At 54.4% G+C, this 142,083-nt stretch overlaps 2 protein-coding genes across 2 annotated transcripts; one reads left to right on the top strand and one right to left on the bottom strand.

Moving 5' to 3' along the window:
* The first annotated feature begins 8,831 nt into the window (after nucleotides 1–8,831).
* LOC118980020 (ras-related GTP-binding protein A-like) lies at nucleotides 8,832–9,947 on the top strand. Its single transcript, XM_037036324.1, has 2 exons — nucleotides 8,832–9,495; nucleotides 9,658–9,947. The coding sequence occupies exons 1-2, from the start codon at nucleotides 8,841–8,843 to the stop codon at nucleotides 9,945–9,947; spliced, it is 945 nt and encodes a 314-aa protein (XP_036892219.1). The 5' UTR covers nucleotides 8,832–8,840.
* A 12,098-nt stretch (nucleotides 9,948–22,045) lies between these two features.
* LOC118980021 (bifunctional heparan sulfate N-deacetylase/N-sulfotransferase 4) lies at nucleotides 22,046–71,386 on the bottom strand. Its single transcript, XM_037036325.1, has 10 exons — nucleotides 71,309–71,386; nucleotides 64,604–64,758; nucleotides 50,868–51,053; nucleotides 48,751–48,879; nucleotides 31,657–31,839; nucleotides 29,571–29,667; nucleotides 26,728–26,851; nucleotides 24,793–24,967; nucleotides 23,015–23,185; nucleotides 22,046–22,159 (listed from the first exon to the last, which is right to left on the bottom strand). Exons 2-10 carry the CDS (start codon nucleotides 64,685–64,687, stop codon nucleotides 22,046–22,048), a joined length of 1,263 nt encoding a protein of 420 aa, XP_036892220.1. The 5' UTR covers nucleotides 64,688–64,758; nucleotides 71,309–71,386.
* Nucleotides 71,387–142,083: the final 70,697 nt, after the last annotated feature.

Raw genomic sequence — 142,083 nt, forward strand, 5'->3', positions numbered from 1 at the left:
CTGTGGCACGGGTGGGTGGTGAGCTTGGGGGCCCCAGTCATGGCGGGGGCCTCCCTCCCTCTCCCCTTCCCCTCTTTCCTCCTTCCCTTCCTTTCTTTGGGGTCTTCAAGGTCAAAGAGAACCTGGCGTGTGCTTGTCCGTTCTGGAATCTGAGGAAATGGAACTCGACTGTGCCAAATACCCCCTTTCCTAGTGGCCGGGGTGTTCCGGTCGTCAGTGAACGAGCAGACGCAGCCTCGCACGACGTGGGAACAGATCAGAGCAGGTAAACCGAGGCTGAGAAGACGCAGGGGTTCCCTGTGCAGTGGCTAATGCGCTCGGACACCACGCTGCTAGTCCCAGCCGGACCAGCAGCCCTTTTAACCTCAATCTGTACGTTTGAACTATTTCCACATATTACTGTTCTCCTGCTTCAGTTGAAAACATGTTTGTTTAAGGAATGAATGTTAGCTTTAAGCAAAAAGGGCTTAAAACGTCTTCAGTGTAATCAGTTCTCTTTAAAAATGTGTATTCTTTTAATTAAAAGAGGCCATTTCTGTTCAGGAGGCAGAACGTCTGATTTCAGTTGTTCTCCGTTCTTCACACTTTACTCTTCAGTGGAGTCTTAGACAAACCGTAGCTCCTCACGGTCGGTTCTTAAAACAAATCTTTCACCTGGAACTTCACCATTTTTTTTCTCTGCCCGGCAACGAGGGGTTCAGGGTAAGTCCCCAGGAGCAGGGGTTCACTCGGTGACATTGTCAGTTGCCAGAGGTCTGTGTGGTTTAGAGACCTGAGTGCAGTGGGCTCAGCGTTAGTCTGTTTCATGAGAAAGTGACACCTGATATCATGTGAAAAATGTCCTTTCTCAGTTGGAACACAAAGCGTGAAAATGCTTCTTTGAACCTTTCGATCTCTTTCCGGGGTGAAAACAAAACCCTGTCTCTGCTCGTTCTGTCTCGCGGCCCGGCCTTTCCACAGTCCTCACCGTGGATGAACCGAGTCGGAAACCTCTGGCTGCCGTGTTCATCTGTGATGCCGACAGACCATTTGTGTTTTGTATGAAAGTCGAACTCAGCTTTGCTCAGGACACACCGAGCTTATGCTTGTTTCCAAGTAAAATGATCTATTTTTGTATCAGCAGGACTCACCCAGAGCTGGCGGCCCAGGCACATGCTGGAGAGCCCTTCGTGGCTGCCGCAGCTCCCGACCGGAGACTTGTGCAAATTGCAGGCCAGGTCCTCACGTGGGGAGCGGGGACTGACGTGAGCGCCTGTCGGCATCTCCCACGGGCACAGACGTGCACGGCTTCTGCGGCCTTCCTGCTGTGTGTGACCTCTGAGGGCCAAGCAGAGAGTTCGGGGCAGAGCCGTCCTCTCCACCAGCCACGTCTGTCCCCGAGAGGGAGGAGCTGGTTTTGGAATCGAGCTGATGGTGATAAATAGTCATCACTGGAAGCTATTTTTACAAAGAGTTGTAATCAGTTTGCTCTAAAGAATAAGCGATGTTTGAAAGAGGGTGACAGGCTGAAAATTAAAAATAAAGTGTAAAATGGAAATTTTAATTTTTATTATTTCAAAAAACATTTTATTTTTTAAGATTTTTATTTATTACTTTTTTAGAGAGGGGAAGGGAGAGAGAAAGAGAAACATCAGTGTGTGGTTGCCTCTTGTGCGCCCCCTATTGGGCACCTGGCCCGAAACCCAGGCATGTGCCCTGACTGGGAATCGAACCAGTGAGCCTTTGATTTGGTTCTCAGGCCAGGGCTCAACCACTGAGCCACACCAGCCAGGGCAGAAATTTTTAAAGGAACTTGAAAAACTACCGCTCTGTCCCTCTGGCCTGTTGGTGGTGGCACCACACAGGGGTCTGAGAGGACACAGACCTCTGCTGTCTCCCCGGAGTGTCCAAGGTGGGACTCACGTTCGAAGACACTTAAATCCCTTACCACACACAACGACTCTCTCCCTTTCATTCTTTTAAACCCTCTGCTTATCTAAGGAATTGATTATCTTAATCCTACAAAGACAGAAAACTTAAAGTAACCTACTCTGTCTTGTCACAAGAAGTTTGGAATTTCAGCTGTGACAAATACCTTACCCTGCCTGTCCTGCGGCGGCACAGACGCCGCACTTGTTTTTGTCTGTGTCGCACGAATGTTCTCCCCTAAGCAAGAGAGAACCATTACTCACTCCTCTTCTGAGTCACAGGAACCTTCACAAGCGGATTCTCCGACGGGGCCCTGTCAGGAGCTCTGGTGACGAGGTCTGGCCAGAGGACTCAACGTTCTCAGCCGACCCCCGACCCTTTGCCACCGAGAGTGGGGCGCCGCCTCCCCGAGAGATGAGGCCGGAGTTCCATCCGTCCCACCCACCCCCTGCGCTCTGCCCCCCCGTGGCCCGCCCGTCTGCTGGGCGTGTGCTGCTCTCAGGAAGCCCTGTCACTGTGTTTTCCCTGAACCGGGGTCCTGGGGGCCCGCGCTGTCCCAGCCAGGTCCCTTCTGACCCCAGCTTGACCCCAGGCTCGCCCGCATGTCCTTCCAGCGCCCCGCGTGTCTGACGTGGAAGGCGGACGAGAATCAGAAATGTGGACGCCCCAGGAGCAGTGATGGAGCTCGGCGTCAAACACGTCTGCTTCCAGACCAGGTTGGGTGGGGTGTAACCATGTCCTTCTCACCGCCACGCCCTTGTCCCCAGACTTGCCCCCCAAGTCGGTACCCACGTTCCTCAGAGCCCCCGCTGTCCGCTGCTGTGCCTTGAGCACCCGGCACCTCTGGGGAGGCCCCATCTGCGGTCACGGACGCGGGTTCGAGTCCCAACCTTGATCCTCGGGCCGGGGACCAGTGGTCAAACCAGCCCATGCTCCGTTTCCAGGAGTGCTGGAGTCATTCCGGCCACACCAACACCAGGGGGCAGATGGACTCCAGCAGGACGAGGAATGCCCCAGTCATGTCCTGGCCCCTCTAAAGGCCCCACATTCCCGCCCCGATTTTGTCCCGTTGTTAAGTCGTGGATGGTAGAGACCCCTTCAGACACAGGGATGCCCACTGTGCCATGGATTCTCTGAGTCCGAATCCACATTCGTGTTAAAGAGGAGGAGCCCTGACTTCCGCAGTCCACAGTCCACGTGGCACTTAAAACAGTCATGTGAGGAACTTCGGTCTCCCATACCTACAGAAAATCACAACCATCAGCTTCAAAGTACTGTTTCCTACACCGAATTAGATGTTTTAACGAAACAAAACATTACGAATGCACCTCGGGGCCCAGGTGACAAGCCTGTGTGCACTTCTCACATGTATGCCTGTGTTTCACTGCAGGGGGTGCGGGAGGCCTCCTCCCATGTTCCCGCTCAGGCTCTGCCCTGGGGCCCCCGGAGCCTCAAACGGCATTTACTGCAGGTTTTTCCGATTATTTGCACGCAGAACCAGGGGTGGGGGAGGGAGGACCCACGCTTTTTGGAACACACCCTTTTCAGATCTTCACCAGTCTTTCCCCATTCCTTTGCTGCCCCCATTACACATGTGGGAAAATGCAGGCCCTGGGTGGTGAGCGATGGATCCCATGCCCAGGTCGTGTCATGGTGATGAGCCAGTGTCTGACACTGCCTCCCCCACCTACGTGGTCCTGTGCAGGGAAGGCCAGAGTTCAGGGCCTGGTCTCAGGAGCAGGCTCATAACGGTAAACTGTGAGGTGGTCAGTGTGTTGCCAATGCCACTGAGTGAGGGGCGGCTTTACAGTGGGACAAGAGCATCACCCAACCGGCGCCCACTACTGCATGTGAACAGATGACGACAGGGTTTTCCTTTTCAGATGCGCGCTGGCATCAGGAGACGTCTCCAATGTGATGGCGACATTTTGAGCCTTTCGATAAATTTAGGTTTTTTTCCCCTCACCCAAGAACACGCGTGTTGATTTTAGAGAGAGGGCAAGGGAGGAGGAGAGACAGAGAGAAACGTTGATTGGTTGCCTCTTGCATGCACCCTGACTGGGGACCAAACCCACAACCCAGGCATATGCCCTGACTGGGAATCGAACCCACAACCTTTCAGTTTGGGACGATGCTTCAACCAACTGAGCACCGTGGGCCAGGGCAATAAACGTAAAATAGATTCGTAAGATCGCCTCCATAAAAATAAGATACGTTCCTTACAAGTAAGCGTTAAGAAATTACGAGTGGACTGAGTGAAACATGGTAGACTTCTGGTAATGTCTGGTAGGCATTTACTTTGCAAAGATAACCACGGGTCAGCATTGTTTTAGCCTCTTCCAAGCTTCCGAGGGCTGGGGCTGGAGGTTGGCTTATCGCCCTGTGTTTATGTTGGCGGGGGAAGGCGGTGTGTGGCTCCTTTGTGCTGTTTTTCCCTCCCACGAGGCCGAGTGCCAGCGAGCTGCGAGGCCCGGAGCTTTGGTTGCAGGGCGCGCGAGGCCGAGGCGCAGGTGATGGGAAATCGTCCCAAGCGAGGCGAAGGACAGCCTTCCCCGCCTTCCTTGTGCAGGAAGCTGGGATCCACAGCTGTGGGGCCGATGAAACACCCATCCACTCTCCAGCAGAGAGACGGTGGGAAGCTGGGGCGCCGCCGAGGCACGTGGTCCGCGGGAGCCCAGCCGGGCGCGGGCCTGGGGCTCTGCGGCCCGACCTGCAGTACAGGGAGGGCCCGGAAGGTGGCGCTCTGCAGAGGGACCGGCCCCTGGCGGGCGCAGCGGGGAGGCGGGGCCGTGCGAGGGCCGACCTCCCCGCCCGCTTCCCTTTTCCTGGACCTGGGCGGACCTTGGACCTCGCACGGGGCCGCCCGGTTCACCCGCGGGCGACCCGGGGCGCTGCTGTTACTCTTGCCCCGTTCCCGAGGGAAAGAAGGGGGGTCAGAATGTGGAAGTTACTTCGAAACACGCAAGTGAGGCTAACATGTGAGCCTGTAAAAAGGACGTAGTTTGTGGTAGAAGGGCAGGGTTGAACATTTCGATCTTAGACCCTTGGAAAATACCATAGACATATAGTTAGGATATTTATTTAAATCTAGTCTTTTAACGCAAGAAAGACTTTTATGAATATTTAGGACAATTGTAGAAGGTTCAGTGACGTTTTGAATTTTCAACACACGAAATTCAGCACTGTACCCCGGTTCCACGTTTTCCACCAAATCAGCTCAATAGGGAACACACGGGCCTCACAGGCGTGTCCGACCCGGAGCTCAGGCCTCACACACTTGCCACGTCACGTGCACGAGCTGCTTCGCAGGTGGACCCGCTTCTCCGCGGCGCCCGACCCTCGGGGCAGACGGCCCTTTGCCGCCGCTGCAGGCCCGGCCGGTCGCCGTAGAGGGCGTTGCTCTGGGAGCCGGTGCAGGCCCGGCGTTCCGCGTCCGTGTGTCCGTCCGTCCGACCAGAGGCAGACGCAGTGTGTCCGAGGAGCATGCACAGCCCCGCCGGGGTCCACGTCATTGCTCTGCCCCAGGCATCAGTGTCTGTCTGTCCATCCTGGTTGAGATCCACAGCCTCTGCGCCCGGCCTGGAGAGGCCCGACCGGTGTGTGCTTCGGGCCCAGTGTCCAAGGCTGCCGTAGGGCCGGCACCGGCGAAAGCGGGCACAGACGCTTTGCTACAGGGTTTTCTACAGCCACATTGTGAGACTGCATTTTTGAGAAAACTTAGAGTACACATTTTAACAGCATAATAGTCCTTAAAGACACAGCATCAAGGCTCAGTGTTTCCATCTTGTAACCAACTTCTAGGTGCCTCTTTCTATATTGTTATTGTTGTTTTGTTCTTTAAGGACTTTTGCTATTGCTTAACCATGGATTTGTATTGTTGGATTTTGGGTTCTGTCACTGTTACATTATTAAACGGATGCTATATTTGCTTACTTTTGATGGCCTGATATATTAGCCGTTGTGATTTCAGAGTGTAAAACATGTGGTGTTGGCGTGGGTGGGCGTTTGGTAGCGCGCGTCCCGAATTCAGCCGTGTGAACCCGGCCGCTTGCCGGCACAGCTGCGCCCCGGGCGTTGGCGTCTGGTTCTGCACGTTCCAAGTGAGCGTGGTCGGTTCCCCGTGGCTCCAGCCCCTGCCCACGCAGCAAGGCCTTTAAAAGGTGCTTTCATGTCAGTACTACGCTCAAGCTTTTCCAAGTTCTTCATGATACAGTAAAAAATGATATAGGGGTAAAACCTTGCTTTTTACATATAATTTCATACAAAATAATTAAATACACATGGAAAACTGAATAATTTAATGACATTTTAAATTGTACTTCGTGTATAGTGCAATTCCATTTAAAACCCTAAAAGGATGAACATGTTTATCTACTCTGGTTACTGCACCATAAAATAACTGAACAGGCACCTCGTTTCTGTGAGTGCAACTCCACCTGAAATGGAGCTTGTGGGTAGGTGTCCTGTCGGTCGGAGAACCCTAGGAACTCACTTCGGGGGAGATAGGCAGGCCTTTGGACCATCCAGTCCTGGGGGGTTGCTGACCTTCAACCAGTTGTCTGACCAGACTGGGCTGGCTCGTGGGGAGACCCCTCAGCGGAGGGCTGTCAAGAGGCCAGCCTCCGGCCTCCATCTCTTTATTTTGCTTTCCCTCTCTATCCTTATTAGAGCCTCTGCTGCAGGGAGATGTTGCCACGTTCTCTGGGATGAGTGATCCCATCTTCCCAGGTGGCCGGCATGTGAATAAGCCACTCTCCTTTTCCACCAGCACCTGTCCCCGAGTTTGGCTTTCCTGGTGGCAGCGGCCAGCTTGGGTTCAGTCACACGCTCACTTCCAGAGCTCTATCCTCATTGCTTTGATCAGAAATACTCTACCAACTGCCAAACTAACCTTCTTGTTTCTTTGAAAAAATTCTTAAACATATTAAAATGGAAAACTGAATTTTTAGCAACTTTTCATTTGTATTTTTCACTTATTTCACTTGCATTGAAATCCCTTCAAATTATCAGTTGCTAAATTATGATTTAATGAATTATGTATGGGAAATAAATGTCATCTCCCTCAAGTAAATGAATGTCATTTGCTTAATCAGGTAAGTGCTATGTTTAATCTTCTTGTGGCTTGCAGTTATTTTACCAATTCTTTTCCCTTCCTTATCTAAATTGATACAAAGACACCTGCAGGAGAACTAGCCTCTGGGACAATTAGGTTAGTGTACCTGAAGGCAAGTCCAGGCCACCCTTTCAACGCTTCCTGGTCCCCTTGGCAACAGCAGCAAAAGCAACCCCTTCTAGAATGTGCCAGCTGAAGATGGGCAGCATGGCCTCCACACATGGCCTCTTCTCTTATTGGCCTTGGCCTCTCAAATGCCACTTACAGCCCTGACGCCCCCCCCCCTCCCCGGGCTGCCTCTCCTGGGGTTTCTGGGGCCAGGGACTTGCCGGCCAGGTGGCCTAAGGCTCTGCTCTGCGGTGGCCCCAGGGAGTGGCTTGTTTCTGTGCGGCCTTGTTTTCCTCAGCAAGTCGCTTACAGTCTTTGGGACACCAGCCCTCAGTGCGATCTGTCCCCCACCCGCCATGCCCCCGCCTCCCCTCCCCTCCGTTTTCCCAGGCACACACATGGAATATGTCATGGCTTTGCTTTTTGGGCTTTCCCATGGATCCCTGGCTTGCTGAGACTGGGGGATGGCTCTCACCATCGCCGCCTTTAAAATCAGCATGAAGGTGGCCAGGAGACAAGGCACTGAGCACCCTCGCTGGGATGGTGGCTGGGGCTGCAATCCACTTGGGAAACCTGGTGCTGTGACTCTGAGCTTTGAAACGGACCAGTGACCCTCCACCCGGCAGGGTCGGTTCGTTGGACTCTGGCTGTGAAACGTTCCTTGCAGAAGCTGAACGACAGAGGCAACCAGAAAGGAGAGGTGAGGTGGTGAGTGTCACATGCGAGGAATAAAGTGCTACAAACAAAATAAAATTTACTCTCTGCTTTTGGGAGGGAGACAGCTCGAAAAAGACGCCCGTGCCGCCTTCGGGAGAGGAGTCTCAGTTCTGCAAACTCTGCCAGGGGCTGGGCGCTTCCTGGCCCAGTGCTTCCCTGTCTGTGTCACTGTAGCGTGCGCGCGCGCGCACATACGTGTGCACTTATCTGTGGGTGTGTCTTCTATACATGGAATACTACACACGAAACACATAACAAAGGGGTAACACATGTGTTCTCCTGATGACTGGACTCGGAAACGACAATCGCTCTTCTCGGGAAGTCCGGGCAGACACGAGTCGCGCGGACGTTCCCGAGTCTGCAGATGAGACCGGCTTGTTCAGCCTCATCGCCGAGTAGAAGAACACAGTGAGTATGGGGCAAAACTTTCTCCGTGGACAGCCACTGAGCCCAGCGTGAGCTGCCGTTCCCGTCACACGGCACGTCCCCGCTTTCCTTTTTCTGTTGGTGTCCTCTGCAGCGTGCGGCAGGGACAGGGCTCTCTGGATTAATGTACGCCTTTCCTTTGAACTGTCCACGCAGCCTGTCCTTGCTCCAACACCGAGACGCCGGACGGACACTGCCTACGCCTCCGGCAACTCACGTGATTGCCTGACTTGTTGCACAAGATTTTTCTGAGCCCGGAGGTTCTCGCGAGACCACCGCCGGAAGTGGGTGGCAGCGGGCGCAGCGAGTCATCTGACCGGACGGCGCGCCGCGCTGCGGGTCTGCTGCCCCTGTTTGCTGCCGGTGCTCTCCTGCCAGACGGAGCTCCGCGCCCGCGTGGCCTTGCTCGTGGCCTTGCTCGTGGTCTTGTGTGCGGCTTCCCCAGCGGCGCAGGCCCACCTCGCCCAGCCCGCCGAGGCCCCGCCACACCGGCCACCCGTCCGTCCCTGCTGCGGGCAGGCCGCGCCCTGAGGTCCCTGCGCCCTAGCCTGCGGGGACTCTGCCGCTGATGACCAGCACGGCCATGAAGAAGAAGGTGCTGCTGATGGGGACGGGCGGGTCCGGAAAGAGCAGCATGCGGTCGGTCATCTTCGGGAACTGTACGGCCCTCGACACGCGGCGCCTGGGCGCCACCGTGGGCGTGGAGCGCTTGCACGTCCGGTTCCCGGGCGGCCTGGTGCTCAACCTGTGGGACTGCAGCGGGCAGGACGCCTTCCTGGAGAGCTGTTTCGAAGGCCGGCGCGGCGACATCTTCCGGGACGTGGCGGCGCTGGTCTACGTGTTCGACGTGGAAAGCCGCGACCTGGAGAAGGACACGCACTACTACCAGTCATGCCTGGAGGCCATCCTGCGCAGCTCTCCCGCGGCCAGCGTCTTCTGCCTGGTGCACAAGATGGACCTGGTGCCGGAGGACCAGCGCGACCCGGTTTTCGCGGACCGGGAGGGCGACCTGCGGCGCTTGTCTCGCCCACTGGAGTGCGCGTGCTTCCGGACGTCCATCTGGGACGAAACCCTCTACAGAGCCTGGTCCAGGGTGGTCTGCCAGCTGCTGCCCAACGTCGGGCGGCTGGAGGCGGACCTGAGCGCGTTTGCCCAAATTATGGAGGCGGAGGAGGTGATGCTGTTTGAGAGCACTACGTTCCTGGTCGTCGCCCACTACCAGCGCGGAGAGCAGCGCGGGGAGCAGCGCGGGGAGCAGCAAGGAGAGCAGCGCGAAGAGCAGCAAGGAGAGCAGCTCGGGGAGCAGCGTGGGGAGCAGCTCGGGGAGCAGCGCGGAGAGCAGCTCGGGGAGCAGCGCGGGGAGCAGCGAGGAGAGCAGCGCGAAGAGCAGCGCGAAGAGCAGCGCGATGCCCGCAGGGCGGAGAGGATCAGCAACATCATGAGGCAGTTCAGGCTGAGCTGCGGGAAGCTGGGCGCTGCTTTCCAGAGCATGGAAGTCAGGAATTCCCACTTCGCCGCTTTCATCAACACATTCACATCCAACACGTGCGTGATGGTCGTGATGTCGGACCCGTCGATCCCATCGGCGGCGATTCTGATCAACATCCGCAATGCGGGGAGGCACTTCGAGAAGCTGGAGAGGCCGGAGGGGCCGGAGCACAGCCTTCTTGCTTGATGACATCATGCGGTACTTTTGGAACTTGCCGAACGGCCTTTTCCACGCCCCACCCCCATGCTTTTAGTGTTCACTACTGTCGTGCTTCAAAGTGGGCTTTGGTGTGTGTGTGCACACTGCTTCTCCCCTCCCCCTGGTTCCCTGTCTTTGAAACTGTGGACGCTGTTTACTCAGCTCTCCCGGAAGTTTCGAGCCCGCCTTTCTGAAAAGTTGTGTGTGTGTGTGTGTGTGCGCGCGCGCATTCTCATTACCTGATTGTGATAGGTGCCCTTCAACGCCCTTGCCTATCTTCCTGTGTCCCTTACAAGATTGCAAAGAGGGAGCGTCACTGTTTTCTCAGCACGGCATTAAGATGCATTTATAAATTCTTCTTGGCTTCAGTCACGAGTAAACGTTTGCTGTTAAAAAATATTTGTCTAATGTTTAGTAATAGAAAACATCTGATAATAGGACATTTAAAAGGAAATTTAGTTTTTTGCCTTCATCTGTGACAGTCTTGAGACAAATAATCTTCCGGGTCCTGCTCTTGACCCTGCCCCCTCTTCGTCTCCCTGGCCTCCTCCTAGCTCCTGTGGGGACATCCTCAGTCGCTGCATGAGCTCTTCCGGGGTCACTTGTTTTCAGTGATTTTTTTTATCAAAGACCTTACGCAGTGTCCCCGAGAACCGCAGGTGCAGAGAGAAGCCGGGACAACTGAGGCCGTTATGTGGAACCTGCACGGTCATTTGGGAGGCAGACCAAGAACCTGGGCTGCACCTGTGGCGGGGCGTGGGGCTGCGTGGGGCTGCGTGGGGCTGCGTGGGGCTGGTCCCAGAGGAGGCAGAGGGAACAGGTGGCTCCTTGGGGCACAGGGAGGTGCTGCTGGGGACCATGAGCCAGGAGTAGGGGTCGAGAGAGCCAGCACCAGAGGGGGCCTGGGGGACACAGGGAGCTGCTGGCAGGGCTGGTGTGTGCAGACGGGCTGGAGGGGACCAGCGTGCAGGTGAGGGCGACCAGATGTGTGGGTGATGCAGGTCTGTGAGAGAAAGACCGGGGTCGTGGTTTCAGACTGAACATGTGAACAGGGAACCTGTTTTTCCCAGAAAGGCCAACAGCCCACATGGCTCTAATGTCATTCTGGTTCACCCAGCGTGACCCCAGAGACAGTCCCAGCCCTGTGTGTGGTCTGTTGGGCACAAAATTAAGCAAAAACAATCAACTTACTCATCTGCTTTGGCTGCGGTGCACCCTGCCGATCTGGAGCTGCTGACCCCAGTGGGCATGGATTCTGTACCAACCATGGTGGGGGGCACCTTCACAGAGCACGCAAGGTTTCACATTGTCCTTGAAGTTTGGGGACCTTTGGTGGATTTGAAGGTGTGTTTTCGGCTTGGAAAGGCCATCGCCTCAGGAGTGTGGAGTACGGCTCAGATGTGAGCGCTCCCACCCAGAGCTGGTGGCAGAACCCCGCAGGCAGACCATGAGGCCACAGGTGACAAGGGACCTGAGACTAGGACTCCTGGTAGGATTGGGAGGCTCTCAAATGGCCCCCCACCAGCTCCTGCCCACTTTGCTCCTGTTGGGGAGGATGCCTGGCCAATGATTGTCCCTGTGCAGTGGGGACAGTCCCTGCTTCTCCCTGTGTAGTGGCCCCAGCTCCCATTACATGCTCAGTGGGGATCAGGACACACCCTGTCCTGGTGCTGTCTCCCAGCCCTGCTGGTCACCCTCCCAGGGCAGTCCCTGTGGCCCGGCCGGTGGGCAGTGTCCTCAGCCCAGGAGGGTGCTGGGTGTCTGGCTGCCCCCATAACTGTGGGCAGGACCCGCTCTCTCTACAGGAGTGTGGGCAGGGGTGAGGAGCTGGACCCAAGGCAGGGGGTGGGGGTGGGGTGGGGGAGGTGTGAGAGACGCACCCAGTTGAGCTCAGGGCGTGAGAGCCCGCTGGCCCTCTGTGTTGGAAGAGTGTTGCGGATATATTGTGCTGAGTGAAAAAGTAAATTTCACCTGTTTATTGCTTTCTAACGTGACTAGAAAACTTAAATTACACTTGAGACTCCCGTGGGCTCTTGGACACCATGGGCTCATGGAGATGGGTTGGAGCCACTATGTGGCCGGTGCTGGGACAGGTTCCCGGAAGGACCGAGTGCTGGACCTGGGGCAGCTTCCAGACAGACAGGGGCTCGAGGGAAAGCAGGGCCCCCACCTGCCTGAGGCCAGTCCCACTGAGGACATGTTGGTGTTGGCGTCCGCAGGTGTCCCGATGGGGCTGAGCAGGACAGCGGGTGATGTGTGGGGGGTGGGCGGTGGGACGCGGGGCTGCAGGCTCCAGCTGGAAGGTCTGCAGCACCCTGAGCGATGCCCGCAGCGTCTAGGGCGGGGGGGGGGGGTGGACCAAATGGAGAAAGGCGGACTCTCAGGGGAGCAGGCGCTGGCCAACGAGGTAGGACACGTTTTGGTAAGTTCTGCGGAGCGCCAGTGCCAGCCTTTGGTGCTGTGTGCCGTTTCTAGGCATAGGAGAAACAGGCAAAATTGTATACGTGGGAATTATTTATATAAATGTGTTATTTCAGGCCCAAAACACTGCAATGATAAATTCAAGGAAAATATCTGATAAATAGGTAAATAAATACTATATATTGGCATGTAATTAAATATTTCATTTGTAGAAAGACCTTGCTACAAGTAGGTGAAGCTAGACTTTTGGCGATTTCAGAGACGTGTCCTTGGAGCCGTTACAAATGCAGAGTCTGTAAGAACTGATTCGCTATCAGACATGGGCTCATTACGTTTTGTGAGTTCCTTTGGTGGAGGCAGTTGTAGCTCTAGCCTGGCAGTCCCCATGGGGTCGGCTGGGTTGTGGGGGAGGTGGGGGGAGAGCCACGGGGAGAAGGGACACAGGTGGCGGCCTGTGATGGCCGGGAGGAGAGGCAGAGGGAGGGAGGGGCAGACACCTGGGTGGGGCGGACCGTGGCCCTGCCTTCTGGGGGTCGGGCAGCAGCTGGGAGTGCGAAAGGCACTTTCGGATAGTGAGGGGGAAGGCGGGTTCCCATTTTGACCAAATACAACTAGCTGCATGTTTAAGATACATAGGTTTTATTATTAAAGGGAGTAGAAAACATACTCTCGTGTAATGAAAGAGAGGGCCTTGAATGCTACACACCATTTCTGCAGCAGACCGCCCCCCCACGACTGTGTCAGGCACTGGGTTGAGTCATTTAGACACAGTTGCGTTTCATGCTGCCAGTCACCGGAAGAGAGAGGACACTGGCCTCTGGACGTCCCACTACTGTGGTGGCCACATGGCCGGGGAGAGGCAGCGCTGGGTGGGGCCCAACCACCCCGAGGCGGCCCCTGGTGACCCCCACTGTGCACTTGGGATTTGGGGAGCGTGCACGTGGTGAGCAAAGGTGGAGGAAAGGAAAAAATTCACCTGCCGGACAAAATGTTGGACCTTGGAAGCAGCATCACTCTAGGTGCCGATGACTGCCACCTAACGGGCACGGTGACGGCCACTCCTTCTGCCCCTCAGGCAGTGCCTGCTCGCCGGTGTGAATGCGTTCGGTGCCGCGGGCCTGTGCCGGGCCGCGCCCTGTGTGGGCGGCCAGCACGCTCCAGGCCCCTGCACGAGCCGAGGGTGAGCACGGTACCTGACCATCGCAGGCACGCTCTTCAGACACGAGTCCAGGAAGAACGGGGAGCAGCGAAAAGCCAGTGTTCACGGGGAGCAGGGCACTGGGCCGTGGGAAACAGCGAGGTAGAGAATGGAAACGACGTGAGTTCGAGTTCGCGGGGTGGCCGCGTGGAGGCCCGCACCCTGTGATGGGGTGAGGCGCTCTGGCTGCTGCTTTCGGAGGCAGCCGCCGTGGTGCCCACTCAGGGCTGCTGGGACACCGCTTCACTGTGCACAGGACTGGGTCCTGAGGGACGTTGGTGATGTCATCTCCAGAGCTGGCGTTTGACAAACACACAGTATATTATGATGGACGCTTCCAAAATTAGCTGGCTCTGCCTTTCTGAAGGCGGAGTTGTTGGTGGCTGCGCCTGTGAGCCAGACAAGGGGGGGCGAGGAGGGAGGGGAAGACATCAGCTGGCCTACAGGGTCAGGACGTGTGTCGTTACAGACCTCGAGAGGCGGTTTATTTAAGATGTTAAAGAATTACATCTATTAAATCTTAAGCCTATAATTCTGAAGTAGCCAGTGGGTAAAAATTGAGGAGACTCAGGGTGGTCTTAAACCTGAAAATTTCCCTGATTTATGATAGTTTTCTCACAGCCCAGAGTCCCTCAGGTAGCTTGCTATGAGATGAAGTCCAAGAACACAGAATTTACTTTGCTGTCTCCACGACCAACCTGAGTAAGAAGAACGTGCACACTGACTGAAGCAAAACTGCGGGAGGGAGATGAGCTGAATCTGGGGGGGTCCTCGCTCCGGCTTCTGTAGGTCGGTGAGTGACACTGCGTAGGTCAATCAGGCAAAAATCCGAAAGTGTGTACAATGAAAGTGTGTACAACGCAGTTACACTTTTAAAAGTGTAACTTTTAAAACAAAGTGTAATTCCTCACTTTAAAAATCTGGTGAGGAATTACACTTTGAGTTAGGTAAATGCTGCTTAATATGAAAAATATCTCCCTCCTTCTATAAATATATCTGATATCCCATTTGGAAAAAAAAATTCTAGTTCTGGAAAGGAGGCCATGAGAATACAACTCGGGGAAAATGAGAGACCGAACAACGCACCATCCAAACTCCACACGGTTCCCGGGACCTCAGGGCTTCCTGGGGTAGGTGTTCAGCCCAGGGACAAGGCAGGAGCCAGGCTGTCCCTGCAGAGGAAGGGTCAGCCAGGGGCGTGGGTGGTCTGCCTGTCGTGCCCAAGGAAAACCTTACAAGTTTTTTTTTTTTTTTTTTTAAAGATTGAGAGCCTCTAGACGCAGTGGGAAAGAGCAGGGAAGGAAAATCTTGATGTCGGAATTAAAACAGAAATCTTTGATTCTCTTTTAGATCAGTTTGATTTACTTGCTTAAAAAGACAAAAATAAACAAAAATAAGATCTTCAGTTTCCTTTAAAGACATTGAATTATGTCAAGCATAATTTCTCAGATCCCTGGAAGAAGCAGAAGCCCCTCTGGAGGAAGGATGGGCCGCCCGGCGTCAGGGCCAGGCCGGTCCGGCTCACCTCTGGGCGGACATTCTGCCCCACGCATCCCTGAAAACGTCGACGGCTTTCCGCATCCTCACCGACAACACAGGACAGAAGCCCGACTGCGTGGCCGCAGCCCCCGACGGGAGGGCCCTGGTGACCCTAGATCAGGAGGGGCCGACCTCTCTAGAAAGTCACTATTCAGTGACGGCTGAGAGCAGGGTTAGCTGAGAATTAGTGATGTTGAAAGAGGTAAGTTTTGGATTACATATTTGCGTGTGTGTGTGTATATATATATATATATGTGTGTGTGTATGTATTTTAAATAGGCATTAAAACATCATCTTCAGTGAGTGCCCCTGTGTGGCACACACAGGAGCCCTGTGGCCCTGAGGGACCTGTGAACACGGTGGCCTGTCTCATTCCTCGCCTGTCAGCAATGTCTCTCTCTCCCGGGGACAGCGACAAAATGCACAGATGCCCCCATGGCAGGGCAGTGACGCCAGGTTGGTGGTAGGGTAGCAGCTCAGACTGCACCCGTCGCTCTGCCCGAACCTGGGGGTGATGCTGTTGGAACCACAGCGCACTGAGGACACGGTGGGTCAGCCAGCTGTGCCCCCCCGGGCCCCTGGCCGGGGAGGACTGACTGACCTGGGAGGCGGCAGTGTGTTCCTGCTTCACCCGCATGGGATGGAATGGTCTCTCCTCACAGCACAGGAAACAGGGACACGGGAGCCCTTGATTCAGATGGCGGGCCACTACGGACCTCCAGTAGGATCCCAGTCCTTGTCTTTTGCTCGGGACTCTAACATGCCACTTGCACAAAATCAGGGCTCTCGGTCCCAGATGGAGTGTCTGTCACCTCACCACTAACAGAGCCACGGGGCTGTGCTGTGGGCCCCACCCCGGAAACGAGAAAATGCCATGAGACCTCGCCGTGAGCTCACGCAGGCTCGGTGCTAGCGATTCCAGTGCGTGCACACACGGGTTTCGTTGTGCAGACGGGCGGAAGCGGATTTATTCACACGGTGCTCCCGACCAGCTCGAGTGCTGAGGGACACGGGTGGTGGCGGGTCCCGGCGCTACGTCACCTTCTGCAGCTCCTGTCGCAGCCAGGCTGGTAGCGGCTGCCCGAGCCTGTGCAGCAGTCTGGAGAGCCCCACGTTGTGGTCCCGGTAGTAGCTGGACAGGAAGGCTCTGGACTGAGAAGCAAAGGGAGAGGAGGCTGAAGGGGGGCTGGCTGCCGAGATGGTGCCCCCTGCCCTGCTCGGAGATTCGCCCCGCCTGTCTCTCCGTCTGTCTCCTCGCTCCTCTCCCTGCTGCGAGCACCTGGCAGACGCGCGGCTGAGAGACGACACCAGGTGCAGGCGCGCTGGACGCGCTCACCCCCCCGAGAATACGGACTGGAGGTCCCCGTGGAGGAACCCGACAGGCGTGTCTCATGCTAAAGAACAAGGTACAGGGCAGATTTGGGACCCAATCTACTGACATCAGCTACAAAACACGTATATTTCTGTTAAACTTGGCCCCTTTCTGTAAAACTGGGCCACAGCATAAAAATAAAAAGTGAATGTAAGTAATCATAACTGAAATTCCTGACTAAAGGAATCCCTTGTAACATTACAAAAACATTTCCTGTCCTTATTCAGGACCAAAATAGATCTTCAAAAGCTTCCACTTCAAAGGCATTGCAGGGTCTGGTCACAAAGGTCAGGACAGTGGTGTCCTGGGGCCTCACGTTTCTGGTCCAACCGGCTTGGCGGGTCCTTACTGGGTGGATGGTTAAGAAAAAGGCCTCTCAGATCCACCCATGGTCACAGTTTGCATTTTCCTTTACTTCTGGAAAACAGCAAACGTGCACGTGGGTTTTCCCTGCCCCCCCAGGCAGCCCTGGGGCCCCTCGGGCGTCTGGAGACCAACCTGCGCCCAGTGAGAAGGGGGGCGATGGCCGCACCTCGCTTCCCAGTTGACTGCGGAAATGGGCTTAGCGCCACTACCTTCCTCGGGCACCACTCCCCGGGCACTGCCTTACGTTCCTGCCCTTGACCCAGACGGTAACCACTTCACATTCTGGGTAAGATGCTCGCAGAAGTGGGGGAACACTCCACTGAAGTCCTGCAGATTCAAGTCCTTTAAGTTCGAAGTTCTGGCTAAGGACCTCTCTAGTTAAGGTCCCTCTATTTCCCTGGCAACATGGGGCTCATCCTGTCCGCCCCCCAGCCCCCACCTTAGGGGAGCCGCTCACACCCCGTCTCACTGTGGGCTCCCTGCTGCCTGCGCCCTCCTGAGGGACCTTCCCTGCCTTTCTGTGGTCTGTGTCCTCTCATGTGTCCGGTTACACCCCACTGACCACAGCTCACTTCCCTCCCTGCACTGGCTCCGGGTCCACAGCTGTTGTGTCCTGTGTCCTCTCGTGACTTTGTGACATACTAAGAGACGTGTGTGTGGCCTTTGTCCCGTTGCTGACACGGAGCTCCTGAAACTCCTGGCATGTGCCAGGCGAGGGGGGACAAGGTGGCCTTGTGTTTGGCTGGGAGGAGGCTTCTGGGCCCCCACCTAAGGATGGGGCTGGAGGGCCCCCCTGTGACCAGAAGGGAGAACCCCCAGCCCCACCCTGAGCCCTGGAGGGTGGGGGCCAGTGAGTTCTCCAGTCCTGCCTGACCAGGAAGTCACCCTGGAAACCCGAAATGGTGGGTGTTCTGGGAACTTCTGGGTGGGGGGGTGTGCAGGGGAGGTGTGGGGAGAGGGGCACCTTCAGCCTGTGGCAGCCCCGTGCCCCCTTCCCACGCCTCGCCCTGTGCCTTCCTCCCAGGGGCTGCGAGCGTCCAAGATGCAGTCTTTCCCTATAAACTGTGGCTGGTGCCACGAGTTCCTCTGGGTTCTGGGAGCAGCTCTGGCAGACAAGTCGGACCCGAGGAGGGGGCGTGGGAGCCTCTGGCTACAGCCGGGGAGTCAGAAGCCCAGGTGACAGGCTGGGAGTGCGAATGCCACCTGCTGTGGGGGTGGGGCGGGGCCCCTCACCGGATGGAGCCCATGACCTGTGGGGTCAGCAGGGAGTTGAACTGCAGGCCCCCATCACGTGCTACTGCCCCCTGCTGGCCTCAGTGCCGTGTCCCTGCAGGCTCTGGGTGAGTACACGCCATACACTTTATCATCTCAGTCCCAAAGCGCCTGTTTACGGCACGTGGGGAGAGGGGTCGCTGCCTGGTGTTCATGCCGCGGATGCATCCCAATGGCAACGTCTGCACACGCCAATGGAGTGCTGTCCTGTCAGTCTGTCTGTCTGTCTTCTACGTGCACAAAACCACTGACAGCGGCGTGAGAGCAGGAAAAGGTAGCAAGCTGCTGCCGCTCGCTGTGACCCACTCTCTGCCCCAGACCGGGAACGCGCTACCTCGGGGTCCATCGGCGGGTACTTCCGGCCTTTGCTCTTCCCGAGGCATTTGGTCTTCCCGCCTTCCAGCAGCTGACACCAAAAGCCCTTCTGGGGATCGAACCTACGGGAGACCGAGGTGGGCGTGACCCTGGAGAATGAATGATGGCGCTGTGTGTGCGGAACGTGGTGTGTGCCCAACGCAGTGACAAAGGGCCACCCGCAGGCAGAGGGAAGCTGCCCGATCGCACCCACGGCTTTGGTGTGATGTGACTCCCTTCTGTGAGTGTGACCGCACTGGTGTGAGAGTCTGACATTAAACAATCTGCGTGTTTTTATACAGTTCAGAACATTTCTGCTGTCCTGAAATGTAAAGACAGGCACCTTCAGTCCAATCTTGTGTTAAAGTTACTAAGTTCCACGTTTTGTGTACTCGCCCATAAAAGATCAAGGACTCATCATCATCACCGAGACCCGCCATAAAGGCCCTTAAGTATATTAACAGACTCCGGAAGTCGCCCAGTGGCAGCGGGTGGAGGCCGAGGGGGGTTGTGCGCACCCACAGGGGGGTCTGCTCTTGCGTCGTTCCTGTTTGCTGGTCCTTGTTTCATTTGCCACAGGGACAGCTGTAGACCTCCTGGGGCCCCGCCCTGCGTACTAACACGACTGAATATAATGCAGATGCAATTCTGAGAATCTGAACATGAACTAAACTTTCTACTTTGGCAAAACACCGTATTTTCTTACACTTCAGCTCAGCATAATCTGAAAGTGTAAACAACGTGTGGTATTTGGAGGCAGCGGGGCACGGCCGCTCGAACGACAAGCGCAGGGGCGAGGGCTCCTCGTGTCCATGTTGGAGGCACCGCCATGATCCCAGCAGATCATCCTGGTGCCTGTGCTGTTAAAACCTAACATCGGTCTGCTCCCAGGGCCGCACAAAGTTACAAAAATAAAAATAAAAGAAGAGGTGTGCTCTGATCAATTTGTTGTAGCTGAGAATGTAAGCAAGTTGGAACGAGAATGCCGTTCAGGACGCACAAGACCGGACACAGGAAGAACGAACCGGAGGAGAAGGGGCTGCTCTGGGGTGGGCGGTGCACGTGTCCCATCGAGTGAGGGGCATGTGTCCTGCGGCCCCGCGATGTTTCCGAGGCACCCAGCTGACTGGGAGGCACAGTCGAGGGGCTGCAGGGCGCTTTGCTGCCTGGGCCCTCGGCTCTGATCCCCGCGGGCTTTAGCCACCTCTGCACGCGTGTGAACTCAGTCACGGGGAAACCTTCCTCAAGGTCCCTGCCCGACCTGCTCTCAGAGCGTGGCCCTCGTGTCCGGGTTGTCCTCATTTGTGTCGTCCATTACTGTCGAAGCGTCACAGGGCAAAAGGGGAAAGGGGGAGAGGGCGGTGTCCACCTGCTTTTCCACGTGCTCCTCGCCTGGCACGGGCCTCCCCGGTTTCTGTTCATTCCCCGAGAGGAAGCACAGTCCTGCCTGCTATGCAGCTGGGTGGGGAAGCCGGCCCACGGAGTCCCGGCCCGCAGCTCCGCCTCAGGAGTGAGATGTGTCCCCGTCCTCCCCTTGGATGGAATCAACAGTGTGGCACCAGCCACGCCGAGTGACCAGCCCTCGAGGTCAGGGAAGGCCCAGCTCTCTTGCGCAGGCCGCTACCACACGGCCACCCCACGGCCGCTACCACACGGCCACCCCACGGCCACTACCACACGGCCACCCCATGGCCACCACACGGCCACCCCATGGCCACTACCACACGGCCACCCCATGGCCACCCCACGGCCACCCCACGGCCACCCCACGGCCACTACCACACGGCCACCCCACGGCCACTACCACACGGCCACCCCACAGCCACTACCACACGGCCACCCCATGGCCACTACCACACGGCCACCCCATGGCCACCCCACGGCCACTACCACACGGCCACCCCACGGCCACTACCCCACGGCCACCACACGGCCACTACCCCACGGCCACCCCATGGCCACCCCACGGCCACCCCACGGCCACCCCATGGCCACTACCACACGGCCACCCCATGGCCACCACACGGCCACCCCACGGCCACCACACGGCGGGAAAACCTCATGGGAGGCGTCCTCCCACTGAGCTCGGCCTCTGATCCGTCCGAGTCCCAGAGTCAGAGATGCGGGCGAGGACATGGGGAAGGGCTGGCTCAAGGTGGCGAAGACCCTGGACTCCCCTCCCCTCAGACACAGCAAACTGCAGCTGCTCCTGGAGCAGGTCCCTGGGCAAGGGGCCTGGACCCGGGGGCCACGGGCCTCCACCCCAATGGAGGACGGAGAGCCACACCAGACAGGTGGACAGGTGGAGACAGGGTCTCCGAGGGGGCACAACGTGCTGCCCTCCGGACTGGATCCACTGAGGCGTGGCCAGCAGATGGGGCTGAGAGGACAGCGAGTCGGTCAGCTGTCCCTCGGCGAGGGATCCACAGAGGAAGAGGATTCAAACACAGCGAGGGCACCTTAAGGGGCCTTTGGGACATCAGCGGGAATATCATTTGCAGCATGAGGGTCCCCGAGCCAGACAGCCTTGCTGGCGACTTCTACCAAGCATCCAAAGAGGCCACCCTTCTCAAACGCTTCCCCCAAACGAAGTGAAGGGAGGGCTGCCCAACACATTTTGTAAGGCCGACATTATCGTGAGAGCAAAACCGGACAAGGACCCAAATAAACAAAGGGCGGGACCACATCCTAGAGGAACACAGATGCAAAAGTCCTCCTCAAACCCGACCAGACACGACAGCGTCATGCACCACGATCGACTGGGAGTCATTCTGGGTCCACACGCAGAAAGCACGCGACGCAACCAAACACCTGTTCCCACTGACAAAGGAACTCAGCGGCACGGCGGTCTCGACACCCAGAACTCTGCGGCGTCCCCACACACCAACAACCGGCTGCTCGAAAGGGACCGAGACGGCCATCCCACGTGCAGCTGCGTCAGGAAGAAACACTCAGGAACAAATGTGACGAAGGAGGTGAAAAAGAAGCCTTCAGAAGGTTCCAGTCCCAGCCATTCAAGTCACACCCAGATGTCGGCTTCTCCCCAGCGGTGGCCCCAGGTGTGACAAGCAGGGACAGGCTGTCTCAGTTTCCGGCCCACAGAGTGGCCGTGGTTGCAGGCTGGTGGCTTTGGGGGTGGCCCGTCACGCAACCGCAGTGGCTGGGCACTGTGCGCGAGTGAATGCAGGGCAAGGGTGCAGGTGTCCCCTCCCACTCTGCCTGAAGTCCCGCCCACGTTCCGGGGCGGATGACATCAGCGGCACTTTATCACTAACCCGGCCGTCACCTGGGGGAAGAGACCAGAGCTTCCCACCTTTGTAACCTCATTCCCGGGGCACCCGGAGCAGGCAGGTAACCAAAGGCGCACGGGGAAGCTCACGAAAAGGGCTCTGAGATGCGTGGCATCACGGGGACCACGAGCTCGGGGACGAGGACGTCACTCTGAGTGTTTCTGAGTCCAGGGATGACGTGGGAATCCACAGCCGGACGAGAGGAGGCTGCGTACACGCCCCCAGGCATCGTTTACCTCGGCCAACAGTGGGAGCCCAGCCCAGCGCGCCAGACTCACGTGAGCGCTGTGGAGTAGTTGTAATGAGGGGAGACTCCCAGAAACTTCTGGACTTCATCCATCACGGTAGCTGGGTCTGACCTCAGCTGCTGTCCATCAATGATGAGCAGCTGTAAAGTCAAACACTGTCGCTTTACGAACAAAACCGAACACGACACTGCCCAGACCGAGCGGCCTCCCCAGACGCACGGGGAGCACCCGCGTGTGGCCGGGAGGAACGGGCCCAGCACAGACCACATGCTGCTGTCCCCCACTCTCGTGTCTCCGAGGAAGTGACAGTTAACACGGCCGTGGCCTGTCTGCGACCCTCCCGGAACCTGACCGTAAACCGCAAATAAGCACAGGTGTTCTCTCGACTTGGTGGTCCAGCAGAAACCCGATTTCCGACCTGTGTGATCAGATGACCATTCGGCCTATGAAATCCTGAGAGCTTAGGGCTGAGAAACGGTGGGGCTCACAGGGAAGTCTCCCCACTCTTCTGCAGCCTTCGACCGAGAACTGGGGTTCCGGTCCTGGCCTGGTCTGGAGGGGGAGGGGGAGCGGGGCGGACACTCTCCTTAAGTCCTGGTTGACTCTTCTGCCCCACACTCCCTCGGTGACATAGTGCACACACAACGGCGTCCCTGTGTCACTCACGGGCGATGGCATGCAGGGTGCCCACAGGGTCCTGCCGGCCACTGCCCAGCTGGCTGCTCCGCTCGTAGCCGAGAGGGGGGGCCTGGGAGTCATGGGTCTCCGTGTGAGGGACCCCCGCAGGGGCCAGCTGCTGCCACTGGGAGACCCCGAGAAGGGCTCACGCACTCGCCCACATTTGGACACCGGGGCTGACATCGAACACGTAAGACCACATGCCTTCTGCAGGCATGGCTGTCTTGGGTCACAGCTCACTACCCCTCGCCATGCCGACCCCCTTCCTGTTGGCGCGGCGCAGCTGCGTGCAGAAGCAGGCAGTTTTGGGACGTTACCTGCGAAGCTGCGAAGTGGGCCAGCCAGCGCTCTATGTGGACGGCGTACCAGCCGGGTGCCAGGCAGCGGTGCTGCAGGACCTTGAGGGCGGGCGGGGCCTGGGGTCCAGTGGTGACCACGTCGTAGAAGTCGAACCTCAGGGCAGCCGGGTCCTCGTGGGAGCGCTGGTGCTGTGGGAGAAAGCCAGTGAGACCCCGTCCCCTGCGCTGGCACAGGTCAGCTTGCACGTGTCTCCTTCACCAAAGTGACCCACGTGAGGAACCGGCTTTAGAATAAAAACCATGGTGAGAAGTGCTGACTGATAGCAAAACCCGCGCGTCGCCACACTGCCGGTGCAAAGCACAGCCTCACACAGACACCGGGGTGCGGACAGGCTATGGCGGGCAGCAAATCTCAAGGGCACAGGCCAGGACGAGAGGGGGCGCCGGGGTGTCCCTGTGGGTCCGACCAGAAGCGAGAGGGTGTCTGGGACCAGGCGGGTCGCTCTGAAGGGAGGAGGTTCAGACTGGCTGGAGGGCCCCTGCACCGCTGAGCTCACGGTTCCATGACAGCTGCCTCTGTGGGTTCTGACACTTTTCTAATGTCCCCGTGTGGCAGGACATCAGGGACGGGGCATCAGACGCCTGTCCCCGATGCTTGTCCTGTTGGCATCCACACTGCTCTGGGTCCTTTCCTGTGCTCTCCTGAGGGTTCCCTTCGAATTCCACAGCCTCGCCCCACTGCCGTGGTCTGGCACCAGGCTCAGAGCCCTTCTGAGCAGGCCAGGCGAGGCCCCCACGGGCAGGGCTGCTCTCAGAGGCGCTGGGGAGCAGCAGACTGCCTGTCACTATTGGTTCGGGGTCACACACGTTTACTGGGGAAATGTGGAAAAGTCAAGGAAAAGAAAGAAGAAACATTTCCACGGCCAGTTATCCTGCTATGTTCTTTAAACATCCCCTGTGGCCTTCTTTACCCCAGCGTTGCTTTCTACATGCCATGAACATACACAAACATGCCTGTGGGGCTGGGATTTCAGACTGTGTCCATGGTCGCCTCTCAAAGCCCAGGTCACTGGCCTCCATGGGGCCTCGTTGCCGCAGACGAGCTGGTGTCCCTCTGCCACCCTCGGCGTGCCCCAAGCTGGCCTTCACATTGCTTTCCCGCAGCGGCCTGCCCCACTCCCCTCTGCTTCACCAGGTTCCCCACGCTCCTGGGAAGGACAGGCCACCGGGGTCCCTCCACGTCTCGTAGCCGCCTGGCTCTGATGCACACATCTGCCCCGGGCTCAGACCTACCCCAGCAGGGCCTGCTTTCGGCACCGGTTCCACCCACGCAGCAAGCCCGTGGCTCCACATCACCGTGGAAGTGGGTCACGGCGACGGCCCACCCCCTGCCCTCCACTCCTGTGCCGTGACTTTTTCATGGGGACACAGAAAGCCCTTGCTCAGCGTCACTGACAGGTTCTTGGCCAGCGGTGACAGAACACAGGACCAGGGCGGCTTCACCAGAGGCCAGCAGGTGGACTCCCACACGCCAGCCCCTGCGCTGCTCGTCTGAGCTGCGAGGAAACGCCACCGAGCAACACAGGGACATTTAGGGGTTTGCCGTACTCAGTTGCCATCTGGTCACCATCCGGCAAATTTGACTTGCCCTTGACCTGTTTCCACTGGGTTCTGATTTCGGCCTCTGAGTGTCTCTTGAGTCTCCCTGCCCCCCCGCTCCGGTTCCCACCCACCGTCCGTGCACCACCGCCACCCCACTCAAACCGCACCCGCCCGGAGCCCTCGCCACCCTGTACCTGGTACCAGGAGTACGCCCGGTCCGAGGGGTCAATGAGGATGGTGATGATCTTGGCCTTGGGGACCAGGGAGGCAGCTCGCTTGGGCGCTTCTTCCGAGTGGAAATAGTTCGCGCTCTTTTCAAACAGAAAGTCACCCGTGACGTTGGATGGCGTCGGAAAAAAGTCCATGTACCTGAGGGCAGAGAAGGACCAGCTGAAGGTAAGGCCTTCCCTGCCACACGTGCGAGGGATGTGAAATGATCTGCACGTCCTTCCATCCACTTCTGTCCAGTTCTCATTATTGTACTGGTGTGAAAACAGTGGAAATGCTGTCTGCTCTACGCACTGTGCATTGCTCCCATGGACCTTGCAGGGGAGGGGCCAGGCGGAGCCCACGGGCCACTGGGACAGAGAGAAAACCCTTGAGATTCAGCTGATGTTCTGTGCTGGCAAAGCCAGACCCAGAGAAGTTGAGCTTACCCTTGGCAAGCAGCAAATGACCCCATGATGCCTAGTGAATATCTCGAAACAGTAAGTTTATGTTTGCAAACTCGAAAGTGAACTTCTTCCGTGGAGCTGGGAGCGTGCAGGAGGTGGGGACGAGGCCAGAGGGGCCACGTGCTGCCATCTCCACCCCCTGCGTGTGTCGTGGGCGCGCCCCGTGAGCGCAGGAGTGTCTGTCTGTCTGTCTGGTCAGTCCCGGGGTTCCTGCCTGTGATCGGCAGCCCTTGGCCGGCTCCCTCCCCACATGCGGTGGGGGCAGCCCCGTGTGGGATCCTCGTGTCCCGAGGTTGATGCCGGGTGAGGTTTAAGGCCGAGGGAGACTCTCAAGTGAGACCCTCCTTGCCGCTCACCACCTCTCTGACCCTCCGACCCTCCAGAAACGACAAGGAGCGAGCAGGGCTGCCTAGAAGGCACTGTTTTCCCTTCGACATTTGTTAGGGTGTCTCCCCAGTGGGGAGGGGTGAAAGGTTCAGCCTCAGGCCTGCGAACGGCCTGCTTTCCTCCTGAACTCACACCTGCGACCACAGGCCTGCCTTTAGTGCCTTGCCTGTGATTCCGAAGTCCATCTAGTCTTTTTACGGTTCATTCCAATAGTGAGATCCCAGGTGCAGAGGGGACGCGTCTCCACTGAGCGGACGTGAGTGGGCTCCCAGTGCACCCGCCCTCCCTGGTCCTCGGGGTGTCTGACAGGGCAGGTTCCTGGGAGGTGGTCTCGGTTGTCCCATGCAGCAGAAGACGCTGCCCTCAGGGTGCCCTGTGTGCCTGGGGCCTGGACGCCGGGGCCCTGATCTCTTAGAATATTAGGGTAAATCGAGGAAATGACCCAGAGAGAAGGCCAGTTCCGTTTAGGTTGTCAGGTTTATTCTACTCCATTTCAGGAGAAACACTGTGATTTAATTATCTTCTCACAAGTGATCAAATGCAAAACGGTGCTCCCTTTCTGAGCCTGTGTGACCCGCACGGATACGGTTTGGGAAACGCTCCGTCGATGGCACGACAAACACCGGCTTCGTTTACAACCCGTGGGGCCAAGGAGGGCGCGTGTCCCGGACTGCGACATGAAACAGCGTACCGATTACTTTTTCCTTGGGCGTCATTGTGAAGACAAATCCTGTATTTAGTTTTAAAAAATTCTAGGCACAGTGAAATAACAATATGATTAAGGAGAAATTTAAATATCCTTATGAATAATTCTCATGAAAAATATCCCATAATCTTCGATATCCTAGCACATTAATCGACCTGAAAAACACCGTCATCACTGCACTGTCCAGATCAAATCGGAGGCTGCACTGATGAGATGATCATCACTAGGAGTTAACGTCTCGCGTGCTGGGGCAGACGCAGGCCTGACACACGCGTCCCGTGCCTGCGCGGGGGTTACAGGCCATCGACACCGCCAGGCGGCCAGTGCGTGCGCGCTGAACGAGGGGTGTGCCGTTCCCTCACCAGTCGATGCCCTTGTGGTAGTTGTTCCCGTTGAAGAACTGGACCTCCTCGAAGGTGCGGGGGCTGGGCAGGCTGCTGACGATGGAGGGGTGCATCAGGAGGAACAGGTACAGGGCCGTGGTTCCTGCGCAGAGAAGCGGGCAGTTAGGGGGGAGGGATGTCACATCAGCAGGATTTGCACGCAAAACAGAGCATTCGATTCTTTAGAGTCCAGGTGATTTCCTTAAAGCCGGTGAGGAGCCTTTCACGTGACGGCAACCCGGTGATTTTTCACTGGTCCGCACGATTCTATTGGCCGCAACTCGTGATTTAAGGTTACCGCTGGCCCAAGTAGGCAGGCTGGCGCTGCAGCTCGCGGGAACGTCGGGGACCGGGGCCCAGTGCCTTCCTGTCCACAGCACCGAGGACATCCCGCAAGACCCTGAACCTGCTGGGTCCCCAGGTCAATGAGGTAGAACCCCCCCCCCCGGCGGGTGTCTGTTGGTGCTGCTCTGTGCACCCCCACAGGGAGGGCCGGGGGGACAACCCTCCATCTGCCCCCCCTGCACCAAGGGGTGTGTGCGGGTTCGGGTCGAGCCCACGGGTACTTACAACCCAGGGAGACGGGTCCCTCCCACCGTGAGAGAGGAGGCGGGCGCTTTCCAGCACACGGAGAAAGCCTGTGCATGCTGAGCACCAGGGGGACAGGGGCTGCGACAGAAAAGGGGAAGCCCCTCCACCAGGGCGCCAGCGTGTGGCTGGACACTCAGATAGTCAGCCTTCGAAGCCGGGCACTGCCTCCACGTGGAGGGCTGAGGGCAATATCCCGGGTTTCATTCATTTTTGTCCAGTGTCTGATACAAACACTCCAGGGAGGAAGCAGAAGAGGCCTCCCACCTTCAGGCACTCTAGGGAGACTCCATTCTATACACCACTGACCTCCTCTGGGCTTTCTCAGGGCGAGCTGGTCCGCCGCGGGAAGGAACCCGACCCACTGAGGCCCAGGCCGGCCTTTTGGACGAGTCCCGGTGGACACCTGTGCTTGGAGGGTCCCCGTGCTGAATCTAACCCTTTGGGAAGTCCTCCCCCACTCTGGTCACGTCACAGTTGGACCTGGAACCAGGAATGGGAAGGGCGCCTCTCTGTGCCCAGGACCCCAGCCGATGGGGGTCTCACTGAGCCCCGAGCCTGGCCCGGAGCAGGTCCCGCTGCCAGGGTCCCTTCCAGGGCTTGGCCATGGAGACGTGGGGTTCACGTCCATCCAGCTCCACCTGTCGGCCCGGCAAACAATGGCCGGAGGCCCCTTTGTATCTTGTGTTGAGGCACGGGCTGCCCGAGCCTCACGTGAGTTGACAGCTCGCATGGAGCCGGGACCTTTGCACTTACCTGGGCCCATGCTCCAGGGCAGGGGAGCCTTCAGCAGAGCAGCGGCCCCGCCCACGGAAGCAGCGGCCCCGCCCACGGAAGCAGCGGCCCCGCCCACGGAAGCAGCGGCCCCGCCCACCAGAGCAGTCCAGAGAATGGAGGGCCCCCTACCGCTGTGACAGGGTGGGCTTTAAGGACAGTCACAGCTGCTAGGCACACCGGGAAGCCTTTTCATGGTGTATAGAATATTATCACTTTTTTTCACTTTGTCTTGGGAAAGCCACGACCAAGCTGGAAGCTTCATCGTTTCCATCCTGGTAGGTCAGATAGTAAAATCTGAATGTGCTGTTGTCTAAACACAGACAAGGAGGGAGACTGGACACCGAGGTACTAACGTGTGGTTTTTCCAGTGGAACTAACAAGTAATCACAGTCCGTGACACACGGTAGAAGACAGGTCTTTAACCTAAATTTCTGACATAATTTTACAACACAGGGCTGTTTTGTTTCTTTCATAGCTGTTACAGAGTTAGCCCCACTGCAAGGGGTTCGGTAGGAAGTGAATGCCCATTTTCAACCACAAGCGGTGGTGGCAGATGTGAGGATGGGAGCCGCACGGGGGACCGGCGGTCGGTCCTGCTGCGATTTCCATTCCTGGAGAGACTTCTACACCGGTGCCCAGCGGTCCGGGAATTTCTGCCCACCCCATGACAAACACCTCCACGTCACACCTCCATGTGGGCTGGCCTAATTCACCGTCACCGCCCCCGCCCGTGGGGCTACGCGTGGTGTGCTCACTGATGAATACGCTTCTTGTCAAGGCAGCGAATTCGGAATACAGCAACTCAATAAAAACTCTAATTAATCGGGACATGAGCAACGTGCATAAAACTGTCACCTCCTGAAGAAAGTATAAAATATTCTAATTAAAAATGTCATCTGGTTGCTGAAATACTTCCCTCTCCTCCACCATTGCTCTCCGGCCCACAAGGAAACCTGGCTGATGAACCTCAGGTGCCTCAGAACATAAGCCCAGGCTACACTCACGCTTGATTATTCACACACACGCACACGTGTAGAACATGGGAAGGTAATAACAACAGCCGCTGAAACAATCACTGCAAGGCTGATACGCCGGGTCACACTGTTTGAATCAAGCCCCTTTTAAAATAACTGAACTCAGGAGTTAATTAGGCCAAGCCACAGAAAGTAGAAGTTAAAGTCACAGTGCAGAACTTAAACTCAGAGCTGTCAATAAACAGACATCTGTTGGTAGTTCTGGCATCTGCTGTTACGACGTTCGTCCCTAAGTCTGGTTCCAGCGGCACCCGGGTCCTTCCGAGGACCATGTGGACAGAGAGCGGGTTCGGGGCAGGGCAGGCAGTGGCAGGGGACCGCGGGGGCGCAGTGGGAAGGGGGTGCCTGCCATTCCAGCAGCGGGCGGGTGGTGCTGCCCCACGACCCGTTCACGGAAGAGAGAACGGCACCAGCGAGTCTCACCTGTTTTCTGCGGCCCGATGACGAGGAATTTGGGTAGGTGGTCACACGTCTTCTCTCGGGACCAGATGTCCTTGTGCCGTTTGTCGTCACATGGGTTCTGCAAAGAGAGAGAACAGTGAGGCCATGGGAACGGCTCCCGGCGCAGGGTCGAAGGCACGTGCCCCCTGGACCAGGGGCAGACCATGCCGTGGTTCGGCACTTGTTTCCACACCACGGCCGCCGAGATGCCATGTCCACTCCTCAGCCTTTGGGGTCTGACCCGGTCTGACCGTCACTTCTGGGCCCGGGCCCTTCCAGTTTCCTGAGGTGGGACCACCCTCCCTGAACTCCGGACACGCCCACCTTTTCTGCACCGTCAGCTTTGCCCGTCTTGGCCTTCCCTGCTCTGCCCTCCCACCCGTGGCTGCGACCCTCAGGCACCACCCAGCCAGCGACACTCGGGAGAACTGAAAGGAAAGGGACACGGTTTGGGGAACATTTGCTGACTGGCGAACCGGCCTCACTGTATCGGTGAATCAAACACTGTGCTCACAAACTGCTTTCTAAACAACATGTGTTGGGCATTGAGACAACCACATTTTTACCCCGGTGTTTAAAATGGCCCCCATCTGTGGTCCACAACGCGGTGCTTTGCCGCTCCGTCACCCACACCTCCCTCCAACCCTGCGTCCCGGCAGGGCGGCTGGGGACTGTCTCCCACGCGCTGTGTTTGTTCTCTTGCTTTCCCACGAGACCGCCAGCGACCACTGCAAAGGCACTTCGCGGAAATAAGCTGCGGCGCTGGCACTTTCGGCCGATCTTCTCTACCAGCCGCTGCGGTTCTCACTGGGGGTGTTTTCTCTGTGGGGTCAAGGTTAGCTCAGTGTGGGGTCTGCCAAGGGGAAATATTCTCAATTTGATTGTTTTCTATATTGAAATGTCTAAATATTAGACAGCGATATCTTCATAGCAGTTTTCCATTTAGAATGTCTTTTTTTGACAAGTAATTTTTCAAGGTGAAATCTGTCAAATAAGTTGTCTTTGATGACGAATCTTTGGACCGTTTCATCCAACACAGGTTCTGCAGAACCACAGAATTCTCCACATTCCATCCAGCTCTGAGAGAAAGATAACCAAATTAAAAGTAGGAGACACCATCAAATGCTAAACACAGGTGGACTCCCCACGTTCAGCCTGGAAGCTTGCTCTTGGCCACGTAGCCCTGGCCTGCAGGCCGCCTGTGCACCGCTGAGCCGCCCGTCTGCTCGGGAGGCTGCGAGGCCCAGCGTGCCCGGCCGTGAGCGCGCATAAGCCGAGGAAAGGCGTTTCTTCCTAACACGGGATGTGGGTACGCACGTTTTCTCAGACAAACACCCGTCACTTCTCGGGCCCCTCCCGGGGAGTCACACTGGCAGGTGTGAACCACTGGCCAACCCCCCCAGGATGCTCAGAGGTCGCTGTCCAGGCCGTAGCACGTCACCAGCGATGATTCCGCTCACAGTCCTCCGGTCTCCCTGTCGGGGCCCCATGGTGGGGGCACGGGTACCCCGCCTGGGAGATGCGCAGAGCACCTGGGGAGGCAGGCTGCGTTTCTCACAAATGGCGGAGGCTCTGGGCTCCCACGTGGGGCTGAACGGTTTGAAAGAGCAGTGACCCCTCCCAGGGAAAGACTGGCTCGATCCAAAAGAACGCAAAGATGCAGTGAGGACAGACTCCGTGTGAAGCAGGAGGTCAAAGGCTTTTTTGCATTTTGCTTTTTGCATCCACACCCTCTGTGCTGCACGCATCCGCCATGGAGTCCAGTTCTGGGGTCTCAGGCGGTAGCACTTTGGTTTCTGGTTTCTAGCCCTAACCTGAGCCCAGCTGAATGCAAAAGTTCCCCCACCAACTGAACCAATGGACAAAACCTCAGAAAGACAAGCCAGCGAAGAAATACAAACAACTCATGGAACAATCAAAGTGTATCATCGGAGAGAGTAAAACGACTGAACAAAGAAGCAGCTCATGCTAAATGCCAGCTTCACCACCTCCAGCAGCGCCCTAATGCAGCTCCACCCTCCTGGCTCCTTCCCCCCTCCCCTGGCCCACCCCGGAGATTCCTGGTTACCTGCCAGAGAGGGTCTCTCTGCTCCGGGAAGAGCTCGAAGTACTTGCGGGCCAGCTGCACTGGAGGCAGAGTCTGCAGCCGCAGGTTGGTCCAGCTCTGCACAAAGCTGGCCAGGTTCATGAAGGTGTACGAGCCCAGGCGGTCATTCCCGTAGTTGGACAGGTGGGTCATGAAAATGCTGATCTGAAAGGTGAGTAAGACCAACCGTGAAATATCGCAGGCAAAGGCCCCAAAGTGGTAGAGAAGCTTTGGGCAGTTCCTCCCCTGACTTTGGAATTTCGTGAGAAGCACACTCATCTTGTTAGGCGGCGTTCCGGATGGAACTGTAGCCCCTGAATTCATGTGTTGAAACTGTGGCCCTTAATGGGACTGTGTGCGCAGAGCCACAGCCCTTAGGGAGGTCGTGCAGGTTGGATGACGGCATCAGGGTGGGGCCCTACCATGACAGGTCTGCTGCCCTTACGAGAAGAGGGGTCTCTGTCTCTCCCCCCTCCTACCCCCAACAGTGTGTGGGGAAGCCCAGCGGCCCCAGCCTCTGGGACTAGGAGCTGGCAGAAAATACACACGTGTGTTTAGGCCACCTGGGCTGTGGGGCCTGGCTGGTGCCATCCACTTATTCCCACTTCAGTCATCGCTCCCGAGCTCACACTGAGGGTCAAGGCTGAGGCTCGGCACCCCGTCTGTGTTCCCTCTGGGCAGTACTGCTCTCACACCCTGTGACCTCGTCCCCACCTGGCCAGTGCCCAGGCACAGCCACCCGGTTCTGAACCAGACGCCGCTTCCAGACCTTTGCTGCTGTAGGTGTGGTCTGATGAGGAACTGTTACTGCAGTAAAGGACCTTCACTTAGCCAAACACTCAACCACACTCATTAATCCCCGTACAAGTTTTCCTCCCTCGATATTTTCCAATGTATTTTGGTGGATCAGAGACTAAGAAGGAGTGAAACCTAGACCGATTACTGCTGAAAGAACAGCGAAAACTCTGAAGGTGAATGCGGCCCTGGCCCAGTGTGCAACCCACGGGGCGCGGCGCGGAAGGAAAGACCGCTCGGGGCGGAGGAGGCGCACAGCCTTGATCTGAACGGCAGAGGGCGCCACCGCAGCTCACAGGCGGCAGACGGGCCCAGGGGATGCGCACTTGCTCCTCCGTGCCGTTTGTACAGAGAGGTGCTGAGATTCACTTATCACCTGTGATTTAGCTCTGTAACTATTTCAGAGCAGCTATTTTATAGTTATGTACCTTATTAACGTCATTAGAAAAGCAAAAGCGATAAAATGTCACAAATAACAACAGCGAAGCAAACTACCTGTGAAACGAGCCAGGGGAAGAACAGCCCGTGAGCGGGCGCAGGGACGGCGAGCGCGGCCGGCCCGGCCCGCTCTTCGGCGAGCGCTCCCATTCTCGCGGGCTCCTTCGGAAATAACTGTGGTTTTCAGTGCCCACCGCACGACGTCCTCGCAGCCTGGTGGGAACGGCCGGCTGCTCAGGGCGGCCGTGTGCGCAGCCGTGCGGTTCCCGGGACTGGCACTCGGGAGCCCCAGGAGGGGCCTTTTGTGTGAAGGAGAGGAGGCCCCTCGCTCCCCAGCGAGGCCGTCTGGTGCGAGTCACAGGCCGAGCCGCGCAGCGCCCCCTGGACTGTGCAGAGCCCTCTGCGGCCTCTCCACCGCGCACGTGGCGGAGGAGGCTGCCCGCCTCTCTGGGAAACCCTCCCCGCGCGGCCGGAGGCGGGGTCGGGGACGCCAGATAATAACCGGAGGCGCGGGGCACGGCGCAGTGAGTCTAAGCCAGTCCACGTGACACACGAAACCTCAGGACACCCAGGGGGCAGCACAGCCACTGACCCACTGACCGCGCTCCTGGGGAGGCCCCTGCCTCCAGGCTCAGGTCTCCTGGGCGACCCGGTGGCTGGAGAACCAGGACCGACCTGTTGTGCGTGACACCTTCACCCAAACAGCTTCACAGAGAGGTTGGCAGCCAACGTTTTTGGTTTTTGCCTTTTTGAAGATAAAAGACAAAGAATGTCTGTCTACAGAAGACAATATTAAATCCATGTGAGTATTAGCTTGGTAACTCTTTAAAGAGTTTTCTCTTTCCCATTGAAATGACAGGAGGCAGATTATCTGGGGGCTCTCACACGAAAACGTCTGAGACCGTGGACGACAGCACTTGAGGAGGAATCGCGGAGAGACTGCAAAGGCGCCCGTGGAGGCGGAATCACTCCCCACCGTTCTTTCCGCCCATTTGTCCCCCTGGGCTGCATCCCAGCTTCTTACTCGAAAGGTCAGAAGAGAAAGGCCATTTTTAAAAGTCTTTACTAGCTTGTTTAGACAGGAGTTTAAATTAAAGGCACCAAGTGCTAGGTGACAGAATGTTCTTCCTGGAGATTCGCGTGGCCATTTGCACCAGCTCAGGGTGCACATGTCCCTGGGGTTTACACTGGCCAATGTCTGTCTGTCTCTGTGTCCTCCTGGCAGGACTCAATCCCAGAGTTTCTAGAACGTAACATGGTGTCCATAGTTGATGGCCACACAATTGCAGTTGTTCTCATGAGACCTTTACAAGCACAAAATACTATGCATTTGATCCCAATAACTATGCATTTATCACACGTCACTACTATGATTAAGAACTGAGACCGTGTAAAAAGCATGTGCTTCCAGGTAATTACAGCCTCTGAGGACTGAATGATGAACAGCCAGGCTGCAGGTGGAGCTCAGAGGAATACAATAATAAAGTAGGAACCTTCCGCCGGCTGGCTGGCACCTTCCTTCTAAGATGGAAGTTTAAGTCACCCGAGTGTCTAAAACCTGACGGGCACAGATAAAAACACTGCCTGGACAGAACTGCGAAGGTCACTTTTAGGCCAGGGCGGGGGCCTGGCCCCGCATCACCACGGCACTAACAGATCCCGGCAGCCCAGCGCTTCTGCCGGTGAGTAGGCTGAGCTCTACTTGAGAAGCAAACCCAGTGCCCAGAGCCCGAGGGCGCCACCGGGAAGGAGCCCTGTGGCCAGGGTGTGGCAGGCACTTCCCTAACGAGCCCTGTGCATGGGCGGCTGCTTTGCCTCCGACCCCCGGAGGCCGGCTGGTGAGCCCCTGAGCAGAAACGCATTGTGTTTTAAAATATGCCCATTAGCTTGTTACATTATTGATTAGGCTTTTGGTTCTCATACAGTGTGAAGACAAATGGAACCCAGGGTGGCGTCCCCAGCAGCCCCTCGACGGCCCTGGCTTTCCATGCAGGTCTCCCAGGACGCAGTCTCATGTCTTTACCGGAGTCCGAGCACAGCCTGAAGGTGGGGAGAGCAATCCGGCGTCAGAGGGAGGCTCACGGGCGGGCAGCAGGGATGCGGGGGTGCTCCCAGGTGTACGCACATGGCACAACCTCTGGGTGAGAATTTGGGGCACCCCGAGCACCCTTTTCTCAGTCCCAGGCAACCAATCGCTTGGTAAGTACACCCGTCTGTGCTCTCAGGTCCCGAGACTAAAGGAAATTTGCCCAGACCTGGGATGTTGTTCTGCCTGTCGATCTAAAGCAATGTCATCCACTTCGCACTCACTGTTGAGAGGGCCCATGTCCTTTCCAAGAACGGAACACAACCCGAACGGTCGGTTAGTGGTCGGTCCTTCCCTAGCGCGGCCATCGAGGCAGCCTCGTGCCGACTTCCCTCCGTGGCCGGGCCAGGCAGCGTAGGCTCCCTCCTGCCTCATTGCTCGATGAGGCTCTAAGAGAACAGCTCCTACGGAGAACGGGGAAGGGGCACTGCTGGGTCCCGGAGACCTCCCTGAGGGGGAGTGGGGGTCCCCAGCGGCCCCTGTGCTCACGGGGGCCTGGGGTTTGCCCTCTGGCTCTCACAGACTTCGCCACATGTTGGTCTAACTGGGAAGCGCCCTTTCTGGGGACGTGGGAGCTGTGCTGGCTCGTGTTTCAGGTCTGCAGAGTCTAACAGGGCGCACGTGGCCGGGTCCCCACGTGGCCGGGTCCCTGTGTGGCAGTGGCAGGGCATGGCTCGGTTTCGGCGAGGAGCTGTCTGTGGAGAAACGTGTGAACACGTCCACACTCGCGTGTGCACACACACAGTGACGTTTCCGGTCTTTCTTCTTAGAACAATGACTTAATTCTCCCACGCCCGCACTTCCACTCTTCTGAGGACTTTTGACTCAACATGGTGTTCTATTTTTACAATTTTAGTGAGAAAGTAAACCACAGACTGAAATAATGTTTCAAAACGATGTTTAATCAGCTAATGTGAGAAATGTCCTGATATTACTAAGTTTAGGGACAAAGAAAAATTAACGAAACCTAGGTCGCACACATAGCGCTGGGTAGTACCAGATCTTTCTCTGTTATTCCCTCACTATCGCGCCCCCTCTGATATCCTCACCCAAACGATGCCGACTTGACTCAAACAGCGGAATGGAAAATATTTATGTATCTACGAGTATTTTTAAAATTCACTTATTAAAAAATTGCCCCCTCCTGTTCAGGGACATCCTGCAATGAAGAGTACACAACAGCCACGACCATACGAAGCGTCCTATTGGCCCGCGGTTGTTATGGTGACTGTGGATGGGGTGCAAGGGCGGGGCAGGAAGGTGGTCCATGTGGCCTCCGGGGAGGGGCTCACAGCATTCCAGCTACCGTGCCCTGTTCTTAGAAACCCGAATGTCTGATTTAGGTCAATTCGATGGCCATTCAAGAATTTATGAATTCAGATACTTCCTATTTCCTCGGGCAAATCTTTACTCATGAGTAGAGACAAGTTTATTAGTATGAAATCAAAAGCTTATTGAGAGGAGCAGCAAAATAGAACATTAAAATGCTGGAGGAGCTGGGAATAAGTCATTTGGAGTGTGGATTTAAAAATTTTGACTTAACTAGTTTGGCTTTATGAAGAGCCTGTCTCAGCTGGCAAAAGGAACGACTCCCAGGTCTGTGGGAAGGAGGTGATCCAGGGCTGTTTTTATTCGCTTACTGCGTCTGCTAAACACCCGTGAGCTGGCTCTGTGTCCCCCAAAGGGCGAGGGGGCTTGAGAGCTGGCAGACACGGAATAGCAGAGGCCACGGGGACAGCCTGCGTCTTGGGGCGTGTGAATGAGGTCGGAGCAGGCTCCTCCAGACCCATTTAGGGCCGGGGGGGGGGGGGGGGAGGGGGCAGAAGCCGTCGCCAAGGGCACAGTGGCAGCTGCTCTCAATGCCCGCTCCCTGGATTTCTCGGACGTGCCGGTTCGGGGCGTGGACGTTTCTGTCAGCACAGAAGGAGGCCCCGCAAGTGTCTCCCCTACTCAACGTGTCACTCACACCAGGGAGCGGGCTCTGCGTGTTCACACCCAGTGTCTGGTTCTTTGTCTCAGAGAAAATGAGAGGACTTTCCCCGCAACTGCGAACAAGAGCAAGCAGTGGCTGGGTGACATCTGAAAACGTGAGAAACGACTTCTCCATCAGATCTGTTCTTCTGCTCTGTTGATCGGTCATTCGGCCCCACAGCTGTACACGCCGCCTCGGGGCCAGCACATGTCCCCCGTGGGGCTGGACTGCGGACTCGCGAGGCCTAATGACTAACAGCGTGAGCGCCTGACGAGCATCTCAAAACCAAGTTCCCAGTTCACGGACTCTGGACCCGTCCCCCAGGCTCGCCTCTCCCAACCGCCCACCTCAGTCAGCGTGGCTGCCCACCGCTTCTTCACGCTGAGCTCTCTGGGTTGCCACCGGCCTCTTCCCGGCACAGCTGCTCCTGCCCCCACCGATCAGAACGTCAGCAGCCGAGGTTCTTGCCCTCTGTCCCGCACGGCACCTCCCCCGCCCTGGCCCCCCAAGTCCCGGCTGGCCTGGGGTCTCGGCCCCACGCACCCTCCTGGGTACTGACTGTCCTCCGTTCCGCAGTCAGACTGTGTCTCTTTAAACAGAATCTTACTGCCTCGGACCCCTGTTCAAAACCTTCCAAAGACATCCCATGTGGCTAGCCACAGTCTTCTAAAAACGTAAAATCCACGCCGTAAACGTGGACAGAACAAAGTGCCAAGTCCTCCCATGGCCTGCAGGGCCTGCGGGCTCTGGTCCTGTGACCTTGAGGGTTTTACCCCTGACCCCCTCTCCTGTGTCCAGCAGACCGGACTCCAGAAGGTTCCTAAACTTCTCTGTGGGGCGACTCTCCCAGCGGGGCCCACACTAGGGACGGTCACGGGGTCTCCCGATGCCAGCGGCTGTCACACCCTTCGCCCAGCCGCGCCCCTGCTGCAGGTCACTGGTGTCCTGTCTCTCTGCCGGAGGACGTGCGCGCACACACTCACTGCCTGTGGGCGGCCTCGCTCCTCTGGGGTGCGGCCGCCAGGCAACACGGGCCTCCAAGCAACTCATCCCCCTTTCACAGAAAACAGAAAATGTATAAAAATACTGTGGGAATTAGACACTCTTTTTCCTTTTGCCACCTCAAAATGGTTTCTCCTAAAATGGCAGCTAATGAAGATTTTAAGAGTTCTCCATGGTCTGCTGACATGTTTTTGCCATTGCATTCATCATAATATGTGATTATGACAGTACTTTAAGAATCATATTAAAGTTACCGCCATAACCCCTGTTCCCTTTCATAATTTTAACTGTCTCTCTAGTGCGATCATTTACCTGGCTCCGGAACAGGAATAAAGAGAGGTTAGAACATTAAATACAAACTAAAGGCAGGCGGGGAGGCGGAAAGAGTTCATCGGCATTAGCTGTGGCCAGGAACAGTTGAACAAAACGAGTGTAGAAATGACCTGTGACCAGTGGAGTGTGAATTGGGCTCTAAGCTTTCGGAGAGCCAGAGTGGAATGGGGACTAGTCTGTTGTGCGGGTCACCATTTCATAAGAATAAGAAAGCAATTGTTCAAGAGGGGCAGAACTATTTCCTGCACTAAGTTTCTCCAGGACTTTCTCCCCAGATCTTCCCGGAGACGGCCCTACCACGCGGTAAGGGGCGAGGCCAGCAGGGCCACTCGGAGAGTCCCGGCAGTGTGCGTGTGTGGTGCAGACGCAGCGTGAGCAGGACGCCAGCAGGCCGAGGTCTTGGAGGGGACACTGGCTGGGACACAGCTCCCGCCTAATGGCTCGACCCCGGGTCACTGTGGGAGTGTCCTGGGGGATGCACAGACTGCCTGGATGGAGCCCCCGAGCCCGGTCCACTCCGTAGGGGCCAGGGAGCCTGCTGGGCGGGCGGGCACTTGGTTTCAACTCTTCAGGGTTCTTCACTTCCTAACCCTGACACCGGGAGGAGACAAGGTTGTTAGTGTGCATGAGGCCGTGCATCCCAGAGAACAGGAAGGAGGAGAAAAAGGAGGGGGAGGGAGGGGAAGGGAGGGCGGTGGGGGGAAGGCTGGGAGGAGAGGAGGAGAGGGAAATGCCGGGAGACGCAGGGACAGCGGATGCAGAAGGGCGCCGTTGCCACGGTGACAGGTGGACAGTTGGCGGTAAAGGGCGGGCAGCAGGTGCCGACCTCGCGTCTGGTCTGCCCTCGCCTAGGTGAGCCCCGGTGTCTGAAGGTTCCAGCAACTGGCCCAAACCCCACAAGGTCCAAGGAAAGAACGGCTGTTCTTCTGCAGCAGGGGATGTGCTGAGGTGATGGCAGCTTGAGGCCTGGGAAGGGAGGCGCCGGCTGTCTTTCTAGCCCTGAGGCCCACACTCGGCCCCCGAGGGGCGTGGCCCAGGCGGGACGGAGCAGCCCCTACTCCCAGGCCCCTCTGGCACTGTGCCCTGCACACCCCTGGCACGCCATCAGCTCCTGGCAGCCGAATCAGTCAAGAATGCATGCCCTTGCCTCACTTGAAGGTCACAGCGCCCTTGGCTTTTCTGACCCTTTCTGAAGCTTCCGCATGCCAAGTCTCTGTGTCCCCTCCCCCTGCAGCCTGTGAGGACGGTCCCTGCGTTCTCGTTTGTCTGGTGTGCGATGACACAGACGGGGTGCTCATGGTGAAGGTCAGGCAGCCACTCTCCAAATCAAAGAGGAGACGTTTGACCTGTGACCCGAGGGGGGGGTCGGCCTCCCAGACTCCGGGGGGGGGGGGGAGCAGCTCCTCGGGGCCCAGAGCCTGGTGAGGTTATCAGGGCAGTGGGGGCGGGGTGAGGGGCGGCAAGTGCGCTGTGTGTCTGGGGAAGGTCGGTTGTGGGGTGGCGAGTGAGTGTGGAGGGGACCAGGTCAGCGGGGAGAAGGCAGCAGAGAGCTCGGTCAGGGCCCGGAGCTTGAACTGGGTCCTGAGACTGCGTGTGAGAAGCCCTGAAAGGCTTTCAGAGGGGCCGGGCACACCCTCTTGCATTTAACGGCCCCCCCCACCCCCCGCCCACTGCTCTGGGGACAATGGAGTCCGAGTGGCCGGAGTGGGAGCAGATTCGAGGGCAGAGCGGAACAGCGTCTGGAAGGCCGTGGAAACGGGAGAGGAGCCGCCCCTGGGCATGTTTGGGAGCGACGTTGACAGCACGTCCTCAGAATTCGTGCATCCCGCAGACCGTCTTGGCCCACCGCGGGCACAGCACTGAAGGGGAAGGTCTCGGGGCGGCTGGCGCCGTGTGGGTCTCTAGAAAGTCACTTCAAAGCCACGCCCGTTGAGCCCCTGGCTGCCGACCACCGGCCCCCACACCCTCTGGCTCACAGATGGGCTCCTCCCCCGAGTCCGAAGGGCCCATGATGATGTCACCGGAGCCATTATAAACCGCAGCAGCACTTGTTAAAGATGAGCTCAGCAACAGGGGGGTAAAGGCTGCCTCCAGTCTGGGGCCATGCGATGTGGCTAAGTTCCTTCCCTATTTCCCTAAACACGTTTGTGCGTGCAACACCTCCGCCGTGCGGCAAGCCTGCAGAAGCAGGTTCGATGGCTCCAGCAGGGGGCGGGCAGACGGCAGGTGGGCTTCTGGGAGGAAAGTGCAGGAGGACAGCAATTTTTAAAAAGATTTTATTTATTGATCTTTAGAGGGAAGGGAAGGAGAGAGGGAGAGAAGTATCAGTGTATGGTTGCCCCTTGTGTGTCCCCTGCTGGGAACTGGCCTGCAACCCAGGCATGTGCCCTGACTGGGAGTCCAACCCGAGACCCTCAGTTTGCAGGCTCACACTCAACCCACTGAGCTACACCAGCCAGGGCCGCAATTTTGAATTCACATATTTTATTCTCCTTTGATGTGACTGTGGACCTCTGGGTGAAAGAGTTTGAACAGCTACAATAGCGACTCAAGAAGGAGCAAAGATCCGCTACTGGCACTTATCCTTTGGATGGCCTTCCTGGTGCCCGGAACGGCGATGACAGTGACAACGGGGCATCTGGGGGGACCACGTCCACTCAGAGTCTCGTCTTCACACTGCTGAAGCCCCCGACTGTCAGGTGGTGGCAGCCTTGCGCTCACAGGTGCTCGGCCTGCTCTGCGCTTGAAGTCTCGGCCGCCTCTTTAGCCCGGCGGCCGTTCTCAGGGACGGGCTGCTGGGCCTGACCCTCTGCCAGGCATCCGGCTCAGCGGAGACCGACCTGGGGGTCCATGGCTGCGGATGAACGAGCGTCCCCCCTCTGTGGGGGGCATGGACCCTGCCTAGACTTTTCTACTTAGTGAGCGGGTTGGGTTTTTAAAATTTCTACTAGGTCCAACTCATTCATCTGCATTAGCTATAATTACGTGATGTTTGGGAAGGTCTTTCACCGATCGTGCCATTAATTCTTATGTGCGAACCACAGAGCTCACTCTGACTCGGTTTATTCACATTTTGAGCGAAACTCGTGTGACAGCCAGTGTTGACTCTGTGGCTTCGAGAACCGTGTGTGCCCAGCAAACCTCTCTTCTACTAGAAACAGAAGAGCACAGGCGTTAAGACCAGCAGCGCGGACGACGACAGTGACCTCTGACAACCCCCTCTGAGCCACATTTAACAAGCCGCCTCGCATGTGATGGCTCGATTTGTTTCCCTGGAATAAACAACAACGATAGAAACGTTACCACTTAAAAACAGCTCAGAAGGCACAACAACGTGGCTGGACTGAGAACGTTTCAGAAGCAAAACCCACAATGAACTAAGACCTTTGCAAAGAGAACGTCTCTTCCATGCATCGTTCACGGTCAGGAGGGGAGAAGCCGGCGAGCAAAGCCCAAACTCGGATGCGCCCGGGGTTTATGGGCGCACACCCGCCTCGGATGGTGAAAGGGACATTGAGTTCCACTTCTTCAAATAAGAACTATGTCCGAGTTACTCACATTTTCTCTGAAAAATCGACACGCATCTCCTGCTCTCTCCCCCATTTCACAGACAGCCCTGATGGAGAGGGAACCTGGATGCCTTTTCCTTCAGAATCCAGTCGGCCAGGAAACCCATCCTGTGCATCCCAACCCGTCACACACACACACACACACACACACACAGCGACACCATCTTACAGCAACCTCGTCAGAGGTCTCCGTGACGAAAAACCGAAACACGAGAACTAAAGTGGCTGGGACACTAACACTCGGGTGCTGCACTCTAAGCAGGTGGCGGCATTGTGACAACTCATTACAAATTACACACCACATTTCCAATTATTGTTATTATTTTAAAAATCCTCACCCTAGGGTATGCTCATTGACCCCAGAGAGACAGAAAGAGGGAGAGAAACAGATCATTACCTCCACCCGCCCCCCGTACGCGCCCCGACGGGGGATCGAACCTGCACCACTGGGTGCAAGGGCAATGCTCCAACCGACTGAGCCCACCGGCCTCTGCAATTTCCAGTGATTTTTCTCAATTATTTTTCCATTTAAGATTCATTAAATCTCAAAGAGAGACTTAACAAATAAATACCAGCACAAGTGAACCTGAGTGACAGAACCCTGGGACCTCTCTCGATGAGACTGGATAGATGAAAATGCAATGCTTTAAAAAAAATTCTCCAAAGAACACCCGCAAATTAAGTATTGATAGAAATACTCCTTATCCTACCAGCACATAAGCCACAATGGAAAATCTCAGGCAAGATAACTCCACTTCCTGAAACGCAGAAGCAGGAACTGCAGCAGGGCGCGATGAGGACTGGAAACACGGTGCTCGGAGGGCCTCAGAGCCCGTGACCCTGGTGGGGACGAGAAAGCAGGAACTCCGAGGTGGGGCGGAGACCCTCCCTCCGGCGGAGCCTCGCCCGGGGCTTGCAGCACCTGGGACCCCGCCTGGGACACGGAAGGCCAGCGCTCTCCCCTCACCACTGGGAGGGCAGCGATCTCGCCCCCACACGCCTCTAAGTGCCTAGAGCACTGGGACCCGCATTTACACCTTCGGTCACTCATCTACCGACCGAGGCCCACGCGGGGAGGAGGCTGGGCTCCGCGCCCCCGGAAATGCATTCCTGCGGGGGAGAGTCGTTCCGCCGCCTTCCATAACGCGCTCTGGGAAAACGAAACTATCCCGTTACCCTCGACGAAACAGACTTCCCCAATAAAGCTCTGCTGTGTTCATTTATTGTTCTAGGGAAATGAAATGGGGAAAAAAAACGATGTAATTTTCTGACTTGTTCCTGGGCTGCAACTAGGCAGGAATGCACACTGTGTTCCCTTGGAGCCTGGGAGCCCTGAGTGGGGAGGAGGCCTGGCTCCCTGCTGTTGGATGGGAGGGCAGAGTTCCCTTCTGCAGACAGACCCGTGCACCCTGTGGGGGGTGCACCACGCACTCTGCCCTCCTCGGGGTGCAGGGACCCCACGCTGGGTGGTGATGCAGAGCCTGCACCCCCCTGAAAGCGGGGAGGGCGCCGTTTCTCCGCACTCTCCAGGCCCCTGTGGTCACTGGTCTTCCCCTCAGAGGAGACAAGAGGAACACTCCCCTGTAGAGGCCAGGATCCCTGGGGACCCAGACCACGCAGAGGTCTGCCGGGAGCGTGAGTCACTGGGCGCTGGGGACTCGAGTCCTTTTGTGAAGGGCATGCCTACAAATCTCCAAGAAAAGTTTAGAAAACCAGACCGAGGACCCCTGGCTGGTGTGGCTCAATGGGTTGAGCGCCAGCTGGAAATCAAAGCATCGCTGGTTCGATTCACGGTAGCGGCACATGGCTGGGTTGTGACCCAGGTCCCTAGTAGGGGACACGTGAGAGGCAGACACATAGTGATGCTTCCCTCGCTCTAAAAGTAATAAACAAAATCTTCAAAAAAAAGCAGACCAAGGGAAAAGGAGAGGTGATGTGGTCTCTCGTGGAAACGGGGTTTCCCACCATCTGCACCCTCTGTGGTGTCCACCCACCTGGGCGGGAAAGGGGGCTGCACCCGAACCCAGGCTGCACCCCCACCGCACTAAGGGCCTGCAGGTCGCTGAGCAGGTAGGAGGCAGAGCTCCCCTGAGCAGAGCAGCTAGACTGGCTTTGTTGTGCGAACACACACACTTTGGGAGCACCGTGACCCAGTTAGAGACGTGCCTGGCAGGACCAACCGGTAGGGTCAGAGGAGGTTCCCAGCTGTCCTCGTGGGGACTAACGCAGCAATTAACACACAGTCAACAACAACAAACCTGTGTTCCATGTACTCAGGACTCTAAACCTGCCCTGTGTTATTGTATAAAGAGGCGTATTTTGGTGAAGTATACAACTGCTTTTATCCAGTCGTTAGAATTTTCCATACAGCACACAGCGGCTACGGAAACTCGAAATCGAAGTCATCAGAGAACACTGAGTGCCTGGATGTCCGTCATCAGTAACTTCTCTCACCTGCTCTAAGCAGACTCGGGAGGCTTCTTGCAATCTGATTCTCTGCGTTGCACGTATGACGTGCTTCTGAGAACTGTTCCTGCATCAGGAACAGGACGTGGAGTCCAGCTGCGTCTTCCCACGCTGAGGTTCTTCCCACAGCCGCCCACTCTCCAACCTGCTTGCAGAGCCGCAGGGGTCAGCGGGCGGGCCTGCCGCCAGACACGGGGCTCCGAGAGGGAGCCAGAAGCTCATTAAGGAGCCCCTTGTGCTCCAAGGGCAGCTCCAAGTTCACTGGAATTTGCGACCGGCCCCAGATAGGCAAGTGCTGGGGGTCTGGGCTCTGTTCTGCACCTGGGAAAACGAGGCAGGTTTCCTGGCCATTTCCAAGCATTCTAGAGTCTGAGCATCTTTGGACATGTCCATTAAGAAAACTTGGAAAATCCCACTTTCATACTGTTCTTCATGCAGGAGAAAACTGGAGTGAGTAAGGAGGGAAATGACACCTGGTAGGGCACATTCATTTCTAACTTTATAGCCGCAGGCGCACCATTCGATACGGCCCAGACTTCCTCGCCATCAGCAGCTGCTGCATATTTTATAGCACAGTGTCTGGACTTGACTGATGGTGGCCTACCTGGCATAAGCTGTTTCACCTCATCCATGATTAAATTATATTTCTTCCTGTCTGAACAAAGATTATATTGAAACTACAGGAAGGATTTCGGCACCAGGGAAATACACGTTAATATTCGACAGTGTGGAGCACAACAGGGAAATACCAACCAGTCTGTGATGGGGTCGAGAAAGAATCCGGGGAGAGGAAGTCCTCTGAATGTTAAGTGACACGGGCCAGGCTGTTCTTTTGAAATGCCACGTAAATGCCCCCGTCGTTCAATTTTCAGTTGCATGATTCATCTGGGCAAAGGGAGCTGGCGACTGAGGAAACCAAGAAGCCCCATCCTGGTGGGTCTCTGAACCGAAAGATCTCAATGTGGTGGTAACAGTTCACAGGTGAGTCAAGATGTAAAACACGTTCCAATGAGCATTTTCTGTCTCATGGTGTACGAGAAAATAATGGCATCTTAAAGTGCACAAGAAAATAGGATATCAGCAAGAGTCAAAACACACACACAAACCAACGGTTGGAAATGCACAAAGCAAACCTATCAGAGGCCTTCGGGCACAGTGAGGGTGCTGGCGTACTTCAGGGGGGACGGGCACTCGCGTGAAGCTGACACTGAACGCGGACGTGGGAGAAGGGTGCTGGGCTCGGATGGCACATGTCCGACTGCAGGGTGGACGGGGACAGTGGAAGCCAGGTATACACGTGTGACCTGTCACGGTTCTTGGACCCAGTCTCCCCCTCAGGCAGATGAGCTCCCATAGCAGAAAGTGATTTCGTTGCCAATCCTGCTTTCAAGTGCTCTGGGGTCAGGGGAGTGCCCCCAGACACGCCCGCCCACCATCTGAGTGTTCAGTGCCCCGGGACACAGCCCCACAAAGGAACCCGGACACCACCAGGAGCTCACACCGCCCGGCCGTGTGAGCGGCTGCCCGACATCTGTCCGGGCCCTGGTGGCGGAACTGCTTTCTCTGCTGCTGAACCTCCCTGTCTCATCTCACTGTTCGATCACGTGGCAAGTGCACCCTGTCCTCTGACCTTGCAGCACGGGTCTTGCTAGATTTCTAATGTGGGTTTGTCACATCTAAACTTAAACCTGCCTTGTATGTTTTATGCCCCCGATGAAAGGGCTCTGCCTCTCCAGTCTGACCGGATAGAAGCGACATTGATTCTCAGCAGCAGGTGTGACACCAAGGCCACAGAGCCCACACTCCTGCAATGTGTCTGTCTGAATGGCTTCAGAGACAAGGAGTGTGTGTCCCAATGCAGCCGTGAGAACTCCCCGGCAGATTTAATCTGCCCTTGTGTAGGTTTTCCCCGACGGAGTGATGGCATTGTGCCACTCGCTTCTTTGGAAGCGATCTTGGGGCTTTCCTCTGCTGCCTGTTATGTTTCATCTTGCTGGACTTGGTCCGTCGTTCCAATGTGCCTGGAGGACCGGGGCTATTCACCCCACCGTCTGGGGCAGGCCCTACCACCACCTCCTCCTGTGTCCGTCACCGGCACAGGCAAACCCGGCACTGAGGACTGAAATCGGTGCATCAGTCGAAACCCTTGGAGAAATGTGCCCTGTGAGGGAGCCATCGCGATGCACAGCGTCTGCAGGGTTTCTGCGCTATGCATGTCAGTCATTGGGCATTCAGTCCTCGGGGCTCAGGCCAACACTGGTGACCACATGTCCTGGGGCTGGCCATCCCAGACGCCACTTTCCCATGGCCACATGGGTCAGGACAAGGGTAGAGAAGGTGCTCTTCCTCAGGACGATCCCACGGTGCTAAGTGCTGCAAACAAGCACGCTCCCCCAGGAAACTTCAACTGACGCCCCGAACAGCGAGGTCACAGGCCTGCCCACTGGGAACCGGCTCTGTCAGAGCACCGGCGTCTCCTGGGTCCTCGCATTAACTGTGCTGGTGACTCGCCTCCCCGTCCGGGGTGCACCGGTGTTTCCCTCGCAGGCTTTTGCAGAAACACCAGAGGAAGTGGACAGAGACGGAAGAGGCGGCTGGACGCAGGGAGCCGGCTGGGCGTGAGGGCCGGTGGCCTCTTGGTTTTCCTGTTTCTTCCTTGTCCTTCCTCCGCTCCGGAGCTCGTTCCTGGCCACACCTGCTAGAACCGTCTCTCTCGAAACACCAGCTAATCCAGCAGCCTCAGTGCTTCCCCCACGTCTGCAGGGGGCAGGGGGTTCTGCTCACAGTCCCCACCGTGGCACCTCCATGCACAGTAGGGCACCTGAGTTTACATGGTCTTTCCTGCACCTCCACTTCCAGCCGGCTTTTATTTCACTCCCAAGAGGCCCCTCAGCCAGTGGGTGGTTAGTCGCAGGGTTGACATGACTGTGACTGGGACACAGGGACCTGGATAGCTGTGCAAACATCACACTGAGTGTGTCTGTGAGGTGGTTTTCACACAACAGTACTCAAACTGGTCAACCGAGAAGAACACTCTGGCCCCCACAGTCAGTGGAGGGAGAGAACGCAATGAGTGCTCACCCTCCCTCAACTAGCTCCCAGTTGGGACTGTAGGATTTCCTGCCTTTGAACTTGAACTTCAGCCTGGGCTGCTCCTGGGTCTGGAGCCTGCGGGCCCCGTGATGGGACCGCCCATCAGCCCTCTCGCGTGTCCAGCTTGCCGATGGCAGATCTGGGGCCTGTCCACCTCCAGGAGCACAAGAGCAACCTCCTTATGGTAAACCCTCCCGCTCGGCCTCCTGCCCATCTGCTTCTCCACACGGGGCTGCCCAGGACACGGGTAGTGGCTGCCTGCAGCTCGGACGGGCCCGGCTGTGGCACTCGTTGGACGCCCGGGCCTCTGTCCTTCATGCGTGTGCCCTGTCCTGAGTCCACCACCAACTCCCAGCAATGAGCAGGTGTGGTTTGCGGCCGGAAGGTGCCCCTGCCACTGCACAGCTCCGCGGGCTTTCTCAGTGAGGTCGGCAGGGGTTACGGGTTGTTCTGCTTTAATAACTGTGCAGTGGAGGGGGGTCATGAATTGTAACAAAGCATTTTCAGTCCCTCATCCCCCTATCCATTTTACAATTTCCACCTCCACGTGGGGTAGGTTTTCATCTAATTTTATCGGGAATTTAAAATACCAAATAAATACCAAATATGACTTGTATAAATAATCCCTTTTAGGTCTACCTGGAGCTCCCCCCCCGCCCCCCGACAGTACACTGCTGCTTTGCAGAAAGCAGGAGTGACTCTCTCCGAGACACAGCCCCTCCTGCGTCCATGTGCCCTGGGGTGCGAAAGCCGACACCCTCTGTGAGACCTCAGAGGAGGGAGCTTCTCGGGAGACAGAGCGGAGACCGCCCCCCCACCCGCCACACTTTCCCTCACGCAGCAGGAAGGGACATGGCGGTCACTGGAAGCTGAAAGGACTCAACCAAAGAGAGAAAAGGCCCAGATTCTCTCTGTGATCCCAAATAAAACCCGCGGACATCCTGGCAGAAGGAGTGGGTCTCCTGGAGTCTTGAGCGGGAAGCAAACCCAATTGAGTTGTTCTGAGGAACAGGATGCGCCCCATGACGTGACTGTGAAGGGCCAGCCTTGCCCCACGTCGCTGCTGCCACTGGAGAGCAGGAGCCAACCTGCAAGGCTCCCGTGCAACCGAATTGCTGTTCCCAACACCGGCTTTGCACACACCTGCGTCTCTCCTGGTTTGAGGTCACCAGGGGGTGGAACAATTGGGAACCGCAGCCAACTTCTGCCTGGCAGGGCCCGTATCTGCCAGCTACTGTTGGAGACGACTGGGGACAGACAGGAGGGAAGCACATTCCCGAGACCCCTGATGTCCATGCGCACGGCACACAGGGAACGCCTACCGGGTTCAGCAGGACGGTGAGGAAGAGCTCGCCACCCCGGATGCTCTGGTCCAGCTCCTGAGGTCCGCCGGGGTACTCGCTGTAGAAGATGGTGTGGGTGAACAGGCCGCAGGTCTGCCGTGGGAGGACCTGAGCGCAGGACACGGGAGACAGGGCCTCGTTAACCACCGCTCCACTGCCAGGACTCGCGGCTGCCCTCCCTACTACGCGGCCCGAGGGAACCCAGGGCTCATTGTGATCAAGAGCTGATTTTGGTGGGATGACGGAGATGGTAAAGGAGCTGGCACTTCAAAGCTATAGGTGTGTGCCCTGTGCCGCTGAGTTGGCCTTGACTTTGGGCAGCCCCGTGAACCGGTGACATACCCAGGGTCCCGTCCTCACAGCTCCACACAGTCCCGGAGACTCAGCTTCTTTCATGGAGTGAGTCCATCCCTCCCGGGGGCCCCTCTCTCCCTGCTGCCACCCTCTCCCTGGCATCACTGTCTTCCCTGAGGCCCCCCCCCCCCCCCCCCCAAGGGNCCCCCCCCCCCCGCTCCCAAGGTGCCCAGTGGGACAGCTGCAGTCTGCTGCTCTGCCCCTGCGATGGTTCAGAATTAAGCTGCTCTGGGATCCACCTGGCCGTCTTCTGACATATATGTATGTGTGTGAAGCTGTTCCACTCAGCTCCACCAATTTTACCCACCAGCGGAGAGTGTTAAAGGACGGGCAAAAAATAAAAGCCTTCTTAGGGTTAACTGAACCCAAGCGTGGGGATTCTGCGAGGTTGACTCCCTGTGGCGTCAGGCACTGGTCTCCTCGCCCCTGAGCTGCAGGCAGACGGCTCTCAGGCTCCGTCCACCCTCATCATGCCCACCTCAACCTCAGTTGGCTTTTCCGGTGCTCTGAATTGAAATTTTAATCACAGAAGTAGCTACACAATCTAACGACTGCTTCTGGCATGTTCTATGGTTAATTCTGTGGTAAAGCAGAATATTCAACAGAGAGCAAATAAGTGGTTTTATTCCAAGAACTTATTTTAACTAATAAACTACTCATTATCTAAAGGAAAAATGCATCCAATTGTACAGAGTAGTTTTAATTGTGTTTATTCTTTGCTTGGTTTTCATACTGGTTTGCGTTAAATCCAAGGTAAATGAATGCACGTAACATTGGTTAAAAGGAATGTTTTTATTTCACAATGTATGGAATGGTGACAGCCCGTGGGACAGCCGGGCCCTGTCACTCGATCTGGGACGACAGGGCTAGTCCTTCCTCTACCCCTGGTCTCTGTGAAGGCCAACCCCACCGTTTGCGTTGTCAGTAGCTCCACTGAAGTCCGAGGCTTCTAGCGCCAATTTGTACTAAAACATTAATGTTTTATGGGGAATAACTATTGACCAATTTTGCCTTTTCTTTTAGATGGTGATGACATAGAATGACAGGGAGATAATTCTATGTCCCAGGCATCTGAATGATGGGCTGGAGAGATATGCAGATTTAAAGGGGGGAGAAGAGTGAGTTAACCTCGCGAAGCTCTATGCGACGGACCAGGAGACGGGCTGTTGTATCTCAGACAGAAGAAGACTATTTTTTCTTTCTAAGATTGTAAATACCCATCTAAAAGTCATTTGGCTATATCCTCATATAAAGGAAATGATGCAGTGTTCTTACACCAGATTATTATTTTTTCAATGTATATGAAAGGAAAATATACACCTTCACTTCTGCAGTGTCCCAGAAAAGGTGCCTGGAAGCCAAGGGAGCCACGGGCCCTGGAGGCTGTGCGGTAGAATCTGTGCGGCTGACTCCAGACCGTGGTGGTGACCTGTGCGGTGTTTTCTCGTCTGGAAACTTCTCAGTGAAACCACCCACCAAACAGACACAGAGAAGCTCCCCGGCAGTGTGAGGTCCTCGGGCAAACCTTCGGTCCCCAAACTGCAGTGTGTCGCCTCCCTGAAACCCATTCCCACGTTGGGCGCTGGTCTTGTTCTTGCCAGAACCACCCACTGTTTAAGAAGCCAGGGTGTGGACAGACAACGTGCTTCCATGGGACCAGTCACCGCGGCGGGGCGGCAGGATTTGGGATGCTGGTGTAAGAGGGTTGGAAGTGACGTGCCCGCGCCCCGCGCCGCGCTCACCATGATGCTGTTGTGGATGAAGCCCCTGCGGTGCCGCGCCGGCTTCAGGTGGGGGTACTCCTCCGTGCTGGTGACCTGGACGCCCCAGACCTTCCTCCAGGCCGCGTAGAGCTGCACGTGCACCGGGTAGACGCCCGAGTGGTGTGGCGACACCGCGTAGCCCGCGTGGGTGGGGATCCCGTGCTCCTGGAAGAAAGCCAGACGTCCCGCCAGGGTTAGTGGAGTGGGGGACGCTGACCTCTGTGCCACGTGGGAGACAGAAGCACGAGTCGTCTTGTCTTCCAGCAGCTCAGGCTGTGTCTGTGGCTCAGGGTGTGGGTGGCTGAGACGGATTCTGGGGTTCAAACACAGAGAGTTGGGGGGAGACAGAATGCAACGTGGCCCTTGCTGAGATAGATGTAGAAAAATATAGAAGAAAGTGCCATGAGTCCCAAATAGGAGAGATGGAAGAGCCCGGTGTGCGTGTGTGAGTGTGAGTGTGGGAGTGCATGCAAGTGTCACCACATGCACATGTTGGTATGTATGGGAGTGTAACTGTGTGTATGTGTGTGACTGCATGTGCATGTGAGTGCATGTGCGTGCGAGTGTTATTACACGTATGAGAGTGCGTGTGATGTGGAACTCGGGCGGAGAAGTGAGTGTGAACCACGAGGCGGTGAGCTCTGCGTGCTCACCTGTGGGCGGAATCGATCTATCTGAGCGGCATCGGCAGGACGCTCTCCGAACCCTTCCTGCCCATCCTCTGGGGGGAAGGCCTAGCGCCAGGATGTGGCAGGAGCGGGTGGTGCTGTGGGAAGCTGCTGCCGTGGGCGGTGTGAGGGCCGGGGGCCCTGGGCTGGGTGGGGGCGGGGCTCAAATTGGGCACAGGCTGTGCGGAGGCAGCCAGTGAGCCCGGAGGGCCAAGAAGGGAAGCACCAGGCACACCCCCCACCCCATCCCTGGGTTTGGAACTGTGCAGGTAACTTTGTTGTTACGAAGTACACACTCATGTGAGATGCTTCGGTGAAAAAGTCAACTCTGAGGGCAACAGGTATAAATTCAAAACATGAATATGAAAAAAATGCCAACTGGTTTTACATTGCAAGGCCCGGGCTTTAGACCTGCAGTTTTCTAATTTCTGTGTCTTTATATCTCTCCCTTTAAATGCTTCTCGGCTTTATGAAGACTTTTTGTGGGACTGAATCTCTCCCATTGAGGTTCTAAATGACAACGCACAGTAGTACCTGGGAGCTGACTGAATCCATAAAGAGAACAGTGTTGACTCGAAAATTCATTTGCAGTTTCTATCACACGGCCGCGTCTGGCATTACCCCTGAGCGGTGGCTCCCACAGCTGCAGCGCCCAAGGCCCAGGCACATGCACATTCGGGGTGGCCCAGGCCCCCCTCACACCTCCACCATCCCCCGTTCAGGGACTGACCCTCACTGCCCAGCCTCACTGCTTTTTAACATCTGTCCCAAGAAGTGACTGTAGAGAGTCTGGGTAACGAGAGCAACACTGTGAAATGAGCTTAGGGCTCCTGCTGGATGCAGGGGACAGTTCAGTCCCTCAGGTCCTGGCACGAGCCAGAGTCACCCTTCTCCCAGGAGCTGTGACTGCAGGACAAGGCGAGGCCAGAAGGCCCAGTAACAAAGCCACCCGGAAGCCACCGGAGGGAGCGGCCATGCCTGTCCTCAACACCTCAACGAGGCCAGGACTCCCCAGAGGTGTCACAGAGCTCCTGAGTGTCGTTGGGGAGCCAGCACACAGGGCTCTGGGGTGAGACAGACGGACTCCCTCACGGGAGCCCTGTGGTGTGGGGGTGCCGAGCCCGCCGTCTGGGGGCTGGGATAGGCATTGGCTGCTCGGAGACCCCCGATTTATAGGAAAGGGAGAAACAGTGTGTTCGGTTCTCAGGGCTCTTTCAGGTGACCCTCACGGAGGTTTTGTCGTAGCACGGCCCCGATGGGAAAACGGCCGTGTGTGAACCCTGAGTCTTCACTAATCGCCTTGTTAACCCATCTCCACCCTCAGTGCCTGGGGCGTTTATGCGCAGCACGCACGAGTGGTCGGTTTTCTCTGTCTTCTACTTGCCCTGTTCATGGAATAAAGCCCTGGTATAGGTCGGAGCGGTGGGGGTGTGGGCGTGTGCACGTGTGTGCGGTCCAAGAGGGTGGGGGGGTCCTTTGTGACGCTGGCTCATGTGCCCTTTACTTCAGGGCACGCCCCAAACGTTGGAGAGACGCCCGCGATCACACAGAGGACGGTTCGATTCCCTGATTTAAACGCAACCCTCGGCAGCCACAGAGTTGCACAAACGATTACGTTCCCTAGGCAGCGAGATCGTTTCTAATATTAATTTTGAGTCCAGCTGAGATTTCCCTTAAGAGTCGTTTTCCCCTTAATGTCAGCCAAGCATATTTACAGAAAAGTGTCTTAAGTCCTCAGGGCAGGCATGAGTTCCCCCTCTGGTTGGCAGTCCTGTCCCCCAAATACTGGCTGCCATGACATTTTGTCCTTTGGGGACACCTGGGCCTCTCTAAGACTTAAAATAATTCATAACTGTGACTGTTTCTAATTTTGTGGAGCCTCCACTACCATGTGAAATAGATTCAATTTCATCAAACAAAATGTAATTTTAGGTTAATAAATTGTGCCTACCTGTTAAAACAACAAATTATGCTCACATAAGTCACTGCCTACAAAGATGATCCAACTACTAACGTTTTCTGTGGACATGCTGACATGTTTCAAACAAAAATCATCCCAAAACACTGTATTCCCACCTTGGTATCAGCGTGTCAAAGGCATCACGTTTGGGAACCAAAGTATCATGATCTCGTCCGGAACAACTTCACCTCGAGCACAATCCCACCTCCTACATTATTAACCAGCGCTGACCGTGTGTGGGGACAATTTCTCACATTTTCAAACCGCCTGAGTCACCACAGGCAGGGCTGCAGGGAGCCGGAGTGTCAGCCCTGAGGAGGGGACCGTGGAACGAAGCAATGACACCCAGGATGGCCAAGTAGGAGAGACACTCAAGCTGAAAGAATCTTTCAAATTGAAAAATGCAAAAGAGAAAAGAAGAGAAAAAGAAAAATGCGGTCACTGGCACATTTGATTGGTTGTCCAATTTGGAAGTGTATGTTCAGTGTAGCAGGGGTTAAATTTAAAAAATCTTTAAAATCTTGGCTCTGGACTATTTCACAGTCATTTAATAATTAAAAACAAGTTTGGTCATTGAAGCCATGAAATTAAAATCCGCCCGTGAAAGCTCATTATGCTGTTATCGATCACTTCGAGGACCTACTCACAGAACTGCTACCTAATAATTGGTTGATAAATAGGCATAGAGTCTCGCTATTGACACCCCTTGAGGAGTGGTGGGCCGTTCTGTTCAGGGTATTCCATGTAAACACGCCTTTTGTGGGCTACAGACTTCGGGCAATGGGGCAGTGCAGACGCAGGCGAAACTCAAAGCGGTTTGAGGAAAACTGCAGGGGGAAAGCGCGGGGTCGAGCTGTGCGCCGGAAAAACAAACACGCAGACGGAAACGGAGCATCAGAAGGGGCCTGTTTGTCTTGAGTGACGGTGAGTCTGGGGGACAGGGGTGGGTCCCAACACCCGAGGGCCAGGAGTGAGCCCCGGGGTCCCCTGATCTGGTTTTATGATGAATCCTGGCCAAGTGCTTCAGCTGCACGAGAAACAGAAGCAAAGGCCACGGGCAGAGGGTGGGTCCGTGTGTCCTCCTTCCCTGGAGGTCCCATATGTGGTGTGGGCTTTCCTCTAATCGGCCAGAACTGTGTCAAGGGCCTCAACCTAGAATGAGAGCTGAGAAATCAGCCCTTTGGCTAGACCTTCGACCCCACGAGAAAACTCTGGACTCATTCCGAAGGAAACATGTGCAAATGGGCGCAGTCTCCCCTTCTCCTTGTGGGGCACGTTCTAAGACCCCCAGTGGATGCCTGGCCCCGTGGATAGCACCAAGCCCTTCATCTACAATCAGCGACCACATTCAGGGTTGAATTGATAATGAACAGAGGCCTGCGAGGCAAATGTGGTATCTTGTACCTGTTCCAACGTGCATATCAAATATGCAAAAAGTCATTTGTTAGTTTGGTCATTGTCATCATCCTGTTATTTTGAAGGGAATGCTCATATACTTCTTGAAAAAATATGGTGAAAATTATGGCAGCCATGATGGGGGGGTGGTGATGGTGATAATGAGGATGATAATGATGGTGACGATGGTGACGATAGCAATGGTGATGATGATGATGGTGATGGTGTTGACGATGGTGGTGGTGGTGGTGGTGGTGATGGTGGAGATGGTGTTGATGGTGGTGATGGTGGTGGTGACAAGTGCTTTCTGAAATATCACATGCCAGCATTTTGCCCAGCGTCACAGACACACAGATACAGTTGCACATCCCATCTACTCCTCACAAAAATAGACGTGGTGGGAGTTCCTATCACCCCCATTTTACGTATGTGAAAATTAAAGCTCAGCAACTTTAAGTCATTGACTAAGGCTGCCCATGTAGTAACTGGCAACGATGAAATCTGAGCCCAGACAGAGCTGAAGCCAAACACAGGCGCTGAGCACTGGGCCGCGGGCCGCTGGGGGCCGACTCAAGTCACAGAGCACTCACAGGCCAAATTGCTCAGGCCTTGTGTTATTCAGAGGAGCCTGGCTTTTTCTTTTGGATTTTGAGCACAGGTCATTGTTCTGTGTTCTATAGAGAAAACAACTGGGAGGAGGAGAAGGGGGGAGAAGGTACAGAGAATAAGTAGCATAGATGGTAGGTAGAAAATAGACAGCGGGGAGGGCAGGAATACTGTGGGAAGTACAGAATCTAAAGAACTTGTGACACATGGACATGAATGAAAGGGGGGGAATGGTGAGGGGGAGGGGTGTGCAGGGTGGAGGGGAGTGAGGGGGTAATGGGACAACTGTAATGGCATAATCAACGAAATATATTTTTTTAAAAGGTGGAAAAAAGAAAACAATATTTAGAGGAAATGTTTATTTGCCTTAAAGCAAGTCAATTAAATGCAACGGCTCTGAGCCATTTTTCGCTCATCTTGGGGAACCTCTGCTGGGACGGGCTGGTAGCTCCCAAGAAGGACCGGAGCTCCTCTGGCTAATCTGACAAGGTAACTTCAGGGCCCAGAAGCTATACGGCGGCAGAAAGGACGTCTTTCAAGGCTTCACACTTCACCAGAAATAACGGCCTCGGGCCCCCAGAGCGGACAGGCGCAAGCCTCAGCAGACTCACAGTCATGCGATTTAAGTGGTACCAACAGTTCATTTCCTTCAATTACGGCTGCCTAACATTAAAGTGCATTTTGCAGGTGGTATTTAGTCCTCTGAGGTTAGACATGGTCAGCAATAAAACAGCTACTCAGTGGAAGGAAGCTGCTCCAGATAAAATGGAAGTATGGGGTGGGGGTGTGTTTGGCCTCTGCCAGGAAAACCAAATAGAGGAATCCAGGCCGAGGGGCTTTCCCGTGCGAGGGGCACCTTCCGCTTGCCTACCGGGACAGGGCCGCAACGTCCAGGCCTCACCATGATGCAATGCGAGGCAAGAAAAGTCATTTCTCTCCAAACTCATCGCTAGGCAGTACGACTATTAATAGCTACTGGAATACCCCTTCTAATTTGCAGACAGAAAGGTCACCCTGCTCTTTAGGCTGCTGGTCTGGTGAGAGCAGGAGCTGAGAGCCGGGGAGACGGCTCGCGTGAGCCGGTTGGGGAGGGTGGTGAACAATTCCTCGTCCTGCCAGAGGCCCCGTGCGCTGTCAGTGAGAAATCGAAGTATTTTCACTTGTCACACGAAACACTGATCACGACCCGGTTACACACTCCAATTCCCCGTGTTGCTCTTTTAGGTTTTCTACCACATCCACTCTCACACAGACAGGTCTGTGCTCCTTGGGTTACTCATCTTGGCCACGCTTGCCTGTGCCAGCTGCAATCTGGGTAACAAAGGGCATTGCGGAAAAACGGCCCCAAGGAGGTGGCAGTGACCTTGGGGACACATGCCAGCTGTCCCAGAGACCTTGGGCTCTTGCCAAGGGTGAGGCAAGCTACCATCTAGGAGCACCCAGCTGGGCCGCCCGACACCGGGCACGGGTTCTCTCTGTGACCACGCACAAGTCGCCTACCCAGGAGCTGAGGGCTGTCACTGTCACTGGAAACGAGCCTGAGAAGCTCACTCTAGCAGATGCCCAGGCTCAGGGCCTCGCAGAGCACAGGACTTCGGGAACCCAAGGGCCTCAGCGGCCCTCTAGTCTGACGGCTTTGTCTGCGCGAAGCGGGAGTTGCCTGCCAGGTTCAGACAGCACTGCAGTGGCCGCATGAGAACACCAATGGTCCTCAAGCCACAGGCTGGAAAACGAGAAAAAGCAAACAGCAGAACTTGGCAACTCTAGGGTCACAGTTTAGGAGCAAAGGGCCGTGCCTTGTCAGCAGACCCGGGGACCCAGCAAGGGTCCACGTCCAGCAGCCCTGCCACCTACACTAACACTGGAAGCCTCTGGTCCTGGTGCAAACGTGACACGATGCTTCATGCGCCTTTTTTCATGTGAAAGCAGTGTGCTCTGTGTCTGAGAAAGCTGTTCTCTGAAAGGGGGAAGCACTAGGTCACCCAAACCCTGAAACTTTTCGGGGACGGACAGAAGTCAGAGATCGAGTCTCTGGGTGCAGAGCCCTGATCACCTGAATGAAACCCAAGGGCCTGGACGGGGGTGCAAAGGGCGGGGACAGAAGTCCCTGTCACAGGGGAGGACGGCGGAGACGGGTGGCCTGCGTCTGTGAACAGCACGGTCAAGCAGAAAGAGAAAGAGAAATACGAGAGAAACGCTGGATGCTCAACTCCAAGGGCAGAGGGGGTCGACAGACAAGAGACCTGTCCTGACCCCGTGGACACTCGGACACACTGTTCTGAGAGCCATCTGCAAGCCCAGGTCCAGAGAGCAGTCACGTGAGAGCTCAGGGCACGAGCGTCGAGTTTGCTGCTGTCACCCCCACCTGCCGCGGTGCCTCCTCCTCCCCGACGCCGTCCTGCTCCTCACAGGCTCCTAGCCGCAGAACAAAACAGGGACGTGCCCTTTTCCACACACCCGCAGAAATTCCATCGCTCTGCCTTCCAAGGAAACACCATTGACTCTCGATTTCGTCATTTAATGCTTTTTCCAAATCTAAAAGCCCTTTTTGCAGACCTGCTTTGGGATGTGAAATACTGAAAGAAAAAATACTCACAACAGATCGAACAAATTACCCACAAAACCACAGCGGGTTTCGATCCGAAAGCCCAGCCTGGACACGGTGGCTCTCAGAGGCGACCTCGAGCAGCTGCAGCTGCGTTTCCACCGCAGGGCGTAACCCTGACCCCAGGTGGCCACTCGGGCGCAGAGTCGGGTTAAGGGCTTACGTGGATCATGGATTGAAGTCGATAAAAACGCAGCAAAACCGAAGTGATCCCACCCAAAGGACGCGAGAGCGGGGGGACCTCCTCTGTGGAAGAAGAGAGAAAGGCTGCACGTCCTCCCCATGGGCCCCTCCTTGGGGGGTCCCAGAAAGGACACGAGATGAGGTCACTGAGCTGCCCGTTGGCCTGCACTGCTGTGTTTCTCAGGGGCCCATCCCACTGCAGCGTGGGATGTGGGGGGGCGGCAAGTGCTCCTCCAAGTTCAGGAACCCACCCCTGGGTCGGGCCGGCTCAGCAGTGATTTGTAGGACGAGGGGACCCTTGGGGTCTAAACCAGAGTCACCGAACCAGGTGAAGGAGCAGCACACAAGAGTGGTGACAGAGGGGACAGGAGCCGTCACCAAGGATGCAGGCCCGTGGGGGACCTTCAAGTTCTGGTCACGGAAAAACCAGACAGGCTGACAGCACAGGTGGCAGGGGGCCTGGTGGCTCAGCCTTGGGGAGTTTGGGGACTCTGAGTCAAATGTGACAACGTTTTAGTTACGTGCCAATAGGTCCTGTGTGGCTGCTTCAACGAGAATGGCCCAGGAGGGCCGGCCATGACCTGGGGCCAGCGGGCCATTGGCCCAAACTGCTCACACGTGGGTGACTCGGGACAGTGCTGTGAGGAGCGAGGCGGGCCCTCTCCCAGCGAGACGGCCGTAGTGTGGAAATTGTCCCGTAAAATACCTGAAGTCTTTAGAAAGAAATCTCTACAGTAAATGAAGAACTATTTATTCAGGAGAACGTACTAAGATTGGGAAGAACCACGGAAATGTGTGCATTTGAGCCAAGACCCACTCCCCGCCTGACCTGCCTCAGCTTTGACACAATTTTCCCCATTTGGGGGCACCCAGAACTCAGGGGCCCCTCTCTGCCCGGCTCCCTGGGGAGCCAGGAGCCAGTCTCTCTCGCCCTTAGGCTCTGGGTACCAGCGCTCCGTCCTAGAAGGAGCAGCGAAGCCCTTGTCCTCTGGGGGCCCGTCCCAGAGCAGCAGTTGTGCCCACACTCAGGGGCCAGGAAGACCGGTCCCTGCCTTGCCTGGGTTCCAGCTCAAGTGCAGCGTGGTAGTTCTTAGCCTGGAGAGGCACGTCAGTCTCAGTATCGCACCAAGAGGAGAGGCCCTGTGTCTCAGGTCTCTTTGGGGCAGGTCACAAAGAGACAGAGCCGTGTGGGCTGTAAACACAGGGCAGTGGCTGCAGGACTCAGGGAAGGTACAGGCACAGCCACTGCCTTTCACAATGCCATGGACTTCGCCTGCGCTCCGCCGACCTACCATGCAGGCTCACGGGGCGCGAAAGGTTTCCAGAGTCGCTCCTTGGTGCACTTGGGTGTTTATGAGAACAATTCAAATGTCAGCATTCTTCATCTCAGGAGGGTTGTGTCTGATTACGAAGAGTTACACAGAGTTTAGAAATATACGTAGCATTTTTAAAGCAGGATTTAGAAGCTATGCCTTTATTTCAAATCCTTTGCTTTTGAGTCATGAGTAAGATTTCTGACCACTTGATAAAGTGTCAAGAAAAATTTACATTATTACTGAAAAGTTAGCTCTGTAGATAAAACGTGACCTTTTTTCCTTGGGGATATTTTTGGTCTCAGATGAATAGGGGACAGAAAGGGTGCAGTCATTTGAAGATTTTAATGGGTCTGCAGGTGAACCCTAATATAACCAAACCCCATTTCTTAACTTGTTCTGCACAGACCTACTGCAGAATGCACGCAGATCAGTCAGGTTTGGGCAGCAGGCGAGGGTAAGCCAGGGAGGGTCCTGGTAGCTCTGTCGCGTGTGTTCACATGGCAGCATTTCTTGCCCTCTGTCTGCCGTTCCCTGTGAGACATGGCTCCCCTTAAGTGACACATTCACACAATCAATGGCAGCAAAAGTGTATGATTTAGTAAAAGGAAGAAAATAAAAAGGTTCAGGGTGGGACGAGAGCAGGTTGTTTCCATGGGAAATAAGACAATAAATACGAGAATAAATCCTGTGTTTTGTGTGCTCTGAACTGTGAATCTGCGTTTCCTCCACCCCATGGCCACACAAGCACGGTGTCTTGAAATGACACATTCTTGGCTGTCCCTGCTTGTCATTAGACTAACACCTCTACACGCACACACACGTGTGCATGCACTCAGTGCATGTGTTCATGGATGAAGCGTGAACACACACACACACACTGCATGCAGACATGCTATGGGCCAGACACGACACATACACATGACACCCACACGTGCCCGCCTAGCGTCACGTGCATATGCACAGCTGCACTAAGAATGATGACACTTTGCGGCACAAAAGCTCTTCTGACATAAAAGAACAGCCTTGCCACATGCTTCTCTCACGCTGTTTAGACACATTACAACAGAAAACAAACTCTGCCCTGAGGGAATCTAGAAAAATTCTACAAGTAAAACCATCTCGGTCAACTGTTCACTCACTTTTGAAATATCAGTATGAAGCTTCTATGTCACTGGAACCCTTTCTGTAAATGCTGTGAGAACCACGGCGCCTTTCACGGATAAACCCTCTGCCAGCCAAGGTTGTACCAAGGTCAGTTAGCGAGGAGGTCAGGATGAGACGAAAAAGAGATCTAAGCATATGGATTTCTCAGCACGAACCGCTCCTTCAGTCTGAAAACCGCCACCCGTAGCTGCTCCGACTGAGCCCGGTGACTGTCCGGACGCTCTTCCCTGTCTGGGGACTGTGCTGTCGCGGGTGACGGACCGGCAGGCCCTGAGCCGATCGGGGGTTATCTGGTTCAGGGCTCAGGGCTAGCGTGGGAGCCGACGTACATTAACTGCCTAAAAACGTTGTAGTTCAGAGGATGTGAAAGGGAATCCTCCCCTTTTGGGGGCGTGAGGACAGTAAACGAGCTGCCAGCTGTAGGGCTCCCCCGGTCCCCCAGTGTCTCCCGCCGGCTCCCCACCCCCTCGCCCACGCAGACGGGGCACCACCTGGGTCCTGAGAAATGGTGATTTCATAAGAAAGATGCGGGTTTCCTGCCCTTGGATCACACACGCATGTCACCCCATGTAGACAGTCAAAGGCAAGGCTCTGAATGTCACAACTGCAGGACAATGTTGTTTCAGTGTGTGTGTGTTTAATGGGCTTCATCTTAGTTGCAATATTTTGTCTATGCAACTTATAATCAGATTTTTTAAACAACATAGATTTATAGGTTTCCATCTAGCTCCTGGCCACATTGACTTAATGAGTGTAATTGTTCTGAATGGACCTGAAATAGCCTTCAGGCCTCCATTACAAAGCAATTACCTGGAGTCTCCCCCAGTGCTGGGCAGAGCTTTCGGAAAGAAGTTACCCAAAAGGGGGGGGTGGGGGCGGGGGGGGGGGTGGAATCAACCGTCATGAAGGACCCACCTGCCCCCAAAGCTTTAGTGTGGGAGTGAGGTGGGGAGGTTTTGGCCCATGAGAAAGTTCATTTTCAAAGTAGCTGCACTGAGAGAATTCAGCAACTTACTCAAGGCAAGTTTATTTTTGGAAAAGGGAGTATTCACTTCATTTCACAATGTTCTGAAGCAGCACAAAGTTGGTTTAGACATTCCCTGAGAGTAAGTAGAGATGAATATTCCTATAAACTCACATTTTCAGAAATATTGGGCTTTTTAAAGCAAGACATAACTGCATACACATCGGGATTTAGATAGACCATATTTGGTTAAGTAACCAATGATGATGAATTAAGCCATTATGATGGAGGGAGTAGGTTACTGGGAGCTCAGCAGTGGGCACTATTCCAAGCAAAGCATTCGTATCCTCAACACAATCTTAGCAGGTAATCACTACTACTCTTGTTTTATAGATGGGGAAACCGAGGCACGGAGAGGCTGAGTCATATACTTGTTTGAGACGGAACAGCCGTAGGTGGAAGTCAGGATTCGAACTTGGGCGTTCACAATTGGAAATGCCGGTTCATGATCACACTGGGGTGAGGAGCCCCGCGCAAATGTGACACAGGCCGGGAGCTCGGAGACCGAGTGGGTGCGGTGCACCATTCACGTCCTCACGGGCAACTTCACAATCCAGGCCTCAGGTGGCTGTGGCTCTGTGCCTGCAAACATGCTTCACGACACACTGACGCCCGACAGCACCCCCGCCCCGCGGGGCGCAAAGACGGCTCCAAAAATGGCTCCTGTGAGTGAGGACGCCGCCCCACAGCTGCGGCTTTGCTGGCTGGGCCCTGACCGCCTGCCCCCGGGGTGCAAACCTGCGGACGTGCGTCCAAGCGTCTTTCTGGGACAGTTTTTCTTTCCGCAGACTGCTGAGGGGGTGCTCAGTTCTGGAGCAGCGGAGGGAGGTTCCCAGGGTGTGGCCCGGACACCCAGAGGGTGACGAGTTTAGCCTCTGGGGCCAGGTGGTCTCTGGAGCGACCCAGCTCCGCTGCTGCAGAAGCCGCCACAGATGGTGGGGAACAACGAGGCAGCAACGCAGTAACACGCATCTTTGAACGTCCAAATCCGAATTGCATACACCCGTGATCATTTCTCAATCACTTAAAAAGGAAAATAAACACACAGAATAGAGCCTTCTCAGCTCGAGCCCGACACATGTGCACAGCAGGCCGACGTGGCCCCTGGGACGTGGATCGCACCCCTGGTCTGGAGCAGGGGTTGCCGCCCTCGCAGCACGCACAGGTGAAGGTAACACAAAGGGAACCCCTTTAAAACGGAGCTGGAGTGCCGTCCCAGAAGGACTGCCCGGCAGCCCTACGCCTCAAACCTCTGCGGTTAAAGCAGGGAATAACTTTGCATGGGGTGGAAGCAGCCTTGCGTCCAAAAGAACTTTGCAAAGAATAAGAAAGCAGATCTTGTGACTGCGCGACTGATCACTGTGGACCCTGAGAAGGCAGGCACCTCCTAAGAAGGGCTAACTGGGCCCCAGTGAAAGAACAGAGCCCCGCAGCGGTCTCTGCCCTGGGGCCGGCTGCACGCGGCACAACGCGAGCAACCAGCAGCGTTCCCACCCTTGGAGCAGCCCTTACCGAGGAGCTCCCGGAATCCGTTTCAGCCAAGGGGACTGAGGCTTTCCCCGTCCAACTGAAGCTGTGCAGCCACAAGCCTTATCTACATCTTCATTGGCCAATCACAGTACACCTATTCTGACCAATCAGGACAGTGCCTTTGGGACCACTCAAACTGGGAGGATTTAGAGTCCTCATTTGCATTAGGGTGGACCAATCAGGGACCAGGGGTGGGGGCCTCAGTCCATATAAGCCAGCTCCCCTGGGGCTCTGGGAGCATTTTCACCCCGCCGGAAACTGGAAGTTGTGTATCCCTGGCTGAGGAGAAGCACTGATCCTTTCTGGACAGAGTGGAGCCGATCAGCTTGGCCAGAGCCCAGCACAGTGGGGCAGAGCCATGCAGCGCAGAGCGCACTGGTGAGTGCAGCAGGGCGGAGCTGTCCACTTGGGGCGGGGCCTGGCCCCCGCTGCCTCATAGCCTGCTGGATCAGAAGTGAACTGGGGGACACTGAACAGCTGCTGCCTCCACTGCACCCCAAGTGGGGCTTCCTGTTGGTGTTGAATTGGTCTCTTCGGCCACTGGTTGACAGTACCAAACTGAAAGTGACGGCCAAAAATTGAGTGTTGGATGTAGAGTCCAGGCCACTTTGTTAGCTTACCTGTACTGGTGTAATTTCTCTTCCCCTCCTGGGTAGACAGACGCACTTGGCCTTGGTCTCCTAATTAGAATACTACCCAGACTTCTGCCTGAATCAGAGCTTCCCGAATAACTATTCTCAGACCTCAGATGCTTGCTGCCTCTCATTTAGGCCCTTTCTTTTTAGGTTCACACACTTCATTGACACTTGTTGGGAATCCAAGCTCTTGGGCTCTGACAACGAACGACCTGAGTCAGACTCCAGCGTGTCTCAGTCTGCTGGGTGGAAGGGAATGAGCCAAGCGCCGGGACCCTTGGTCCGGATCCATGGCCCTTCGCCTACCCAGTCATCATGTGACAGGCTTTTGGAAGGCTGATTATAATGCACCGAGGATCCAATGGAGAAAGTGCCATTGTTCTTCAAAGATGCGAGAATAATCCTTCCATAGTGGTGGGGGAGGGGGGCTTTCTGACAACGGTCTACTTTTTAAAATACATTTGGTGTCACATCATGGCCCAGTACACGCACAGGCCTGAAACAAGAGAACACGTGTGCCTTTTGCACACGAGAGGCCTCGGCAGTGTTTCCTTCTACTGGATTCAACCCAGTTTTGCTGCCCACCAGTATGGTGCCTCCTGGTTGAACAGGCCCCTCAGCGCCCTCACCTGTGCGAACTCCTTGTTGAGCGTCATCTGCTCCACCAGGGAGGACTCGTTCTGGAAGAGGTGGGGCTGCATGTGGCTCCACATGTGCGGGAACCACCAGAACTGGTCCACCGACCGGAGCAGCAGGTCGTCGCCCTCGTCCTCCTCCGCGGTTCCTGGAAAACAGGAGGTCACGGCAGCTTCAGTGGAAACTCCCTATGAGCTTAAAGGCTACGTTTGTTTGTCAGGTTTCTGTCCTTCTGACCACCGACCCATCGATCCAATTTTGTGTTGTTCTAATGAAAGAATGACCCTCATTTAAGTTGCACAGAGGCCACGGGGATGAGAGCAAGAGGAACTGGGGGTAGGTCAGGCGCCCCGGAGAATCGGGGAGCGGCTGGTTCGGGGCTCGGGAGAGCAGGTCGGATCACTGCCCCCAAGTGCATTTGCTGCCTGAGGTGGGAGCAAACAGCGAACTTTGTGTTAGACTGTTTTTGTTTTAAACTCATCAAATAATAATTTGCTCCCTTAGTGCTGTAAGTCTAAAACTGAGCTTCACATTTAATGGATGGGGTTGGTGGGTCATGTTTTTGATTACAAAAGTAATATATGCTCTTGAAGAAACGTGGAGAGCACAGACGAGTGATGTGAAAAGCTCGAAAACAAAAGCAAAGCAAAACAGCAAAACAAAGCAAAACCAACTGACTTGCAGAACAAACCGGTGGAAACATTTTGGTATCTTTAAAATCTTTTTTCTACTTATTTTTTTAAAAGTTAATCTCACCCTGCAGAAACACTTTTGTGTCTTTACGTTTTCAACTTAGTATGAGCATCAGCACGTCCCATTGATAAAATAGTTCATAAGATGTGAACAAGGAATCTCTCAGCACATCAGAAACACGATTTGGGAATTTAACGTTAACTTCTCATTCTCTGTGAGGAAAATTTGTTAACAGTGTCCCATGCAGAGAAAAAAACCAGCTGTCACAGCAAAGTGAAGACAGTAACAATGCTAAGGAATTCACTAAGGGCAGCTATTCGAGAATATTTTGAGTATGAAATTATTGCAGTGTTTGTACAATTGTACAACGTCCAGTTCAATTTAAAAATGTTCTGAATCAATAACATGAGCATTGATCCCTGTTTAGCCCTTGGGCACTTAGTGAAGCGAAATGAATTGTGGCGTACAGTGCGAGGTGTATTTATTTGGCTTATTTATTCATTCATTTTTTTACAGGGGGCTGCTTGATTTTATACTAAGTTAAGCAGATAAATATGAAGGGTATTTTTTTAAAATATTTTATTTATTTATCTTTTTAGAGGGGAAGGGAAGGAGAGAGGAAAGAAACATCAATGTATGGTTGCTTCTTGTGCATCCCCTGCAGGGAACTGGCCCTTGCAGGAAACTGGCCTGCAACCCAAGCATGTGCCCTGACTGGGAATCGAACCGTGATCGTCTGGTTCTCAGGCCCGCGCTCAATCCACTGAGCTACACCAGCCAGGGCTTGAAGGGTATTTTTAGAGGAATCTTCTCCTGCTGTGAAGTGTTCACGAATCATGTACTATCAAATGCCGTGACTGGGGAAAGTATGTCTCTGGTGCCGACCTGCTCCGGGGTCAGAGGGCCTCCTTCTGCCACCTGCCCGACTCTAGGGTCTCAGATAAGTGACTTCTGTGAGTCTGGGTTTCTTGGTCTGAAAGTGGGGACATAAATGCCTGTCACAGAGTCCTTACGGAGAGTCGGTGACATCAGTATAATGAAGCACTGTGTACTGTGACTTGCAGAGAAGGCACTGAAGAAATGAGGAGCTCTCTCTTCTTAATGATGTCTAGTAGTTTATACCTGCAATGCTCTACATGTATATATTTCTAAAAACTCTGCAGGACACCCCCTGCCTGGATCACTAGTTTCTGACCATCGGGGACCCGGGCCCTTCGCTCTCACTGCACGGCCGCTGCTCCTGGAGCAGGGAGTGGGGAGCAACGTGATTCTGTCGGCAGAGCGGAGACCATCGTTGCCTTGACGTCTGCTCTGAACCCGCCACCTCCTGTGTGCGCCACACCAGGCGTGTGCTGCTCTCTGACGTAGCCCCCAGCTCCCAGTTCCAGGAGGGGCTGAGGCCCAGGCTCTGGGCGCCCTGACCACCAGAACAGGGCTGCCGCTGCGCAAAGAGGGAAGAGGCCCAGGAGGTGGTGCGGTCCCACGGACAGGATGCGCGGCAGAATCCTTAACCTGGGTTAACGTTCTCTAACACCTCAACTGCTGCAGACTTACCACCCACTGACTTCTGATGATCTATTAAGAATGGCAGCTATTGAAACCCAAGTGAAGAGACATCTATCACCGCCCCCACCAGGTGGATTTTCCGCACAGACTCTTCTTGCTGTAGACTGCATGTTTCTCATGGCCACACTGTAGCTGAGCGGGGCGGAGGTCAGGGAGTCACCTGTCACACGTGGTGAGTGACTGGGGACTCTGCTACTGCCTGGTGTGCTCAGGTCTGGACTGTCTGAGGGGTGTCCCGCCCCCCAACACTCCCGATGGCTGCCAGGGTGCAGGAGGGGCCCGGGCTCCACAGAGGGAACCTTTGGTGGACTACTGAGATTAACATGTCACAGCACATAATATCTCAGACCTTTCATCCTAGACGTTTATGTGTTTATCACCGCTGCCCCCAGGCCGAGAGGGGTGGCTAGAACCTCTCCTTGCACTGGGCGGGCTGACCTCTCGGCAGCGCCCCCTCGCCCCATCCGGTCACACAGCTCAGAGCCTCGGGGACAGCTCCTGACACCCGAAACAGCTGGGAGGCAGATCAGGTGCTGGAGGTCACTGTGGCGCTTGACAGACAAAAGCAGGATTTCAAATGCCGTCAAATCCAACTAAACAGAGACACCAATTTCCATTCATGGTGAACATTCCTCTGCACATCACCTGCACTTGTTACAGGCAAGAGCACAAGCTACGGTCCCTTCAGGCTCGTCTCCAGCTTGGGTTTCAGGCCGTGTCTGTGGCCCAGCCGAGCCGCCCCTTCTAACCTGACCCACATTCAAATTCACATCGTTATTAATCGGAAATGCAGTGCTTTTGTACTACAGAGGTTTTTTACATTTAAAGGCTTTTGTACTCATTTAAAGGTTTTTTCTTTTACTTTTCTGATTCCCAGAAAATATAAAGTATTTCAATTCAGAAATAAAATATTGAAGAATTCATTTCTTTGTTACCACTTTTGGAGGATCTGTGTTATAATAGTATGTTTCTGCAAGTTCTTTAAGTCTGCCAAAGTAAGAGTAATTTTGGCAAGATCTGGGCTCTAGGTTAATTCCCAAAGGGCACCATTATAACATCAAAATGAGATACATAAAATTCAGTCTGTGCGTTATCGCGTGGGTGCACGCGCCCACCTTATCCTTGCTCATTATGTAGGACTGTTGTAATTCCTAAATGATAAGCCAGGTTCCACCCAGCTGGGTACAGGAGAAACTAATTTCAAATATGATACTAAATAAAAAGAGCTGTATTGTGATAAAAGTTGATTAAAAGCTAGCTATATTTTCAAAACTAGAACATACAGACATAGACGTGTGAATTGTTCACTGTTTGCTTTCTTGATAATATTTGACTGATGAACAAAAATATTTTTAAAAGCAGCCACGACAGACACCTTCTTAGCACCTACCACACGCTACCACGCGCTGCTCCGGAGGGGGACGCGGGGTCGCTGGGCCACGTGGAGACGCAGAAGGCGGCCCAGAGAGGCCATGAGAGGCCATGCTACCGCCCGCGCAGCGTGCGAGCCCTCAGAGCCTGCTCTGCGCTGAAACTTCCTACACCTGCCCTTAGAGCCACCCCCCAGGGGCGTCCAGCTGGGCCCACGGGCTGCACACACGCCCCAGGGTGGCTGTTCACTGCGGCCCAACACAGAACTGTAGATGTACTTAAAACATTATGAGAGTTTTTTGCAATTACGTGTCACAATATATTTCATGTGTGGCCCAAAGATGTCAGAATGCTGGACACCTTTGCCACAGGAAAGTGAAAACAGAAGAATGTAACTGATTTTTTACTTTTGCATTTGAAAGTTAATTGCTCTCTATAAATGGTCTCTTTCTGTAAAACGAACTCTAAGGGAAAAGACCACTATTAACCCAATTTGTGAATATTATTCTCAAAGTAACTGATTGAGCCATAGGGAATGTATCGTTAACGGGGAAGAACGGCAACGACTGCCTGCGGAAACCGCGTCCTTCGAGAAACGCCAGCAGTCCCTCTCCCGGGGCCTCCGCGCGGTGAGGTCTCCACTTCCAATGGGGCCACCACTGCACAGGCCCAGTCCAGGTTCAAATACTTCCAGACCAAAATACTTTTCTCCAAACTCCACACTTGTATTATTATTTTTTTCTTTTTAATCAATGGCATGTTCCCCCTCTTTCGGTTTGGCACCCACGAGTGACTGGCTTTCGGGAAGGCACAGTGCTGCGTCGGTCTGGGGGAGGGTGCTCCCGGGGCCCGAAGGACAGGGAGACCGAACGGAAAGGATGCCTGGGAAATACAGATGAGGGGCCGTGTGAAGAAAGCGGCATCCATCCTCATTACACTGGGCGTGTGGGACAAGATGTCTTCCAGGCGGCGAGGCTCATCACTCAGCAGCGCCCGGGGAGGCAGCAGAGACAGGCCTGTGACAAGGCCACCTCCTCAGGGTTACATGCACGGCCCAGTTAAAGCTCCTCTGGGGAAAGAGGCTGGGTGGGGACGGTGGGGGAGGGGCCCTGGGTGGCACCCACGTCTCCCTGCACCCCAGTGAAGTAACGTGAACTGGGTGCACTAGAACTCGGCACCCTGGAAACACGTCACGTTGCAGATGCATTTCATGAACTGGCCAATCAGTTCAAGTTTCCTGCTTATGGGAAGGAAATTAAACTGCCAGGGCTTCCAAATGCATACGAATCCTGACTAACTGACGTCATTATCACCATAACATGATAGAACAGAGCGTTTCTTCCAGTTTTTTGTTGGGTTAATACCAACATAAAGAGTTGATGAGTCTGTTTAAGAGACACCATGAAAATGCAGTGTTTCGTATCTTCCTGGAATCACTGTCCCTGTGGTGTGAACTTGTGAGCTGCTGGTTTCCCAGCCGACCTGAGCTGTGTGCACGTTCGGGGCAACAGAGAAGTTGGGGGAGGAGCGGTGACCCCCGTCACACAGACCCCGGGACCTCCTGGCAGGTTTCACAGCCTGTGGGTGAAAAGCAAATGAAAACTGTGGCTCTTATCCAGACACGTTCCGCCCGGGAGTGGCTCTCCTTGCACTGTCCAGCTGTTTAGGCAGGAGAGCATCGTTCGTGGGCGCCCTACAGAGAATCCCGCGTTTTTCTCACGAGTGAGTGGCCTGTAGAGTTAGGTGCGCTCTGACTTCAGGTCAGAGCTTCTCAGGCCTGAACTCGTGTGTGAGGGTCTTTGCGGGAGATTGGGGAAACTGGGCCTCTCTTCCCAGCGCCGACCTGGGGTTGCTCTGCCTGGGCAGACACGGTGACCCGAAGTTCAGCAAAACGCCCTTTTTAAAGGGAGTTGTATATGCAACCATTTGATTTATCACCTGGTCGAAATACTAATTTTTCTCCCATTACTTTACACAGATTTACAGGCTTCAAAGCAGAGGGGAAAAGCATTACAGAAAGGCAGTAAGACATCACTGCTTCAATAAGCTAATAAATCAGGCCCAGCATCTTTGGAAAAACACTGTAAAGCCTCTTAAGGTAAATGAGCTGCATTTAGGATAATTAAAGGCTCCTTTGCACGAGATATCTTTAATTCGTCAACAGACGGCTGGCACGCAGAGATAATCCCAGGGAATGTGCTCCCTGAGATGCTGTGTGTGGGCAGAGTCCTGGGCGAAGCCCCGCCCACCCGTGATGCAGAGAGGGCGGGCTGCACCCCCCTGCACCCACCCCCACCCCGCCACTGCCCCCGGGGCTGCACCGGGCACACTGCCCGTGTTTTGTTGTTATGACGGAGGGGTCACTGTTATGCAGAGTTTCCCTATACTCCTGCTAGGCATGTTAATGCTGATACTCAGAAAATCAGAATCGGTTTCTGGAGGGGAGGATGGGTGACGGTGAGACATGTCGGGACCTAGAGTCGTGTGTGGCACTGGTCACGTTTTGAGGCTCTGGAGCAGCCAAGACTTGGACAGAAGTTCGCCTGCAGCCGGATGGGACCGGGAGGAAGTGCAGGCCTGACTGTGCCGGGCTGAGTGCGATGCGTGGCCCAACGGTGGGCCATGGTGCTGGGCAAGCGTCCCGGAAGGGAAGGTACGCCAGGAAGGACGACCTCTCCCCCTGTTAAAGTTCCCTGAGGCTGCACCGCTCTGGTCTCATGAACAAGTATTTCCCAAGGGAAAATGGTGTCCAGAAAATCGTCTGTTAGCTCGTCTAGCTGACAACTTAAAACAGTGTCCTTTATAATTATTCTTATAATGTCATCATTGCCATTGTCACAATACTTTCTCCTGAGACCTGAGATGCACAGTCACACCTAGCTCAATGGTTACAGTTCTTCTACGACCTGGAACAGCCCGTCCTCTGATTGTGGACCCGGCTGCTCACACAGTGTGCCCGAGTTTCCCCCGCAGTCACTCTGGGTACCCTGCTCGCCTACCGGTGACCCATTCAAAATGCACTCTCCTATTTATGTGGCACTGCCTGAGAACACCAAGCCCCTTCTTACCTGTGTGGTAAAACTTCCCTGAAAATCCAAGGTTGAAGGTAAAATTTGCAACCTGAGTGCGCAGTAAATTTTGAGTCTCTAGTAATGCCTGAAATAAACAAGAAATTAACATGATTTTAGAAAAATAGGTATGAAGCTTTGGGAAGCCTCTTCTTCACATGTGCACGCACGAGTGAAACAAAACATGACCTCTGTTGCTCGGGGAGGGGTCTGACTGTCACACGCTGCTCCTTTCTCGCGCGTCACAAGCACCACCCTTACCAAGTGCATGGACGCTCCCCCAGTTCAGAGGAGGCCAAGTCCTGAGCACGTGCCGAGTGGCTGAGAGGCCCCTCTCTGACACACAGCGCTCAAATCACTTTTTATTTCTGTGTGAGATTTCTTGGACTCCAGATTATCATACTTATTTTGGGGGGGAAATTTTCAGAATTACTAGATGTAGACAAGTCCCGTATTTGTTGGAACAGAAGGATCACTTCTGCTGGAGTTGCAGTTTAGCAGGTTATTTCACCATGGTACCTCTCCTACCATTTTTAAGGCACAATTATTGAGTTTGAAGCTCGGGGTTTACAAACTGAAGAACAGCGTGAACTGTAAGATGAACTTGAAGGTAAACCTTGAGATACGAGCAGAGAGGACAGGCAGGAAATAGGGGACCGACTTCAGAAAGGGAAATCTCTTCTACGTTAGGGAGGCAAAAGCTTCCCTGACTCCTCATTGATCCGTGTTGATTTCTTGACTGTGGACGGGCTGCGGATATGCTGCCAATAATCTGAGTTGGCCCCGCCCCATAACTTGCTGCCTGACCTTTCTGCGTCTACACCTGCAGTGTAACTCGGAGATTCTCACATCCTGGGCTTTTCAGTTTGCTTATTGATTTGGATGGTTTTCCTACTTTTTGTAGCCTTTTAGCGAGGACTGACTTTGTTCTGACAGATGGGAGACACCCACTTCAAACCAGGGACATTAATGAGATGGATCTCGAGTGGCTACTCTCCATGGGGTGAGGTGAGCAGGGAGCCAGGGTGCAGACCACTTCCGCTGAGCAGGGCCACTGCACACTCGCTTCAAATTGTGTGACCTCACTACTTACAGCCCCGGAATGAAGAGGGCTCTCCTGAAAATTAGTTTAATTAAAGGGGAAAAAAAGGAAAAGTAACAACTAACTAACAGGCTGATGAGCTACATAGTGATTGTCCAAGATCACAGTTATCTTGGGTTTAATTCTGGCCAATCTTGTTTAAATATCATCGATTAAATAGAAACAGAAAAAAAAAACATTGATTTGACCCAGTTACATGAAATATATCTTTCTCAAAAAGAACGAACTCAATATTAAAAAATGGGTGAAGTTAAAATAAGCCTGGTGAACTCGCTGAGCTGTTAGGTAAGAAATACTGTGGAACAGAGCCTTCGAATAGAACCTAGAGTTTTTTTCCCAGTGAGCTCCTTTTTCTGGCTTTCTTGTTTTATCAAGGCACAGTCCCTGAGCCTCCATACCTTGAAACAGCTTTTTTGAATGGTCCCCCTCACCCACTTCTCCTCACCACTCCCACCCCACCCACTCAGCAGTCCACCTCCGGCTTCTGGAAGTGGCCCCTCCATCCACAACTGTCCGTGCTGAGAGCCGGCAGGGCCAGGCCCATGCTGCGGTGAGGAGACCGACCTGTGAGCTGCCTGCTGCCAGGCACCATGCTGCTTTCTCAGGGTGAGCCACCCGGCTCCCCCGTGGGCCTGCAGCCTCTGTGGCAGGTCTCCTGGCCTCCTTCCCCAGCCCCGAAACCACTGCCCTCTGCCCACCGTGCTCACACTCCCTTAGCTCCCGGCCGCCCCCCCCCCCCCGTCAGGCTCACATCCCTACTGCACCTGCGCTGCACCCTGGGGTCCCTGGGTTAGGGACTCCTGTGGGTCACCTCACTCCCCACACCCTCTGCTCCCCTGTGAGGTGGGGTCGCGCATCACCTGGCTCTCAGGGGGCCTATTCCATTGTAGCCTGGCACACAGTGGGGGCTCAGTGAGCGCTGTTAACAAGAGCCCCACAGGGCATTCTCTCCTACAACTGGGTGCCTGAGGCTCCGCGTTTCCAGTTCAGACCTCGAGTCCGTTTCCCCAGTCACCCTGCCCCAGAGCGGCCCCAGCACGGGCATTCCCCGGCCTCCCCTTCTGGTTCTCCATGCTCCCAAAGCCAGAGCCACCCCCAATCCTGCCCCCACTCCCCCGCACCACCCAGGCCCGGCCTTTAAACACCTGTCCAACCGCCACCTTTTGCAGGGCGCCTTCCATGGCGCCCCTCTCCAAGCTCTCCCTCTCGCTCTCCGCAGTAGCTTCCTCGACCACCTCTCCTAGGACCCATGCCGTTTTCCACTTCCTCATCACTCCGCCTCTTTTCCTCCTGCTGGTCCACGAGCACCTGCAGGAGGTCCGGCCTTATTGCTCCCATGTTGCTAGACATTTTCATACGTGCGGAAAGCATTAAAAGACGTGGTGGACACCCCCATCGATGCACGGCAGCAGTAAACTGAATCAGGCCCCTTTGCTGTGGTCACTAACGTGTCCCTGATGGTAAGTGCTAACCGGGGTTCATGGGCCAGAGGACCCAGGGGGCCACCGACGGGGCGCTGCCTCCCCCCCCAACAGGGACCCCAGGGCATCTGGTGACCTTGTGTTACAGCTCCCGGGTGACACGTTCCCCTGGGCGGGCGGGGACTTTTTCCCACGTGCTGACGAACCACCTGAAGACATGTTGCCTTTCCCCTGCCCGCTGCTCTGCTCATAGCTTGCAACTCCTGACTGAGGCAGGAGTGAGAACGGCCATCTCTGTGAACAGAGACCACGCGAACAGACACAAAAGAAACCTTAAAACGTGCCAAGCCTTCTCCTCACTGCGAGTAGATGTTTCTGGTCTTCAGAATTCAAGGACGGCAAGTTCCCACGTCTTCCCACAAGAGACTCACGAGTGTTGGTGAGCATGTGCAGAGCAGGGAGCACTGTCCCGTTAACCCTCCCCCCCCCCCGTTGGGCTNTTAACCCTCCCCCCCCCCCCCGTTGGGCTGACTTCACACACGGGGAGAAGGAGGCTCTTATTCAGGCTCTTACCCGCGTTTCATGAGTGGAAACGTGCCTGGCGAGCAGAACTGCTACACGATGCACCTGGCAAATCAATGAACTAAGCAGTTAATTGCAAATTGTTAGTGGTGCAAAACTGATCGTGTTACATGCTCTTATGGAAAGGAACATACAGAGCCTGTCCTGCAGTGGGGCAGGGACTGAGGCCCGTGATGGCCTCTGAGGAAGGGGCAGTTCATCTGCGGTTGCAGAGGGAGAGGCTGCCCCACCCTGCCGAGGCTCCTGGGCCAGGCAGGTGTCTGGAAGGACCGTGATGTCCCCCACACCGCCTTCCTGCATCTCATTCAGCAGCGATCGTCACCTGGCGCACCTTGAGAGTTTCCACGAACTGCCAACACCTCACTGTTCAGTCGGGGCCTGCCCTCTTTTCCCTTCAGGGGTGTCCAGCCCGCAGCCTGAAGGCTGACTTGGTCGCTATCAACCTCAGCTGGTCTGCCCGACTGTAAGCCTCGTCCAGCGAGAAAACTCCCGCACGGAGCTTCGCAAACCACGTCTGACACGTTCAGTCAGTCACAGCACCTTCTCCGCACACCACACAGATTTTTTGTGTTTCAGTTGCATTTTTACCTTTCTTGAAGTAATAAAGCATAATATGCTGAAAACGTTGCCTGTTTTCTTCCATCTTCAATGGTAAAATGGCTACACAAAAATTCACCAATTTTGGCAAGTTTTTTTTTAATGTACTCTGAGATGGCAGCTGTCACACACAATCTAACAAAACTGTTTTGAATGACATTAAAGATAACCAAGTTCTACGAGAGCCATTGTACAAAAAAACCAAATGAATCTCTTGCCAACCCAGCAAACCTCCTAATTACTGTTGTACTAAGGATGGATCATTTAACATCATAAAAACCTTACGAAGTGCTAGAATTTGTTAAGACCAAAGTCCTCTGGAGTTCGGTGCTTGCAGGAATGAGGTGGTAGCGCTTCCAAATAAGTTCAAGGGTGACCTTTCGGAGATCGCAGGGAGCTTCACTTTGTCACCTGACTCTGAACTTGGACGCTTGAATACTGCTCACCTTGGGCCAGGAAGGAGATGAAAGTCTCTTCAAAACTGTCAGTCTCACCTTCTGCCTTAGTTTGTGTGCAACTCCGGAATCACTTTTAGAGACTGGGGGTCGTCTTTGTTCTTCCTAATCGCTGCATCTGTTAAGCAAGACATTTTTTCCCACTATCCTTGTTAATCACCGACATATCCCGTGTTCCCACAATAAATACATTTTTGGGGGCGATTTCTGTGCTGACATTTCACGGCCAGTCGGAAGCAATCTGCTTTTGGGTACTGGAGCGCACGGAGACCCCACGCCCGGGGTGCGCCGGGGCGGTAAACACCGGACCGCGCTCACCCAGGAGCGTGGGCCGCGCGCCCCCTCGCGGGTGCAAGTGCCTGCTCGTCCGCGTTTCCAGCTGCTAATGAGACCTCGGCTCCCACTGCGCTGAGGCCCGGCACTAACTTCATTTTAATGAGTTCATTATTTGCTGTCTTCTGAAAGGGAGACAACAAATTTTCTTCTAATTAAAGGTCAGAGCGCCTGGCGGAGGGCAGGGAAGAGGCTCTCCGCGGCGGAGACGCTGAGAAATGGGGCCGCCTTCCCGGGGAGCAGAGCCGGGTGGGGGCCCGGGCGCGCCGTCTCAGGAGCGCAGACAGCAGTCAGTTTCGGGGACGCAAGGGCCCCTAGGTTGAAGACACGTGAGACCACCACGGTGGGAGCGCTGGCCAGGAAATCAGCCCAAGTAGCTAAAGCGGCTCTACCTGGATCACAAGATGTGGATGTGCGGGGGTGCGGCGCTGGGCGGGCCTTGGCTGAAGGAGCCCCGGGGCTGGGACGCACAGGCAGGAGGGCAGCCGGGGAGAGCGCCTCTGGAACACCGTGTTGCAGGGTGTGCGGCTGCGGCCGAACCAGGGTGGGGGCGCTGGGTTGGGTAACAGGAAGGATAAGAGAGCCGAGCAGGAGGCAGAAGAACGCGAGTGTGCACGGGGAACCCACCGGCTGCCCTCTGGGGCGGTCCCGCGGCTCAGGCGCTGTTTGCACTCGTTAGGTGCCTCTAACCACAGGGCGAGGCGGGCAGCTAAATAATTCACGGCGCTGTCTGCACGCACGGTGTGGACAACGTGCTGCTCACACCCATTTTCACGCTACGGAAACCAGGAGATTTCAGCGTTAACAACGAGATGGATCATCTGCACCCCCAAAATAGGGCAGTTCGGTTAAAGCCGGAAACGTTGTGTTTTTCTCTGATGACACACTCGTCCCACACAGAGGCCACTGTTGTCCTGCGCGCTGCTTTCTAATGGAGATCTAAGTCTTGCACAGCATACTGACGTTTCTAATCCAGCGTTTCCCTCAACAACTTCACGGGTGGAGTCTTCTGTGCACCTTCTTATGTTTCTGGCGTCGTTCCCGGCTGAGAGTACATAGGTTTTCTTCAACAAGCGTTTCAGGTTGGAATGTTTTCAGATTTGCAGACAGATGGCGAAGGTGACGTAGAGGTGTCGGCACGCTGACAGCCACTGCGTCCCGCATCAGCAGGTCACGTCTGTCACAACTAGTGATCCAATACTGCATGGCGTCTCACGCAGAGGTTTCTCCTGAAACATCAAATCACCCCGGTGACTCAGCCCCTACAGCCCAGATCTGGTGCCTGTGACTTCTGGCTTTTCCCAAAACTAAAATCACCTTTGAAAGGGAAGAGATTTCAGACCATGGGTGAGATTCAGGAAAATATGATGGGGTGGCTGATGGTGACCGGGAGAACTGTGTGAGGTCCCCAGGTGCCTGCTTTGGAGGGGACTGAGGTGTCCTTGTCCTATATACAGTGTTTCTTGTATCTTCTTCAGGAAATGTCCCTGTTTTTCTTATGACATGGCTGCATACCTTCTGGACAGACCTCAGAGAAGCCTGAGTTATTTGGCTTTACCTCATCCCCGTGTCTCTCGTGGGCCTTTACTATCTCTCCTCCACGGTGTGGCGTCCCCTGGGTCAGCTGTAGCTTCAGCTCCTGCGGACAGATTCCTTCCTCTGTTCTAGACCATTAATAGTCAATACGTGATAACATCTATTAAAAAACAATCTGACGAAGTGCTTATTTACAAAACAAAACAACTGCGACCCAATCTCTTTTTCTTGGGAGGAAACTTGGTAAGAGATTCCACATAATTTGCATTTTGAATGTAACAGGAGTTGTATCTGCCGTTTCATGTAATTATTTATTTTGAATAGCTTTTCATTGGCTAACACTGATTTTCTTGTTTTCATAGGGAAATAGGGAGAGTGCTTGTTTCTGGAAGCAGGCCCAGTACTTCCTTCCTGCATTCCTCCAAGACTTCCGGCGAGTCACCAGTGGGCGTTCAGAATGGGCCACCCCCGCCGTGCCTCCGCGGTACGTGGGCGGTTTTGAGCTAAAGGCCATATATTATTTTGCATACGACGATCATCGTTGCTTTCTAGAGTTACATTTTTAACACATAAGCATAAATAAAACAATTAAAAGCATTATATAGGTATGGAATTAGTACTACCCATGTACAATGCACACCTTTATTTTTCCCTCAAAGATTTGGGCAAAGGAAGTGCACATTATATATGGCAAAATACGGTAGCTGGTGGCTCTCAGTTTTCTGGTTACTCAGCAAGCTGGAACTAATGAGGTGTTCATGACGAGTCACCAGGAGCCGAGATGCTCCACCGGAAGGCTGGGGACCGGCCAGCACGCGGGAAGCCCACAGTGAAGGTGAGGGGCTGGCGCCGCCAGGATCGAGCCAAGGTCGTCACCACCCGGAGGGCCTGCGTCCATGGGAGGCGAGGAGGCCAGGCAGGCCCTGCAGGCCCGGGAAGGCGCAGGTCTTCCAGGACACGGCCTCTTCCCCGACCCCCGATGTTGGCAGATGGGGAGACTGACAGCCTCATAAGCGCATGTGAGAGGACAGGCGTCTGGGTGGCAGGGTTTCAGGGGCTGAGAGAACCTCCTGAGCGTCCTGTCCTGTCTCCTCCCCGGAGAAGAATTGGGAGGTGACTTCAGGGAACAGGTGGTCTGAGAGTTCTGACGCAACAGTCCGACACGGAGGCTGCAGGTGAGGGGTGCTCAGGGTGAGGGTCCCCCCCGAGGGGAGGGGGGCATCCGGGAGGCCGGGGCGGGTGATCAATGAACAGACCTGCACTTTCCAATCTTCCTTTTTCCAATCACGTTTAAGTGGCAATGTGGCCGGCTCTCTAGAACGTGCTTAAAACCTGTAAGTGTGCACCTGACATTTTCTCATTAACAGGATGAACACCGGCCATTCTGTGTTGTGACCCAACAACACGGGCGATAGAGATGTTTTGAAATATTTAACGTGTGCTTTTCCAAAGATGTATTTTATCAGCCCAATTCACTGTACATAGCATGGAAGCTACCTCATCTGACTTTCAGTGGGAGTTGATTTGACTGTTACTCTGAGTCAAAAGAACGATAAAAAGAGGGTGAAGTTAATTGACGTAAATTACAGACAGCTCGGGAAAATCAAGGATCTCCATGTTAACATTTTACCTGATTTCCAAGTAATTTAATCTTTCACTCTTATATGCTGCCTCATGAGGGTGGCTGCTTCTTAGAAGTCTGCTAAGAAATCAGATCTCTGCAGTAATCAGCCCGTGATGATACATCACTGAGACACCAAGGACTCCGAGACGTGCTAGCTGCTCTCCAAGTGCACAGCGGGAACCGCGATTAATCCGGCTCCAAGTGGGCTGCCAATCATTTGAAAAAGATGGAGAAGCAAAACGAAACAAGCCCCAAGCCCCTCCAGGCAGAGACGTAAAACTCTGTCCCCACTGTCTCAGTCTCGGTCTGACACTCATTTTTATGCAAAACTTCCTCCTTTTCCAGTGTTTTGCACCCGACTTTCTACATGCTTCCGTCTCTGAAGAGCCGCATCTTTCCGGGGCCTCCCCTGCCCTCCCCGGGCGTCGGAGTCTCCGTCCGATGTCCTCCTCGAAGTGCTCACTGGCCTTCCGCCCACCACTTGCCTCCCTGGTCCTGGCGGTGGCACCGTGCCCCTGCGCAGCGTGAGGTCTGGGTGGTTCTCCAATGCGGCCGGTCTCCTCCGAGGGACACGCAGGCTCTCCCACTCTCTCAGGGGTCTCACGGCTCAGCAGAGCGACCCCCGACAGAGCAGATGGCCAGTCCAAGTGCTGCCCTGTGGGGAGCCCAGCCCCATCTACTCCCACCTCAACTGTCAGGGCTCCCCCTCCAGAGCCTGCACTTCCCTGCGGCTTCTTGACAGAAGTGGGGGAGCCCGCACACTGGCCTCGCTCCCAGTACGGACGTCTGACCAGGTCTGACTGAGGAGCAGCAAGTGCCGCGTTCAGGGCTGGGTTCCCCATGTACGAGCCTTTCGCTAGTTGTCTTTTCCTGAGCGCATTTACTTTCACAGCGTCGCTCTGCAGAGCACTGGACAGTCACTTTATAAATACTTGTTGACTCGGTGCTCAGCTTCCAATACTGGTTACAGTTTTCTGTTCCCTTTGTGTAGTGGGGGGGCTCCCACCCGCTGTGTGTGCTGGCCCAGGGTGCACCCCGAGGTGCCCACAGGCGGCAGGGCCAGCAGGCGGGAGCAGGGCGAGCGGCCAGACCTGCGTCCCTCGGTGTCAGAGAAGAGATGGACCGCCTCTTGGCCTGCCTGGGGTGAGGCTGCCGGCTGCCGGTGTCCTGGAGGCACGGGGGGGTTAGCACGGGCTCTAACCATCATTTCACAAAAGCAATGACCAGGTGCAGGACATTCAGTGGATGTCGCCTGCTCATGGGTCAGCAGGTGGGAAGGGGCAGGCAGGAGCCTGGGCCCCGGCAGCCTGGACAAAGGGCAGCCCAGGACATCCGGCCCTGCTGGCTCTTGCCCCTGCACGTGGCACCCCGACCTCTAGAAATGAAGCAAATGACCTCTGCTGCCCCTCCCTCCATGGCTCTCCATTCCGAAGGCCTTATTTATTTTAATGGAGTAGCTAAAAATAAAATTAATTTAGAAATGTAATCACAAAGGCATGTGCCCTAACACAATGCCATAGCCCATTAAAGCAAAAAAACTAGTTGGAGGGTTTTTTAATCATGATCACACTTCACATTCTACTGCCTACTGATCATTCACACAGGGGCCACATCAGCCTTCTCTGAGGGGTCTTCCATGCAGGACAGGCAGTTTCTGGGCCTGGCCAGCTGCTCCGGCCCCTGGCCCAGGGTCACTTGGTCCAGAAGTGGAGCTGGGCCGCACCCGGTGCAGTGGACACGGCGGTGGCTTTCCGAGCCCTGGAGGACGAGCCCCAGCGCCGTTTGTCCTCTGTGCACACCGCCACCCACACACCTGCGGGCTCCCCAGGCAGCCCCGGCCGAGCGGTGAGCGCGCCGTGAGACGCGGCTCTGCCGGGACAGACACGTTAGTCCAGGGGACTGCGCGAGGTGTGGGTGGCGTTGCCTCAGCCCTTCACATTTCGTCCTTTTCAGGGCTAACTGGGCAAAAAACTGCTAGGATTATTTCTAAGTTGGTGATTGGAGGAAAAGCAAGGAATAATTTAACCTTTTTTCACAGGAAAGTTAAGCAGCAACCGGTTTAATTATCAGATGAGCAGCCTGAAATACGGTTGAATTTACAAGGGCGACTATTTTTCAGTCTTGCCACCATAGGAGGGTTTCCACAGGGACTTGATTCTTTAATTTTAACTTGCTGATATTTACTTTGATTAAGTCGAACAGTTACAGCCTGTAACGTGTCATTAACGAACATTTGCCGAGTACCTGTGTGTGTTGGTGCGGGGCCGCCTCAAGGGAGTTCCTGTGTCACTCCTGCTCACTTGTCTGCGTGACGCTGTGCGGTGAGCGTGACGCTTGTGCAGTGAGCATGCTCCCCGAGTCCCTATGTTAACAGTTCTGATCTTCCTCTTTCCTGGGCCCAAACTTCACCCCAGAACCCATCCTGGCCTCCGTGAGAACCTTAGGTGGCGCCCTCGACCCTCATCTGCCTCCACTGGATTCGCCTTCTGTCTGTACAGACATTTGAAGACTGTAAGTCGCGGCCACAATATGTGACTGTCTTGAAAAGAGGGAGGCCACAGCTCTGTGGAGTCCGTGGGCAGTGTGCCCTCCGACACCGAGTCCTCTGACACCGTGCCTGCCCACAGACGCCCCTCCTCCGGCCTCGCCCTGCGTGGGCCGCCGTAGGGCTGTTCTCCGGGGCTGACGGAATCCGCCTGCCAGCTGCTTGGGTTTGAGACCTGGCCACAGCTGTGTCCCTGCTCCGTCCGCACTTCACTAAGTAACTCCCGAGCGGGACCTCGCAGTCAGGGGGGCTCAGGGGGGCTCCACCAAATGCCCAGAGCTCACCACTCATGCACTCCTAGAAAAGCCTGTTCCAGACAAATGAGTCACTCCCGCGCAGGACACTGTTGTTAACAGGCTGAGCTCTCCTTAAAATTTTGAGAATTGTGTGGCTGAAAACCGACAGTTAAACAAGAGGGAGAACTGAGGGTGGGGCCCTTGCAGCTCCACTCTTGTTGCAGAATCAGTGGCTAAAATCCGTGTGGGGGTCAGAGCGGCACCAACTCTTCCAGGTGTGCAGCTGTGGCGCCTGCCCGACCCTTCCTCTCACCCGGCACACTCCGCTGGGACCAGCGCCCTTTAAACCAAAGGGATGCTATTTGGTGACTTTTAAATTGAATGAATTGGATCCCACAGGGTACAGAGGACTGTTTCCACTTTTATAGTGCAAACTATAAAAGTTATGAAGTAACTCGGGTAAGTTGTGAAGTCCCAGCTTCCTAAAACATGCTGCCGTCCACAAGCAATGCAGACTAAGAATCTGCCGAGAAGTGAATGTACAGTAAAAAGGGGAAACAACTTTTACACTGAATACGCTCTATACAACAACAAGGTGCAAGATTCACTGACGAAGAACGAGGGACAAACAGATGCCGGTGGATCGGAACATAAGGAGGTGAAGCGTGCGTTTAAAGCCCCGTGTACACTGAGGTTCCTTGATGACCCACGAAACGTCATGCCATGATCTTCAGCCCTGGCTCTAAAAACGCACTGAAACACAGCAGCAAGACGAGCCGTGCGGCTGGAAACGTACTCGAGTCACCTTTATACCCGATGCGGGTGAAGGAACCCCAGGGAGAAAGGAGAGCAAGCGAGCCCCCAGACCGAGGGGCGGGGGTGCCGGTTCTGTGATGGAGCATGGGCACACTGACGGCACTGATTTGCGGTGACACTGGGCCACGCCATCAGGCCGTGACAGTTAAGGTGCTGGTTCAAGTGCCCATCAGACACCCTGGCCGCTCGTCCGTGGGTATCAGTGACAAGTGGGAAAGCGCTACATTTTGCTGGCTGTGAGAAGCAGTCTCAGGGACGCATGATGTCTGGATTGTGAAGTTGACCTGTCAGCGTCTGTTTTACGGTGAATATCACTGATGGTTACCATCAATTATTGCCTGTTTATTGGGTCGTACTTTGTGTTCTGTTTTGTTTTCTGAGTAACGGATTAGCCCTAAGACTACAGGGGTCATGCTGGGTGGTCATTAAACAGCCTTCCGCTTTATCCACCCCCCAACGTGCAAACTTTGTCTCTCTCTCATTTTGCTATCTATGTATCCTATCTGTAAATTCTCTGCAGCACTGTTCCAGTTTTTTCCCTAAAGTTAACAAAATTAGGGTGCCATTTTTTAGCACTTAATGCTCCTGGTTGGCACTGGGGTAAGAGCCCCGCTGTAGAGCAGTTCATGGACTCCGCGCAGTGCCCCCCAGTGAAAGGGGCAACCTCCTGGTGGTTCGTCTGGAGACCCTGGTGGCAGAGGTGGGCTCCGGCAGGCCGTCCTGGGGACATTTCGGAAACCTGATCACAGTTTCCACCGGACGTTAGAGGCGTGAAGAGGACCCAACAGACTCAGGTTCTCGGTGTGAATGTCGGCTGGTGGATTTGCTATCAGAGAACAGCATTTGAAACATGCGGGATGGAACCCTCCCCGACGGGGGGCCTGCTGGGTGCCCTTGCCGGAGACAGTGGTGAGGGGGGAAGCCTGGCAGGTGGTCAGTAGTGAGCCTGACCTCAGGCTCGGATTTGGGGCACGTCGGCCCATGTGAGGCTGCTGATGCGGCCTAGTGATCACCCTCTCGTAGCTGGAAGGGAGGGAAAATGAATGAGGGGCTGAGCTGGGACCAAGGGCAGCGAACTTCACGAGGAGAAATTAGACAGAGCGAAGGGAGACAGGTTGAAGGAGGAGAGGCAAGGACAAGGACATGATCACACACGCAGATCTCGAGTCCCTGGAAGCAGGGGCCCGCCAACCACACCGGCACTGAGGAGGCTCAGGGAGCAGGAGCTGGGGCCTCAGAGCCCTGAGCAAGAGCAGCTTCTTACGAAAAGAGGTGGGCGCGGACCCCCAAGCGAGAACCAAGCCCAGTGCTTGTTGGGTGAGACCCGCGCAGGAACACGCCCGGTCAAAATCTGGTCGCTGGGCAGAATTCTGTGTCGGGCAGTTTCCACGAACGGAGTGGGGAGTGGGGGAACTAGCTCAGGGCCGAGAGCGGGGCTCTGCCACAGCCCCCAAACCTTGGACCAGGACGGGGCTGCTCCCAGAGCCCAGGTGAGAGGACTGTGGGCAGCGGTGACGCCCGAGCAGGCGATGGACGTCTTCATCTCTGTCCCCTCCAGCCGAGTCCCCAGGTGGCTCACGGGGCGGCCCTCACCCGGACTCAGGAGTGAGGGGAAGCTTCCCTGTCACTGTAGGACAGACAGAAATGTTGGTCCCAGGTTCAACAGAATGTACCATCTTCTCTCTCTTGGGCTGTCTTTCTCAAGAATTATAGGTAAAACTACGTTAGACTGTAAAATTAAGTGATAGTGATGCGTCATTTCGGGTCGGGAAGTTCGACGAAATCATCTTGGACATATGACATACTTTCACGGTCACGCATGTTCGGTGTTCTGACTGAAGCTCCCCTCACTGCAGGCGTTGACTGCAGGTCCCCCTCCTCCTTTGCCTCTGCAGGTGTGGTCCCCTCACCCAGAGGGTCCTGACCCAGGGGACCAGGCCAGCCTCTGGTTTCTGGCCCGGCTGCAGAAGGACCCAGACAAGCCCGCCACTGTCTGGGGGGCCAGCAGCACCCACCCCTCTGGGCACCCATCACCCCTTCCCACAGCCCCGGTCCTGCCCTCTGTCCCGGGCACAGCCCCAAGGGGCCCTGCCTGGTGCGCGGTGTCTGTCCCCGGACTGCTGGCACGCAGGACCAGCTGCCCCTGTCCTGGGCCTGTGTTGCCTGCGGGTACCCCAGGTGCTGGGGCGGCCCCTGGGCCACACACAAGGTGGAGAGCAGGGGGCCGAACATGAATGGGATGCAGGCTCAATCACACCTGCAGCGCTCAGAGTCTGTAACTCGATTCAAAATTTGCAGGATTCAAAATGCGATTACTTTCTTCTGAAGACCCAAGCCTTGAAGTGACTGGGGGGAAATACACAGACGTCACCTTGCTGGCGGACGGCCCCCCCCCCCACATTTTCAGATCCAATAAGGGGCGTTGATGGCTGACCCACTGTGGCCCCTGGGTCCCGCTCTGCCTCTCACACCAGGCTGCTCCCCCAGCTGCAGGTGCTAACGCAGGGCTCTCCCTGCGAGACCCAGGACGCCTCTGGGGGTGTCCCTGCGGTGAGGGGCTCCTCCTCAGTCCCTCTCACCATTGTTCCAGAACTGCCCTGCAGCCTGAAGTCCGTCCTCCCTCCCCGTCCCCTCGCCCACCGGGTCCCAGGTCAGCCCCTTCCTCTGCAGGCTGCCCTCAGCCTCGCCTTCACGGGTGTGCCCCGACCTGACATCTGCCCCCGAAGTGCCCCAACGACAGGATGATCTTGGGAGACCGGATTACTGTTGGTTTGGAACGTTCCCTTTCTTTCCCCCAAACCACTGTACTCAGTGGCGGGACCCAGTAAAGTCGTCGTAACTCTTTTGTGGTTTTGTTTTGCCACTGGAACGTGCCTAGTGGCACAGGATGGCAAGGGTAGGGGCCCTAGGCCTGCAGCTTCGGGGCCCAGCCCAGCCTGTGTGTGGAAACCACGGGGCACGTGAAACGGAACATAAGGTGTGGCCGGGAGCGCTCTGGGCAGCAGGACAGAAAGCCAGTGCGGTGAGCGGTGAAAAGGAGCGGGTCATGGCTGAGGTCAGGAGTCACGTCCACAGTCACAGGACAGGGCCGGCGTCTCAGGTGACGACCCAGGAAACAAGGGCCATGCTGTGTGGACGGGGCACCTGGACAGCGCGGGGGTAAGCCAAAGGGAGATGTGTGGAGTGACGGGTGCGAACCGTGGAAATGAAGTTTGGGATTGGCATTATGCGTGCAGCACAGACACACCCGTGGGATCTAAACTGCGGCGGTGGCGTGTGGTTGGTGTTCAGACCACCCACGACAGGCTTGCTCAGCCTTGACTCTGGGGACACAGGCGAAGGAGGCGGAATACCCGCACCCGGCCTTCTGCACCTGCCGAGTGGGCTGGCCACGGCACCAGGCCGATTTCTGACTCTGCGTGGTGCCTTCTTGTCGGGGGCGTGCCACGGCCGGAGTGAAACCCCCTCCACCTTCGGAAAGTCCGCTGCAGGCCCCGCTGACCCTGGGAAAGGCTGCCCACCGGGGCTGCAGGTGGAGTGGGAGCCTGCACGCTGGGTGTGTCTCGGGTCCCCATGTGCAGCCGGGACAATGGAACTGAAAGGTCGTGAGAAGTTACCTCCAGAGACAAAGGTTCCGTGGGCGACCAGTCAGGCCACTTTCCGTGACTGGTTATTTGAAGACGTGGCGGTTTTAACAGACAGTGGGGAACACGGAATAAAAAACTAAGTGTTGACTCATGGTTTTTATTTAAAAACTTTTCCTTCTCAAAGGAGAAAGATGTTTTCATCCAGTTGGAAAATGTCCTCCAAGTCGACTGCTGTGTAACACATACAACATTCCTCAGTAGGGCTTTTACTTTAATAGATATTCGCAACCCAGGATTCAAGGAAAGCGATTTTTATGTTTACCTTCGTATTATTTTAATATAAAAGATCCCTTGTTACAGTATTTTCAGCTGTAAACTATTTTTAATATAAGTTGAATCTGCGGTACACATTCTATAATTTTAAATATAGTACTGTAGTTATGTATGTGTATGTATACATCATAATCAAAAATTCCAAATTTTCTAACCAGAAAAGCTAAAAATAGAAAATATGTATAACATATAAAGTGGTCTAAAATGAATTATTTCATCTTGTCACTTCAGTAGAAAGAGCAAAACACAAATCCTTATTTTTTCTCCCTTTATAGGTGGAGATTCTGCAGCAAGAGATGAAAAAAAATTGCTGTGGTCATGTAACAAGCAGATGTCAAAACTGAAAAGGTCCCCCGGACGGTCACTGCTGTTTGTGCGTCTTCTCTACACACAGAGAGTCGCCACCAAGGGCACGATGATGGGACGCGGCTCAGTGGCCACCCAGGTGCCTGGCGGCTGAGGGTGGTCCTGACCGTGCAGACATTGGCACAACAGCATCGCTCAGTCGTAGCAGAAGTTCCCAACCACGACTCGGCATTACTCGGGGGACACAATCACGTCGTCGACTTCACATTCGTTTATTTTCACACTGCCACTAGTTTTATCAGCAAGCAGAAGAGGTGAGGCAAAAAGCAAAAGTCAAAATATGAGAACAAAACCTTGAATACACAGACAGAAAACAACCTTTTATGCATTTTTCAACTTGGAAAGTTACGGTGTGTTTTAAGAGTTGGGGGGGAAGGCGGGGGGACCCAGGAGAGGGAAGGCTGTGCGAGCGACAAGCACCTCCAAGGAAGGAGGGCAGAGCGACTGGTCGCCACCTGTCGGCTGAGACCCGAGGGCTGCTTCTCCCTGGTACGGAGCGGCAGTTCCTGGTCCCCCAGGCAAGAAAGTGGGGGAGGGGAGTGGGGCCGCGGGGGCGCCGTCACACAGGGCAAGTCAGGCGAGGGAGTGGAAGGGACCCAGCAGGAGATGGGGGCCGTGGGCGGCTCCTGAACACGGACCTGCACCTGGAGTCACAAATGTGTGCGTGTGAAGTTGAGTCTCTAAATCCACAGCTGAGGGAGACCTACTTCCACCTTCTGAGACGCCTGTCTCCACGTCACACCAATCCCTAGCAGCAGAAGTTTCTGGTTGTTCTTAGCACACTCTTACATGTGTATGTGCATGTAGGTGTGTACACGTATGCAGGATGTATGCTCCTTCTCTCTGGAATGTTCTGCAGTCAGGAACTTTTCTGCATATACATAAACTTGGTGTCTGGAACATCATACCTGTACAACAAACATGTCTGGAATTAGTGGACAAGTAACTAGGTTGAATGGGTTCCACAAATCAGCTAACAGTGAAGGTCAGAGTCGCAACCCTCGGGGTCGAGTCGGTGTTGGTCAGTCACGGCTGACTCCGGTCCGCCCAGCGAGGCCGTCAGCGTTGTGCTTGCATCAGCGGCTGGCACGTGGACCTGAAGAGATGGATTTAAGAGAAGACGTCGCAGAGAGAGCGTGCTGAGCAGGGCAAACGGGCCGTCAAAGACGGAAACCTGCCGCACCTTCACAAGGGGCCTCTTCGGTGTCCAGTGCGCGTTTCGACTTTGCATCTGAAGCCAACCAGACAGTGAGGTTACGGACAGAAGAGCGAACCTCGCTGGCCTGGGAGAGGCTGCAGGTTTTGTGGGTCCAGAGGCAGGCGCAGTGGCTCGCACCTAACGCCCGCTGGGTGACTGCTTGTGCAATGGACGGTGCGGGCTCCTGGGGGTTGGTTCCGTTTCACAGGAACGTGAGACACCGTCACCAGGAGCTACTGCAGGGAACTTCAGAAAGCACAGCACGCTCTCCAACTCTCCCATGCTGGATGCCTTGTATTCTCAGGCTTTTCACGCAGTTACAGGCTGGGAAAGGTGCTACAACTGGATTTGTTCTCAACCTGAGCAGCAAAGAAGGGTCGGCGAATGCACCAGAGCCCGCTTGCCTCTGACCTTGGGCAGATGGAGAAAGTGGGGGCAGCCCCCCGAGGGCTGGGAAAGGCTCTGAGACTCAGAAAACCTGGGGCACCCACGCTGCGTCTGTCCACGGGCCTGGAGAACGAGGAGGACCGCGGATCAGGGGGGCGTCAGAGACCACAGTGGGTCATGCCTCTGGGCTGGCGGTGAGACACCCCCCTCCCCATGCTCCTCAGCGGCGCTCAGGCCCCTGGACACCTCTCAGCTCTGGGGAGGCAGAGACGCACCTGAGGGGCCCTGAGCAGTGTGCTCAAACAGGCCGTGCGTTTTCTACGGGAACAGCGCATGTCCTTCGGCCTGGTCTGGGGCCACGGCAGGACGCGACCCCTCCCTGGAGCCAGGGCTCTCTGGCCAAGAAACCGAATGCAGGTGACAGAGAGCGGACAGGACGAGATAAGAACGTCTGTTACGGCCGGTTCCCGCAGGTCTACCTGGAATTACGGGAGCGTCAGAAATAGACGACCACTTCCTTGGCGGGTTGGGATACACGCACACGTCTGCACATGTCTGCACACGCTTAAACGCACTAGCTCACAAGGATGCTGAGGACAGAAGGCAAGTGGCGGCCCGAGGGGTGATGCCTGTAAACCAGCACCCTCTTGGGAGGGCTGTGCGGTGAGCAGCCAGATGCGGCCCCTCCGGGCAGAGGCGCTCCAGCTGCTGAGGAGGAGGGATCCCAGCCCCTGAGAACCAGCTGCCCTCCCGCCCCGACACACAGCAATGAAGAGAGAGGGCCAGGCCCCCCTGCCTCGGGGTGAGCCACCCAGCGGCCCCCTTCCAGGACTCTTCCCCAGTGCTGAACCAGGCTCCCGCCGGGGCACCAGTGCCAACTCGGAACTTACAGGCCATGCTGAGTGTGTCAAAGACGACTGTCTGACGAATTATTGAACAAGTGATTGTTTCTGCCTTGGATCTCTTGTGATTGCCCAAGCCCAGCTCCGGGCAGTATTTCTCCGGTGCCTCCGTCTCCCAGAGGAGCCACTCCAGTTCACAGAAGGGAAGTGCCAGCCGGTCCAGCAGGACTCTCAGCCCCGGCCCCAGGGGGGGGGGGGCGATGCTGGTGCGCCGTGGGCCGACAGGCAGGTAAGGGCACGTCTGAAAAGGGTCACCTTGGAATGAGAGCGTGTTGCTCAAATACGAATGCAAAGAAGAGAGATTAGATGTCTTGTTTCGAAGCTAATTCAACCCCAGAGCTGTGATATCTCCTTTTCTCTCCACGAACGTTCCTGATCATTTAGCCAGAGTCTGGTGTGCTCCTTTCGTCTCCTCTGGACAAGGTCCTTTGCGTACCTGTGAGGTGTCTCAGCTCCTGGCCCCGGGCCTGAATTTCCCCCCCAGACACCCAGGAAACACGCTCACGAGGACAGGTGATAGGCGTGTGCTTGTCTGGACACACCTATCATGAATACAGGTGAGTGCGTGTGTTAACCCAGGTTCTCTCTTTTGCAGACCGGTGACATTAGAACTGCTGTCTCGAGTCACCTAAAGGCCGCGTGAGAAAGTGAGCTTAACTGGGAAGAGTTCATGCCTGATGGCGGAGCGAGAGGGGAGCGTTGGCTGGAGTTGGGGTAACAGAGAAAGAAAGAGGAGGTTTTCCTTCTCGTGTGATGGAAGTTTGAGACCGAGGTTACAGAAAACACGCCCAGGGGGCAGCGGTGCTGCCCGGAGACCGTCAACGCGGACTCAGAGGATGCTGCCACGGTGCCTGGCACTGCTGGACGGCTCCCCTCAGTCTGCAGGTGAGACCCTGGGGCCCAGTGACGCCCCAGGATGGGTGCGTGTCCACAGTTCTCAGGCAGCACCCACACCCAACTTTGCGGACTAGCGGGGTCTTGCTCCCCCTCCCCCGACAGAGTGACTTTTTCCACTATCTCGCTTACTCCCAGATTCCACATTTTGCCTCCTGTGAGACACAGACGAAGAGGTTTCTTACATGCGCACAGGAGAGACCCAGAGGACGGCACAGCCTCACCCGGTGGGTGACCAGCCGCCGAGGCTCAAAGAGCCCGTATGAGGGTGGCAGCTGGCCCTCCAGGCTCGCGGAGCAGCCCGCTGACCCACGGGGACGCCCCACCTGGCGACCCAGCACTTCCCGCTTGAGGGTGGAGCCACATGCACCCACGGCCCGCTGCTCAGAGCACACGCCTGTGGGGTTCTCACGGAGTGGGACGCCCCGGAGGTTCAGATGTTGACGGGGCCACGGTCCGGGCCAGGCTGCAGGACTGTGCTTCCGGTTCCCACCCAGTACTGAGGTCACGCTGTGGGGAACCTGGCTTTCATCTTCAGTGACAAACTGAACAGAGTTACGGGTCGTGCTGTCCTGATCGGCCTGGTTCCTGCGTCCCTGGGTCCTCCCGGCAGCAGTCACGCACAGATGGTGGGGGCACTGAGGCGTCCCAGCCTGGGTTTGCATATTCCTCCCTGAAAGGACTGTTACCAGTCACAGTTCTAGAGCGTGAGGTGTGAGAGGTTACGCTACATTCAAGTCTCATGACTTTGGTGATGAGGAGGTCATGTGTGCCTTGATGACATAAAGTCCCCTTCAAATGGGAAAATCCGATGGGTTCAGAAAGCACAGGATAGCACGTTCCAGAAGCAGGAGCCCAAATTAATCAGCGGGCAATGGTTTCCGAGAGCGACGTGCTGCATTTTATTTAGATTGTATGCACTTTAGAAAAACTGCTCTAAGCACCTCTAAACTTACTGAAATAAAAACGTAATTTCAAGTGAGAAAATTTTATAGATAGAATTCTTTTTAAAATGGCAAGACATCACTGAACGAGATGTTCACTGGCTTCCTCTGTTGACTGTTTTCCCTGGCGATAGTGGTTATTTATATTTTCTGCTTTTATGAAATTGCATCTGCCTCTGTGATTTTGTTTAGTTTCGAAGGTATTCAAATCTCCGAGCTTCTGCACGCGGTTTGCCTGAGATCCCATCACCTCAGGTTCCTGCCGAGTGTACCTGAAACTGGTCTCCAGCTTCCCGGGCATGGAGGGTTGGCTTCAAGTTCACACGGGTCTAACCCGAGCACCTCTCTGTCTCCGGGCCTTCTCTCTGTCTGCCGCTGCCCCACACGCCACACTGCCGCCTGGCCGTCCGACTCGCACTGACCCCCTCGAGTCTGCCCAGCTCCTCTGGAGCAGGGGTGTCCAACTCATCTCCACCGGGGCCACATCGGCCTCCCAGTGGCCTCCAAAGGGCCGAATGTCTCTTTAGGACTGCGTAACTGTAACTGCTCCTTCACTAGGGGCAGGGAAGGACGTGCCCGTGAGCCTTGTGTTTGCCCCCTGTCGCAGGGGCAGAGCGAAGGCCGAGGCACACACTGTTGCCCCAGTCTCTTGCCAGAACACGGTGTTTCAGTCACCCACTCACTCACTCATCCATTCATTCCTTCAAACAAGTCTCTGGCAACCCCCTCAACATCCCACACCCTCGCAGGTTCCTTCTACCCCATGAACGTGGCTGTTGAGCCCCTGCCCAGACAGAGGTGTTCAAAGTCAAGCGACGATCACTTTGAACTTGCTGTGGTTCTTTACGTAGACGCCCCACACAACGGATGCTGATGTTAAAGGGGATCGCGCTTAACTTGCATCCATGACAGTGCAGATGGGAATGTCACCCTGTCCCTGCCACAGAAGACAACCGTCTCTAAGGAGCCGGGGCCATGTATTCCGGTCCAGGGAGGTGTCTTGAGGGGACGGCAACAAGGTTTGAGGGGAGCATTTTCAGAGCCTGCTCAGATTTCAAGATTTCTTTCAACTCCTTTTTCCAGTAGTAGCGTTACAGAGAGAAATTGCTCTCCATAGGAACTCCTTTTTTGAGTGCACCAGCAAGACAGCCTTAGAATTAAATTACATGAACCCAGCAGGTAGCAGAAATTTATCGTGCCTTTTTATTTTAAAAATGGTTTCACAGAGTCGGAACAGACAAGCAGCTGACACGGGGGGAAGTTCCTAAGCTGCTCCACACACCCCTGCCCCAAATTCGACTTTTCTGAGGCAAAGCACCAAGAACCGTGTTTTCCGGGTGCACTGGGCCCGAAGGGAAAGCCACTACCCCCTTTCTGGGAGCGGAGGACCTTCTGCCCAAACCCTCAGCTTCCTCCCGACAGCCCGGCCAGGGCACATCCGCCGACTCCCCCTGGTTAGAAGGATCAGTGAGCACCGACCAGGATGGAGGTGCAGAGATGGACACCGGTGGGAGGGCTGCCGGGGTAGGGAGGGAGCGCCCCCCCCGGGGAACCGCAGGGGCTGCAGGTCTCGCTCTCACACAGCCCAGGCTGCGGACACACAGGGGCGCGGTGTCCCGCCCGCCACCAGGCCTCCCTTCCCTAGAGAAGGGCTTTGTCGTGACTCGCGCTCACAGACACGTGTGACATTTCATGCCAGGAGTCAAACGGGGACACGCTCGCTCTCCGGGAAGCAGAGGGGACAAATGGACGTTCCAGGCCAGGGACGGCCACAGAGAACCGGCCAAGCCCCCCAACAACGACATTAGCCTCTGACGTCCAAGGGCCTTTTCCTGGTGAAACTGTTCTACAGAAACTTCTTACGTCTCTCTCACTATTCAAGGATCAATTCTGTCTCTCTTTTCGCCACTTCTTCCAACCCGTCCCCGCGCTGCGGTCACCCAGGTGCCCGGGAGCTCGGTGATCAGCGCGGGCACCCCTCTGCTCCGACCCTGCCGCCCACCCGCGTCCCTTTCCTAAGGCTTTGACGGAAGGGAAAACACTCAGCCGGGACACAGACGACCAGCACGCGGGGGCCAGCCCCTCTGCGGTGTCCCCGGGGCCGCCGATCTCACCAGGCCGCCGCCCCAGTCAAAGCCGTGGAGAACAGCTGCTCGCCCGTGGTGACTGCGGGGTTATCCCCGAACCTCCGGAACGCCATTATTTCAAGTGCCGTCTCCGCCTGTCTGTCTACTCGGGTGCCTGCCCCAGGCATGCTTCCCACACGGAGTCTGTCCTTGCTGGTGACCCTGTGTGGCAAGTGGCCATTCAAGTGAATTCTCGGTTCTGGGCTGGGCGCGGGTTGGGCGAAACTCTGCGGGGGAGAGGGGTCCACTCTCGTGGGCTTCGAGAGACTGAACTCTGGTCAGCTGTGGGAGCACACAGTGACTTTCATTTTGAGAGGTCCTTAGGAGCTTTAATTGCAATCAAATAAACTGTTACCGACAGTCTGAGAAATTCAAACGCAAATTTAAATTTAAAAATAGTTAAGCATTTAGGAAGTAAAATTCCATTTAAAATATTGATACCGGCTAGGAATAGAATCTCTGAAACACAGTGCACAGTTTAAAATGCGTGTCTTGGAGGTGGGGGTGACCGAGACGGCTGCCGCAGGCCCGTGGGAACTGCCGCTTGCGGGGCGGCGAGCGGCGGTGGGTTCGCGTCCCGAGAAACAACGCTCCTTTCCAGCAGCTGCCCTTCCTGTGGGCACCTCCCCACGCAACAGGCCGTCCCTCTTCGGCGCAGGGCCAGGGCAGCCTTCACAAGAGTGAGAACTCCTGAAAGCAACGAAACCGATTGGGCAAACTAAAACACCTAAAGCCAGCAAGTTTTATCAATTAAATTAGTATTTTAAAGTGATTTCTGATGGACTATATTGAAATAAAATGTTGGAATACTGCTCTATTTGGAATACGTGAAATTACCTGAAAGTTTTAGCTATTCTTCTCATTTGTGAAATGAAGCTAACAGGAACAGAATGGTGAGCATGAACATGTCTAGGAGACTTTTTATGTATTTTGCCTCATATTTGAAACGTTTATCATGTGCAGTGGCTTATTCTGTAATATTCGATTTGATGGAGAATAATAAACAAAGTTAAAATAAGCACTAGAAAGCCATTTATTTATTGAGATCAAATCCCATGTAAAATTAACCGAGAAGTAATCATTGTGCATTCGTACTATAATGAGTGAGCACATATATAAATGAATCATTTTTTTTAAGTTAAGATCACCCCAGGACAGGACAGGAAGAAACGCTCACTCAGACTGCAAGCTGTACACCTGGTGCTGAAGATGACAATGTTTCTGTCTCTTTTCGTTTTCCATAAACGTGGTTCGTTTGTTGCAACCTTCCCTTAAAAAGGAAAGCAGATGTAGCAGGTAGGCCGTGTGCACCTCCTAAGGCCTCTGAATAGCGAGCATCTTTACAAAATGTCTTTTGCAACCAAATAGAAACACTTGTGTTATATTTCACTTGTAATACACCCGAGGTTTCAAACCAAAAGAGAGACATGCTGAGAAAACCCATGAAAGCGTGGCTTTACACCTCTGAAACTTGTGTTTTTGCACGTCTTTTCCATAAATTCTATTGATTCCACTGTTTAGATGAGAATTTCTTTATAATTATTACCATAATATTTTAACTATCTTAATACATATTTGAAGTTCAACATGATTACTAACAGTGTGTTTAAATGACAGCAAGTATGGAAATATAATGGGGGTCCCTGAAAAACTAAAATATTGGGTTGGCAAAAAGTTTTGTTTTTTTCCATGAGATGGTTCTAGTACTGCTTAGTTGTCTTTAACGTCATTTGAAACAATTTTGTTAAGATTGTATTGTGACCGCTGTCCTATCAGTGTGAATTAAAAAATCAAAAGTGGTGAATTTTTGTGTAGGCATTTTAATATCAAAGATGGAAGGAAATACATGACATTTTCCACATATTATGCTTGATTATTTCAAGAAAGGTAAAAATGCAACTGAAACACATAAAAACATTAGTGCAGTGTGTGGAGAAGGCGCTGTGACAGACCGTGTCAGAGGTGGTTTGCGAAGTTTCGTGCTGGAGCGTTCTCACTGGACGATGCTCCACGGTCGGGTGGACCAGTCGGAGCTGATAGCGATCAAATTGTTGAGACATTAATTGAGAACAATCAACCTCTACCACACAGGAGATAGCTGACATTCTCAAAATATCTCAATCAATAAAAGCACTGGTGAAAATGAAAAACGTGTCTTTTATTTTATGGGAAACACTAAGCAGACCTTTCGGCCAGTGCGACAGAACCACCCAACGGCCCCCAGCCCCACGTCTGAGTGAGTGTCCACAGGAGCTGGGACCAGGATCCCTGAGCGACGCCTGCCCTCCCTTCCCTGCGCGCTGCTCACAGTCCACGAGGCAGGAAAACGCCCCAATGGCCGTCATCGCTGGGAGGATAAGGAAAGCGGGGCCTGTGCGCACGGCGAAGTGCTTCCTGGCCTCAAGGAGGAGGAAGCGTGGCCCTTGCCACGGTGTGGTGGGCCTGCGGGGTGCCGGGCTCAGCGCGCGGAACCAGCCAGACCCGGAGACACGTACGCGGAGCCATCTCCCTCGCAGTGGAATCTACTGTAAAAGAGTGAAACTCAGAAAGGGCATTGGTTGCCAGGCGTTGCTGGGGGCAGAGGTGGGGAGCGACAGGCCATGGCCAGAGGGTAGAGAGTTTCCGGTCCCGAAGTGGGAACCAGTCCCGAGGCCGGCGGCCAGCGCGGCGCTCCCAGCCGGCCAAGCTGTAGTGCGTCTAGAACTGGCCGGGAGGGCGGATCTCAGGTCACGCGTTCTTCCCAGCCAGGCACTAACTAACCGGAGAGTTTGACTGTGGGACGCAGGCTTCGGACACGACGCTCACTCTTGTGCTCTGTCATTTGAAGATGCAGAGTTTCCCCCTGAAGAGCACGAGCTGTCACCTGGTGCATCGGGAACTCAGCATGCATCTGCAGCCACTCAGAGCGGGCCGTCGGCAAACAAGCCTCCCACAGCCGGACTGCAGACAACGAGAGGAAACACTCCTGTCCTGGAGAGGGTGCGGGTCTTCCTGAAGGGCAACACTCTTTCCTGCAGGTTCAGAGGAGCGGCACGGCTAGGCCCCCTGGGTGTCATCCCGTGGACCCGCACCAGGTGGTCGGGTGGGTGCAAGAACTCCCGCACTTCACAGAACACGAGACGCTATCAATGAAAAACACGCCCTGATGTCTGAGATATTAAAACGGCGCTGGATGCGAATCTCGGCTTAGAATCAATGAGCTGCGGCGATCACAGGATTGACAAAAATTGAAGGAGCCTTTTCAACTCTCTGTTCCCCAGCAGATGAGCTGATTGTCACTGAGTGTCAGGCACTTGTCTCACCGTTATTTGTGGGTCAGATCATTTAATCTTCACGGCAGCCTGTTAGGCGTGCACTGTCCGAAAGAGGAAGCGAGATGCTGACGATTAGGTAACTTGCACAAGTTCATAGTTCCCGGCTGGTGAGCCAGAGCTCAGGCCTGTCTTCAGAACTAATGTTTTCAAGTATTATTTTTATCTGAAGATAATGATCTATTTTCCTTCAGCAAAACATATGTTCGTGTCTGAAAAACAAGCAACTTCTGTTTGACAGATCAGATTTGTCTGAAGCAGAATTGTGAGCCCAGGATAGAATAAACCCACCATTTGTCTTCTCTGTGGAGAAAACGGTTGCTCTGCCTCGCAAAGAAAAAGACTAATCATCCCCCGAAAAGAGGATTTTAGCTTCCGCTGCTGCTTTTGAAAAAATCAGCCGCTGGCTCCACTCGTGTTTTTTCAGCAGGATAACTGGTCTTGCGCTACTTTGTGTCGTCACGATCGCGGGGTTATTTTTGGCTCAGCGGTGGGGCGGGCAGGCTCCAGGAGGCTTGACTCTTGTCTTCTTCTGGAGACTTGAGGAGAGGCCCCTGTAAAAACTACGAGGGTCGTCCACACTAAAGCCACCACCCACAACACGAAGCTGCATTCCGTTACCAGACACACAGCGAAGCCCGCAGGACACAGGCTGGGAATAGCAGGTTAGCCGGCAAAGCTGCTAACGTGGGGCTGTAACAGCACGGAACTACAGGAAACCTTAGAGGAAACAGCACCCAGACGGTCTACACGCCGCCTCACAATGATGCTAATAATCGTTTTACTTTATCTGAAAGACACGGAAACCCTCAGTGTCTCCGTGATGATCACAGTTGTTTCCGCACACAGTGCACCCGTACAGGGAGTACAAGAGGAGCGAGCGCTGGTTTTGTTTTGATTTTCTTCTTGGTGATTCTCTAGCTGTGAATCCCTTCCTTGGACTCTATTGGGGATTATCGCAACAACAACCCAGCAGCCCTGGCTGAAGAGGTTCTTTAGAGTCTGAGCCAATTAACTGGTTAATTAATTCACCAATCACTATTTGTATCATCAGAGAATGACAAAACATTCCAACCCACTGGAAAAGCGCCCCTGCCCCCAAGGCTGTCCCTGGGGGTCAAGGCGGAGCCCTGAGATGGTGGACGGCAGTGGAGGCTGCTGCCCCCCTGCCTGAGCCGGCAGCTTGGGCGGGTGGCTTCAGCAGAGTGGGTTCTGCCGTCTGCTCTTTCCCGTGGGCGCTGGCGGACTGCGGCCGCCCGCCCTCCCTCCCTGCGGCCGCGTCGGGGACCTGCTGCTCGCTCTTCCTCGCTCCCCCAGGCCAGTGCCCCTTGGAGCACTCCCGCCCTCCCCCCGTGGCCTGTGGGGGTGGAAATGAATTCAGGGCATCTCTGTGCTTAAGTTAAAATGGAACTTGCACACAAAAAGCTGTAAAATTATTCTAAGCAGAGGATCCTCAGCTGGTAAAAAGTCTTGCTTTAAAATATGTGTTTAAAAAATGTAACTAGTTGGTGGACACCCAGAAAACAGGTGTCAGTGGAAGATGCCTCTAAAGCCCTTGTTTCTCACAAAAAATAGACACGTTCTCTATGAACCCTCCTCGAGAAAACGGACACACAGAAACACAGTGAAATTCTCTCCACAGGATTTCTGGGCACAATAACTAAAAAATGCGCATTTAGCTTCCTTGTTCTCTCCATACTCCCAACCCCCAATTTCGGGACTATTTCTGGCACAGTCATTGGGCACCTCGCCCCCCGCCCCTTAGCAGCAGGTTCGAGCTGCGGTTCTGCTTGAGCACAGGGACCCCGAGGAGGGGAGGGTCCGAAAGGCCGAACCCCAGAGGAAGGCCTGGGCCTCTCTGCTGCCGGGGCTTGGGCTGCGCCCCCAGGGCTCCCTTCACCTCCTTCCCGGAGGACAGCCTGCGCGGGGCGGTCCCAGCCTCCTGCCTGGTGAGGGGCGTGGGGTGGGGGGGGAGGCTGGCGGATGGCTCCCATCCTGCAACATCAGACAGCCGTCCTCCCTGTGAAGGTACGTGGCCTCGCATTGCTGCAGGGTGTCCAAAACGGCGGGCTCGACCCGCTCTCCTTCTTCTTCAAGTCACTTCCCTTCAGCGCTGGCTGCGATCCCTCCGTCTGGCTGCCGCCTCTGCCCGCATCTGGAAATGTGGACAGATGGGCTTTTTCCGGCCGCCACCGAGTGTCTCACGTTGACCATGAGACCTCACCCCGGACTCTCCTCTGCTCAGCGCCCTTCCCTGCCCCACGTGGTGCGCGCGCGGTAACTGGCGCCTCCAGTCTGAAAGGAGCAGCGTGGGCACCTGCACCCCCTGCCGCCAGCCTGGAGCCTGCACGGGCTTCCCCAGCCGCCCCTTTCCCTCCCTGCCGTCCCGAGCTCAGCGAGGTCAGCCCACCAGGCCGGGGTCTGTCCCTCCCGTCCCCACTTTGTCCCACCCTGTGGTCCCACAACACTAGGCTGGTGGAATTACGTGGTGTGACGGATCTACTTACACTCTGGGGACTGCAAAGGTGAATGAACGAGCTGACCAGTGAGCGTCGGTGCCGAGACTCCCACCCAACCCAAGCCCCGGTTTCCAGGAGGAAGCTCAGGCCCCAGGGCAGGTGGTCTGGGGTCGCCCATTCCCTGTCGCTGGGTGGGAGTTTGTTTAAGACCGGAGTTTGTCAACACCTGTCTTAATACTGGGAAGGCTCATTTTACTCATTCAGAAAGTGTACAGATATTGCCTCAGTGTTCTCATGAATATTAAATAACATAGTACCCATTAATGATTAGCTTGCTGTGTATTAATATGCAGAACAAGCACTGTTTTTAAAAACAGGTAATGACCTTAATGTCCACATTGTTGTAGCTGGTTCTCAAACTGCTCTTCTCAAAAGCACCCCCGGGTTCAGACCACACTTGTCTCTCCAACCCCAGCTCCGATCGTGTCCACTTCTGGCTTAAAGCCATCGGTGGGCACAGGGCTTCCGCCCGACAACAGGGCCTGTTCTGAGGGACGTGACTGACGTCCTCTGCCCTTCGTCCCTTGCTGCTGCTTTTTTCCTCCACCACCCAACTGGCACAGGCGAGTCCGCATTCCCCGCCGACCCGGCACTCCCAGCCACACCTCAGCAGGCCACACCCCTGACCAAGCACATACTCCCCACCTTCATGTATGTGCTGGGGTCCCCGAGAACCGGCCCTGGGACTGTGGGCCACCTGCCGGGTTCCTGTAAGAAGAAACACTGTTGCCTGTTCCATGTCCCCACTGTCCACAGGGCCTGCGTCATGGGGGGCACTGCACTCTGCCCGTGACCGTGGCCGCCTGTGCTTCTGGGCACCGTGAGTGCCAGGCGCCCGAGGTGTGGAGCCTGCCAGTGCCAGGTGAACAACCCCAGTGTCGGACTAAATTACAGAAGGTCACAAGTGTTTTCGGTTCAAGGCCCAGTTTGAAGGCATGTGACTGGCCTCCTCCTCCTGTGCTGTTGGGTGAGGAAACGGCGCCCCCCGAAAATAGGCGCGAGGAGGAAGCACACGGAGTCTCCAGGCTTTCCACACGCAATCTCAGATTCTTTTCCACAAAGTCATTTTTGTCCAAAAAATAAAGTCAAATAGAAACTAAATGCCAAGACGGAGACTGGAATTTTCAAACTGGAAAAACAGCGGCTCCCATTGACTTCTGAGTCCCAGGGGTCACAGCCTCCGTGCCAGTCCGGCCCCTGGCGGGCCTCGGTTGGCAGTTCTGAGGGGACAGCCAGGACAGCACAGGGGGCAAAAAGGATGGTTCTCTTCAGACAGTGTGTGGGTGGCGCAGGGGACCCGTATCTGTACACGCACACATGTGTGCTCGCACGCACACAGTCCCCCGACCCTTCCCTGCCTGGGACTCAGACCCATGTCTGGTTCTGTTTCAGTTGTCTGTCCTCCCGTGTGGAGTCAGGCTGCCTGAGAGACCCCGCGGACCTTCGAAGGTCGTGTGGACGGTGCCGAGCGGCTGCCTGTGTCTCCACCGAGGGCGTGCGAACTGGATGCCTCTGAACCGCCGTTCGGCCTGAGTCCCGAAGGACGGCTCAGGCCCCGGGCTCTGAGGCTGGGCCAGGCCAGGTCCCGTGCAGGTTTCGGGGTGGGGATCGCTCACAGAACCTGGGAGGGGGCACATGGTCACTTTGTAAGTTGTGCCTTTGAAATGAAAATGAAACTAGAATTTGAATGAATCATAATGAGTAGTAAGTGTAAGAGAGGAAGGGGGTCACTTAATCCCCCCCAACTATGCCCAAAGTGGCAACTCCGGGTCCCAGTCAAGTGGGGCTTCATTCACGGCCCGTTAAAACTGGGGTGACTGGTTCCCATGTGCCTTGAAGATTTCTAAACAGTGAACGTTTTTCACAGTTTTGATCATGTTTCATCACAGTGGCGACGTGGGGCCTTAGGGTGGGAAAAAAGCTGTTCTTCTGAGCAAGTATCGTGGTTTCATCTTTGGAGGGTAAAAAGCCCACTAGCAGAAAAACATCCTAACCCTTCTTAATTCCGTTACAATTTTAGGTTGTGTCCTGTTATTTTTATTTATATCATTGCTAAAACGATTTGTCCACGCAGTGAAGTTAGTTACACATGGGACAAGACAGGCACCGGTGAGAACACTGAACCGAGATGGACTGGGAGGGAATCAGTCCCAGAGTCACCCACCAAACCAGCGGGACATCATCAGCGTTACTCTGTCCCAGGAACAAGAGCATGTTCCCTACACAGTCGGTCTGGCCCCAGTGGAGAAGGGCCCCAGTCCCGCCCCTGCGTGACCAAAGTGTCCTGGTGCGTCCCTAAGCTGCCGGGAGCTGTCCGAGTCTCCCCCAAGCCCACCGCCTGCAAACCTCTGCTTGTCTTCATCCCTACACTTAGAGTGTTGGAACAGTTCCCACCTGTACACGCTGAGCTGCCTGAGGCTCTAGAAAGGTCCCAGCTATTTCTCCATCTTGAATTTACTGCCTATGTTAGAACCGACAGGGCAGGGGACAGAGTTCTGTGGCGCTTTGGTCTCACCGGCACAAACACCACCAGCGTCAGATGGGGGACCATGCCCTGGGTCTCATGGGGGTGGCCCGGCCAAGACCAGACAAGGAGGGTGAGCTCAAATACCTGCGAAGTAATGCAGTCTAGCCCTCAGCACACACCGGGTGTGCCTGAGCAACGGGTACTCCTTAGTTCGAGACTTTTCCCCAGGACCATTTTACTCAAACCTACTGTGCCTTAACACACTCGGAATCATGTGGAACCCAAAGCATTGAAATCAAACTTCAGCGATACCACCAAGTCAGTGAAAACGGAAATGAAGACGTTCTCTCTACACGTTCTTACCTTCACGTCTTTGACGTTCATGCGGGTCCCTTCCTTCCCCACGAAGATGTCGTCGATGTCCACGAGGATGTACCTGTCCAGGGACAGGGCCAGCCTCTTCCCCGTCAGGAAGGAGATGGCGTCGATGAAGATGAGCTTGTGCAGCCAGAAGTTCAAGTTGTTGCCAAAGAGCACGCGCTGGATGCCGTCCTGCAGCCCCAGGTCCTGGATGACCGTGGCCAGGAGCGGCTGGCCGGGCTGTGAGGGCGCGCCCTGCCCCGCCTGCGGCGCGGCCAGCAGCACGGGCAGGTAGGTGGAGTGGTTGGACTGGAAGGCGGTCCAATCCTCCCCGGGCAGGGGGCCCTGGTGCACGCGCGGCGCCTTGGCGATGCGCAGCAGCGGCGCCCGCGGGCTGACGAAGCAGTCCCGCAGGGCCAGGTGGCTGGCCAGGCTCAGGGGGAAGCCGCGCAGCGGGGCGAGGGGCGCGCTGTGCGCGGGGGCCTTGTGGAAGCCGATGACGCCCACGCCGTACTCCGCGCAGTACTTCTGCAGGAGCTCACGGCTCCACGCGTCCATGCCGGCGTACTTGAGCATGTTTTCGAACACGACCAGGACGTACTTGCCCCTGCCGCCCTCGGTGAGAGGGGGGATGTCTCCCCGGCCGGGGGCGATGACCATGTGGTACTGGAAGCGGCTGGACTCCAGGATGGCCACGATGTCCTGGCCCAGCTGTGAGTACTGGCTCTCCACGAACAGCAGCACCGTGGCGTCCGTGCGCGCCGCGTCGACCGGCCGGGCGGTCCTCAGCCCCGCGGGCCCGGGAGCGGGCCGGTCGGGCGGGGTTCTGGCGCCGGCGCACCCGGCCCCGTGGGTGGTTTCCACCAGCGTCCCTGCTTGTCGGTAGCCCGCGTAGAGGAAATAGGCGGAAACGAGGATGCTGGCCAAGCAGAAGGCGGCCAAGAGCGCGGTCAGTGTTCGGAAGCTCCTGCGAAGCTTCCCGAGGAGATTCATCTTTTATGGCTCTGCCCCAGAGCTCCTCCCGGTCTGTGCCGCTAACGCGCCCTGGTGGACCCAGGCCGGGACGGTGCGGACGCGGCCTCCTGGAGGTTCATGTAACCATGGCAGACCATGGGCCGTGTCGGGGGTCACAGCGGCTGGAGCTGGGGGCGCAGCGTGGGGAGGGTCCGCGTGTGTCCCGCACGGAAGATGCCGTAGAGCCCTTCCGCGTGACCTGGGAAGGAGGAGAGGGCCACAGCTGAGACAAGCGACCAGAAACATCTGCCTGCAAAAGGGCTGTCTAACTGAGAGATAAGAAGCAGGCCTAAGAGAGTTTCCGAGTATTTAATCCGCAAAAGTATTAACAGCCTGATGTGTATAATCCCGGTTTTACTACTAAGAGGATGGTAGGTTTTTTTCATGTTCTCGAGAACACAGAAACCTATTTGATTTTCCTAAAGCACACATACATACACATGTATATATATATTTGCGTATATATTTGTATATATAATTTTTCATTCAGCTGGTTTGTCAAACTAGTCATCTCAAAGAAGAGGCAAGAAAGCAAGCGTTAGTGCGGAATGTGCATCACTCACGGATGGCGTGTCCTGGCCAGTGACCCTTCTGCCCCCCCAGGGCTGGGAGCCAGGTGTGTGGGGGCTGGGGCCACGAGCCACAGCTAAGGGACGGGGGGGGGGGCCGAGCAGAGGGGTGGTTGTGTCTGACACGAGGGCAGTGACAGGTCACCCCTTTCCTGGCACCCTGTTCTGAAGACCCGGGAGCCACCTGTCCCCCCTCTCCCGAGTGACAGCCAGACAGGCTTCTCCACCTCCACCCCTAGAAGTGAAGTGAGGGAGAGGCCAGGGTAGAAAGAGCGAAGCAGCGGGACCCCAGACCCTCGGGTCCCCAGGTGACTTCGGGCCGGGGCCAGGGTGAGGACAGAGCCCTGACCAGCGTTTCCGAGCGCGCTCCCCGCAGCCTGCACCTGCGATCCAAATTCAGCCCGGGTTTTCCATCCTCGAGCTGCATCCCGCGGTCAAAGGTTCTATGACCCCCTTGGTTCACCCAGTTCAAAAGAAAACGGTGTGGAGACCGTCAGAATCCCCTTTCCCGAACTGCTGCACCACAAATGGACAGTGTTTTCCATTGTTATCAGGTTTTTGTTTTGCATGGGTGACTGATTTTTAGCAAATTCCTTTCTGTACCATTTTTCTTCATGCCTCTCGAAATTGTGTCCAGCCACTTCTGGAATTTTCCATTTCCCAGTTTGCCGAACTAGTGTCCCCAGGAAAGCAACTGACAACCTTCCCGCCTTCAGGTGGTGGCCCTTCTAAGGTGTATTAGGTGCTAAAGAGAAACAAATTAGCTCGTCGGAAAGGGTGTGTATTTCCTCAGATTGCAGACATGTTGCTCCTGCTTTTTATCTTTTAATTTGAGGAATCTGAGTAATTAATGACTATTAATATTCAAAAGGTTATTAGGTTAAATAAATATTATATTATGTCACTGTTTCCATGTTATGTTTTTAGTACTGAGATACATTTTTCCTAGTTAGCAATTTAAATACAATTTAACAATAAGTTGAAATAACACTTGTTTATGTCCTAGATTTTTGAAAAAATATTTTTACAACCACTCAAAAGTCCACGACTTGAAGAATTTAAATACCTACAAAACAGATTCCAACTACAGAAGCAGACCTGACTTTTCCCTGCAAAGGGCAGTGAGCCGGTTTGAAAACCTCCCCGGTGATTTCGCATTCACGTCAGAAGATTAACTTCCATGTTAGGGCTGATTAATACCCTTTTATCAAATATAATTCTTTAAGATAATTATTTGCTCTCCAAAAGCCTTCCATGTGTTTCATAATTCATTTCCCTTTAAACAAACTGAATTGTATTTCACTTAAAAGAAGTGAAATACAGCAATAAAAAGGCTTTGGCATAAAAGATATAAATCAATTATGCTCTACCTTCTACTTTTGTAAATGTTTGAAAATGTTCAGAAGTTAATTTAAAAAATGTAAATTAGATCACATATATATGTAACAGATATAATAAATATTGAAAGAGATTTGAGATTCCCAAGGGAGCTTACCCAGTCTTGCATGGCGCCCACTGCTGGACTCTCCGAGCTCATGCAGCCGATTTAAAAACCACCGAAGCAAACCTGGGACCCCTCCCGCCCTTCCCCCACTCTCACGGCCCTGCAGGAGCTGAAATCTACTCAATCCAAGTGTGCTGGGGGGTTCGTTTGGTATTTTAAGAATAAAGTTAATTGGGAATTTTAAAAGAAACAGAGTGTGTGACAAGCTGATTCTTTGATACATCATCTATTCTGACATTGAAACTGTGACTTTGATTTTTTGAATACATAAAAGATGTCAGTTTTGCATATTAGAACAGCTCATGATAATACACAACACTGAAAAAAATAAAAAAGCATATGGGATTAGAATCTGTCAACCAAGAGAATAAATAAAATTTAAATGCGACATTTACCACCGATCGGTGCGTTGAGAGTCAGGAGAACGACAGACACAGACTGTTACTGTTGTGGAGAGGGTGTGTGCCTGTGCGGGTGCCTTTAACCTACGGCCACAGCCTGCCTTCCCACTCGAGCCTCCCACTTGTCCCTCCCCGGCAGAACCAGCCCGCGGAGGCCAGCCCGTCTGGGAAATGGAGCAGCGGTGCAATGGGGTGTTTCCTGACATGCTGGGCCTGAGAGAGGAGATGGTTGGCACAGTTCCGGGTGCCCCAGAGCGGTGGCCTGTGACTCGTCTGTGTCTCTTACTGCAACACGGGGCTCTGGGACCCCCTGGAGTTTCCGGGGCGAGAGCAGCTTCTTCTGCTCTTCTGAGGCCAGGCCTGCTGGGCTCCGGGCCGGGGACGGGATGAGAAGCTGGGGACGGGATGAGACGTGGGGGACTTGCAGCCCCGCCCCAGTCCTCCGGGAAGGGCACAGAGGCTGGAAGTTACATAAGGACGGCTCCGGCCTTCGTGATGAAGCCTCTGTGAAAATCCCCCAAGTGTGGGGTTCAGGAGCACGCAGGTTGGGGAACACACCCACATACCAGGAGGGCCACGCGCCCTGTACCCGTGCCCGGGGCCTCCCAGACTAGGCCAGGCTCCCTCACCTGGGGGCGGCCTGCACTTCCTAGGGCCGGATACACTGGGCACGCAAGCGCGGCCCGGGGTCCTGGGAGGGGGTCCAGGGGACAGTAGAGCCCACAGTGAGGACCGGGGCCTCCCTTCGTAGCCAAGCTGTGCAGAGGCTGACCTGCTCCTGAGAACGGCACCTGAAGAGGGGCAGCCCCCTGGGCCTGAGCTCTGCCTCTGGGGGGAGAAGGGGCCGAGCTGTGGGACGCCTGCTGGGGTCCCAAGTGTGCGGGCCCTGGAAGAGAACCCACAGGCCTGCCGTCAGAAGCGTCTGAGTGGCGGCGTGGTGAAGGTTTGGGGGCCACGAGAGGGCAGGGGTTTTCTACACACTGACCTCTGCGGTGCCCCTTGCAAAGGAACAAAACAGCCACTTCAGACTCTCGGGAAGGTGGAACAAGAAAAGTAAGAGTGTTTTAGCAAGGACACCTGTTACATGAGTCATGTAAAATGACTGACAGTCACGGAAGGTTACAGTGGAGACGCGCACTTGCTGCCACAAAAGTCAAAACCAGCACCCCGCTGAGGACGCTCGCTGATTTGGTAACATTTGTATTCTGCACCCCTGCAAAGTGTCCTGCAGGGTGAACCTGGGACCTGCCAGCAGCTAGACAGGAGCCCGGTGCGTCCCGGCGCCGCGGCGGGGGCTCTTCTAAGGGCAGCCTTGCACACGCGTGGGGTGTGACCTACCTGTCACCGCCCCAGACAGCCTCCTGCTGAAAGTCTGAGAGACAACTCAGTGTTCACCCTGCCACGGGCCTCCCTGGTTCCCAGGTCATTTCTCCCGGGTGGCTGGCCCCTCTGTGGCGCGGCCCTGGAGAAACCCCGCCGGGGTCCTTCTCTCTACCATTAGACCAGGTGGGTTCCCAAACATGCCTGTGGGTTCTCCAACCTGCAGGTGGTGGAGTGGCCAGGGCAGCGTGTGCAGCTCCTGGTGGAGACGGCTCGCTTGGAAGGAGTGGTGCCTGGAGGGAATTGGGCCTGGGACCCCGGGAACAGCCGAGTGGCTGGCATCTCTTAGGCCGCCTGCGGAGCCCTCCTCTGACCACCAGCGAGGCCCAGCGGAGCTTGGAGAACAGTGTGGTGGCGGCGGCTGCTCCCCTGGCTCTGGGCGACGCTGTGTGCGCACAGCTGCCGGCTTAGTCCTTGTTAGTGCAAGGCACAGGTGGCAAACGCACGGCCCGCAGGCGAATCTGGCCGCCACCGTGTTTTATCTGGCCTGGCGCCTTGTTTCTGCAGGAGGCAGCGCCGAGCTCTTGCTCAACTGTTAAGGAGCAGTTACACTGACACAGTCCTGACATCACAGTTGGCCCTTTGAAGGCGGCCACAAGGCTGATGTGGCCCCTGGTGACAATGAGTCTGAAACCCCTGATGTAAGAAGTGGAAATCGAGGTTTAGAGGGCTTACAGGAGAGACAGGCGTCTGTCTCTGGACGTGCTGGTGAGAAAAACCAAGGGACAAGTGACATGAAACCAAAACAGCCATTAGTGCACATAATTTAACTCACGTATTAGCAAGCTTTACTGCAACCTTAAAATGTGGATATGCAAAGTTAGAGATGTCTTCCAAAAGTGCGGGAAAACAGCGAGAGGTGAACGGGACTTGCCCACCAGACCCCGCGCTGGAAGGGGGGGTGACCTCAGCGTCTGCGGTATTTCAGCAAGCTCTGCCTTTGCAGGGGGCGTGGGTGGGGGGCATTTTTCAGGAGCTTCGTTCCCCTGTGCTCCATGAGATTTCTTCTTTGCTTTTAGGAATATTATGGCGAATTAGCTCACATTAATAAAACAGTGGTTTTTAATTAAAACTGTGCTGTGTAAACATTTAACCATTTATTCCCGAATGTTAATGGAACTTCCCACTCTCTTGAGGAAGGAACATTCCAAAAATTAAAATCATCTTTCAAGAGAGATGTACGTTTTTTCCAATGAGAGGTCCCCAACACCTACATGAAAGTGGGGGCGTGCGGACACTCAGTCCCACCCTGGACACGCGCCCCCTCCTTCCCCCAGGTCGGGGCAGAGGCGCACTCAGGCGCCCACCCACGAGCCAGTGCACGGCCCGGGGCAGGAGCCCCTCTCCCAGGCACATCTGCGACTCAGCCGTGACTCGAGTTGTGCCTTGTGCACACAGCTGGTTCTTTTGTTTTCACGTGCTTGTCATTTCTCCTTATTTACTATTTTCCTTTCCTGCGCGAGAAGGCCCATCTGTGCGGCAGGGTCTGCACTTCCGTCTCCAGCGTCTTTTCTCTCCGTACAGACAAGTCGCTTTTACAGGACCTGCCCCAGGCGAAGGACAGGCCGTTCCGTGTCGCCTTTCCTGGTCTGGACAGACCGCAGGGTCTCCTTGCCCGGGGGGGGGGACCCCCCACGCCTGACCCATGCCTGAGACTGCAGGCAGCGCTGAGCCCTGCACGCGCTTCTTCCTGTGCGCACACTCTGTGAATTCCCCCCAGAGTTCACTTTCTCTCAGACTGATTTTATGAACACGATGGTAAACTGCTGTCTTTCTCCCTTGGTCAATAACTCTCTGCTCGCGTGACTGTGTAGACTTTTTCCTAGGGAACTTTTCTCTTGCGTTTCAGAGAGGGGAGGGGCTTGTCCCCGGGGCTCAGAGCCCGGCTGCCCAGGCCCCGTAAGGCCACCTGTGCCCATGGAGGGCCACGCTGCTGCGTTGTGCTCTGTACTTTCTAACAATTCAAGCCACATCTGCAGCTACTTTTCATAATACAAAGGAATAAAAATGCTAGGAGATAAGTATTATAACCAATTTAGCTTTCCTAAAGTTTTAAAATAGCCACCTAAAACTACCGTAACAATAATATGATTGGCATTACGAAGAGTAAAGTATTAAAACCCTGAGTTTCCCTGACTGGCGTGGCTCAGCTGGGTGGGCATCACCCTGCAAACCGAAGATCCTTTATTTAAAAAGTTCATTTTCAGTTCCGTTAGGGTTTTGTATTACATGGGCCATAAAGTAGATTAATCACGTCTGGCATTTGTCTCCCTACAATTCAAAATGGTGACCTGTATGCTGGTACCTCATATTCACTTGAAAAGAGAAAATAAGACATTTGCTTTTTGAAGTGAATTATTTGTGTATTTCTAAACCATTTTGGGGTTGTCTCGTCTTCTCAACACTAGGGGGCGATATGTTCTCACTTTTGTTGCAAAAAATGGACCCAGGGCACTTGCTCCGGGAGAGGACAGCTTCTCAAACAAAAGACAGAAAGGCCTGAACGGGAGCGCAGCACCGTGGCTACACAGCGGCTCTGGGACCAGCCTCCTGCCGCGCCTCAGAGGAGCGTGGGGAGCAGGCCCAGGTCAAGCACGGGTGGTCCACACCCCTCCTCCTATTTACAAAGAGCAACCGGCCGATGTTAACTTGAATGACTCCCCGAATTCTTACCCCTGAGTTTTTAATTTAAATCTTTTTTTGGTGTTGTGCACAAGAAGGGGACAAATGAAATATCACCTTTGCTTAATACTTCACTAATTTTAGCGAATTTTAAATATCTATATCTTTATCTCTAAGAGAACAGAAGTATATCTATAATTCAAAGAGGAAATGCCTATTTTATTTATGAAGTAAATACAATAATATGCCTTTTTTGTTAGAGGTACCATTAAGTTTTGTCTGTTTCTATTATGCAAATACATTTGTGCAATATTCTCATTTGCCCCCCCCAAAACCATGATTTCTAAGGATGATTTATTCCACTTAAATGATTAACTGTTTAATATCTTAAGAACAAAGAACACGAAGAAGCAACACATACACGGAAAGATAAATGTCCACTCTGATTTAAGTGACTTCCCAAACATGTCTCAGTTCGGATTTAATGTGGAAATACAGGACCATGAGAACTACGTTAGAAATAAGTTAAAACTGGGGCGATACCTTTGGTTGGGAGTGTCAGTCTGATTCACCTGCAAAGGCAGGTTTCTCGGTGCTAAGCCCCACTGTTCAGTTACAGCTCAGCATCGAGACGTCCTGTGCTCCCCTTAGGACGCGTCACGTCCCCGAGGTCTGTGAAAACACCTGCTCAGACGTGGCTGCTTTGCGGGCAGTCTGCAAGACGGGGGGACACCGGCAGTTTGTCTGCACAGCGAAACTGGCTCTAATTAACCATTGTGAGTAAAATGGGGGAGATGTTTAACAGAATTTAGTCCTTTTCATGTTTTGAGTTTTTTTCTCCAAAGTCAGTTTCTTGAAATTAGTCATTATAATTTTCTAAAGGAAAGTATGTTTAGGGACTAACATGCCATGAGTAGGTTCTGAAGAAGATGGTGTGCAAGGCACAAACTGTAACTGGGATGCAAACACCAAGGGGATGGAAAAATGCAATTCAAATACAGTTCTTAATTAGACTCAGTCCCTACTTCTGCTCAGGCCTTGACTGAGGCCAACACACGCGCACACACACACACTCACACATCCGCACACCACAAATGGCAAAGCTCCGTTTGGATCGAGTGGCTGTCGACCAATGGGCACCGCCAATTGTCCTGGTGACGTGCAGATCTGGGCGGTGCTTCAGGAGACGCTGCTGCCAAAGCTAGAGTGCGGGCGGGCAGGTGCCCGCTGCTCACCTAAGGGGCTCTGTCACCCCCCAGCTTCTGCCTCAGGCTGGGAGGGGTCCGCTGAGTCAGACCCTTGTAGGTGGCCTGGCCCTGACCCCGCTATCAGAGAGTCTGGGACACTCACAGCTGACTCTGAGAGCAAAGCTCAGAAGATGGTGAATCCCTCAAACAGAGGAAGAGTGTTCAAACTGTTGAACAGACTGAATACAAAAGAGCCGATGAAAATGTGAATTAATCTAAGTGACCTCGATCATGTAAAAGGGCAACAGTAAAGCCTTATGGGGTTCACAATGCAAACGAAGACTAATCGGAATAAACAGGAAAAACACAACAGACGTCAGAGGCAGGAAGAGAAATAACAGTGTCCTGAGACGCCTGCAATAAAGGGCATGATATTAATGGGCTTCAGACATAGGTCAGCTAACATATTTTAATTTCTAATGAACTAATAAAGAATCTGTACCTTCAAAACTAGTACAGGAGAAAAAAATGTGAGCAAAATACTCAAAAAAAAAAGGAGAGGAAAAGAAACCTAAAGTAGGTAGGACCAAATGCAAAGGAAAATAAATAGGTCTGTTTTTTCAGTAATTACATTAAATACAAATGAACTAAATTATCTTTTAAAAACAATGATTGGCAGATTGACCAAAAACTCCCACGAATCCAAGTGCTATTTGCAAGTGACACAGAAAAGAATATGACAGTAAACATCTGGGAAAAAGATGAAGCAAAAATATTTTAATTAACACAAACTGATGTAAATATCAGGAAATTAGATTTAAAGTGAAAAGAATTACTGAAGATTTAAAATAATAGAAAGTTCAACCTTACTGAACATAGTTAAAATCTAAATTTGAATTCACCTAATATCGTAGCCTCAAAATGCACGAAGCCCCCTCCCCGGCTCCCCCACCGTCCTGGGAGACGCAAAGCGCGCACGACTGGGGGTGCTGCCCAGACCCTGGTGTGCTCTTAGTCACCCCCAACACTGGCTGATCTCCTGCCCCCACCCCCACCCCAGTGCCAAACCCACTGTCCCCAGGAAGCCTGTCGTCTCTTCAAGCAACACAAGCCTCTCCTGCACGGTTGGAGTGAGGAGGCCACTGAGGCAGAGCGCGGAGCGCAGGGTGGGGACAGTGCAAAGCTCCACAGAGGTGAGAAGACGCGGGCAGAGAAAACACGGGGGTAACACGCCGCTTGTGGCATGCGTGAGCTATGCGAGGGGACACCCACTGGGCTGCCCAGTCTGTCCGAGCGGGCTTCGGTCTGGGCTGGCCCTGGGACATGGGGGTGGGCAAGGCCATGGTGCTGAGGGACACGGGAAGAGGCCACATGTGGCGACAGGCAGAGGGGCACTGGGAAGGCCTTTGCCACCACGGAGACAATTGACCTCGGCTTCGGGGACCTTGGCCACAGGTCCAGGGCGTGGCGAGGTCACGGAAGGTGGCAGTGAGCTGAGAGGAGGCAGCGGTGGAGGAGCGAGGAGCAGGCGTGCGGGAAAGGGAAGGACGGAGAGGTGGCCAGGGGCCCACGCATGGCCCTCCAGACTCGGCTGTCTCGAGGGCTCTGCGGGTGAGCGGGGGAGACGGGAGGGATTTGGGCCAGAAGAGGAACCGGGACCCAGGCCCAGGCCCGGCGGAGGCGTGGGGTTCTGCCCTTGGACCTGGGCTGCCGGGCTCCTGGCTGTTCCCCATGGCCCCCCGGGGGCCAGCTTAGGGCCCATGGCACTGAAGTGAGTGCTGCCCACTGGCGATTGACGCTCTCGGTCATCATTCCTTTAAAACCTGCCACTACATCGATCTGCATGTGCGTTGCTGCTCTCAGCAGACTGTCCTGGGAGCAGTCACTGCACACATGGAGGTAGGTAGGTCTGCGGGCCTCCGTTTGGCTCGGGCGAGGACAGAGACGCAGGGACCCGAGCGAGGCCACAACAGAAAATGGGCCTCTTCACCTGCGAAGGAGCATAGGGAGGGGCAGAGAACTTTGTCTGATGTTTAACGTTGGAGTTTAATTTCAAGAAATCACAGAGGACTTATTAAACTATAAATTATTTTTAAAAATTATATCCATCGGCTTTCTCCTTGTGAAGTTAATGTGTTTCGAACAGCACTGCGCTCACATCCACAAGGCGCATTGGTGTCCAGAGCCCCTCGGAAGCGACGCCCTGGGGAGTTTAATCACCCCCTCTCGGAACTGAGGTGAGCCGTGTCTCTCCCTTCCTCACTGGAACTGTCCGGCATCGGAGTCACGAAGGCTGCCAGCTCTCAAAACTCATTCCAAGGCTCACTTCTCCGCCACTGACTTTCTTACCTCCACGGATGTCCAGAGAAAATGCAGGCTGTTTGGGGCGGCATCACCGAGGTCTGTGATCGCATTTGCGGGCAGTTCTGCTGAGGTTTTTCATGATCTAATCTCAGTGGCAGCAAACGAGGAGTAACACTCCGCACCACTGACCGTGCGCTGCTTGTGACGGAAGGTAAACTCTTCCAAACGGACGCTGTCTTGTGCACAAACAGCTCTGGATGCCAGTTATCAAGGTCATTAGTCAGGGACCCAAGGCCCAGATGAGCGGGGAATTTAATGGGCAGAGAAGTGAAGGGGCCCAGCCCCCATCACAGCGTTGTGAGAACCCACAATTCTGAGGGATCGAGGCCCCTCCTCTCCCTGGCTCTGCACGGCACCCTGCCCATGCCAAAGGAGAGCTCCACGCCACACTCAAGACTTCGGAAGGACTTTGTGGAAATGGAGAGGCTGAGATTTTCTTTGCACGATTTATTTTCTACCTGTAGGTTTTCCATGTCCTGCAGTTACTGCCTCCACCTGGCCCCAGTGCGCCCTTCATCCTACACAGCGCGATGCAGTTGGCTAATCCCATGCCTGAGGGACACGGTCTCCATCCAGTTCCACTGGTTATCTGTGCCTGTTTTTTTTCCCTTAATCTAATTGTTTCATTCTTTGTGTTAAATTTTAACTTTTAGCTCCTGCAGGGGAAGAAACAAGCTTGGCCATCAACCAGAAGTAACGTGGCTGGTCGCATGTGGATGTGTCCCGTACAGAACCTCGTCCCCCGACCCAGAACCCATGTAGGGTGCAGGACGCTCTGGGAACACGTGGCAAGAACTCCTGGGAGGAGACCTGGTCGGAGGCAGAGTTTCAAGGAGGCTCCTGGTAGAAAATACCGGGAGGTTCTAGAACAAAAGATGCTTTGGTGATCTTTAAAATATCTTTGGAAGAAAAAGAACAGGAGTGAAGAGGGTCTTGTTTTACACGAGAAAGTCATACAGTTTCTTTAAGACGCACTGTCACGCTTATGGCCACACTTGCAGTCTGGCTGACACTGGCCACTGGAGATATTGCTCTACCGTCTAGGGGTTCCTGTGGAAGGGGTGCCTGCCACTGACCCCTGCCATGTTCCCCGTCGTGCGACCCCAGCGGTGTGGTAGGACTTTAGAATGGACACTCTGCCACCGAAAAGCCTGCCCTCGGATGAGTTAGAAAAACGTTCAGAAGGATTCCAGTAAACAGTGGGGAAAATCTGCAGCAGTGTGTTTGCACGTTTCATGATTTCCACATGTAAAACAAAACCCCTTTTTCATTCTCCCCATGTTTTCCAAAGATATTTTCAAGACCAAAAATAATATAAACAAAAATATTTTACATTTCAGAATCTCCCAGTGTTTTCTACCAAACAGGCTTGCTGAGTGAATTGTCTTTACTATAGCACCTAGCATCCTTTCAAAACATGAATAAATAATGTTTGTAATAATTTTAGAAGATGTGTCAATATCGACACCACATGAACCATTTTTTAGTGTTTTACTAGTGCAGATCGCAAACTAAGTAACATTTCCATTTTCTTAGTTTGACCTGGTTTCACTTTCTGAAATTTGCCTTCTTGTCTTCTTCTAATCCCTGTTTTTCTTACTCCAGGATGCCCAAAAATCAAGATAAACCATTTACCACATTTCTTTCCTGACATTTACTCTTATCGAGGCAGCTTATGGCCTGCTTTCCTAAAGACAGTTGAATGTGAGTTAATTTTCAAAATTGTGATGAGTCATATTAAAATGTTAATCGATGAAGCGTGATCTTTTAAGTTAGATTTATCGCTATTAATATGCAAACATGTGGTCAAAAGTACAGGAGAGACGGTGCAAAGGAGGCCCGAGAGTCCCCTTCCAGAGAAGGGGCTGCCTGGGGTCAGTCGGAGCAAAGCGTCCAACACGCCCGCCCACCCGCCCCCGAGTTCTGATGCGCACGTGGCGCTGTCTCCCACTCAGTGCTAGGTGTTCGGGGTCACGCTGAGCTCTCCCAGACATTCTGGGCAGGAGGCCTTATCACCTCCCCTGGTTGGCATGGGAGGGCTAACCAGCTTTTTCAAGGTCTTGACAGAGGGTAGAGCAGGAACGAGAATCTGGCGTCAGAGAGGGTCCACCTCCCTCTTGCCTTCGCTGGGCCAAGGGCTGGGGTGACACCCCTTCACCTTTGTTTCCGTGCTCCCCCAGATGGGCCAGTACTTCAGTCTCCACAGTCCTTGCCGTGGGGGGTGGGGGCTGGGCCAGGGTTGTTCCCATTTAATCTTTGGATATGTACTTTCCTGGACTGGCTCAAGGGAATAGCAAAACCAGTGTGATTAAATTTATAAATCAATCTGCCTAATTCTTTATCAAGTCATTATCTTTGAGAGATTACACCTTGTCAAAGGGTCCTTTATGCCAGCCCCTTTTATACCCCAGAGTGCACCGGCACACATCCCCGCTTTGCGGCTGCACCCAGTGGTCATGGGCCTGGATCCGCAGCCAGCCTGCTAGCCGACAGGGACAAGTGGGTGGTGGTGGGCGGTGGTGGCTCTGAGACTGGCACCCGTACTCCCTGCCGTGAAAAGCTCAGGAAACCTTGGAAACCGCCACTGGCTTCCCACCCAAGGCAGAAGCTCCTTCTCCATGAGTCTCCTGGGCAAGGGGCTCCCGCCATGGTGGTGGCTTGGGTTGGCTGGCAACTCACTGATCTGTAGAATGTGCTGTTTTTCCTGACACTGCGTAGAAACACGCCCCCAGTATCTCCCCTATGTTGGTCCACTGGTACCCGCAGCACTAAACGAGGTCCTGAGAGTCCGTCCGTTCACCTGGTGTGAATTTGCATTGTATCAGTCTTATTGTATGTTATTCTTGCTGAGTTGGAAGTAATTTTGTAGTTGTGGAAAACATTTTTTAATTTAATAAACACATGTATCTCTTTGTAATTTCCTTATTTTAGGTCCACTCTTCCAGGCAACTGAGTGGTATTTTCAGAATATCGGTCCTGACACCCACTATATATGAGCAGATGGGCGCCGGTTCTTCTAATGTGTAAGTGACAGCCTGAACTTTCAGGACACAGAGGAAGGTACGAGGTAACGGACCCATGTACTCCATTTTAACTACTTTACATCTATCGAAAGTAAAAGTGAAGTTGAAAATGACACTTTCTAAAGTTCACTGTGCTTCCTACTTTCCAGAGAAAGTAACAAGCAGTGTGTCACACCCAAACTATGATTTCACAGAACTGGGGACAAGCACTACGAGGCAGAGCCAGGGTGGCCGGTCACACTGCATCTCATAAGAAGTGGCTACTCCTCACCACATTTTTCTGCGAGGTGGAGGACTGTCCTCCACCCTGGGTGGGACTTTTCAGTAGACCTCCCCAGCCTCAGTTTCTCAGGGTGGCACCTCCTGGCACCTCTGCCGCTGTCACTCACCCCCTTTGCCCAGCAGTGACCCACCCGTAGTCACTGTCCTCACTCTGACATGGGGTCCCTGTGAACTGCTGGGCCCACCTCACATGCCAAATGGGTCTGGCACACAAAGAAGATTACAGATAATATTTATTACCACTATGAACATTATTAAACAAAAATGAGTAGCTACCTTCTCTGGTCAAGGAGGACAATCTGTCGAGACGAGGTTGAGTAGTAACTTAAGCACTGAATGGTCCCTGCCACCAAGGAAAATGGTTTCATAAACTGGGGTGTCAGGAGCCCTAACACTTTAGCTGTGCTCATAAGTGTAGTTTTTATTATTTTATTTTGTTTCTCTTAAGTGTAATTTTTAAACAGCCGCCTCGTTTGTCTCGACGTTTCATGGGCAAGCCATCTCAGCTGACGGAGCTCGCGGTGAGAGGCCGGCGGGAAGCAAAGCGCAGTTGCTGTTCTAGTCCCGAGCTCTCGGCAGCGACGCTCGGAATCAGGGCTTCAGGGGCACGTCGCACCTGCTCCCTCCCGTGCTAGTCCTCCCGCCACCCCTCAGTCTCTGGGACTAAGTGATTGTTGGTAGGCGGGAACGACTGTTTGGTACATCAAGGAGAAGCACGCTTTGGAGACGCCTAATGAAATAGGGCAAGGACTGTGGATTGGCAGTCTGCAACAGAATTTCCGATTCAGAAATGGAGGCCGGCCAAGGCATCGTGGGCAAACACATCCCTCCCTCCTCTCTCCATTAGCACGCAGGCGGCCTCTGGGCCACACAGGGATGCTCTGTGTTCTAACTGCTCAATATGAAAGTGATTTATGAGGGTCTAGAATACCAGGATAAGGATTACTGACATTTATTAGTGTTTTATTTTTGTCAGTAAGTTGCACTGGCCACCTGGGGAAGATTCCACCGCCCACGAAGGGGAGATGCATGGACAGAGAGCAGAGGGCTCCGCTCCCGAAATCGGTAGGTCCGACACGATTCTGTGGTGGGAGGGCAGCCGACACGTTAAGGTCGATGCCACCACTCCAACACGAATTCCCCGTTTTCCCGACTTCCCTTCATTGCTGACGCACCCCCAGGCACTGTCTCGGGGCATTTCCCGCCCACTCCCATGTGCACGCCAGGCCTTTGCATGAGCAATCGCCACACAGTGATGCCAGGGGCCGCTCCGGCTTCACAGGAGAGCATTTCAGCTGAGGTGGCAAAACACGGAGAGAGAAGAGGAAGGGGGAGAGAATGAAGAAGGAGGGAGGAGAGAAACGAGTAAGGAAAGAAGGGAGGGAGGGAGGAGAGAGCGACTAGAAAGAAGAAAGGATGGAAAGAGAGGAGAGAAGAAGCAAAGGGGAAGAAAGGAAAGGAGGAAGAAGGAAGAAGGAAGAGAGGGATTCAGGAAGCACTGCTACCCTGACTTTTTGCTTAAACGTACTGAACCTGCCCGACTGACTGTCAACTTCCACAAGGTTATTGTTAAAGACAAATCCCATTAAAGACCTTCCTGAGAAAGTTAAATATATTAACTAAAGCACTACATGAGTTCATCTGATGTTGGAATGTCCAAGGAGGAGAATTTTTTAATTGGGGGGAAAAAGAATGTGTGTGTGTATTATTAGCCTGCTAAAAGTTGCATTCTCCCTCAAATTCTTTAAATACTTAAAACAATAGTTTCTAAAATGTGTGAAAACTGAGTTTGGTAGAAAAGTCTCCATTTTACAACTTAGGAGAGTTATCACTTTTGTTTTCCCAGATATCTTCAAGACATCATCAAATTAAGCTCTCAATCATTCAAATATATGCTTTTTATTCCTTCATTTTCTTCTTATATGTTTAACCATGATATTTATTTAGTATAATGAAGTACCTTAAGTTTAGCTCTTGAAAAAAACACTTCTAAAATAGCCCTTATATGCAAATTTCCTCGACGAGTCACTTCGAGGCCAACATTCAGGTTGTCATGTGCAGGTGCCTTGGCCACTGCCTTTCGTGGCCTGTGTGACGTGAACACTTGGGAGCATAGACACAGTGCAGGAAGGCACGGTAAACAAATGCATCACGTCGCACAGGCAATCATGTCACCAGTAAGGGTAGGGAGTAAGTTACACTTTACAAATCTCCCTGTGTCGGAACGTCCAACACCACTCAGGTTTGGATCTCACCGTCAGACCATTGTGGGCTTTGAGAAGATCTGTTACTGAGTCAATATCGTTCTACAAGAACGCCCCCTAGAAAACAGAGAAAACTTGGAGACAGGACTGTGTTTACAAAAGCTCTGCATTGCGGTTGACACCTCTGACTCCCCAGGTTGCCAAAAATACTTCAGGGAGGGTGCATTTCACAGGCAGCAAGGTGTCCAGGAGGGTGTCCTGAAGCATTGAAGGAAAGGTGGAGAAATGTTGCCGGGCGCTGTCTGACGCCTGACTCAACCCTCTCACTTCAAACTTAAAGTGAAGCAGCAGACAGCCTGCCTCCCGGGGCCCCGCCCAGGAGCACACTCGGTGGGAGCTGACCCTCCTCCTCCCGCCCAGCCTCAGGAGGTGCACACTGCAGTCACAGAACCCACGCTCTTCCCACCTAGGTGTGGGCAGGCCCCGTGGGGTTCCTGAGACTCCTGCCGTCGCCAAGACAGATGCTCCACATAGGCCGCATCCCCGGGTCTGGCTGCTCTGGAGTACACACCCCGCCTTCCCGGAGTTTCTGCCAGATGCAGGTCGGGTGCCTGCACCCTTCATTAGAGCCACTTTCATAAGGAAGAAAACTTTGTTACTGTGAAATCTGACTCCACTCAGAAAAGGTTCCTTCCTTAAGGATCCCACAGTAGGTACCAGAGGAAAAAATCTCCCTTCAGGATAGACTTGAAACGTAATGCATTATCGATGAGTTTCAGCCCCAAAGGAACGAGCCTGCTGGGCCCACAGCGCTCTGTCCTGGCCTCCAGCCAGGGTGATACTCCAGGGCTGCTTCACGTCTCCCCGCTGCTCCCCAAATCCGGAGGCGGCGCCGGCCAGCACCTCTGCTTTGAAGAGAGCGTGCCAAGTGCTCCACTCCCCTGTTCTTCAACCTGATAACTAGTACCACGTGGGCACAGAAAGTTTGATCTTTGGATTTTAGCCCAAAGGCACCTTCTCTGCTCACCCAGGACGTTCCTGGGGATCAGGAAACCTGTGACATCTTGGGGACACCCACTTCACGGGGTCAGAGACACCGTTAGCAGTGTCATTGGTTGAACTGAAGGAAGGTTAACACTGCGGTCTGCATTAAGAGACCACATTTGTTTTAATCTAATTACGTAATTGGGGGGGTGAGAAGGACCAGGTGTAACAGCTGTAACTCTCGGATGAAATATAAAAGATTGTGAGGTGAATATATACATATACATACATATATATATATATATATATAAACATGCTTTTCTATTTTGGTTATAAAATGGAATTTTCAAATTATGATTTTATATATTAATATATAATCATCTCCATTTACTTCTTCTTGGTATTTAGAAAAAATTATTTAAATTGACACATTTCTCAGATAATAACTTCAGCTGGCAGAAAACAAAATGCAATCTCTGTAATTTGCAGGCTTATTGAGAGGAAATCAAACATTAAAATCCTTATGAAGTTTTACCCTTTGTGTTCAGGGGTGGTGTCTGCCTCCATCCGAGGCTGAGTTCCACGTCACAGTGAATAAGCCACACACACTGTGATTTGCTTCCCCAGGGATCGTCTGAGCCTCCGTCTCAGTGCGGATGGACAGCTAGTAAGATAGAGTTAACTATTTAATTTCCCCAATCTCTCCCATCAGCTTATCAGGAGACCCTGGGTGCCTGTGCCTGGAGAGAGGAGCCCTCCCAGGCGGACACCCGGAGGGCCCCTGAGCAGGGCAGCGTCAGCAGCCAGGGCAGGTGCTGGGCACCGTGAGGAGGCCAGGGCCCTTCTGCCCAGCTCCCCGTGACTTCTGCCTGTGGGCCTCGCCTGCAGGCCGGCACCCTGGGGTCGGCGTGCCCTGCCCTCTGAACACCTGCTGCCTGTAGACCTCGAGGCCTATGCGCAGCACCTCCTTGGTGCCTGGTCGGGGCCGACTGGCTTCTTTTTAAAAGAATAAATAAATATTATCCTTTTGATATTAAAGAATCACCTTTTAAGTCTTTGGGGGGGAATCATTACAGCTAGTTTTGGAGAAATTCAACCAATAACAGTAACTTTTTTCTTCATCAATTTCCTTTTGTGGCAAGAAACTCCTAGGATTTAAACCAAAAAGTTGATGAGAAAAGCAAAAAAAAAAAAAAAAAAAAAAACCCCAACAAAAACACCCTAAAATACTAGGAAAACACACCAATATTTTTATATGCCATTTACTTTAAAACATTTATCATCTCGAGTTGATGAAAAATTCCGGGAGCAAGCCGACCGGAATCTGAAAGAGACATATGAAGCACTGCAAGTTCTCAGAACTGAAGGAGGGCTCCTGAGCGACCTGTCATCGAGAAATCAGATCGTCGCTGGGAAATGCCCTGATTCCGTTGTGAGGAGCAGTGTCAGTAATCGGGCCACGCGAAAGGAGAGACTCAGGTCTAAGGGCCCCTCGGACTGCCACTGGAAGGGGTGCGCGAACTGGATGCGTGAAGGGGTCGTTTCCACGCGCTTCTCCTTTCGCAGCCTGTCGGTGCGGGAGGGATGGGGAGGCACTCCCAGGTGCAGCGGCGGCCGGGTGTCCCCCTGGCCATCCGTGGGCTGGCGACACATGACAGGGACTGCGGCGGGGGTGATTTTTCTTCCCTAACAGGGCAGAGCAGGAAAGCAGCTCCTTCTTTGGAGCAATTTGCGGCTGTGTCACACAATTTCACACGTCTGTGGCCGCTGCTCCTCCGAGGCGGACCGCGGCACGGAGCATGCCTGAAATCTCGTGTCCCGAAGCGCCGGGTTCCCATCTTGAGGGACCCGAATGCCATTTTTTTTCAGTGGCTCTTGTGGGGGAGACGCGCACAGCCCTGCAGTCTGGATGCCGAGTTCGAACAACTGCGTTTCGGTGTGAAAAGGCCGGAACTGTCCCCGAGTGAGCTGTTTATCATGCAGACGTTCCGGCAACAGTTTACAATATTTCAAGTTCTCTTCCTCCGGGCAGCACCGTGTTTTCCGTGTGCAGCGCCGAACGAACTTCTGCGCAGCGCAGGGACAAGGGGGCGCCGCCGCGCCGAGGGGGGCGCGGGGCGGGGTGCGAACCGGCGGCGTGCCGGCGCCCCGACCTCTCCCCGCGAAACTTCCCGTGCTGCGCTCGCCTGCCTGGCTACGCGGCGAGCGTTCGCCGACCGCGCACGCCGCGGTGGCCGCCAACGAAGCGACACTTACCTAGGGGAGCGTTTCTGGCTTCGCCGGCCCCCGGTGGAGGGGTCCCGAGTCCGCGGGGAGCTGTCCGGTACTGCGCCGCCCCAGTGCCCGCGCCGCCGCCGCCGGAATCGGGCTCGAGCTTCAGTCCCGGCCGCGCTCTCCGCCGACACGCACGCTGCCCTTCCCAAGCCCGCCGGCGGCGGGAGGGACTCAGCCCCAGCTCGGCGCCGGGAGCGCGCGGCGTCCTCCGGGACGCAGGGTTCCGGCGGCGGGCGGCGGGCGCGGCGGCGCGGGCACCGGGACCCGCCGGCCAGCTGCGCCGCTGCGCGGCCGTCTCTCCGCCCCCCGCTCGGACCGGCGGGGCGGCCCTGCCGGGGATGATTGGCAGGCGCGCCGCTTCCTCCGGCGGATCGTGTGCGGAGGGCTGGGAGGCCCGGGGGCTGCTGTGATGTCACCGGGCAGGGCTGGCGCACTGGGACCCGTTCCCGCCGCCGCGCACCCGGCCAGCGGCTGCACCCGTGCACCCTGGGGTGGACTGGGCGCTCCTCCCACAGTTGGGCGGTGGCCCACGGGATTCCAGAATGAAACGCCACTTTGCAGCCATGACACCGACAGACTCCGCTGGGTAAAGACAGAAAAGTTCAAGGTGGGGTTTCGGGTGATGAGTGTGTGCCAGCCACACCCTTGACCTCAACAAAGGCAGACACCGGTGAGGGCCACGGGCGACCTGGAGGGTAGTGGGAGCTTGGTACTCCTGACACCAGTGACAGTGTTTCTGACCAAAATGCACATCAGATGGAGAGCAAGAGGAACCATGGAGGCACATGTGTGTTTGTCGTACAAATTGCTTCCTTAGTTGAGGTCAATTACAGGGTTATGATGCAGAAATTTTATTCCCCAAACTATTTGTCTCCACGTCTCCGTGTCGCATCTCCTACTTGGCAACATATGATGAAGGTCACCTGTTCTCGGTCCTCCGCCAGCTCAGCCGACTCCCCGAGGACGCCACCCACGGCAGCCGCCACACCGGGAGCTCTGGGACCAGACCGGGCAGGCGCTCTCTCTCCTGGACTTCGCACTGCTTCCGCCAGGCCCTGCGGCTCCCTGGGCTCCTCTCACTGGGCCACCTCGGAGTCTCCACCACCCAACTGTGAGGAGTGGGAGGTGCGGGTGCCAGGCGCTGGGCCCAGCCCCTTACTCAGCCACGGGATGGAGAAGACAGCCGCACTCTCTTCTCTCACCCAAAGCCCCCCCTCCCCCCCGTGATGTGTGTGTCTTTGGCGACAGAGTTCCGCCGGGATCCTGGGGCATCAGTGGCCCAGTCCTCAAACGGGGTCTTCTGGACGAACAACTCTGAAGCACCCAGTGCTGCAGGCCGTTGTAATGCACAGAGCTGTGAGCTCAGCAAGCTGCCGACACAAGCTAGACAGAGGAGGGGGAAGCATCCAGTAAATTCCAAAGAAGATCTGCCAGCTAGTGAATTACGGACACCGTCACCAGTAAGTCACACTACAGATCGCGGCTCAGTTCAGGCGCACAGGCTGAAACACAGAGGAAAGGGAACATTTACAGGGTGGGAGTCCTCAAAAAAGGAGAGTCCAGGAACTACTTCCACCCTTTAGGAACCTCTGGGAGGCTAGGATGCCCTGAAGACCCAGTCGGAATCCCACAGTGGGGCGCGTCAAACTTCCTGGCAGGTGCATAGTCACTACCCCAGCAGTGTCTTTCAAGCAGCTCCTGTAGAACAGCATCCTGCCCAGCACTAGCTACCGAGAAACGGAATGAAATGGACACAACACCTGGCTGAAGATTTTCCATCCTGTGGAGTTCCCCATGTTAACGATACCTTCCTATATATCCGTTCACGCATCATTCCTGTCTTGTCTACGCAAAAGTGAAAAGAAACATCTGACAATATACTCAAGTTCTACATTGCGGTGACATATTTCTACCCTACAGCTGGATAAACAAATCCACTGTATCAGACTGGGTTCAGTGACTGGAGCCAAACGACGACCCAGGGACCTCGACCACAAGCTCTCGGCGCTAAAACGCGAGTTTTCATGTAGAGTCACACGCTCAGCAATGGGGTGACAGGCGGTAAGTGGGAGTCGCCAATCAGTCTCCAGTGCAGTATTAGTCCATAAATACTGTCTGTAGCTAATTAAATATAATGCCATTGCTTGATGTAAAATGAATAATGTGAGAGGACTCTGACAACGCAGAAGCTCACTCTACGTAACATCAGGGAAGGTGTCCTTAACTCACTTGGATGGAGTGGTGTCCTGATACGCCAAGGCTGCGAGTTCAGTCCCCGCTCCGGCACAGGCGAGGACCAACCAGTGAGCGCACCAATAAGTGGAACAGCAAGTCCCCCCTTTCCCCTCTCTCTCTCTCTGCCTTCCTCTGTCTCTAGGGGCGATCAATCAATAAAAATACTTTAAAAGTTCTAACGTAAAATACTTTAAAAGATATGAAATACTAATTTTAAAAACAAAACATTCTAAGATTCTGAGTTCGACTCCACAGTAAGAAAACAAAACAAAACACTTCACTGTCCTGTCCTCACAGTTCACTCAGAAATAAACTAGACCTTGGGGACGGAGCCCACCCCGGACCGGCCGTGTGCATGGGTGCAAGTGACAGAACCAGCCAGAGGAGAGCTCTTTCCTTTGTCAGGGGGGGGAAGCGGGAGAAATTCGCTGTGTCCATACTAAACAATAAAAATCAAATAATCCCAAAGGCGCCTTGACTAGTTTTCTTAAATTTTCCTGTGTTTATTATATTTTCCAAGGATTAAAACATTTACTTGTGAAGTTACTAATTTTTGTGGTTTCCTAATGTGTTATGCTGTGGAACTGGAGCACTCGACCTTGGGTGCTGCGTGGCGGCACGCGGCAGGCCGGAGAACACAGCGGGGAGCCGCCTTCTCGGTGTGTTTCCACACCCCCGGCCCTGTGTTCTGCAGTGTGTGGGCCTTGCACCTAAGTCAGACACAGGGCCCCTCTGCGTAGCCTGTAATAACAGCCGTCGTGCAGGCCTTCCCCCCAACACTCAGTTACTTTTCTTCTGGAAAACACTTTTTGTGCTCACGGAGTTTCGAGAGAGGAAGGGAGAGAAACACTGACCTGCAGTCCTGCCCATCTGCCTGGTTGGACACCGGGCAGATGGGCAGAACTTTTCTTGAACACCCTCTTAAGTACAAAACGATTTCCCTTTCTCCGTTAAGACAAACGTCCAGGCTTCAATGGGTCTTTATTAAATTGAATTAAATTTATTGAACAAAAACATTTTTGAGGATCTACATATTTTTATTCAATTGTTATCAAAATATCTTTTCTCAATTGAGTTTCCTTGAAGTTCAAAAAATGTATCATATAAATGGTTTTGAAATTGAAAAAACGAAAAACTTTGGAATTATTGTATAATACACACTTAGAATGCATATAAAGAACATAAAGTAGCCCTGGCTGGTGTGGCTGAGTGGATTGAGCACCAGCCTGTGAACCACAGAGTCAAGGGATCAATTCCTGGTCAGGGCACATGCCTGGGTTGTGGGCCAGGTCTCCAGTAGGGGGCATGAGAGAGGCAACCATACATTGATGTTTCTCTCCCTGTCTTCCTCCCTTACCCTCTCTAAAAACAAATAAATCTTAAAAAGAGAACATAAAGTGACCATTCAATGGAAGAAACAGAAAACAAAACCACACATTTACTTTAAAAAGAAAGCTAATTTTTTGGTTGATATCCTAGTCATTTTTTTTAATGAGAGTCAGAGAGTAGTGATATCTACTAATAGAAATAATAAAGGCTTCAGAAAAAGTCAGCACATTTAACAATTTCTAAAATTTCTATTCATTATTTTCTCTCATTAACTTCTTTTTTAACTGTTACTAAAGGCCAATTTTAAGTTCATCATTTTAAAACAAATAGAAATTTGCAAAGGAAATCCCAAAGAAATATTTGCAAGTACCTTGCAATTTCTATTTTTAATAAACCCTTCTCATGCATATGCTGATTAGAAATAGATATTATAACTTTAAATATTTTTTTATTTTTCCATTTCTCTTAATGCTAATGCAAAAAATGACTTCTGAATGAATATAGTAATTTAATCTACAGTTTAAAGTAGTAAGGCTTAAGCATGCAGGATTCTGCATGAATCCTGGCACAACTTCCCAGGATCATGAGCAACTTCCCAGTCGTGCCGACTCACACAGAAGGCTCTCACTGAGTCTTGTCTGAACCGAGCAAGCACGCGCAGGAGTTGCCCACCGACGCTCCGAGTTTGTGCTGCGGAGATAGCGTCCTCGGACTGCGCTGGGAGTCACCCAGCGGGGCCCTGGCACGCGCAAGCAAGCCAAGGGGGACCGAGCCCACTGGAATTGCGCGGGGCCCGGCAGCGCGCCCCTTACGCATCTGGATCTCTGGTCAGCAAGTTCTTAAGAGGGAAAGGAGGGAGCCGCGGGTTGGAAGGAAGACCCTTCTGCCGGGGTCACCTGAGTGCCTTGTCCTACAAGAGAGCAACCGCACGTTCCGGCTTCAAATAAACCCCGTGAACATGGGGGCCTGAAAGGCTGAGACCGCACGCACCGGACAGTCCGCTGCAGTGCGGCGAGACGCTGCCTAGGAGAACACGGCTCTCCGGAGCAGCAGCGGCCGGCGGAGCGTCGGGGGCCGTGTCCTCTGTCCGCTGCGCAGAGGGCGCACTGCGCGTGGAGGCCCTGGGGGCAGCGGTGCGATCAAACGTGCCATCCTCGCCCCAGCACTACGCGGACGGAGCAGGGTCAGCGCGGCTCTCCGCAGGAGGCTGGAGAGAGGGTCGGCGTTCACGAAGCACAGCGGTTGGCCCAGCCCCAGGGGACCTGCTTCGGCGGGTGGGGGTCCCGCGTTTGCACACACACAATCAAACCTGCGAAGGAATGAAGGGCGACGCCTCGGAGTGAGGAAACCGGGCAGGCACACCAACTCTCCGCACCCAGACCCAGGCTCACGCACGGGCCGAGGCTGCTCCGGGTCCCACAGACACCCGCGTGGCGCACACACAGACGACACCCGGACACGCGAGGCGGCCGAGTTCCGTGGGCAGGAAAACCCGGGCGTCTCCCTCTTCAGGGCCCGCGCCGTTGAGGTCCGCCCTCTCGGCCTAGGAGGTGTTGGTGGGTTTCTTCTTTAGGTATTTACATATTTGTATGTACTTAGTTTCATTTGCATTTGCAGGATCGAAAGAAAGACATTGTAATTCCTAAATGCTCCATCATGTAATCATTTCTACATTGAAACACGTGTGGGTTTTTTAGGGCTTTAATTCAAGTCTCCCCTTTCTGAATAGAACTTATGACATGTGAAATGACCGTATGTCAACCAGAAATAAATGTAGCGCTCTGAAGACGGACAGAGTCCCAGGAGAGGACGAAACGCGCAACCGCCCCGGCCAGCACGTGGGTGAGCAGAACGAGGGGTCTGTGCTGGGCAGGGCGGGGCGAGGCTACTGGACAGGGACAGGGACAGGGACAGCGGGCTGACCAGTGAGTTTGCCGGGTTGGCCCTGGGCAGCGCAGGCCGAGGAAACTGCCAGGGAGGTGAAGCCCGGGCTGCAAGCGCCGGAGGCTGCGCCCATCGCCCGGCTGCTGTCTCCGGCACCTCCGGCTCCCATAGAGGGCAACATTGCACAGGAGATGGCGAGCCCAGGCCCTGCCCGCTCCTCCCCACCCAGGCAGGCTGCGGGACCCGGAGCCTGGCAGGGACTTGCCCTCACACTGGGACCCACGGACCCAGAGGTGCGCAGGTGTGGGGAGAGGCGACGCACCCCAGGCAGGGAGACGGGGCCAGGCGTCCCTCGTACTGGCAGGTTGCGTCTCCCGCCTGCAGTGTCACCTGTCACCGGACTCAGTCCCCGGATCTCTCCTGCCACTGCATCTGTCTGCACAGTCTTGTGCTCCGGGGGAGATGCGGAGGGAGGGGGCGCCTCCAGGGGCTGGGAAAGAAAGGCAAACCGCGGGTGAGAGGAAAACCACGGCCGAGCCTCAATCCCGCACCTCTGAGTTCCAGACTCCGGGCGGCGCAGTGATAGGGCACCAGCAGACCCCGAGGGGGGGGGGGGGGCGTCGAGGCCAACGAGGGAGTCACCCGCAGTGCGGGGGGTGGAGGATGCACCTGCCTACCTCCCTCACAGCTGGACAGCTGCCCTAGGTCCCGCCCTCACAGATGCTAAATAGGGTTCCAACCTGCAGTCTTTCCTCTCAAATGACCTTCACGGTGAGGGCTGTTTTGCACTGAGCGTACACCGAGGTAGTAAGGAAAGGACTTCGTGCGTGGTGTCACAGCACTGAAAATCTGATTGCTTTAAATTCCCCATTGCCTGCGGATTTCTGCCCTCACGGGGCCGTGGGGTGAGGGGCACCCACATGCCCGTCGCAGAGCCCCAGGCCCACTTTGGAGACAGACGATGTGCCCCGGGCCCCTTGCCATGGGGTGTCCTTCTCCAGACTGTGAGGATGACACACGCGGTTTCAAAAGTGACAGAAATGAATGGAAATAAATAAAACTCTAGGTCATATTTTCAGTCTTTCTTAGTCACAGGAAATAGAAAAAGTAGACTTTTGATTCAGGATCTTGCTTTGTATGTGAAGGTCAAAGCAAAGTAAAATAAATTGTCTTGATGAAGTTAGGTCACACTAATCAGTAAAACAAAGCTCATTACGTATCAGGTTCAAGTTCTCAAGTCTAGATAATTCCTATTTTCCATCTGCCAAAGTAACCACGGGCTGCCTGCGTGCATCAGTGAGCAGTGACACTGGTGGCCACCTGGTCTGTCCCCCCCAAGATTCCCTGGTTACCCCAGACGAGGCTTCTCCCCCCAGCAAGACGCCCAGCTGGCCCGGCTGGCCTCGTCTGCTGCTGTCTGCACAGGTGTTTCCACGTGCTGGCTCCCATGATGCATTCTGCTCAGAAACTGCGTTGTCTTCGGGGCACTGGGCAGTTCTCTGGTGTTCCCCAGCACATCCTCGTGGGCTGTCGGAGTACTGCAGTGACCTCCAAGGACTGCGGTCCCTGCAGTGTCACCGTGTTGTACAGGCAGGGACACAGCAGCAGGCCAGACCCTGCCGGACTCAGCAGTCCCGTCCGGTGCCCCTCCCACACACACACCAAAGCATTCCTCTGAGTGCCTCTGTCACACGGAGTTCTGTGGTGTGACTCTGTGGGCTGGTGGCCTTGCAGGGGGCTCCTGAAGCCCATGCGCTCCAGGGCACTCGGTGGCACGGGGGCATCCCATCGACCTTTTCGCGGGGCAGGTGAGCGACAACCTGGCAGCTCTCCAGCCCCCATCGTCCCACAGATGTCTCATGCCCGAGGGTCCTCGGTGCCGACCCAGGCTCAGGGATGCTCTGGGCAGGCGTAAGTTGCCGGCATCCTCGGCCGTGCGGGTCCTCGCCGTGGACGTCTGCTGACCGGGGTGGGACGAGGGGCACCGGCGAGGTGTTAGTTCCTCCAAACGTCTGCTCAAGTTGTGGGATTCCCGTTTCTGGTTTGGGTACGAGCGCTGTGGCAGAGACTTCTTGAGACCCATGCCCTATCACGGTCCAGGGCAGTGGTCGGCAGATCGGCGTGAGGGGCAAGGCACGCCGCCCCGACGGGAGAGTCACAGGGCGGTTCCCGCTGCAACTCTGTGCGGTGGGCGTTCTGTTCCACGCCGCCCCTTCCCACGAACACGGTGAAATGGTGGCTTCATTTAGTGATGTAAGTGCATGTACTGCACTCAGCTGAGTCTTTGTGTCATGTACGCAGGACTCCACATGTGCCCCAGAGACAAACGGGCGAGCAGCATCGGCAGAGGAGGCCATCCTCCGGGGGGTGCGGAGCCAAAGGGCCAGCGGTCGAACATGAACACGGGCGCAAGTGGGGCTTTCAACTAGACAGCGAGGACACTGGCCTCTTCCAGCAGACGGCCGCAGAATGACTAGTGTCTCAGTTCCCGTTAGGCTTTAATTGTTTGCAGTGATCGGTTTATAGACAAACACTGAGACATCCCCAGCTCCCCATTAAGGGAGAGGGAGCGGCAGGCTGCGGACAGACGGCCGTGGAAGGTGGTGTGGGGAGGCTGCGGGCCGCCTGGGAGGGAACAGCCAGTCGTGGCTGGCAGCACCGCAGGGCTGTCTCTGGTTGCTGCCTGGGGGGCCGCCTGGTCTCGGGGCGCCCCGAGCCGCTCCCCGTGGGCACGCACTGTCTGCCCTGAGAGCAGCCAACGCTCAAGTAGAAGTGTTTCCTTGCGAACGTCCTCCATGTGCTGCTCCAGTCTGAGGGGAGAGTCAGGGCTCCAAACCGAGGCAGAGGAGGAAGCGCAGCGGATGCGTCCCCGCCCCGAATCCCCGTCCCAACGCTGCGGCTCTCCTGCCAGAGGCGTTTTTAAAAACCCAGTTTTTAAAATGTGGGTAAGTATCAAGGTTTGTCTTTACTCCGTTTACTTCTGCAATGTCCGTGAAGCAAATGCATTCTACAACACATTTTCTCTTTTTGCTAAGGTGGAGGTGGAGTTCAAAACAGCAACGTGTCACTCATGAACTCAATAAGATGTTTTTCTGTCTAGTTAACATATGGAATAAAGTACATGTTCTAAAAAAAGTTTACAAAGACCCACACATTTTTGCTTTGGCATTAATGATCTTAAATTTATGACGGAAGACCTTTTTTTTTGACTGATGCCACAGGGATCAGAGAACCATCGATTTTACTGTTAGAGCAGCAATTGGGAAGAAAACAGATTGCGCTGTGATAAAAGTGCATTCATAACTAAAGGCACTCAACGCAAATTTTCACGTCGGGTGCTTTAGTCTGCTGGAGGCGAGGGTAACAGTTCACTGATCTGTGCTCACAGGGGCACTATCCCTCACTCGGTCAAAAAATGAAACAAACCAACAATGGCCCATCGTTGGATTTCCAACTTGACCAGGGTGCTGCTGATTTGCTGTTTTTCTGTTATAATCAACAAAAACCACTTTGATAATTCTATACGGTAAATGTTTCAGCAAAGGGCCAGTTTGCCTCAAACCCCTCCTCCTTTGGGCTCGACAAACGGGAGAAACGGTAACTCCCACATGACAAGCAGTGAGAATGACATCCACGGCCCCAGAGCCACCGGGAATCTCCCCGAGCACCGGCGGTGGCAGCAGTGACAGCAGCCACTGGTCCCCACTCCTGCGGGGGTGGCAGTGTGCCAAGTGGTTTGAGCTTCCTTCAGGGGAACACGTTCAAGTTCTAAACAGACTCCAGGCTGGGCTGGGACAGGTCTTGGGCGAACCTTTCCAGAGCGTGTGGGGTATGTGAGTGGGGCATCCACAGCCCGCAAACAGGTGAGAACTGACGATGACCGTGAGAAAGGGGAGGGAGGAGCAAAGTAGGAACAGAGCAGAAACCAGCCTCGGGCCACGATGACGCCCAAAGCAAAAGCCCAAAGAGTCCGCGTCTCCGAGCGACTTCCGGTGACCCCGGCGCTCTCAGACACGGTCAGCAAGTGCAGCGCGGTGCGTGCTTCCTGTTTGCTGAGACTCACTGTTCAGGTGCCGGGAAAGTTAGTTCTGGCTCTTGTAGATCGACCTCAATTCCCTCCCATGGCATTTCACTTTCTAATATGTTAGTTCTCTTCGTTCTGTCTCAGTCCTTTTCTAACGCATTTAGAAAACTGGAACAAAGTATTTCAAGGATGAAGCACCAAAAATTTCTGATTTTTCAAGGTTTACTGAGTTATAATTATTAACTACAAAATGTGCAAAACAGAAAAATGTTGAAATTAAGCTCTATAAAGGCAAGAGTGGTACTGAATAAATTAAATTATGTGGGCTCATAGGCTGTACAAAATTGAATTTCTGAATTATATTATTGTGCTTTGTAATATCTTCACTTGTAGGAAGAACTTTATGGCTTTTCTATTTCATTGGATACATTCATATTCTCTATTGAAATGGGTTAAATTGCAACCTAACATTCTGAAGCACAGAAGAATTGTTTTCCATTGGAATTCATCTGTCTCCATACTCAAAATGCATTCTTAGTCAATTAAACTTGAGATGATACATCACCCAGTGCTTGGAGGCATGAGAGATGGGGTCAGGGCTGCCTGGCGTGAGCAGAGCCCCAGCCCAATGACCAGAAAGCGGGACTCCTGGGTCCGGCCCTAACACACAGGACCACGGGCCTCGACGTGTCTGAACCTGTGTTTTGAGGACATGAAGCCTTCTACACGCTCTGCTGTACTGTCTAGTCACAGCAGTATCACTGCCGCTCCAGAAAGTGTCGGCCTAGGAAGATGAAGGTTGCAGATGACTTGTTTGGTTTGGGGGCTTACCAAAATAGCCATTTAAATGTACACTGTCTAACTTCTCAACAGGTGACATCAGAGGACTATTCACTCTCCAACATCCTTTGAGATCCTTGTCCCGGGTGGTCCGCCGGCTCCACGCTGCAGCACTGTCGCGGGGTCCCGAAAGTCCAGACTCCCCTCCTCTGAGACAGGGCGATGACAGTCCCTCCCTGACCGTCCCGTGCCCTGCTGGCACCCCTGGTGAGGGAGGAGGTCTGCCTGCCACTGTCAGTGGGGACTTGGGGCTCCTGCAGCCCGTGATGCTGTCTGGTGACACCTGGGCGGGATGTCGGGCATTGCACAGCCACCTTTCAGTCGGTTTCTTCAAAGGAGGGTGTCGGACCCGAAGCGGCACGCTGAGGAAGTCCAAGTGTGGGAGCAGGGCTGTGGCTGCCGCCAGGGGCTCTCAGTCGATTTGGAAAGATTCAGGTCGGTCCAGGGGAGACCCTCCCCTCATGAAAAGCAAGGCTCGGCTCAGCATTTCGACAGGAAGCGGCCAGGGACGTGGCCGCTGCGGGGACACCCGTGCCTGACGGGAAAATGTGGCAGACCCTTGGGAGAAAGGGCGCAAATGAAATGAGACAACTGTGATCAAGAAAATTTGCCAACCTTGTTTTAAATTCATTTTTCTATTTTATAAGATTTTCAAAAGATCATTATGAGGACTCAGTTTTAGAGGAAACCAGGGAGAGACAGTTTTGTCTCCATCCGACCTGGACCTTTAAAGGTGGGCAGTGGGGCTTTGGGGACTCCCTGTGAGTGCACAGTGCAGTGGGCGCCGTGGGCGCCGTGGGCCCACTGCTCCCCGCTCCCTCCCTGCTCCCAGATCCTTGCGGGGTTTGCGCTGCGTAGGAGCAAGAGCAAGACCAAACTCAAGCTGCCCAATTAGCTTCCCAGGCCCCCCTGTGTCCAGCAGACGGTGACGAGTGCCCGAGTGACGAGTTCATAGCCTGAACTGAAGCTTTGAAAACCTAGACACTACATGCAGCCTGAGGGGTCAACACCTGAGAAGGAGGGGTTCCCAGTAAACAATTTGCATGCTCATAAATATTCAGGAAATCAGTGCTAAAATTCAAGTAACAAAGAAGATCTGTTACTTGGATTAATGGAGAAGGTAATCAATCAGTGAAAACTTCACAAAAGCCATTTCCATAATGAACCGCACAGAAATCACAAGGTAATGACAAACTAGTGTCTTCGGGTAAATAGGATGGTTTGAAGGAACGGTGACTGGTGAAGTTCTGACTACTTATCTGCTCAAAACAGGACCAACGTTTTGTTAATGTTTGTTTGTTGTAAGAAGCAGATGGAACACTTCCTGTGTAAGTGAAACAACAGACATTACCAGAAAAGTTATATGTGAAATTATAACAAACGTTTCTTGGAAAAAGAAGGAGAGTCAGAGAGAAGCCAGTGGTGTTGACATCGGTGACAAGACACGAAACAGAGTCAGCGCAAAGGCGGCGGGTGTGGCCTCTGGAACCTGGGCGTCCTCCATGGAGGCTCTGGGGGGGGGGGGCGAAGGCGCGTGCCGCTGGACCTTGAGAAAAGCTTTTGAAGCCGTGGATATGGTGTGTTTACCTCGCTGTGGAGTTTCTTACCAACGAATACCTTTCGGCCCAGGATGAATTCCATGCTCCCCCTACCCTGGTACCACGTGTAATGGGGATGTGAGACGAGGAAGAGGGCAAACAGTGGGATGACGAAATCTCTCTATCAAGTCTTAGGTAACGTGATAGACCTGGCTGCGGGGTCTCTGGGTCACAGAGCAACACCTGTGAACACACAGGGTGGTCCCGCCTGTCTTGTTGTCTTTCCGCGCACACCCCCGTCGTGCACGGAGTCACGCACAGGACGGACATGGGCCGGGGGGCGGGGGGCTGAGCAGTGCTTTCCTCGAACCAGGAGAGAGTGGCGCCCCTTCCCCTAGCGGCCCCGCACAGAGAGCTGACAGCCGCTCGGGCCGCTGGGAGCACCGCCCCAGAGAGGGGCGGCAGGGGTGGTGGGGCACCCGCAGAACTGCAGCTACTCCACGAAGCTCGCTGAACCCTGCACTGCTCCTGGACTGTGGCGGACACGGACCCACGTTTCATTTCTGTTTCAGCGGGATGGATCGGGGGTTTCTGAAACTTGTCACTTGCAGCTAAAGGGGCAGCCGTTTTCACAGTGTGACCATTCCGTTATTCTCACCACGCCCTCCCAGGCCTGACAGGTCTCTCCCTCCCCATGCACCCCACCCCAGTGGGAGCCCAGGCAGGAACTGGTGGGAACGACTGGCCGCCCGCGAGCCCCCGGGCGGAAGTGCGGGGCCGCCCCTCGGGCTCCCACTGCACTCGGGGCACCGACTTCACTGCGTCTCGTGCTCGAGTGAGCCTTTCTCGTGAGAACGTCCTCCCTGGCTTTGTGACTAGAAAGTGAGGTCTGAGTGTCGGCTCCTCCAGGTGGGGCTGGCAGTTGACTAAACCAGTCTGGAGCTTCTTTCTTTCTATAAAATATGGCTAACCAAAACTAAATGACAGGGCCGAGTAGAATGGAATGACGAGCAACCCGTCTCCCTGTAAAGAGCACGTGCTCACATCCGACCCCTTGAACCCGAGAATATTGGCACACAGGCCTGGTGCAGCCGGAATCAGGTTCGATGAGGCCATCAGGCGAGGTGGGGAAGAGTGGGCCCGGTCCACCCCGGTCGGTGTCCTCACAGGACAGTGACCACTAGAAGAGAGAGACACACAGGCAGGGTCTCAGGGACCAGGAGGGCAGAGGTGGTCACTGCCTGCAGCTGGGGTCAGGGAGGGACCCTTCTGTGGTCTCAGGTGGAGTGTGGCCCTGCTGCCACCTCACCTCCGACTTCCGGGCTTTGGGGCCGGGAGACAGAAAGTTTCTGCCACGTGGAGTGTGGCGTTTGGCTAAAGACAACCCAGGGATGAGTGGGACATGCAGCTGCCGCCTGTCAGGTATGTGACAAATGCCACACGCCTGTTACAGGGGTCCACTCCTCCGCTATACAGTCACAAAAATACAGTGTTTGTGTGTGTGTGTGTGTGTGTGTATTGTGCGTGCATGTTTCTATGTAGCTATACGACAGGTCTTTAAAGTACAGTAAGATCCGTTTGGCCCCCTCAGGTAAGGGGCTCCCAACCTCTGCTCCCCTCCCTCCCCTCCTCTGACCCACTGGCACCTCTGGGTCTGACCCCGTCCCGTAATAATAGCACCACCACAGCCATCAGCTCGGCCCCTCTGACTCCACCCGTTTGCTCTGGCATATCATGAGGTCAGCTGGCTACACCGAGAATTGGCAGGATTTTGTGTATCAAATTTAAAAAATTTAAACTGTCATTTAAAATAGCGCAGCACTTGGGGCCTAACGGATTGTGATTGTTTTCTTGCTTTTTTCCAGGCAGTTCCTGATGAGGGAGAACACACTGGAACGCACGGGATCGTGCTTTCAGGGCACTATGCATGTAGTCTGCGTGTAGCGCTACACTCTGAACGGGTATTATTGAAGAAGACCTTTTATTTTTTATTTGTTGGTTTCAGAGAAAGAGAGGAAGGGAGAGAGGGAAGGGGAGAGAAAGAGAGAGGGGAACATCAGTTTGCTGTTCTACTTACTGATGCGCTTGCTGGTTGATTTTCTCCTGTGCCCTGGCCCAGGATTGAACCTGCAACCTTGGCATGCTGGGTCGACATTTGAACCAACCGAGCTGCCCGGCCAGGGCCCTACCGAGGTCCTTTTGAGAGCAGGGATAGCAGAACTGCCTGTACAATACTTCATAAGGAGATCCTCTCCTGCCCCCATTTCTCCACATGGGAACCCGTTGGCCTGAGTTCCTCAAGCATGTGAAGTGGCGTCCACTGGAGGACGCAGGTATGTGCTCTGGACACAAGGATACGTGACCTTGAAATGTCCTGTAAACTCTGGCATCTGGAGCTACACGGACTGTGCACACTGGAGCACCAAGCAGCGTTCCTGGGCTCGACAATGCACAAAGCCCAGTGTACTTGGGGGGACAGTGCGGCATGCACACGTCCCAGCAAGTGACCCTACTCTGGCATCTGATGCCACAGAACCCAGACGGGTCACCTGAGCCACCCCCCCCCCCACCCCCTGCTCCCCCACCATGGGAGTGTCACTTTCCTCGTTGTACTTCCTGTTACGCCAGCATCTCTGACTATGTAGATGGACCTTCGGGTCTTTATTAAACCCTGTTTTCCTCTTGCCCAGGGACCCAGTTTTAAGGTCACGTGTGAGCAGGCCAGCGACTAGGGTGGGCCTCCCTACTGACTGTTACACCCCTGCAATTGTCCAGGTCTGGCTAATCCGCCGGTGGGACGCCGAAGCAGATGTGGTTAGGTGTGTGCCCAGTCCCTCTTCCCTGGCCACGCTGCTGCTCATGAACACCACGACGGTGTGTCCCACCTGCGTGTGGCCAGAGATTTAAGAGGGATCTGGCAAGAATAGGACTAGGTCTGCATAAAATAACAGAACCACAGAAAACCATAAAAGTCTAATCAAATTTATTTTAGTTCAGTTCATAAAACCTGAACTCATGATGTGTCTTATCTAGTTAACTGGGAGAAAAATATTGAAGGTCAAGTCACCCCAAACTTACTGACCACGACGCACCACTAGGAAAGAGACCTCGATACGTCCGACCACGGCATGTGTTACATGTGAAGTCATGAAAACAGCCACTGAAGGTCATCACAGTAGAAGCTGTAAACAGCAGCTGGGACACTGAACGAAGCAGCTCACAGACAAGTGCCCTTCGAAAGGACTTTTAAGATGACCCGAGACTGGACAGATGGTGTTAGTCAGAGTTCACGGTCACAAGCCACATAAATCGCCGCTGGCTGAGCATTTACACACTTGGCAACTCCACACGGGACATTTCCCCTCCCTCCTCCCTCCCTTTTTGGCTCATGTGACGGACCCAGAGGGGCGGTTGGATGCAGGACAAACAAGGACATAAGCCACAAGCATTTAAGTGACTTTCATAATGAGACCACCAATGACATTTTCTTAAAAATTCAAATTTCAGGAGAATCTCAAATCTGACTTTAAAAGTGATCAGAGCACAGACTCCTGTTTGTACGACCACACGGCTTTCTGCTCGGGTGCTGTGAGTATTCGCGCGTATGCTGCCCAGGGTGTTCTGAGAGGTTGACTTTGACCTCCAGCCTTTGCAGTAGGAACTGAAGGCCACCACAGGCAGTGTTTCCAGGCCTGGGCGGCCACCTGAAGCAGCCCAAGCGTGAGGCCCTGCGGACACTGCCCGCCTCCAGAGCTGACAGCAGGCTGGAATGAGCTATTTTCACAGCCTCGAAAACGGTGTGTGAGCCGTCCTTGGGGAAATACTGGGGCTTTGTTGAATAAGTGCGATAACTTAAATTTCAATCAGATATCCATTTCCTGCCAAAGAATTGTCTCTGTTATCTAATATAGTTACTTCCTTAGCAAACCTATCAGATTTAAAAGGTCAAAACTTTGGACGCCTCCGCCTTCATGTAATACGCATTAAGTGGGCTGGTGTGCCTTAAAGCCTATTTTAAAGGGCACACAGACATCTCGATTCTACAGCAATCAGAGTTATTTTCACAGAGAGCGGTCTATTTCTCCATGAGACGTGTGAGAACCCCTGGGTTACTGCATTGCCAGATCGACCAGCGAACTCACACGGCACAGCTCTGCAGCGCTCCCCAAACGGCGGCTGAAAGAAACAATCCAAACACATCCGTACCGGAGAATCATGCATTAACAAGTTACTCTTCTCAATACTACACAATTCACCCGCCAAGTCATTCACAGGTGTTACCCTACAGTGAACGGGACCCAGAGCTGCGGACTGGGGCTTCTACTACACAGGGCGAGTCCTGGACACAGAGCCGCTGGCGACCAGACAGATGAAACATGTCAACGCCTTCTAACTCACAGACAGAAATGATGGTCTGACGTTGTCGCAGCGGGAAAGTGTCATCCCATGTCCTCAAACAGGCTGTGGCGAGACGGAACCCAGGCCCGTCCGAGGGAGAGAGACCCTGAGCAGGTGGTGTGCCCTGCTCTGGCTGCAGCCAGGGCGGCGGGGGCATCTCCTGCCGCTGAAACCGGCGCAGGTGGGGACTGCGATCAGTGCTCAGTTCAGCTGCAGTGCGATGAGTCTGGTTGGCACACAGGAAGTTGTTTATCAGGACCTTTCCTGCACATTTATTTCTTAAATAGTCTACAATATGAAGATGTTTTAATCTCTGCCTTGAGCATTTTCCCCACAGCTCACACCTAAGTGTTGTGGTGCCATCTGGGTTTGGAATGGCCCTGGTGTAGGGTGGTTCTCACCACCTTAGCCAGAGACAAGCCATGGAAACCAGAGAGCACCCCACCTGGATGCATGATCCCCGATGGAAGGGTACGTGTGGTTCAGGATATCGGTGACATGGGAAAGGGACACAGAGAAACCGGGGAAGGACAGAACGCGCAGAGGACAGACATCATGTCTGGACAGACGACCCAGAGAGACGGCATCTGTATGTGTCACTGGGGGAGGCTCAGGGACGACAGAAGGGCCACGTGGGTGCGTGCATCCCTGGAGGCTGCGAGTCACCACTGCCCCCACCAGGAGCCTCACTATGTCGTGCTTTGGGAGACGGTGAAGGCTGGAGCCGAGCACAACTGGGGAAACGGGTGTGGGGAGCGAGGCAGGGAGGGAGGACGCCAGGTGCGTGAGGGATTCTGAGTGCAAACTAGCTCTCGTTTGAAATGATGAAAATGAAGTCATTATCTGTCCTTTCAGAGAGACTGGCCTGATCCTGTGACCTCTAATGACGACAGCTCTGACGCCTGACCAGGGGCTGGACTGAACCAGCACCGGGGGCCCTGCTTTGTGGGAGGGAAGCGGGCGGGGGCTACCGTCACCTTTTTAATGAAAGGTCTGGAATAAGGAATAATTAAAATTTTAGCAGAAATTAGTTTAGAACTGAACATTTAAGAAAAAAGAGAGTCATGTCTAGGATTGCCAAGGGCATTCACATGACTCTTCAATCGCAATGTCTTTCAGTCACCTGGCCGTTTCCGTCTATGTAGTCTTCCCCACCCTGCCAGCTCGCTCCCAACTTGTGGGTGGGTGGGAATTTTAGAACCCCACTGGGAATGACCAGGGGACAGAGACGAGTCATTTATGAGGCCACGCCCACGTACTACGGTCAAGAATTTGAAGCTGCTTTTAGGAGAAGGAGTAAGTTGTGAAGTGCGGACCACAAGACTAGGGTGGTGAGGCCTGTGTTAACGGAGACAGCAGGAGAGAACAGTTGTTTTGTAGACATGGGTGGTAAGTCATACGGACTGTAGATTTCAAATTCCTGGGACCAGTATCTGTTTATTCTATATGATTCTTAAATGTACACATTGCCATCGGTTCAGTGCTTGATTTAATTTTCATGCATGAAAGTCAATTTGCACTGACAACTGAAAATGGAGGGCCCGAAAGGTGGGAGCGCGTGGGGCTACAAGACAGCGAAGAGTCCTGGTCTCTGGAACAAGAGTGTGAGGCTGTGGCCCAGGCCCGGCTGGGCGCGACCAGGCTGCGCCAAGTACACACCTGTGCTTCGGACACAGGCACCTACCGAGTGAGAAGAACATGCACACCTGTACTAGAGTCCACACAAAAAACAGGTGGGGACCATTCTCTGTAACTGCGTTTGTTTTCAGACACCTCCCTTTACCGTACTGAACTCTGTTGGAGGCACTTTTTAATTCACGGCCTTCCTCAGACCCAACTGTACGGAGTAGAGAGCAGTAAAGTGACAGGTAGTGGGGTTTCTGAATGGTCCACTTGTGCCGACCTGGCTTCGTGGCAGCTCATCTGAACTGACCGCTCACACTTACACCTGTTCCCCAACGTTTCTGGCAACAGGACACTCCCACCGGTCCTCTCGGTTTCGGCCCAGAGCCACGGGCCCAGTCAGTCGCAGGGGTCTAGCCCCTCCTCTGGAGAAGCTCCCAGGGGCCTGGGGGTGGGGGCGTGTTGACCCTGGTGCTGCTGCGGAGGCCCTTGTAATGAGTGGCAGATCGGGAAAGCATTTCCTTTCTGGTGAGGAGTTCACACTGACCCTGCACACTCGACATATCAGGTTGCCTGGCCTGCTGTGAATGGCGTGTGGTTTCACTGATCCCCGAGGCTCCTCTGTATTGGCGTTTGGGACGCCATATGCCAGACTGAGTTAGAAACAAAGACGACCTAGGGCATAGGACATCCCTACGGCACAGGGGACCATGACTTGACTGTTCATGACACAGGCCCTTCAGTCACCCCGACTCCTCCAGGGAGCCTGTAAATGGGTGACATGCCCAGGGCCTTGACCTCACAGCCCTGCTCAACCCTGGGGTCATGACCCCATGCAGGGTCCCCTCTCTCCCTGCCGCCGCTCTGTCCCCGGCACTGCTGTCTCTCCCGAAAAGCCCCGCCTGCTCGTCCTGTGCCCACCGCACCGCTCCGCACCGCTGCAGTCTGCCTTCTGCCCCAGCGGCGGTTCCGCTTCCCGCCCTGAGCCCCACGGGCTCCTGTTGGGGCCCCCCTCCCCAGAGCTCTCCCCAGACGCCGCGTGGCGTAGGAGCCCACGCCCCCACGGCCTGCCTCTCCGGGACTGGCTCCCCGGAGGTCAGCGTCACTCAGCACGAGTACCTCCCAGACCTCTACCCACCCGCACCGCCACGGCTTTCAAGGAGCTTCCTTTCCTCCTGCAGAAGAGAACCAGGGTTTTCTCCTGTGTTATCTGTTTGCTCCACTCGACTCTCAGATCTGAGAGCAGACGACACTCAGTTCTTTCCCACGCTCAGCACAGAACAGTCCCTGGTGATTAGTTCTCGGATAAACAGATTACCTTTTCCTTACAAAACCCGTAGGTGGCTAAAGTCATCAAAAGAAAAGGTTTAAAGGGGAAAAAATCTAAAGGCAAAGAAATGTCATGAAGTCCTCATGCAAAATGGTGGCTAGAAGGAGCTACTGGAGAGAAAAAAGACCCAAACCAAACAAAACCAGGGGACAGAGGCCAAAGAACGGAACCCCAAACCGGGATGTGTAGCCGGCAAGCCGAATGCTCTGCATGGTCCGTGCTCCACCCTGGGCCCAAGGATAGCAGCCTCCGAACGTGGAGAGGCCACAGGGGGGTCGGAGGAGCGGGCGGAGTGCCCCGGAGCGCACGCGCACCTGCCAACCCCTCCACGTCCGGGCTGGGGTGAGGAGGCCGGCAGGCCAGCAGGGGATGGAAAAGCATGGGGGAGGGGGTGTTTGGAGGGCTTCTGTTCATTTCCTGGTCAGGCAGAGTGACCCGATGGGGCATGTGATACGTTCTGGGGGTAGAAATGCAGCAAGGGTTGGAGGCCACAGGGACCCCAAGGAAAAAGTGGGGACGAAACTCATAGTGTAAAGGCAGGGTCGCCCACTCAGGGGTCAGGGTACATTCTCTGGGCACCAAGACACACTCCCAGCTGGTGAGAGAGGAAGATGATGGGACCATGGGACCATGGCTCTCTTCTCTGCAGAGAGCCCAGGGGGAGGACACAGGGGCTGTGGGGTGCAGTTTATGCCGGCACGTGTCTGCACGGGTGGCTAGTTTTCCTTGTGGGGTGAGGGCACCAGGGGAGAGCTTTGGGACACCCAGAGCCAGGTGGGCCTGGGGTAGGAAGGTGGGTGCTTTGCACAGACTGGGCACACGATGAGGTGGACAGTCCTGGAGAAATCAAGGAGAACTAGAAGCAAGATTCTAAAAGCAGAAAGGGTCGGGTACTGTATCCAGACAAAAACACTAAGATTCAGAAAACTTTATAAAGCAAGTACTTAGGTAATGGAAAATGCCAGAGCTCGGATAGGACTGCTTTAAAGATAAAATTACTGGATGGTCAGACACTGTGGAATCACGGGGAGTGGGTCACAGACGAGGCACAGAAAACTCTCACGGTCCGGAGACCCAGACACGCCAGGCTGCCGCTGCCTTCAGCTGCGCGGAGAACTGGACGGT

This window comes from Sturnira hondurensis, unplaced genomic scaffold, assembly GCF_014824575.4.
Source record: "Sturnira hondurensis isolate 20B ecotype Veracruz unplaced genomic scaffold, ASM1482457v3 Scaffold0022766, whole genome shotgun sequence".
NCBI lineage: Eukaryota > Metazoa > Chordata > Mammalia > Chiroptera > Phyllostomidae > Sturnira > Sturnira hondurensis.

Coding starts and splice junctions, on each gene's coding strand:
- LOC118980020 (XM_037036324.1), top strand. CDS start 8,841: ATGACCAGCACGGCCATGAAGAAGAAGGTGCTGCTGATGGGGACGGGC. Junction 9,496..9,657: donor GGTCGTCGCCCACTACCAGC/GCGGAGAGCAGC, acceptor AGCAGCGCGAAG/AGCAGCGCGAAGAGCAGCGC.
- LOC118980021 (XM_037036325.1), bottom strand. CDS start 64,687: ATGTGGAGCCACATGCAGCCCCACCTCTTCCAGAACGAGTCCTCCCTG. Junction 26,852..29,570: donor CATCGGGCCGCAGAAAACAG/GTGAGACTCGCT, acceptor TTCTCTGCGCAG/GAACCACGGCCCTGTACCTG. Junction 22,160..23,014: donor CCCACTTCGCAGCTTCGCAG/GTAACGTCCCAA, acceptor TTGACTTTACAG/CTGCTCATCATTGATGGACA.